This window comes from Thalassophryne amazonica, chromosome 11 (genome assembly GCF_902500255.1).
Source record: "Thalassophryne amazonica chromosome 11, fThaAma1.1, whole genome shotgun sequence".
NCBI lineage: Eukaryota > Metazoa > Chordata > Actinopteri > Batrachoidiformes > Batrachoididae > Thalassophryne > Thalassophryne amazonica.
In genome coordinates, this window is record NC_047113.1 from 90,588,184 (window position 1) to 90,723,075 (window position 134,892).

Genomic DNA, 134,892 nt, shown 5'->3' on the forward strand with positions numbered 1-134,892 from the left:
GTTTATCTGAAATTGGAATTAGTCTTCATTGGGCATGCCAGATCACTGAGCCATCCTGTCTCTTGTGGGGTGCCTCAGGGATCAGTCCTTTGACCCTTTCTATTTAAACTATATGGTGCCACTTGGATGCATCATCAGCAATTATGGGGTCTCATTCCACTGCTACGCTGATGATACTCAGTTGTATCTGAGGCTGGATGGCAGTGTGTCTGAGACCCCATCTGCTTTTGCTCCATCTCCATCACTCTCTGTTTCTTCTACAGTCTCCAACCTTGCTATCATTTTTGATCCACAACTCACCTTTCAATCCCATATAAAACACATCTGTAAAACCTCTTTTTTTTTCACATTCGTAATATAGCTAAACTTAGGCCCACACTGTCCTTTTCTGATTCTGAAATGCTCGTCCGCGCCTTTGTCTCCTCCAGACTGGTCTATTGCAATGCACTTCTCATTGGGACTCCTGGCAAGAACATACAAAGACTTGAGTATGTCCAGAACAGCACTGCCAGGGTCCTGATGAGAGTACGTAAGCATGAGCACCTCACTCCCATCCTCCGTTCACTTCAATGACTTCCTGTTTCTGCCCGGATCATATACAAAATTTCACTGCTTACTTTTCAGTGTTTATACAGTAACGCCCCATCATACCTAACAGAACTCCTCACCCCTCACTGTCCTGCACATTCTCTTCGCTCCTCCAACACCCATCTTCTTCTTATTCCTAGGACTCAATCCCGCACCATAGGAGACCGTGCCTTCTTCCATGCAGCCCCTCATCTGTGGAATGCCCCGCCTCCTCATCTTTTTTGTTTTTAGGGCACCACAGACCATTGAATCTTTTAAAAGGGCCTTAAAATGTTTCTTTTTACCCAATGTTTTAATTGACATTTGAATTTTTGCTTCCCTTATTGTTCTAGTGATTGTTAGTTTTTATCAATCTTTCATTTTAATTGCTGGAGCACTTTGAGATTTATCGCAAATGCAAAGTGCATTATAAGTTAAATTTATTATTATTATTATTATTATTATTATTATTATTATTATTATTATTATTCACTGTCATCCATATAGACACTTTGTGTAAAAAAAAAACAAAAAGTAAAAAAAAAACCCACTATGGTCCATATAGACACTTTGTAAAAAACAAACAAAACAAAACAAAACAAAAAACAATAAAACAAACAAAACAAAAAACAATAAAACAAACAAAACAAAACAAAAAAAAACCCTGTGGTCCATATACACACTTTGTAAAAACTAAACAAAACAATAAAACAAACAAAACAAAACAAAAAACCCTGTGGTCCATATAGACACTTTGTGTTAAAAAAGCAGAAAAAAAAAAAAATCAAAAAAACAAAAACGCTGTTGTCCATATAGACACTGTGTTTAAATAAAACCCCCACTGTGGTCTATTCATCTTATTCCTGGGGGCGCTGTAGAAACGATTATCAGTGCAACTTCCTGTTGTACACTGGACATAGCTATAAGCCATTGTTTACTAGTGGATTTGCCACACCGTTTAATTTGAAAGTTTATTGTTTTCTTTTCTAAATGATGATCAGCTCCCGTAGCATTTAAAAATGTCCTTGCACAACTCGGGAACATGTTGCACTATTCACAGCTGTACTAACAACAAGATGAAGCTAAATCTGCGGCTACAACAGCGATGTTTTTAACATGCACCCAAACGAAGAGAGTTTCCACGCTGACCGAGGGATGAGGAACCCAGAATGATGTGGCTGAAAAACTCAATTTTAAAAGACCACCTAAAACGTTATATGTGTGCTCTTTTCACTTTGGTGACAAAAAGCCCACAGAGGAACCTCCTGCTTTGTGGTTGGGGTATGACAGAGACACTAGGAGCTAAAGATGATTGAGAGCAGTGTCATGAGAATAACAGGAATGATTTCATGTGTCCGGAGGACAAATCACTGTAGTGTTAGTCAATAGTAACAACAAGTATTATTACCCTTTTCTTAACATTTAAACTGTAATGTGTGTTTGGGCTGCTGGTCAGTATGGACCTAAAAATGCCATAATTTCAGTACAGTCACAACAAAACGTTCAACAATGGAGGATTTTAATCTTTATTTAATATTGTAGCTGTTGTTATGTATCAGGTTTTCCCTTAGTTTCTGGAGCACAGATGTGATGCTGTTACCAGTGGGAAGTCATGGGTTTGATAGAAGGTTAATGGGGTCATAAATGTGTTGTAATGAAAACCCCTATGCATCACTTCTTGATAATCATGTCCTGTATTGCTGCCCTCAGATGAACAACATGAAATGGATCAGGGTGAGGAAGTCATCACGAGATACCCAGAGATGGTGGATCACACCTGTTCAAAAGGGCCCACCATCACATGTGAAATGCATCCACCACCACCAGGACCACCACACCCTGTAGCTGACTGCATCTTAGAGAGTGATGCAGACCTGTCTGTATGCAGGGATTCCACTCACAGAATTTCAAACACTTCCCCCATCAATGCCAGTTGTGACCCAAATTTTAATGGCTTTGATGAAACTAAGACAAAACTTTGTCATGGCTGATTTGGCACACCAATTTAAAATATCACAAGGTCAGGCTGCCTTGTGACATAATCAAAGCAACATTGCCAAAAGTTTTTAAATAGCATGTTGCTAACACAACCTGTGTAACTGACTGCACAGAGACAGTTTTACAAAAAGCAAAAAAACCCGGATTCAAGAAGTGAGTCATACAGTCACTATTGTGCAAATAATGCAGTTAAGAATTTAGTGGCTGTTTCTCCCTCTGAAATAATCATGTGTACTTCTGACGCTTACGGTGGAAAATGTAGTGACATATACAGAACACAATTTTTTTTTAACATATATTTAAAACACTGTTTTCCTTGTAACAGCAAAAAACAAACAACTGAAAGTGTCTTATTTCTATCCTTTATATTCCTTCACACAGTACTCTTTTGTTGCAGGGGTGGTGGCTAAGTAGTTAGTGTGTTTGGTTTCAGTGTGGAAAATCAAATCCCACCCCTGACACATTTCTCCATGTAATTTGGAGTTGCGCCAGGATGGAGGGGTATCCGGTGTAAAACCTGTGCCAATTCAACATGCAGATCCATCTTGGATTTGCTGTGGCAACCCTGCAAACAAGGGAGCAGCCGAAGGGACAGTGCTCTTTTGTTGTCTGTAACACACATTACACCTGTTAAGTGATAACTTTATTTTTAAGACATTCAGATATTTGCGGCAGAGCAGAACCTTCTTTGCAACAAATTCATCGCCTAATGTGGAAGCAGATGTGAAAAGTAGAAATTCTGGAGGTGCTTCATGTGTCTGTCAAGATTTGCCAAATGAAATTTCCAACTCCAGGTGCTCAGATAACCAGCTGCAGAGTGCAACCACATCACTGTCAACTGGACCTGGAGGAATGTAAAAATATGGCTTTTAATGAAAGCTCACATTTATTCTGTCACATTAGTTCATACATTACAAAATTAACAAAAGTTACCCACCTGGACATCTGCCTTGACCTGCGATGCATGAACATGTATTTGTTATGTAAATATGTTTATTTATTTATTATTTAATTTAATTTATTTTTCCTCTCTTTGTTGTAATTTAACACATCGTGTTCACTCTGTGAGTTCCAACTGGCACGCCCCCTTGTCCGGGGCACAATAAGCAAAGCGATCACACATGAATGAGTTCACGCTTTTGCCCTTATTGTATAGCTTCCAATGACAATGAGAGTCTGGATTCTGGTTGAAGGGATTTTGGGCCATTGTTCTTTACAAAACATCTCAGGTTTGTTGCTTTCCGAGCATGGACAGCCCGCTTAAAATCACAACACAGATTTTCAATAATATTCAGGTCTGGGGATTGAGATGGCCATTCCAGAACATTGTACTTGTTCCTATACATGAATCAGTCATTGATATGGGACTGGATAGGTATGAATTATTTATAAAGAACAGGGTGAATAAAAAAGGGGGAAGTGTTGCCTTATACAGTATGTAGATAAAGCTTTGAGACGCAGCCAGATTGAATGTATGTCAAGAACTATAGACAACATATTGGAATGTATAACAATTGAAATTCATGTAAAACAAGCTAATAATATCATATTAAGTTGTATCTATAGAACACCAGGATCATGTCTTGACACATTCAATGAAAACCTTGTTGCCACATTTAACCATTGTGATAAGAAAGTGAAAATGATCTGTGGTGATTTTAATATAGATTTATTAAACCTGAATGGACATCAGAAAACAACAGACTTTAACAGTGTTTAACAGACTATACAATGTATAGTAACTGTCTTTTCCCTGTAATTATAAAACCAAGTACAATAACACTGGATACAGCTACATTGATAGACAATTTATTTACAAATAAAATTGACTCTGAAATAGTTGGTTATAACCTTGCAAAAGAAATTCCAGAGTCAAGAATTAATTATGAAAGAGATAAACATATTATTAAAAACTCTTCCTCCATATTTATTAAGGCTGTAAATGATAAATACTTGACATTGTGAAAACATTTACGAATAAAAGGTCTACAGATTGTTTTGATTTTGACATGTTATTAGTTAAAAGTATTATAGAGTATATAGTGCAACCAGTCACATACATTTGCATCTTGTCTTTTCGAACTGGTATTTTTCCTTCAAAAATGAAAATAGCAAAAGTTATCCCTATTTATAAAAATGGGGAAATATACAAATTGACCAATTGTAGACCTATATCATTACTTCCACAATTCTCAAAAATTTTAGAAAAATTATTTGTTCATAGACTTGATAAATATATTGATAAACAGAATTTTTTAAGTGATAACCAGTATGGCTTTATAGTGAAAAGCTCCACTTCAGTGGCAGTGATGGAATTTGTGGAAGGGATTTCTACTGCAATGGATAATAAGGAATATACTGTTGGTGTTTTTATATATTTAAAAAAGGCATTTGATACTATTAATCATAATATATTGATGAATAAACTGCAGAGATATGGTATAAGAGGGTTAGCATACACATGAATGAAAAGTTATTTAGATGACAGATATCAATATGTGCAGTTAAATAATGTAAAATCAAATCAGTTGAAGGTAACTTGTGGGGTCCCTCAAGGGTCTGTGTTGGGTCTGAAATTATTCATATTATATATCAATGATATGTGCAATGTTTCCAAATTATTAAAGTGTGTTTTATTTGCTGATGACACCAGTCTTTACTGTTCTGGTAAAAACCTAGAACAGCTTCTGACTACAGTTGAAAAGGACTTAAATATATTAAAAAACTGGTTTGACATTAATAAGTTATCTCTGAATTTGAACAAAACAAAGTTTATTGTTTTTGGCACTCGACAAATTAAAAATCCGGTTGTAATCGGAGTTAATAATATTGAAATTGAACGAGTGTATGAAAAAAAGTTTCTTGGAATGACAATCAATCATAAGCTTTGATGGAAACCTCATATAAATAATGTAAAATCTAAAATGTCAAAAACTATTGCTATACTTTATAAAGTAAAGGATGTCCTTAACAAAAAGTCACTATACATACTTTATTGTTCATTACTACTTCCATATATTACTTATTGTCTAGAGATATGGGGTAATACATATACCATACACATTTTTAGGATGCAAAAAACAAACAAACAAACAAACAAAAAAGCTATAAGCATTATTAATGGATCAAATTACAGGGAATCAACTAACGCTTTGTTTATTGATAGTAATGCTCTCAAATTTTATGATTTAGTGGAATTTAAAATACCACAGATTATGTATAAAGTACACAATAATTTACTTTGCTGCAATATTCAGAAGCTGTTTGAAATCAGAGAGAGTCCATATGATTCGAAGGGAACAAGTATTTACAAAACAAATCTAAGATACGAACAAATATAAAGCAAAGATGTGTTTCTGTAAGGTGTTAATTTATGGAATAGCTGTGACAATGAATTAAAAAGGTGTACTTCACTTTCATTATTTAAAAACATGTTTAAAACTAAAATATTACAGAAATGTATAAATCAAGTATGAAGAATGATAATGTAATTAATGTAACTTTTGGTTGTATTATTTTTATGGAATTGTATTTATTTATATATTAATTTTTCTAAAGTGCTTCAGGTTTTTTTCTTTTCTTTTTTGCTCTTATATTTCATATTACCTTGTTGAATTTGTTTTTGTAAAAAGGTTAGGCATAATAAGCATGAGCTTCAGCCTATACCTTTTTGATTAGCGTCATCCCTTGTTGAAATGTTTTTTGTTGAATATGTGTATGTATGTATATATGTAATTGTATTTCATTTGGGGGGGTTGAATGCTAATCAAATAAAAAGTTTTATCATCATCACCATCATGAATGCCTGAGTAGATTTTGAGCAGTGTTTAGTGTCATTGTCTTGTTGAAAGATCCAGCCCCGTCACAACTTCAACTTTGTCACTGATTCATGAACATTGTTCTTAAGAATCTGCTGATATTGACTGGAATCCATGTGACCCTCAACTTTAACAAGATCCCCAGTACCTGCACTGGCCACACAGCCCCACAGCATGATGGAACTACCTCCAAATTTTACTGTAGATAGCAAGTGTTTTTCTTGGATTACTGTGTTCTTTTTCAGCCATGCATACCGCCCCTTGTTATGTCCAAATAACTCAATTTTAGCTTCATTGTTGGGAAGGTGTCGTAGCACGGACCCACAACAGGGGGCGCAAATGAACGGACAATGAGTAAGCCAAAAGGTAACAATTTAATGTTGTGATAATACACAACGAAACGTGTCGTAATTTTCACAGTCAATAAACACCAGGTGACGTGTGGGCAGGCTCAAAGATAGAAGACGCCCGACGAGAGAGAAGCCGCGTCCCACACGGCTTCCACCACCAACGGTCTGAAGAACACCGGAGCCGCCAAGTCCCGAGTCCCCAGGTGGCCTCTGTCTTCGGCTGTCGACCCTGGTACTGCTGGCAGAAAGCAGAGATAAGATGTGTGAGTGTGAGTCCGCACACTCAGTAATTCATAGTCCAGACACCGTTAGGAGGGAGCACCTCCACCTCCAAATCATACACACTCGTGCAACTCCTGTTTGTCCCTCTTCTGGGTCTTCACAGGAATGCGACTGCACACAGAACAATGTTAGACAACGTATTAGTCAGCAGAGAAATTACCTTGGTACTGGTAGTCGATTTCTCGGCGGGGAGGTGGAGTTGCAGTCCGGCTTATATAGTGGTGTAGATGAGTGACAGCTGGAGTGATGAGTGACAGCTGTCACTTCCTCTGGGTCTGGCGCCCTCTCGTGCTTGGAGCCCGCACTCCAAGCAGGGCGCCCTCTGGTGGTAGTGGGCCAGCAGTACCTCCTCTTCAGCGGCCCACACAACATTCATAAGTCTACAGCACTGTATTCCAAAATGAAGCTGGCTTGTCTAAATGTGCTTTAGCATACCTCAAGTGACTGTTTGTGGCGTGTATGCAGAAAAGGCTTCCTCTGCATTACAGCATCATACAGCATCTCTTTGTGCAAAGTGCACTGTATACAACCCCTGGCAAAAATTATGGAATCACCGGCCTCAGAGGATGTTCATTCACTTGTTTAATTTTGTAGAAAAAAAGCAGATCACAGACATGACACAAAACTAAAGTCATTTCAAATGGAAACTTTCTGGCTTTAAGAAACACTATAAGAAATCAGGAAAAAAAAATTGTGGCAGTCAGTAACGGTTACTTTTTTAGACCAAGCAGAGGGAAAAAAATATGGAATCACTCAATTCTGAGGAATAAATTATGGAATCACCCTGTAAATTTTCATCCCCAAAACTAACACCTGCATCAAATCAGATCTGCTCGTTAGTCTGCATCTAAAAAGGAGTGATCACACCTTGGAGAGCTGTTGCACCAAGTGGACTGACATGAATCATGGTTGGAGCCATGATTCACGAGAGATGTCAACTGAAACAAAGGAGAGGATTATCAAACTCTTAAAAGAGGGTAAATCATCACGCAATGTTGCAAAAGATGTTGGTTGTTCACAGTCAGCTGTGTCTAAACTCTGGACCAAATACAAACAACATGGGAAGGTTGTTAAAGGCAAACATACTGGTAGACCAAGGAAGACATCAAAGCGTCAAGACAGAAAACTTAAAGCAATGTCTCAAAAATCGAAAATGCACAACAAAACAAATGAGGAACGAATGGGAGGAAACTGGACTCAACGTCTGTGACCGAACTGTAAGAAACCGCCTAAAGGAAATGGGATTTACATACAGAAAAGCTAAACGAAAGCCATCATTAACACCTAAACAGAAAAAAACAAGGTTACAATGGGCTAAGGAAAAGCAATCGTGGACTGTGGATGACTGGATGAAAGTCATATTCAGTGATGAATCTCGAATCTGCATTGGGCAAGGTGATGATGCTGGAACTTTTGTTTGGTGCAGTTCCAATGAGATTTATAAAGATGACTGCCTGAAGAAAACATGTAAATGTCCACAGTCATTGATGATATGGGGCTGTATGTCAGGTAAAGGCACTGGGGAGATGGCTGTCATTACATCATCAACAAATGCACAAGTTTATGTTGATATTTTGGACACTTTTCTTATCCCATCAATTGAAAGGATGTTTGGGGATGATGAAATCATTTTTCAAGATGATAATGCATCTTGCCGTAGAGCAAAAACTGTGAAAACATTCCTTGCAAAAAGACACATAGGGTCAATGTCATGGCCTGCAAATAGTCCGGATCTTAATCCAATTGAAAATCTCTGGTGGAAGTTGAAGAAAATGGTCCATGACAAGGCTCCAACCTGCAAAGCTGATCTGGCAACAGCAATCAGAGAAAGTTGGAGCCAGATTGATGAAGAGTACTATTTGTCACTCATTAAGTCCATGCCTCAGAGATTGCAAGCTGTTATAAAAGCCAGAGGTGGTGCAACAAAATACTAGTGATGTGTTGGAGCATTCTTTTGTTTTTCATGATTCCATCATTTTTTCCTCAGAATTGAGTGATTCCATATGTTTTGCCCTCTGCTTGGTCTAAAAAAGTAACCATTACTGACTGCCACAATTTTTTTTCCTGATTTCTTATAGTGTTTCTTAAAGCCAGAAAGTTGCCATTTGAAATGACTTTAGTTTTGTGTCATGTCTGTGATCTGTTTTTTTTCTACAAAATTAAACAACTGAATGAACATCCTCCGAGGCCGGTGATTCCATAATTTTTGCCAGGGGTTGTAGTTGAACGATGCAGAGACACTATCTACAGCAAGAACATGTTATAGGTCTTTGGAGCAGGTCTGTGGGTTGACTATGACTGTTCTCACCATTCTTCGCTTTAGCTTATCTGAGATTTTTCTTGGCTTACCACCTTGGGCCTTAACTAGTACTGTGCCTGTGGTCTTCCATTTCCTCACTATGTTCCTCCCAGTGGAAACTGACAACTGAAATCTCTTAGATAGCTTTTTGTATCCTTCCCCTAAACCATGATGTTGAACAATCTTTGTTTCCAGGTCATTTGAGAGTTGTTTAGAGGCTCCCATGTTGCCACTCATTAGAAGAGATGCAAAGAGGGGAAACATTTGTAAATGGCCACCTTAAATACTCTTTGTCATTATTGGATTCACCTGTGTAAGGAGGTCAAGGGTTAGTGAGCTTACCAAACCAATTTTGTGTTCCAGTAATTAGTGCTAAATGTAATCAAATCAATAAAATGACAAGGGTGCCCAAATTTATGCACCTGCCTAATTTTTTTAAATAATTATTGCACACTTTCTGTAAATACTGGAAACTTCATTTCACTTCTCAAATATCAGTGTGTTCATCTGCTATATGATATATTTCACTGAAATTTCTTATCCAGACAACCAATGACCTATAAAGGAAAATCATGACAAGTATCAGGGGCTCCCAAACTTTTGCATACAACTGTATGTGCTTGATGTGACATTAGCCTGGCTGGCTGATCACATAGATCACACGGATAATTTCAGATGGCCCATGGTTAGTACCATGGCTGGGGGCAATCCAAATTTGTGTTCTCCAGCCTGTGAGTTGCTCCAGACAGGCAGGTGTGTCATCGGTGAGCCACAGCATTTGACCACTGTATCAATGCTAGTCACTGCTGGAGAACACATATCATGCCATGAAGAAGATCACCTCTCAAAACACCACCATAATGCGCATGTTTCAGCATATTCTCCTGACATGATAATAAATAAAAACACATATCACCTTTGCAATGCATTCAGCAGCACCTCAGTGTGCACTGGACACCATCATCCAGGCTGCCCCATGTGAAAATATCTGTCTGATCACATAAATAGCCGGTGAGCCAAGTGTGACGTCCACCACGTAAGTTATAGTCCACATGATGCAGTGTCCTATGTGACGCTGGACAGCTGGACATGTGGAGCCAGCTGATGTGTTCATGATATGAGCACATCAATTCATTCAAGTCAGTTCATTAATTCCTTGTTTATGTCCATGGCCATGGTTCATGAACATGAAGGAACAGAGGGATGCTAATTTTTGTTTATAACAGGAATGAAATATTTTAACAGACAAAACAAAATCCATTTGTTCCGTCATTTCCAGCATAGACCGTCAAGTCATCAGGCATCAATTATACAACATTACTAGTAACATGATTGTCTTACATTTAAGCAGTACATTCATTGTTCTTATAATGTTCTGTGCTCTCTCATTATTTTGTCCTTACACATTTTCTTTGATTTATGTACATTTTTCCAACATGTAATTGCTGCTGCTGCTGCTGCTGTGTGAATGCGATGTGATATCACACCTCTCACGTGGTTGCGCTATGTTCGTGCATGTGCACATAAGCATGCACAAAACCATTTCCGCAGGCTCGTACACGGCTGTCTGACAGTCTGTCCCTCCCAACAGCGGCTGGAATTTTTTGAGGTTTGCCAATTCTGGGTTTCTTTGGGATGGTTTCTGCCTCTTTCACCAACTTTGTGTTATGTGTAAAGGGGCCATTAAGAACATCACATTTTTATTTTTGGTATACCGTAGAAGACCACCCTCATGTTGTGGGTATGCTTGTCTGTGCCTTTTGTTTTTGGTGTTATTATCTGTGCTCCCATATTGGTGTCTTTGTGATCTTTCCTCCATCTGGTTATCTGGTTTGCCCCCATTTTTCCACATTTGTCACTTCTGTCTTCCACATTAATTCTGCCTTCTGTTCTTGGAGTTAGTTTTGGTTATTGTTGATTTCTTCTTGTAGTTTGTATTTTGATGATCTCCTTAGTTGTTCATCTTCATGTTTGTTTTTCTACTCTCGCACTTTTTATGCTTAGATCAACATTGCTTTTCTGTTAGAGTTCTTGCCTTCGTCTTTTGTTTTTGTACTTTATTTGATTTCCTCTTTTTATGTGTTTGTCCTTCTTGTGAGTTTTCTCTGTTATTACACTTTTTACACCTTTGGTTTAACGGTTGTTTTTACTTTGTGTACTTGTGTACTTTGTGACCCAGAAAAATACTATAGATCACAGGGACTTACTTGACAAAGGGGAGGTGATGGTCTAATGGCTAAGCATTGGGCTTGAGACCAGAGGATCCTCGGTTCAAATCCCAGCCTGACCGAAAAATCACTAAGGGCCCTTGGGCAAGGTCCTTAATCCCCAAGTTGCTCCCGGTGTGTAGTGAGCACCTTGCATGGCAGCACCCTGACATCGGTGTGTGAGTGTGTTTGTGTGAATGGGTGAATGTGAGGCATAATTGTAAAGTGCTTTGAGCATCTGATGGAAAAGCGCTATATAAATGCAGTCCATTTACCATTTACTATCACAGGCCAGACACAAGGGGAGTCTGTAATCAGCCCTCCAGTCCTGCCCCCCAGAACAGCCTCTTGAGCTCAGACAATGACACACCCACAAATCCAGATCTGGGGCCCTCAAGATGATTTTTTCAAGGTTAGACCAGGATTTTAACTGCTTTTGCAGCAGCCTCACCCCTGTAAAATGCTATGGTTTTTTTTAGACCAGGCTTGAGATTGACTTGAGGAGAACGAGTGGGTGTTTAATTGTTTTTCCAAGTTATATAACCTTGACTCTTTGTTTGAGGAAGATGGGCTCCCGGACTGGGTTGGGAGTCTGGAGCACTACCTGCCAACTAAAATCCCTCACCTTGAGGTTTGTCACATCTGATCAAATTCTGAAGATGAATTCCTGTCGGATGCAGAGGGGGATGGAGTGTTGGATCCTGTGGAAGATTTCGAGGCCCTGGACCTACGGAACACGGCGGAAGTGTCCTTTTAGATTTGAGAGTTATATCTTATTTAGACAGCACTAATCAGGTTCGCCAAGATGTGACCCTAGACGCAGTCAACAACATAACTCACGCAGAACCAGACTTTATGACTGTTTACCCTGACCTTCATAACATCCGTACTCTGTTCATTCAACGATGGGTTCCTGCTTATATCGATGAACCGATGGTCTTTTTGTACTCTCCTGACCCAGAAGACTCTCTCCCATTCTTTGGCCTCAGACACCCTCTCTGTCCAGTCACTCACTCCAACTCCAGTTTTGACTCCTGCAACAGACACGACCACATTTCCCACTCTGACCTTGACCAACACTGTGATGTCACACATGACACACACTCCAACACTACACACCATGACGCCGCACCTCATAACAGACCTGACCTCGGTACATCAACTAATCTCATCTGTCCACCACACCATTATCAGTTTGCAGTCACTTCTACCACAATTATCCTGCCTAAACACCTGTTACCTGTCCTCCACCTGAGAATCAGTGTTCCACACACTTATGTCACACCCTGCATCTTTGGCATTTTGCATCTACCTTCTGTGTTTGGCTGTCTGCATTTTGGGGAGCTCAATTTTGACTGTGTTTGAACACACAGAAAACACTTTGTGTTAAAAAAAAAAAAAAAAGCACAGTGGTCCATATAGACACTTTGTGTTTCAAAAGGAAAGAAACAAACACTTTGATCCCACACAAACAATTTGTGTTAAAAAAAACAAAAAAACATGCTACAGACATAAATTACAAAACAATTCACAAAACGAATATATTGAAAATTTTGCCGGTGCACAGGACAGGAGAGTTTTAGGAACAGACACCACACCTATCTCTGGATGGAGCCGCACTTCAAACAGAGAGAAAAAACAGAATCAGGCATCAGAAAGACAACAAATGCAGTATAATTTGTCAGCATTAAGAAACAAGAAGAACAAAAGAAATACTAAGGTGATCGCCGGCCACTAGCCCTAAGCTTCACTAAAAGACCCAGAATTTAGACAAATTGAGGCCGCAGCATGTTCCATTTCCTTCTAAAATGAATTAAAAGAGTAAAAGCATAGCAACATACTATGCCAGTATGCTAGCCATACGAAAGGGAAAATAAGTGCGTCTTAAGTCTGGACCTTTAAAGTCTCTATAGCATCTGACTGTTTTATTGATACAAGAAGATCATTCCACAGAACAGGGGCACGATAAGAGAAAGCTCTGTGACACACAGACTTTTGATTCACCCTAGGGACACAAAAGTTGTCCTGCACCTGAGAACGCAAAGCCCAGGCCAGTACGTAGGGTTTAATTAGGTCAGCTAGGTAGGGATGTGCCAGTCCATGAACAATTTTATAGGCTAGTAGCAGAACCTTAAAATCTGATCTCACATGGACAGGAAGCCAGTGAAGAGATGCCAAAATGGGTGTAATGTGGTCAGACATTCTGCTAGTCTGGCAGCAGCATTTTGAACCAATTGGAGACCACTAATGCTGGACTGCAGTAAACCAGAAAATAGAACATTGCAGTAGTCCAATCTAGAAGAGACAAACACATGAATCAGGGTCTCAGTATCAGTCATAAACAGGATGGGACAAATCTTCGCTATATTTCACAGGTGTAAGAAAGTAGTCCTCATAATATCTGTAATGTGGAGGTCAAAGGACAACGTAGGATCAAAAATTACCCCAAGGTTCCTCACTTTGTCAGTGTGATGTATGACACACAAGCCTCGGCTAAGCATTAACTGGTCAAATTGATGCCGATGTCTCACTAGACCAAGAACCATCATTTCAGTCTTATCAGAGTTTAAAAATAGGAAGTTTAGAAACATCCAACTTCTCACTGATGCAAGGAAATCTTATAAGGATTTTATGTGGATGAGATTACCAACAGTTATGGGCATGTATAACTGAATATCACCAGCATAGCAGTGAAAGGTAATCCCAAAACGCCGCAATATGTGCCCAAGGGGTGCTATGTAAAGGGAGAAAAGCAGGTGGCCTAAGACGGACCCCTGTGGAACCCCAAATTTCATGTCACTAAGATTAGAGTTTGTGTTGTTGTACAAAACACATTGACAATGACTGGTCAGGTATGACATCAACCATGCAAGGGCCCTCTCAGTAATCCCAAAATGATTCTCCAGCCTATCAAGTACAATATGATGATCCATGGTATCAAATGCAGCACTGAGATCTAACAGCACCAAAACCGTAGTGGTGTCCGAATCCATTGCAAGCAGATGTTCATTCACCACTTTAGTGAAAACTGTCTCTGTGGAATGATACTTTCTAAAATCAGACTGCATTGGCTCAAAAAGTTTATTCTCAGTAAGGCGGTCCACAAGCTGCCGTGAAACCACTTTTTCCAGAATTTTAGAGCAAAATAATAGATTTGGTAATGGCCTATAGTTCTTCAATACACTAGGGTTAAGATTACATTTCTTAAGTAATGGTTTAATCACTGCAGATTTGAAATATTTAGGAACAGATACAGAAGTTAATGAGAGATTAATCATTTCCAGCACAGTCTGCCCAAGAGTGGACCACAGGTCCTTAAACAGTTTTGTTGGTATATGATCAAATAAGCAGGCTGTGCTTTTTGTAGATGTTACAAGTTTCGTCAGCACGCCTAGTGAGATACTATCAAATTCTGTAAATCTAGATAATACCTCAATGATGGCACCCACCTCAATAACAGGGTGTAGTGGCTGGGGTAAGGCATGCTGGGATATGTTCAACCTAATGTCTTTTATTTTCTTCTCAAAGTAATCCAAGAAATCTTGTGCTGTAAAAGGAGAGCGTCTTACAGGTGGTTGTCCATGAATCAGTGTTGCCACCATGTCGAACAAGAAATTTGAGTTATGCTTGTTTTTGTTGATCAATCAGAGCAATAGGTCCACTTTTGTAGCCAGTAGTGCATGCTTATAGCATCACACGATGTGAGGTGGAATGCTTCTAATTTTGAACTATGCCATTTTCTTTCTAGACCTCTAGCCTTATGCTTGATGTCACGCAAGTAATCATTGAACCAAGGTGACTGTGTTTTGGGGGGTGTGTGGTTTTAATATAGGTGGCACAATCATGTCGAGTGTAGTTTTGTGTGCTGAGTTTAAACTATCCACAAGACTGTCTACTGATTGGGCATTTTCTAAATGTGAAGCTAAGACATCAGGCAGTCTAGCTTCAAGTTCAGTTGTAGTTTAGGAGTTGATGTGTCACCACAGGGACAAATAAGGTTGTTGTTCCTCTAAACATGGCAGCGAAACTGTAATCCTAATAAGTGAGTGATCAAAGAGCATCGATGCAAGAGGCATGATGTCAATATTCATGACTGCAATACCATATGCAAGAACTAAATCCAGGGTATTTCCACTAATGTGCATTGAGTCCTGAATGCATTGCTGAAATCCTAATGCATTCACAATTTCCATAAATGATTTGCAGAGGGGATCAGAAGGCTTATTTACGAGGTCTATTAGATAATAAACCGACCCTTTTATTTTTTTTTAACTATATGGATTTGAATGACATGCGATTACACCAATCATGCTTGAACCCTCGTGCGCATGCGTGAGTTTTTTCACGTGTGTCGGTGATGTAATTTCCCTGTGGGCAGGCCTTGAGTGAGATGTGGTCCCGCCCTCTCAGCTGAATTCCTTTGTTTCACACGCTGCTTGAGACGGCGCGCGTTGCTTTATCAAAATTTTTTCTGGACCTGTGAGGAATATCCGAGTGGACACTATTCGAAAAATTAAGCTGGTTTTTGGTGAAAAGTTTAACGGCTGATGAGAGATTACGGGGTGTTTCTGTCAGTGTAAGGACTTCCCACGGAGCGGGACGTCGTGCAGCGCTTCCAGGCGCCGTCGTCGGCCTGTTTCGACCTGAAAACATCCTAATTTAAGGCTTAATTCACCCAGGACATCATGAGAGAACAGAGAAGATTCAGAAGAGGCCGACATGAGGACTTTATGCGGACATTCCACTGTTTAAGGACATTTTTTAATGAAAGACATGCGCGTAAATTCGCCGAGTCGTTTCCGTGACGACTCGGCAAATCTGTGTGCGCCGCGACAGGAAAAACACCTCCCTGTTGAAAACCATTTGTAAAATTCAGGCGGCTTTTGATGGCTTTCAACAAGTGAGTAACTGAGAAATTGTTTAACAGCTTGGGCATGTTCCAACTTGCCCGTTAAGGTTTCCAACGGAGGTGTTTTTCCTGTCGTGACCCCCCGCGGTTGGGTCCGGCCCGACATGCGACTCTGCCCGCACATTCTTTCATTACAAAATGTCTGTTAACAATGGAATGTCCGAATAAACTCCTCATGCCGACTTCTTCTGAAAGTTCTCTGTTCTCTGATGACTTACTGGGTCAACAGAGCCTGAAATGTGGAAGTTTTCAACTTGAAATGGTGAGACGCTGCCGCCTCGAAGTGCAGATCGCCGTCAGGCGCCGTGGGCCGTCCTTACGGCGACACTACCAGACCAAAATCGGGCGACTCCTCACTCAAAGACTGCCCACAGGCGATATACATAACCGACAGGCATGAAAAAACTCTCGCATGCCCACGAGGGTTCAAGCATGTCTGATGTAATCACACGTGATTCAAATCCATATGGTTTTTAAAAAAAATAATAAGGTCGGATACTTTTCTAATAGACCTCGTATATGAATGTTGAAGTAACCAATAATTCAAATGTTATCTGCACTTGTTGACAAGTTAGAGATGAACACACCAAATATTTTTAAGAATTCAGAGTATGGGCCGGGGGGCCTAAATACAGTGACAAAGTAATACAGCTGATTTTTATTATTCTGACCTTGGCAATACGCAGCATCATGGGCAGAGCGGAGAATCAGATGTTCAAAGAGTTATATTTATGACCCCCAACAGCTAATAAACTAAACCTAGATTTATAAATAAGAGCAACACCCCCACCTTGCTTCGCATCACGAGGGATGTGAGGGATAATAATAAATCCACCCCAATGACAGCAGCGAGGTGGATTAAGGTTGTTGATTGCTATAAATCCTGGTGAAATGGAGCGAAGTCCTTTCATGTTGTCATGGAACATCCCGACTTTAGATTTCATCTGACATGTTATCGATTCACCGACATCAATTTGATCGCCAAGGTACATTAGGTAGGAGAATATGTCTTAAAATATTTCAGGGCTCATTGTTGACAGAGTACTTGTTAGGCCTTGTTTACCTGTTGAAATGTATGTGGCATGCTTCATCATGATAAGAATTATGAATTATTATCATGTACAGTGAATGTGAACAGTGGCTATCAAACTGAAAGCACCGTGCACTACTGCGTGTACGCAGCCGCAAATCTGGACAGGCTGTTATATCCACAATAGAGTTTACAGTACAGATATTTGTCCATTCCTTGAACGACTTCAATAATGTGAACTATTGTTTCCATCATAACATGGGCAGCTGTGCATCTCCGTAGTGCGCAGTAACGCATCATTGCACGCGTCAGGCTCAGAATCTCACCGCTGTAATATATGATCACCTTCTAACTCTGTACAAGATATGACATGGAACTTTTACACCATTAATAAACATGAATCTCACCTCCCACAGCGGTCCAGGAGTGTTTCACAGCATGGATGTGGAGCCGAAACTGGTCTGTGGTTAAAATCCTCTCACCCAAAATAAAAAAATAATCCCATGTGATAATCCAACCATCGTGGTCTCCAGAGTTGCATTGTGCTGCTGAAGTGAGCAAACAAGAAAAAAGAAAGTTCCCTAGAAAGGCTTTCCATCTGATGCAGGGGACTGCATGGGCAACTGCCAGCAAACTTTGAGCGAAGCTGTCCAGTTGCACGCGTGCACACGTGTGCCACACACGCGCTTAGTGGCCCATGCAGTGTTATGCATATACACATAAACACGCACACATACGGCTGAGTGATAATTGCAGCCCCATGCATGTACACAGAGCGCACATGCGCCACGCACACATGCACGTATGAGTGCGTGTGTGCCTACTTGTTGTCTACATAGGCTTTGGGTGCCATCGTGCAAGTGTGGACGAGGTAATCTGGATACGTTCTGACAGGGCTGACCATGCCTCTTTCCCTCCCGACCGCGTCGGATTATGGCAATAATTGCCGTGTCGGGAATGGTTCCTCCACATTCTTGCTATGTGTATTGGGGGCTTAAGACATTTCTTAGAACTTTCCCTTGGTAAGATGAAAGTTGCCCGACAAGCAACTGGTAAGAGTAGTGCGGAGGACTTTTAAGAAGCCTAAGAGTGTCTTAAGCAGACAAGATGGTGTAAGATGACAGTGAGTCAGTAACAGGCTACCGGCTTGATCTATGTAATTATTTTATGTTAATTTACTGTCTTAATGTATTTATAAATTGTTTAAGTTGTTGTTATCATATTCACACATTAATATTGTCATTGTTTTATTATTATTATTATCAGTATTAGTAATATTTTTTTTATTTTATTATTACTTCTATTTTGTCATTTGATTTATAAATGGACCACAATGGAAATAAGACTTTTCACTTTCTTGTGTTATGCATGTAATTTTAACTTATTCACAATAATGTTATGTACGTACATTGAATGTACTAATAAACTCACGCACCCACACACACTTTTAATATGTAGATAATCGACATGCGTCACAGGTGTACAATGCCTCGTACACCTGTTGCTACAACTATTTGCACACACCAGCGGCTGAAAGACAGAGTGTGCGCTGTGAGAGCCCATATGAACCCTCTCGTGGCAAGTCTTGACCAAATTCCAGGTCACACACATGAACACTTAACACCGCTCGCTTGGTACATAGAAATTGTGTGGCCATTCGCACTATTAGCACGAAAACAGTCAGCAGACAATCACTTTCGAGCTGGATGTGAAATTTGTCTAAGTGCCCCCATGACTGTGGAGTTGCAAAGCAACAAACATGTGGTGCATGTGTCTCGCACGTGTGGTGCATGTGTCTCGCACGTGTGTGCATGTGTCGCACCTCTCTCCTGCTCCCCCCAACACATATGGCATGTCAGGGGGGGCACACCTGCATAAAATGCTTATATGTCTGTACAGATCTGATCACATGGGGGCCAAACAGCCAGGTCTGATCACACACAGCACTGGGAGGGGCCTGTCAGTTGATCGCAGCACACTGTCAGCTGGATAACGGCTCAGTACACACATTAAAACCACAGACACCACTGCCAGGACAGTTAAATAAATAATTATGACAATACCTACATACGCAATTACATAACAAATAACGAAAATGAATGACCTCATAACACAGAGAGTGACACGTTGGTTTGGGTGCTGAATGGATGGAGGGCGTGTCTGCTCACAGCAGCTGCTGTTGTGATCTGTGCTCCTGGATGTCCCAGCTGGAGAACACGTACTGTGCTTTGAAGGACATAAACTTACAACATTCCTCCGTGAGGTGCATGTCTCTGCCTGCTGTCATCATGTGGAAATACATAAAAACATATATAGCTTTTGCAACGGGCTGGAGAGCACGCACAGCACGCACATTGACAGGCTGTCCCAGCTGGAATGGACTGTCAGTTCATGTGGACATGCAGCAGAAAATCTTAATGCCACGTCTGTCTGACAGGACACGCATGTCCTGTGAGCGGCGTGCTACAGGACCATATGGCAAGCAAACAGTGCGACAAATATGCCTCTTTCAGTCACATATCAACAGAAATACACTGTAACAAACACCGTTTGGTCAGTTATCACGGTGCTTTTTTCTCTTTTTTTTTTTTAAATATGGTTATCTGCTTGTTGATTTTAGCCATTTCACCCTCCTGTTATAAGACAGTGACTGTAGCACAGTGGTAAAGTTTGGTAATCAGAGCTTGCATGTTCAAATCTTGTGAGTGGCATTTATTTTTTTATTTAACCACGGGTTCTGTATTGCGTCCCCTTTTATTTATTATTTATATCAACCCAGTGATATTCACTAACTATACAGCTGGTTTTTATTTTATTTTTCTCCACATCAGTGGCACGATGTTTTGCACCACATCCCAACTGCTCGCACTGTGTTCCTGCTCGCGCAACATCGTCGCATGCACGACACTGTCACAGTGGGATCATGCACACCTGCCTGTCAGCTCGATGTTTTCGTGGTTCACGCATATGAGCTGTTCTGCTGTGATTTGCCCTGATTTGTACTATGTGTGAAGAGGCCCTTAACGCAGTTCAGGTTATATGATTGGTTGATTTCACTGTTCTTTCATATGTAGGAGTGCAGACCGCATTTATTTTTTATTTCCCCTTCCCTTTCTGTGATAACCAATCACAGCTTTTACAGGACCACGTCACACCTAGCAATAGAGTCAACCCTGCCTCCTCACTAAGATAGGAGTTTCTGTCAACTCCTTGCCCAGAGTTGCTCTCAGATACCTCTTGGGTCTCTCTGAGGCTGGGGGTCATTGCCAGGATATTTTAGGCTTAGTTAGGAACTCTTTGAGAGCACTTTGGTAAAAGTTAAAGTCTCCTTGAAAAATATTACTTGAGTAAAAGTCTTAAAGTATCTGACATTTAAGTATCAAAAGTAAATTTCTCACATAAAATGTACTGTGAGTAAAAGTATTGAGTAAAAGTCAAATCCAAAACGAGCGGAGAGTGGAACAGTGACACAAAAAGAAAGTCATTGTGGTGTCTGGAGAAACCAGAAGGGGCCCCAGCCCCTATTAAAGGCTGGATCTGCCTCTGGCGGAGCAGTTGGTGTTGGTGACAGGATGAGTGAACAGGTGGATGTATACAGCTGTAAATAAAGTTTCTGTTCTTTTTCTGATGACACAGTCCTATTCCCGGAAAACCCATACACACACTTTTCTGTTAAACACAACAGCCAGGCTCTTGTGAAACAGGACAGTCATTTGTAGCTACACGGTTGCACCAAATTTGAAGTTTTCCCCTTAAGTGTGTGTTAACTCAGATATGTTCGCTGGCTTCCAGTGGGAGTCAATGACCATCTGCGCACTGGGAGTCCAGATGGTTTTCACCCACCACAGTCTTCCTCTTTCTCAGCGGGGGCGCAGATTCAACTTTAAATGTGTTTTATGTCAAACACGGCACTTACAATGCTGCGGGAGTGAAAGGCGCTGCGCTCCGGCTGAAAAGGCACAGCTGCACTCCAACTTACTTTCACCTCTGCAAACAGGCATTGCCTGCTCAAATTTCTTCTACCTTTATATTGTAGTAACGAGTAACAAAGATGGTTAAGGGAAATGTATGTAGAGTAAAAGTACACATTTTATTGAGGAAATGTAGTGGAGTAAAAGTGAAAGTCGCCAGAAATGTGAATAACAAAGTACAGATACATCAAAATTCTACAGTAACAAAGTGTTTCTACTTAGTTACATTGCAACATTGTTCAGAAGTCAACTATTTTACCAGCAACCTGTATCATCTGCAATAAAGTGGACAAGTGGATATGCACCGGTGTGTTTGGTACAGTTCATGAATTCCATGTGTGACACTGAGCCTGTTACCTTATTAACATCAAAACACTATGCAAGCTTTTATTTCTAACTTCTGCAAGTCGTGCCAAGAAAACTTTTCAACTGCAACAAAATTGCCCTGACATAATATTTGTATGCTTGAATGAATATAAAAGGCACAAATATTTTGCATTTTGCCAATTTCTCAACATTATGATATCTCTTTATATTTTTCCAAGCATTCTGACATTGAAAGCTATTCTTTTTAAGTTTGCAGGTTTTCCCAAATTCAAAGCAAATTATTGTTCTTCCATAAGAGCATATGAGGACATGTTTACTGTTACAGTCTTTTTGAGATGATTCAGTTGTGTTGGTGAGCTCCATCTAATCATTGATCTTATCACAACCTGATTTAAATTCCCTTTTGGAGGCTCACTTTGTAACGAGAACTGGCAGCGGATTGGCAACATGCTTGCAGACAACTTATTTTAAATGATGTTCTCTACATCAGCCTGATAGACAAGAAAAGCACAGAAAGCTTGATGATGGTGATGACGATTGCTTTGGATGTTTGCTATAACAGCAGAAAAGGAAAACAGGAATTTAGAAATTAATCTGAATTGCAATAACATTTATAACATGTAATATAATTTGGGGGGGGGGGTATTCTTCTATCAACATGTAAAAAGTTGATATTTTAAGTGTTAAGCAACAGTCTGCAATCTAACATGTCTAAAAACATGCACAAAAACACTAGACAAGATCCAGATTACTTTTTTTTTACTAGATTAACCAGATTATCAAGAATAATTTGCAATATGTAAATGGATCAATAAAATTCTTATGCTTGTTTGAGTCGAACATATGCATGTAGGGGAAACTGGGGCACGGTGAATCACGGAGCACAGTGAATCAGTAGCTATATCTGCAAAACTACATATATATTTGCAGCAGTTATAGTTATGCCATATTTTTATGCATAAAGACATCCCCCTTTTAAATTAGTGTTTTGTTTTTAGATACATTAAGGGTAAAACTAAGTGGCAAGTGAAGTCAGTTTTTTCCTATCAAAAGTAAATTTTGTGGATGTCAGTGTCTTTGTATGTGTTATGTCTTCTCCAGACTGCTATTTGATAACATGGCTCATGTGTCACATGCACCCGGGGCATAGTGAATCAGTCTAGAAAGTGATTTACTAAGCCCCAATATCAAGTGGATGACAAATATTACTTGTTGAAGCTTATACATTTATTTTTCCATGAATAATTTCTATAATTTGTGGATATAAAAACAACTGTTTTCACATTTGAACAGAAATTATGACAGTTTTATTTATAATAGTTTCTAAAGGACTTATATCACTATATAAGACACTCACACATTACATATCTGTTTGCTGGATTATAGTTTGTATATGCATCAGCATATATTTAATAATTTTGAAGAAATCTTTATGATCATGTGTTTTTTCATAAGATTCTAAGTTGATTCACTGCGTCCCGGACACTAATTCAGGGGCACAGTGAATCAAAAATTTTATAATCGATTTTAAACACCTGTAAATTACACTTGGGGAGACATAAATAATACAGCCTTATAAACAATAACTTGCTGTATTAAATCCACAATAGAATGACCTAAACCTATGCATAATGTGTTTGTGCTGCCACAAATCATTTCTGATCCACTGTGCCTCAGCTTCCCCTAACTGTTATATTATTTGTGGTAATTAATTAAATTATTAATTATTATATTATGGCCAGTGCATGTGAGGCTGTGTTGAATCCCAACAACAACACAGGAAGTCAGTCTGTCTCTGCTGATGATCTCAATAAAAGTCAGAGAGGTAAGGAAACTGAAAGGCAGGTCGATCATTCACAAGTGCATGAATTGACAGGTCTCATGTAAAATATAATATTATAATAATGTAATATATAAAGCTGACCATGTGTGTGTTCTCTATGCACAGCCACTGTAATTAAGCAATCCACACCAAACTTGTTATGGTGACTGGGGGCGCCAAGGGGGAGGTCATACTGTGTGTGTGTGTGTCCGCACATGTACGCTTTCAACCTAAGGGCCCCAGTGACCTCCTCCTTGGCGAGTTTGGTGTCGAGTGCTTAATTACCGTGGTTGTGCATAGCGAACACACACACACACACACACACACACACACACACACACACACACACACACACACACACACACACACACACACACACACACACACACACACACACACACACACACACACACACACAAATGCTTTCTTTTTTATGAAATAAATAAATGGATCGTCAAATAACTGATGTCAAAATAATGATGTAAATCAGTGGATACATTTCCACAATACTCTCAAGATTCAAGATTCAAGATTAAAGAGTTTTATTGTCATATGTACAGCAGAAACAGGCAGTTACACTATAAAATGAAATTCTTACTTTGCAAATCACGAGTAACGATGTGGACAGTAGTATTCAGAACAAATATAAATAAATCTATGTAAACAGTATTTTAATAGCAGCAGTACGGTGTATTTAAAAAACAGTTCAGTGTGGGAGGGGAGAGGAGGTAGTGTATGATGTGTTTATAAGCCTGATGGCCTGTGAATAGAAACTGTTTGTTAGTCTTGTGGTCCTGGACTTCACACTCCTGTAACGTCTGCCTGAAGGTAGGAGTGTAAAGAGGTTGTGCTGGGGGTGAGTGCTGTCCTTGATTATATTCTGGGCCCTCCTGATGACTCTGGTGTGATAAATGTCCTGTAGTGAGGGAAAGGCTGCTCCTGAGATGGACTGAGCAGTCTTGATCACACGCTGGAGAGCCTTTCGGTCCTGAGCAGTGCAGTTTCCATACCAGACTGTGATGGTGCTGGTGAGAACACTCTCAATCGTACTCCTGTAGAAGGTGCTGAGCATTTTGGCTGGCATGCCAAATTTCTCTGCATTTAATAAAAGATTGTTGTCATGACACCAGGCCACAAGCTCAGCCACCTCCTTCCTGTATGCTATCTCAAACTTGATGATACTGGTGTTATTCTGAGAGGTCACACAGTCATGTGTGAAGAGTGTGTACAGGAGGGGACTCAGCACACAGCCCTGGGGTACCCCAGTGTTCACTGTTCTTGTGCTGGATGTACAACTGCCGATTCTGACTGACTGGGGTCTATTCGTAAGGAAGTTCAACACACAGTTGCAAATGGCAGGTGTCAGTCCAAGGACGAGGAGCTTCTCTATAAGTTTGTATGGTATGACAGTGTTGAATGCTGAGCTATAGTTGATAAACAGCATTCTGACATACGTATCCTTTCCCTCCAGGTGAGTGAGGGCTGTGTGAAGGGCAGTATTGACTGCGTCATCTGTGGAGCGGTTCTGATGGTACGCAAACTGAAGAGGATCTATGGTATTAGGAATGGTCTCCTGGATATCATGACTATCCTCTCAAAGAACTTCATCACAATTGGAGTGAGTGCCACAGGGTGATAGTCATTTAGGCAGGTCACAGCACTTTTCTTTGGAATGGGCACGATGGTGGTACTCTTGAAACATGATGGCACAAAAGCTTGTGCAAGTGACAGGTTGAATATATCCACGAACACATCAGTCAGTTCTGATGAGCAGACACTGAGTGCACGCCCTGGGATGTTATCTGGAGCAGCTGCTCTCCGTGGGTTTATTCTCCTCAAGTTCCTGCACACATCTGCTGGTGTGACAATGAGCGGTGCGTTCTGTGTACGCTCCTTGGCCACCACCTCTTCCAGTCGATCATGGTTGAGGGCTTCAAAGCGAGCATAGAATTCATTCAGCTCATCAGGTATTCTGCTGTGTTCTGCTGTATCTGTTAGCTGTTTGAACTGAGCTGTTTGAGTTCTTTGAATTAACAGTCTTTTTCAAGACTTTTTTACTTTTTTACTTTTTTTTACTTTTTCACCGTGCTCCAACGCCTAAAGAAGACCTCTAACGGTCGAAGCATCGCGACGGAGCACTTTTATCAGCTAACCTTCATCAGCGTTGGCAAGCTAACTAGCTTGCTAACGCTTTCGTTTTTATTTTTATTTTATTTTTTAGCACTGTTGTCGTGCTGCTCCACAGCCTGCCTAGTGGATTTTTATTTTATTTTAGCGCTGTTGTCGTGCGTTACCTGTGCTGGTCCACAGCCTGCCTAGTGGATTTTTATTTTATTTTAGCACTGTTGTGTGTTACCTGTGCTGCTCCACAGCCTGTCCAGTGGATTTTTATTTTATTTTAGCACTGTTGTCGTGTGTTACCTGTGCTGCTCCACAGCCTGTTCAGTGGATTTTTATTTTATTTTTTAGCACTGTTGTCGTGTGTTACCTGTGCTGCTCCACAGCCTGTCCAGTGGATTTTTATTTTATTTTTTAGCACTGTTGTCGTGTGTTACCTGTGCTGCTCCACAGCCTGTTCAGTGGATTTTTACCTGTGCTGCTCCACAGCCTGTCCAGTGGATTTTGATTTTTATTTTATTTTTTTTAGCACTGTTGTCGTGTGTTACCTGTGCTGCTCCACAGCCTGTCTAGTGGATTTTTATTTTATTTTTTTTAGCACTGTTGTCGTGTGTTACCTGTGCTGTTCCACAGCCTGTCCAGTGGATTTTTATTTTATTTTTTACCACTGTTGTCGTGTGTTACCTGTGCTGCTCCACAGCCTGTCCAGTGGATTTTTATTTTATTTTTTAGCACTGTTGTCGTGTGTTATCTGTGCTGCTCCACAGCCTGTCCAGTGGATTTCTATTTTATTTTTTACCACTGTTGTCGTGTGTTACCTGTGCTGCTCCACAGCCTGTCCAGTGGATTTTTATTTTATTTATTTTTTTTAGCACTGTTGTCGTGCGTTACCTGTGCTGCTCCACAGCCTGTCCAGTGGATTTTTATTTTATTTTTTAGCACTGTTGTCGTGCGTTACCTGTGCTGCTCCACAGCCTGTCCAGTGGATTTTTATTTTATTTTTTACCACTGTTGTCGTGCGTTACCTGTGCTGCTCCACAGCCTGTCCAGTGGTTTTTTGTTTTGTTTTGGCACCGTTGTCGTGCGTTACCTGTGCTGCTCCACAGCCTGTCCAGTGGATTTTGATTTTTATTTTATTTTATTTTATTATTTTTTTTTAGCACTGTTGTCGTGCGTTACCTGTGCTGCTCCACAGCCTGTCCAGTGGATTTTTATTTAGCACTGTTGTCGTGCGTTACCTGTGCTGCTCCACAGCCTGTCTAGTGGATTTTTATTTTGTTTTAGCACTGTTGTCGTGCGTTGCCTGTGCTGCTCCACAGCCTGTCCAGTGGATTTTTATTTTTATTTTATTTTATTTTTTAGCACTGTTGTCGTGCGTTACCTGTGCTGCTCCACAGCCTGTCTAGTGTCGGATTCCCTGTTTGGGAATCCGCTAGCTTAGCGTAGCTACTAGCTCTTAGCCGTTTTAGCATGGCGGCTTCTCCTGTCTCTCCCGTACTTTTCTGCTCTGGGTGTGAAATGTTTAGTTATTCCTCGGCCTCTTTTAGCAGTAACGGTACTTGTAGTAAGTGCAGCTTATTCGTAGCTTTGGAGGCCAGGCTGGGCGAATTGGAGGCTCGGCTCCGCACCGTGGAAAATTCTACAGCTAGCCAGGCCCCTGTAGTCGGTGCGGACCAAGGTAGCTTAGCCGCCGTTAGTTCCCCCCTGGCAGACCCCGTGCAGTCGGGAAGGCAGGCTGACTGGGTGACTGTGAGGAGGAAGCGTAGCCCTAAACAGAAGCCCCGTGTACACCGTCAACCCGTTCACATCTCTAACCGTTTTTCCCCACTCGACGATACACTCGCCGAGGATCAAACTCTGGTTATTGGCGACTCTGTTTTGAGAAATGTGAAGTTAGCGACACCAGCAACCATTGTCAATGTCTTCCGGGGGCCAGAGCAGGCGACATCGAAGGACATTTGAAATTGCTGGCTAAGGCTAAGCGTAAATTTGGTAAGATTGTAATTCACGTCGGCAGTAATGACACTCGGTTACGCCAATCGGAGGTCACTAAAATTAACATTGAATCGGTGTGTAACTTTGCAAAAACAATGTCGGACTCTGTTGTTTTCTCTGGGCCCCTCCCCAATCAGACCGGGAATGACATGTTTAGCCGCATGTTCTCCTTGAATTGCTGGCTGTCTGAGTGGTGTCCAAAAAATGAGGTGGGCTTCATTGATAATTGGCAAAGCTTCTGGGGAAACCTGGTCTGTTAGGAGAGACGGCATCCATCCCACTTTAGAGGGAGCAGCTCTCATTTTCTAGAAATCTGGCAATTTTTTGGGATCCTCCAAACTGTGACTGTCTAGCGTTGGGAACCAGGAGGCAGAGCTGTGGTCTTATACACCTCTCTGCAGCTTCTCTCCCCCTGCCATCCCCTTATACCCCATCCCGTAGAGACGGGTGCCTGCTCCCAGACCACCAATAACTAGCAAAAATCTATTTAAGCATAAAAATTCAAAAAGAAAAAATAATATAGCACCTCAATTGCACCACAGACTAAAACAGTTAAATGTGGTCTATTAAACATTAGGTCTCTTTCTTCTAAGTCCCTGTTGGTAAATGATATAATAATTGATCAACGTATTGATTTATTCTGCCTAACAGAAACTTGGTTACAGCAGGATGAATATGTTAGTTTAAATGAGTCAACACCCCCGCGTCACACTAACTGTCAGAATGCTCGTAGCACGGGCCGGGGCGGAGGATTAGCAGCAATCTTCCATTCCAGCTTATTAATTAATCAAAAACCTAGACAGAGCTTTAATTCATTTGAAAGCTTGTCTCTTAGTCTTGTCCATCCAAATTGGAAGTCCCAAAAACCAGTTTTATTTGTTATTTATCTATCGTCCACCTGGTCGTTACTGTGAGTTTCTCTGTGAATTTTCAGACCTTTTGTCTGACTTAGTGCTTAGCTCAGATAAGATAATTATAGTGGGCGATTTTAACATCCACACAGATGCTGAGAATGACAGCCTCAACACTGCATTTAATCTATTATTAGACTCTATCGGCTTTGCTCAAAAAGTAAATGAGTCCACCCACCACTTTAATCATATTTTAGATCTTGTTCTGACTTATGGTATGGAAATAGAAGACTTAACAGTATCCCTGAAAACTCCCTTTTGTCTGATCATTTTTTAATAACATTTACATTTACCCTGATGGACTACCCTGCAGTGGGGAATAAGTTTCATTACACTAGAAGTCTTTCAGAAAGCGCTGTAACTAGGTTTAAGGATATGATTCCTTCTTTATGTTCTCTAATGTCATATACCAACACAGAGCAGAGTAGCTACCTAAACTCTGTAAGGGAGTTAGAGTATCTTGTCAATAGTTTTACATCCTTATTGAAGACAACTTTGGATGCTGTAGCTCCTCTGAAAAAGAGAGCTTTAAATCAGAAGTGTCTGACTCCGTGGTATAACTCACAAACTCGTAGCTTAAAGCAGATAACCCGTAAGTTGGAGAGGAAATGGCGTCTCACTAATTTAGAAGATCTTCACTTAGCCTGGAAAAAGAGTTTGTTGCTCTATAAGAAAGCCCTTCGTGAAGCTAGGACATCTTTCTACTCATCACTAATTGAAGAAATAAGAACAACCCCAGGTTTCTTTTCAGCACTGTAGCCAGGCTGACAAAGAGTCAGAGCTCTATTGAGCTGAGTATTCCATTAACTTTAACTAGTAATGACTTCATGACTTTCCTTGCTACAAAATTTTGACTATTAGAGAAAAAATTACTCATAACCATCCCAAAGATGTATCGTTATCTTTGGCTGCTTTCAGTGATGCTGGTATTTGGTTAGACTCTTTCTCTCGATTGTTCTGTCTGAGTTATTTTCATTAGTTACTTCATCCAAACCATCAACATGCTTATTAGACCCCATTCCTGCCAGGCTGCTCAAGGAAGTCCTACCATTATTTAATGCTTCAATCTTAAATATGATCAATCTATCTTGTTAGTTGGTTATGTACCACAGGCCTTTAAGGTGGCAGTAATTAAACCATTACTTAAAAAGCCATCACTTGACCCAGCTATCTTAGCTAATTATAGGCCAATCTCCAACCTTCCTTTTCTCTCAAAGATTCTTGAGAGGGTAGTTGTAAAACAGCTAACTGATCACCTGCAGAGGAATGGTCTATTGAAGAGTTTCAGTCAGGTTTTAGAATTCATCATAGTACAGAAACAGCATTAGTGAAGGTTACAAATGATCTTCTTATGGCTTCGGACAGTGGACTTATCTCTGTGCTTGTTCTGTTGGACCTCAGTGCTGCTTTTGATACTGTTGACCATAAAATTTTATTACAGAGATTAGAGCATGTCATAGGTATTAAAGGCATTGCGCTGCGGTGGTTTGAATCATATTTGTCTAATAGATTACAGTTTGTTCATGTAAATGGGGAATCTTCTTCACAGACTAAAGTTACTTATGGAGTTCCACAAGGTTCTGTGCTAGGACCAATTTTATTCACTTTATACATGCTTCCCTTGGGCAGTATTATTAGACGGTATTGCTTAAATTTTCATTGTTACGCAGATGATACCCAGCTTTATCTATCCATGAAGCCAGAGGATACACCAATTAGCTAAACTGCAGGATTGTCTTACAGACATAAAGACATGGATGACCTCTAATTTCCTGCTTTTAAACTCAGATAAAACTGAAGTTATTGTACTTGGCCCCACAAATCTTAGAAGCATGGTGTCTAACCAGATCGTTACTCTGGATGGCATTTCCCTGATCTCTGGTAATACTGTGAGAAATCTTGGAGTTATTTTTGATCAGGATATGTCATTCAAAGCGCATATTAAACAAATATGTAGGACTGCCTTTTTGCATTTACGCAATATCTCTAAAATCAGAAAGGTCTTGTCTCAGAGTGATGCTGAAAAACTAATTCATGCATTTATTTCCTCTAGGCTGGACTATTGTAATTCATTATTATCAGGTTGTCCTAAAAGTTCCCTAAAAAGCCTTCAGTTGGTTCAGAATGCTGCAGCTAGAGTACTGACGGGACTAGCAGGAGAGAGCATATCTCACCCGTGTTGGCCTCCCTTCATTGGCTTCCTGTTAATGCTAGAATAGAATTTAAAATTCTTCTTCTTACTTATAAAGGTTTTGAATAATCAGGTCCCATCTTATCTTAGGGACCTCGTAGTACCATATTACCCCATTAGAGCGCTTCGCTCTCAGACTGCGGGCTTACTTGTAGTTTCTAGGGTTTGTAAGAGTAGAATGGGAGGCAGAGCCTTCAGCTTTCAGGCTCCTCTCCTGTGGAACCAGCTCCCAATTCAGATCAGGGAGACAGATACCCTCTCTACTTTTAAGATTAGGCTTAAAACTTTCCTTTTCGCTAAGGCTTATAGTTAGGGCTGGATCGGGTGACCCTGGACCATCCCTTGGTTATGTTGCTTTAGACGTAGACTGTGGGGGGTTCCCATGATGCACTGTTTCTTTCTCTTTTTGCTCCGTATGCATCACTCTGCATTTAATCATTAGTGATCGATCTCTTTTTCCTGGTTCTTTCCCTCAGCCCCAACCAGTCTCAGCAGAAGACTGCCCCTCCCTGAGCCTGGTTCTGCTGGAGGTTTCTTCCTGTTAAAAGGGGTTTTTCCTTCCCACTGTGGCCAAGTGCTTGCTCATAGGGGGTCGTTTTGACCGTTGGGGTTTTTCATGATTGTTGTATGGCCTTGCCTTGCAATGTGGAGCGCCTTGGGGCAACTGTTTGTTGTGATTTGGCGCTATATAAGAAACAAGTTGATTGATTGATTGATCAGGTAGTGAAGAGTGGCTGGTTGTGACTGACCTGCTCGTCTGTTGATAGTTGGTGATGTGCTGCAGACCTTGCCACATGCGCCGGGAGTCTGTGCTGGTGTAGTAGCCCTCCAGTTTTTGTCTGTACTGTCTCTTTGCCTCACTGATAGATCTGCGCAGGTCATATCTGGACCTTTTGTAGTCTTCAGTGTTGCCAGAGAGAAATGCACTATGGCGAGCACGTAACATTGACCGAATCTCACCATTTAACCAGGGTTTCTGGTTGGGGTATTTTGTGCAGCGCCTTGTGGGGACAATGGTCTCAATGCAACTGCTGATGTAACCTGTTACCCCAGAAGCATAGTCCTCTAAATCAACAGAGCCATCCTCTCTCACAGCGGCAGTTCTAAACACATCCCAGTCGGTACTATCAAAGCAGTCCTGAAGCACTAAGTCAGCTTCTTCATTCCACACTTTAATATCTTTACTTACTGGAGGTGTTTGCTTGAGGAGTTGTCTGTATGCTGGATAGAGGAACACAGAAATGTGGTCGGACTGTCCAAAGTGCGGCCGAGACACCGCTCTGTAGGCCTCCCTCCTCCACCTCTCTTGCCCCGTTTCCGTCACTTCGTTCGTCTGCTTTGCCTCTCACTGGAATCCGGTGCTGCTGGTCCTCGCCGGTTGGTGCTGGTAGAGTGCGAGCGTAAGAGAAAGCTAAAGTCTGAAAGGCTAAAGGTAAGTTCATGATGAACTTTACCGATCTCCAAGAGTACCTCTCTACTGTAACTAATTGTTCCATATGTACACTGTATATTTAAAATAAATACTAAAACTAAGAGAAAGAAAAAAGCGTTGGTTGCAGGAGGAGCACGCAAACACGTTCGCCACGGTGGGCGCCATCTTCCTTCACGAAGATGCAGAAAAACGCAGTTGTAGTTAGCACCAACATGATAGAACTGAATTAACTGCCACTCTTTAACTTCCCAACTGTGGGTCACATGATCCAGCAGTTAACACCTGAGATTCAAAATGGCCACATCACAATACAGAATATATTATGATTTTTTTTTGTTTAGTTTTTGTGAATGATTAATGTAACACACAAGACTTGATATATTAACTTATTCGTTCTATTCTCTTGTAACTTAAATTGTTAACTGAATTCTATTCTAACAAAACAACTATAACAAAAATATAGACTAAAGATCCCTGACGACACAGAAGTGTGCTGTTAATGAGAAATGATCCAGCTGTCAAAAAAATGTGTGTCCCCACACATCACTAAATGGTGCAACAGGAGCACTGAAAAATGTGACAAGTCTGAAGTGAGAAGGTATAGTTTGGTGGCAATGTGTAAAGATGCAAACTTGTGTGTCTCTCATGATATCATTGATATAAATCACAAATAGTGGTGGCTCTAGGACACTGCCTTGAGGTACTCCACTGCTGCTCTTCCTCACTCTTCTTCAAAAGGAACCTGCTGTGTTTCTGACAGAAATTACATTATCCATCAATCTCTCCATTTATACCATATCCTGTTGGTTTGTACAGCAGTCCTCAGTGTGGTACCTTCTCAAAAGCTTTCCAGAAGTGACAAGAAGTGGCATAAATGAACATGTGGTAGTTGCAATTTATTTCTCAAAATTTATTATGAAACGGATTAGGTTGTTTTAAACACTCGCATGCTTATCTAACACACTGTTGTTTATTTATTTAGCCAGGTTATTCCCATTGAGATTGAGATCTCTTTTACAAAGGAGACATATACAATTTTTAAGTTTCCATTTCACCTATCCTCCATGTTTTTAGATGTGGGAGGAAAGCGGAGCACCCAGAAGAAACCCACTTAAACATGGGGAGAACATGTAAACTCCACACAGAAAGGCCACAGGTGGGAATCGATCTCATGACGTTATTGCTGTGAGCCAACAGTGCTAACCATTAAGACACCATGCTGTTGTTCTGACGGTTCTCTTTCAAAGAATGCACCGTGTGGCTGTTAATAATAATGGGTTATATATGTTGGTGGAAATGAAATCCCCCATCAGCGTTAATTAGAGGTGGGCGGATCGATCCTAATATCGATAATATCAATAACAACGCTGGTATTGATATTGAACAATCCTCGTGTAAAAAGATCGATACTCAAGCTTTTTTCTCTCCCGCACGCACTGACTGCTGCGCACGCAGATTCATCAAAGTCTCCTCTCTGTCTGTAAGAGCAGCGCTGCGCTGTGTCACACAACACAGAGCAGCGCACCCTTGTATTGTGGTTTGTCAACCCTCTACCTCAGGAGATTTTAAGTTGTGTTGAGTGATATTTTTTAAAAACAAAAATGTTGATTGTGATAATAAGTATTTTGTTGTCACATACAATGTTTGGTGAAATTCTATCCTAGGTCTTTTGGATCCTTTGGATCTATTAAACTTAAATATGAAAAATATTGGTATCGATATCGGCGGTACTGGGCATGTATTTACTTGGTATCGGATCAATACCAAAATTCCCGGTATCGCCCACCTCTCGTGTTAATGTCGAGAAGGACCACGACTCTTATTACGAAAGGACGGGGCGGAAATAAGAATCTGTGGTCGCTGATTGGCTGACTCACGGTCACCGCATCAATGGGCTGGCCGGCTGGAGAAAAGAAATGCAATCCGACACACGGCTGCTGCGGGTTCCAATGTAATGTTTTTTGTTTGTTTGTTTTTTAATGGACATGGAGCGACACAGCCGTCCATGGAAGAGTAAGTAAACAAGGTAATAGACGATCGGGCGCAGGGAGAGCACAAAGAGACGTTACTGACGGTCCGTTACTAACGGTCCGTTGCTAACGGTCCGCTCAGAACCTCAGACGGTGTAGTGGGTCGGCTGCTCGGGTTTTGTCCTAAAAGAAGTGTTCTGGTCCGGTTTGTGTTCTTTTGTTAACAGATGGCGTCCTGTTAACGGGATGCCACTGCGCAAAAGCACATTTTTACAACCACAAGGGGGAAAAATGCATCTTTGAAAGAAAACAGTTATAATAACAAAAGGTTTTTAAAAGAAAGATGCCAGCGGTGAAGCAGCGCATTATGGGTTCGAATCATTCCTCGTGCTGCTGCAGCATCACCGTGGAAACTTCACACGCGTGGATAACAGCGCAGCTGCGCAATAAAATGACGAAAGGTCTTAGAGAAGCTGGTTTGTGACCAGAAAGTCATAGGTTCAATTCTCTGATGAGACAAGAAAATCACCAAAGTACCTTTGTGCAAGCTCCTTGTACCTCGATCCTGCTGGTGTGTGTGTGTGATGATTGTAAAGCACTTTCTGCATCAGATGGAAAATGCGCCTGTCCTGGAGCCTTGCTGGAATTATCATACATAGATTGCAAACATTTATGTTTAATTTGTAATTTTAATTAAACCAGTTTAGTCCCATTGAGATCTCGATCTCATTTACAAGGGAGACCTGGACAATTATAACGTTTCCAGTTCACCTAACCTGCATGTCTTTGGATGTGGGAGGAAACTGGAGCACCTGAAGGAAACCCACGCAAACACGGGGTGAACATGCAAGCTTCACACAGAAAGGCTGCAGGTGGGAATTGAACCCATGACCTTCTTGCTGTGATGCGACAGTGCTATGTATTGAGAAGTGCAGTCCTATAATTAAAGTATTTCATATGTTACTGAAGTGCATTTTATTTTATATATATACACACACACTGGTGGATGCAGCACCAACATGGAGGCAGTGTTGGCAAACGATGTGGCAACATACTACAAGTGCCCGGGGTGAGTTTGATGCTGTGCCGCATGAGATACTTTTTTGCAAGGTCATGGGCGTCATTCCGGATTGCTGCTGGTTTTTTTGGTATCTTGGTATAATTCGATTAGCGTACAGGTTAAGTGGAGTGAGCACTTATTGGGACCTATCAGTATTGAGAGAGATACAAGGCATGGGGGTTTAACCTCACCTTTTTTATTTGACCATTTTTATAAGGACCTCGTGGATAGATTGTCCTGTACTGTAGGAGGAATATGCATTGGCGGTGAATCATACAGTATGTTTTGTTATGCCGACAACCTGCTGGTGTGCATTCTCACTGTGTCGGGCCTTCAAACACTACGAGGTCTGTCAATAAAGTATTGTACCTTTTTATTTTTTTCAAAAACTATATGGATTTCATTCATATGTTTTTACGTCAGACATGCTTGAACCCTCGTGCGCATGCGTGAATTTTTTCGGTAACGTCATCCGCCTGTGAGCACGCCTTGGGAAGGAGTGGTCCCGCCCCCTTGTCGGATTTTCATTGTCTGGAAATGGCAGAATGAAAAGGACTTTTTTTTCCATCAGAATTTTTTCAGAAGCTGTTAGAGACTGGCACCTGGAAACCATTCGAAAAATTTATCTGGCTTTCGGTGAAAATTTTACGGGCTTCACAGAGAATAAGGACTTTTACTACAGCTTTAAGGACTGCTTTAAGGACGGTCGGTGCGCTGCGCTCCGAGCTGCGACGATGCAGCACAAACCACTGGATCATTTCTAAATGGATGGCTCTGTGGATACGAGACCGTCGTGTGCGCTTTCTCTGGTTATCACAAGAGCTGGACATCAGCCATTTTCCGGCAGATTTCACTTTTAACAAGAGATTTTGTCATGGAAAGCCGCGCGGAGGCTTCGCGCGTCACGACTGATTCGCTGATGAAGCGAGACAAAGGAACACCTCCGTTTCGGCGTGTTAGAGGACAAGTTGGGACATGTCCAGCTCTCCACAATTTCTCTTATACTCACTCGACTGGTAAGCATTGAAAGCCGAGATAGACATGTCCCATGCATGCGCACGAGGGTTCAAGCATGTCTGACGTAAAAACATATGAATGAAATCCATATAGTTTTTGAAAAAAATAAAAAGGTATGATATTTTATTGACAGACCTCGTAATTGATTGCGCTAATGATTATGTGTCAAGTCATGGTTTATCCTTCAACTTGGCCAAAACTGAATGTATTGTTTTGGGTGAATGCCATTTTGTACAGAAGTCCGAGTGGAATCTTGAAGGCAGTAGTCTCAGTCATTGTGATGTGATACAGTATCCGGGTATTTCATTGTCTCACACTGATCTGAACGCACATGTTACACCATATCAATGCGTGTCGTAAATCATTTTACAGTTTACAGGGTGCAGATCTCAATAATTGTGTGACAGATATCAAGTGTGCATCGTATGTATGGAATGCCGCTATCAGGCCTGTGCTGTTATATGGAATGAATACGGTTGATGTGAGCAAAAGGTCCCTGGGTGATGCTGAAAAACTCCAAGGAAAGTTAGTAAAGGCAATGGTTAGTGTACGTAAATTCTATAGAACAACCCCAGTTCCTAATGCAATGGGTATATCACGGTTAGAGAATTTGATTGACATTTCTAACCTAGATTTGATGAGCTCAATTTTTATGTCAACATCATGTGCGAGGTCATTTTATTTGCATTTATTGAATTTGTCTTATTGCGATTTGAACGTATCGAGTCAGAAGGGACTTTTGTCCCGTGTCGACTCTATTTGTTGTAAGTGTGACCTTAATTTTCTACGAAACATTTTTGATCCTAAATATTCCTCCAGTGTCAGGTCAAATCTGAAAAGATGTAGTCATGTGTCTGATGGTCTGACACACACACACACACACACACACACACACACACACACACACACACACACACACACACACACACACACACACACACACACACACACACACACACACACACACACACACAGCTTAAACCACTTACTTCAATTAAGGGGGGGAGGGGGGCTGGAGCTTGGCCATTATCAGTCATGCTGAGATTGCTGTATATGGACTTTGTCATGCTGAGTTGGATACATTTATTCCCAAATGCTGAGCTTGTTTCTGAACTGAATATTTATGTCCAAACACTGTCAGCACAGCGTGTCCATCTTCAAGTTTTCTGGTCCTGCACGTGTGAAGTTATAAACTCAATACGATGCGATCTCAGTACATGTCACCGTCCATTTACTTTTTGTTACGGTTTTGTTCTAATAACGAACCCAGAGTAGCAGACAGAAACCATGAGAAGTGTGCGATCAAAACCCCAGAGTGATTTATTGGCAGAGCCAAGAGCAAACAATTCATAAAATGCAAAAAAAAATACAAAAGTTAATCCAAAAAGGCAGCGGCAGCAACGGGAGAACAGCTGAGCGTGCAGACACAAAGCAATAATGAAGCAGGTGACCGATAAAGCACGGAGAGAAATATAATACTCACTGAGCGCATGGAGAGCAAACAACAATGAATGAACCCACAACCAAAGACTAACAGGTGACAACTTAAATATCAGATGACCTAAATGATTACAGGTGAGGAGAATCAGCACGAGCAGCAGATACACATGGAAATGAACAAAACACGAGGTGACTGAACCCTAATCAGAATATTAGGTGGTGCAGAACAGTGCAACTGATTTCAAAGGGTGAGTGGGCATATAAATAAAATAAACAACCATCAATAAATGAAGGAAAACTCATAAACCCACAAACACAACATAGAACTCAGGTGTTAATAAAGTGCAAGGGTAGAGGAACTAACATAATAACATAATTGATGTGAAATCATAAACTCCCAAACAAAGAAAGAACTCAGGAGCAAATAAAGTGCCAGGGTCGAGGACTTAACGGAGGACACGGCATCCATGATTTCCAAGAACAATTTGAAATGTGGACTCATCAGACCACAGCACACTTTTCCACTTTGCGTGTATCCATTTCAAATGAGCTCAGGCCCAGAGAAGGCGGCGGGGTTTCTGGATGTTGTTGATGTTTGGCTTTCATTTTGTATGGTGGAGTTTTAACTTGCACTTGTAGATGTAGCGACGAACTGTGTTAACTGACAATGGTTTTCTGAAGTGTTCCTGAGCCCATGCAGTAAGATCCTTTACACAATGATGTCTGTTTTTAATGCAGTGCCGCCTGAGGGATCGAAGGTCACGGGCATTCAATGTTGGTTTTCGGCCTTGTCGCTTACGTGTAGAAAATTCTCCAGATTCTCTGAATCTTCTGATTACATTATGGACTGTAGATGATGGAATCCCTAAATTCCTTGCAATTGAATGTTGAGAAACATTGTTCTTAAACTGCTGGACTATTTTTTTCATGCAGTTGTTCACAAAGTGGTGATCCTCGCCTCATCTTTGCTTGTGAATGGCTGAGACTTTGAGATGCTCCTTTTATACACAGTCATGACACTCACCTGTTTCCAATTAGATGTTCTTTGAGCATTCATCAACTTTCCCGGTCTTTTGTTGCCCTGTCCCAACTTTTTTAAAACGTGTTGCAGGCATCCATTTCAAAATAAGCAAATATTTGCACAACAACAATAAAGTTTATCAGTTTGAACATTAAATATCTTGTCTTTGTGGTATATTCAATTGAATATAGGTTTCTTTTTTTTTTATTTCTATTTATTTATTAAGGGACAGCACATGTTATAAAAGACAATGTACAGAGACACATCCATAACACACAGGATTATAGCCTAAGCTAATTTCCATCCTTAGTCCCCATATGGGCACATGGCCCAACATGAAACATGGGACAAGACATCCATAGTCACCCCATCTCTCTCTCTTACACTCCAGGCACACACACCCAGCAGCACACTCCAAACCCACACAGATGGACAAATAGTATTAAAAAGGTTAGGACAAGTCCTCACTCTCATTGGTTAAACACATCCTCACTATCATTCATTCAAAACCACAATATTTACACACTATTTACAAAGTGCAGGTATAAATACAATTGCAGGTCCCCAGGCTTATGTGCAAAAAACTTTGTTTAGAATTAACATTGATATAATTGCAGGTTGAAGAGGATTTGCAAATCATTGTAATCTGTTTTTATTTACATTTTACACAACGTCCCAACTTCATTGGAATTGGGGTTATAAATGTCAGAAACATGATTTGTGGACTGCAGTTTGCAGTTTTCTGTAAAATAATATAAATAATATGTGTTAGGTTTTATGCAGGTTTTGATCCCTAAATATAAACACAGACACAGCAGATAAAGATTAATTAATTTTCTGGATGCAGGCGCAGGGTTAAGGAGCGCAGAAGACATTAAGGGATTCATAACTGGACTAGTGTGAGGAACAGAGATGGACCCACAGCGTGAAATGGGGGAGACAGACAGACAGACACAGACAGACAGACAGACAGGCAGCACAGGCCTGACTCAGAAAGCAGATTCAGAGTCTGAGGTCTGGTTTGACCATCACTGAGCTCAAACTCAAGAGGTTCCAATTCCAAGATTTCATTCAGCTGCTGAGTTAAATGATTCAATCGTGAGTAAAGCATCTTTGGAAATAAAAAGCCCTCGTCAGTGATTCATCATGGAAAGAGGAGAAACTAACAGACTGCATTTTGATGGTGCATTTCCATCCAGCAGGTGCTCAAAGCGCTGTACAGTTTATTCCTCAGCCAAAGCCAGTACCCATTTGGATCTGGGTATATTATATAAAAGAGTTCAATTTCTTACCTTCCTGGCCGAAATCGCGGGGCTTCTGGATCTTAACGCCCGGTGGAAACACACTCACGACTCCATCATTGCTAAACACAGCACGGTGCATCATGAAATGTAAATAAATCCACGGATAAATCCTTGTGATGTCGCTATCTCAAGATCCTAATGACATGAAATTTCCAGCTTGGCACAAAATAATGCTCGAAGCACACTGGACTTGAATACATACATGCATTTATTTAAAATCCAATCCAAGGAAAATAAAAGTCCAAATTCAAGTAAAATCCGTCTGAAAACACGAGAGCATGATCACACCGTGTCACTTGTAGCATTATACTGTGTGGTAAACGGTCTGTTCAAACGTCACTTTTTGCCCTCTTTGGTCATGGCAGCGCTCGGCCAGGCGTGACTCCGCCCTCTAGCTTCACTATATATAACTCTATGTTACCATCCTTGATAAATGTCAACTACCTATTTTATAAACATGCTAGTTGTTATCCAAGGCCAAAATATGGCCATCAGGTATTGCGAAAGGCTTTTTGTCTGTCCATCCCTCTGTCCGTTCCCCCATCTGTCCGTCTGTCTGTGCTCAGCATACGTCCAGTTCTATTACTGCCAAAGACTTCAAATTCACAGGGAACATTCTTGGGACACAGACCTTGGACAAGTTCAAAGATGGTTAAACTTGATTTATTTTTAAGAGGTTAAAAAGTCACATTCTTTTTCAGTCTGTTCAGTTTTGTTTTTGAGTGGCAGGGGTGAGAACCAATCAGAGTAGAGCTGCACCATGACGTCAGTTGCTGGTCTCTTCAAAACCGCTTCATTTTGTGTGTTTATATACATGTTTCTCATATATTATGTAAAAGCTAGCTAGAAATAAACACTTCTAAAACTGAAAATGCTGTTCTTGTAACCTGATAACAGTGGTGGGCACAGTTCTGCTAATCCATTAACCGCTAATTATCAAAGCTAATGTTTTCACTTTTCAGATAACTTTGAAAACCATCAGTGGACCAATTAGCTTCTGATAAATTTAGGTCTGATAATTTATAGACCGCTAACATATTTTTGCAGGCATAGTGAATAAAGCTTAACAGTTAAAAACATTTGTGAAGTCTGAAATCAGATATTTTAGTGCCTGCCTGTTACATTTTTTTGTAGCAGAGAGACAACTATGAGAGGTACAGCTCCATCCTCTGCAGGCAGAGGAGAGCTGGCCACCAGAGAAAAAGGCAGCATGAGAGAAAAAAAGATAATTTCTCTTCACACCATACAGACTCGCCGGCATATCACCCAAGTCATGCACAGGCAGACTGTTTTGACTTATGGTTACAATTTTAAACAAACTAATTCCAGACAAGTTATTTAAATTAACGTCACTTCTGTTGTTTTATAAAGTGTGTGTTCATTTTGCCATGAACACTGCCATCTACTGTTCAGTCTACTGCATCTACTGGTCAGTAGATGGCAGTGTTCATGGCATTATGAATACCAAGTGAAACACATTTGCTAAAAGTGCTGATTCCACTTAAACAGATTTTTAAGTTGCGTTTTTCTTTACAAATGAAAAAAATAACATTTACAAATACAGATTTATTTATAAAACCCACCACGTTTCAGTAAGTTGTGTGTGCAGCCAACCACTCATGTCAGGAAACTAATCAAATGATTTAATGAGGTGTGTGTGTGTGTGTGTGTGTGTGCGTGTGCGCGCATGCAAACACCCTGTGATATTGTATAATGACGTATGTGGCTAATGATTCACTGACCCGTGTTTCCAGAATAAGAGCCCTGCGAGCCAGAGGGCTCCAGACGACGACGCAGGAGCAAGAAGGGTTGTCAACGTCCAGTGAGAACGAGAAATATGAGGCTGTCCAAGCGGTGGGGAGCACACAGGTGATGATCAGATCACACAAAGAGCTCTTCTGTTCTCTGCCAAACACACACACACACACACACACACACACACACACACACACACACACACACACACACACACACACACACACACTGCTCTCCCAGTTGCAGCCTGTTATTGTCTGTTGAGTTTGTGTCTTTCGTACCCGAGGCAGCCGTCAAGACTCTACTCTGTCTCTGCTCGGGAAACTTAAGCGTTTTGTTATTTAAGGGACAGAAATGATCTGACCACATACAAAGCAAATTGATCTCCTTTGATCTCCACATTAGAGACATTATGAGGACTGCTTTCTTCCATTTGCGAAATATAGTGAAGATTCGTCCCATCCTGTCTATGGCTGATGCTGAGACTTTGATTCATGCATTTGTCTCTTCTAGATTGGACTATTGTAATGCTCTATTTTCTGGCTTACCACAGTCCAGGATTAGGGGTCTTCAACTGGTTCAAAATGCTGCTGCCAGACTTTTGACACAAAGCAGAAAGTTTGACCACATTACGCCCGTTTTGGCATCCCTGCACTGGCTTCCAGTTGCTGCAAGATTGAATTTTAAAGTACTGTTATTAGTTTATAAAATTGTTCATGGACTTGCACCTCCCTATCTGGCTGACCTGGTAAGCCCCTATGTACCGGCTCGAGCCCTGCGTTCTCAGGGTGCAGGACTTCTGTGTGTGATGGTGAATAAAAAGTCTGCCGGTCACAGAGCTTTCTCCTACCGTGCCCCAGCTCTGTGGAACGATCTCCCGGCACACATTCGGCAGTCTGATACTGTGGAGACTTTTAAGTCATGTTTAAAGACTCATTTGTTTTCTCTGTTTTATCATTAGTGTTATGATGTGTTTTTATTCTTGTATTATTTTATGGTCATCTTTTTATTGTGTTTTAAATTTTTAATTCAGTTTTTTTGTTTTTGTTTTATGTTGTGTGAAGCGCCTTGAGACGAGTTCGTCGTGAATTGGCGCTATATAAATTAATAAATTTGATTTTGAAATTGTTCTATGACTCACAAAGAAAATCCAACAGAAGGGGCAGAAGTATGCCGAGGTAGGACACCATGGCAGGGAAGCGATCTGCAGTTCTGATGTGGGGCTGGTGAGGAACGGTGGCCTTCTGGCAGTCAGGAGTCTGAAGCTGAATACGATAAAGTTCTCATGATGTAGCATTTTCCCCTCACAACCAGCACACTTTATTTCACTGTTTATCATGGCACCCTCAACTGCTGAGCAGCAAGATGCTGAACTGAAACAGGAAGTGAGGCTTTACAGGCAGAAGGCTCCAGTGGGTCAATTTTAATGTAGCAGCAGAGTGATTACAGACGAACTCTGATCGCCGTGGCACCTTTTACACCCACAGGTTCACACTGCTGAATTTGGAACTCTGGGTTTTCCCGATGGTAGAACTTTGTCATAACTACACACCATGAAGCATTTTTTCAGCATTTATAAGCCATTTGTTAATGCTTTATTCATCAGCAAGAAGGTCATGGGGTTGCTTCCCACCTGGGCCTTTCTGTGTGGAGTTTGCATGTCCTCCCTGTGTTCGTGTGAGTTTCCTGAATAAATGACGTGAACCATTTCAAAATGAAGTACTATTTATGTTATTAGCTCGGAGCAGTTAGGACGTGAAAGTTAATGACTAATAAACTATCGAGACTAGCAGCCTTTGTAAATAGTTATTGGGTCTGTGTTAAAACATCGCTGACAAACACTTAACACTGCAATCCATGATTAATTGACAAGCTACGAGTGGCTAGTTAAATATACTAAAGTGGGAACTTTCTATGTTTGACAAAGTATTAAGAAAAGGCAAACACACCACAACGTTTTACATAAGATAAATGTTTGGGGAACATAGTTGACACTCTTGTTCTTCTTTTCAAAACAGAACAATATTTTTTACAGTGCATAGAGGTCGAAAGGTTGCATCATCATGTGATAGTAACACTGCTTGGCAGAAAACAGTGGTTGCTTAACTGTAAAATGAAAAACAAACAATAGTTTCTCAAAAAATAAATGATTTCATTAAAATAAATGAAAAAAAATAAGCATAAACACGTGCATGTGCATCAAAAAACAAGAACAACATGCTAAAAAATGTACAGATATCTATTTAAATATGTGAACACTGACCACAGAAGATTATGCTTTTTTTACCAATATAAAGACAAAGTCAGAAGTAGAATCTTCAAGGGCAAATACTGTAAAACTGCACCCCACCAAAATAAAATTAAATAAATAAATGAATAATTTCTATGCCTTAAAAAACCCCAACATATTAGAGAATTATATTACAATACAAAATTAACCATAAAAGTGCATATGGGCCATCATAAACATACAAAAAATACAAATAAATAAATAAAATGTAGATGGAATGCAAATCTATTATGCTCTTCTGCACCACCTTCTTTTCTACTTTTCCTTCCATAGGAGGAGCTTTCCATTGACTTTCAACAAGTTGACCTTGTCAGGGTTTTCATTACATCTTCGCAAGTACTCTGTACTGTAGAGTTCTGGAACTGGGGCATTGACAGCCACCATGTTCCTGTTGTGTGGGCCGCCGAAGAGGAGGTACTGCTGGCTCACCACCACCGGATGGCGCCCTGCTTGGAGTGCGGGCTTCAAGCACAAGAGGGCGCCAGAACCACTGGGAGTGACAGCCGTCAATCATCCTCAACACCAGCTGTCACTCATCATCTCATCATCACCATCACCATAAAGGCCGGGTGGCGACTCCACCTCCTCGCCGAGAAATCTCCTACGATACAAGGTAATCTCTCTGCTGACTTATACGTCAAATAATAATCTGATCTGTTTTGCAGCTGTTTTTTCCTGGTGGTATTTCCTTGACTGGATTTTCGGAGCTGCACGTGTGTATGATTGGAGGTGGAGGCTCTCCCTCCACAAGAATCAATAATCAAGGTTGCTGGGTGTGAGGATTCACACTCACTACCTTCTGTTTTTTCTGCCAGCAGTACCAGGGCCGACAACGGAGGACAGAGACCACCTGGGGACTCGGGGCTTGGCGGCTTCGGTGTTCTTCAGGCCGTTGGTGGTAGAAGCGGTGTGGGTCCCGGCTCTTCGTTCATCTGAGGTCTCCTATCTTCGAGCCTGCCCGCAATCCTCTTGTGTGTGATTGGCAGTACCTTTGTTTATTTTACGTTGTGTTCTTGTGCAACATTAAATTGTTACTCCTTCCCTTATCCATTGTCCGTTCATTAGCGCCCCCTGTTGTGGGTCCGTGTTACGACACCTTCCAACAGGATTTCTCGGCCATTCGTCATGGATCCCGAGGGGCGTCAACCACAGCTTGAACAGCCAATGGGAGAACAGGGAGCGCAGGCGTCAGCAGGAGGCGTGGTAAGTGATCTGCAGCAAATCCTTACCGCTTTCACTGCTCAGTTACAGCTGGTAACTGAGCAAAATGCAAGCCTCAATCTGAGGATGGAGGCTCTCACCGCCAGAGTGGAAGCACGCGAGTCAAGCGTCGCTGCAGTGTCTCCTCCTGCTGGTCCGGGGCCTAATGTAGATGTTCCACTGGCCGTTCAACTACCCCCCCCACCGTCCCCTGAAGCTTACATAAGTCCTCCTGAACCGTACGGAGGCTGTGTGGAGACGTGCGTAGACTTCTTGATGCAGTGTTCGCTCGTTTTTGCACAGCGTCCAGTCATGTACGCGGCAGACGCCACCCGGGTGGCTTATGTAATTAATCTGCTTCGGGGTGAGGCACGCGCTTGGGCTACAGCGCTCTGGGAACAGCAGTCATGGCTTCTGACGTCATACGCTGGGTTTATACGGGAATTCAAACAGGTGTTTGATCATCCCAACAGAGGCGAGACCGCCTCGACCGTGCTGCTGTCACTGAGACAGGGGCGTCGGAGCGCGGCCGATTACGCTGTCGACTTCCGCATCGCGGCTGCGAGGTCGGGTTGGAATGACGTCGCGCTCCGCGCCGCCTTCATAAGCAGACTGTCTCCAGTACTGAAGGAGCATTTACTGGCTAAGGACGAACCGCAGACTTTCGACGGGCTTGTCACTCTGGTTATACGCTTAGACAACCGTTTGAATGAACACCGTCGGGAGCAGGCCGGGGGGCGTGGCCGGGCACAAGCCGTCCCTCTCTCTTCCGGGTCTGACGGGGTGACGTCGTCCTCACGCTCCATTGCCGGTGGGCTCCGTGTGGCAACAGCTCCCCCTGCTGACGAAGCTATGGACACGAGCAGGGCTAAAGTGAGATCAGATATTAAACAAAGGAGACTGGCCCGCGGGGAATGTTTTTACTGTGGCTCATGTGAGCACCTGTTAAAAGACTGCCCCAAACGGTCAAACACCAACGCCCGTCCTTAGACACTGGGCTAAGGGTGGGCCATAACATGTGCACGGGAAGTTCCCGCAAATCAGCACGAATCCCAGTGGTAATCCTGAGTGGGGATTTAACCCTTCACGCCCCAGCACTGGTGGACACGGGGTCCGAAGGGAATCTGTTGGATAGCAGATGGGCAAAGGAAGTGGGGCTCCCCCTAGTGGCTCTGCCTTCGCCCTTGAAGGTACGGGCACTAGATGGCACTCTACTCCCGCTAATCACACACCGGACCCAGCCTGTGACCTTGGTTGTGTCTGGGAATCACCGGGAGGAGATAGTGTTTTACGTGACATCTTCTACCTCCCGAGTGATTTTGGGTTTTCCTTGGATGGTGAAGCACAATCCCCGGATCGATTGGCCGTCTGGGGTCGTGGTGCAGTGGAGCGAAACCTGCCACCGGGAGTGTTTAGGATCCTCGGTTCCCCCCGGAATGACGGCTAAGGAGGAGGTTAAAACCCCTCCCAATCTGACGGCGGTGCCAGGGGAGTACCATGATCTGGCTGACGTCTTCAGCAAAGATCTGGCGCTCGCCCTTCCACCACACCGACCGTACGATTGTGCCATCGATTTGGTTCCGGGCAGTGAGTTCCCGTCCAGTAGGCTGTACAATCTCTCACGTCCGGAACGCGAATCAATGGAAACCTACATCCGGGACTCCTTGGCCGCCGGGTTGATCCGGAACTCCACCTCCCCGATGGGTGCTGGTTTCTTTTTTGTGGGCAAGAAAGACGGCGGACTTCGTCCATGCATCGATTACAGGGGATTGAACGAGATCACGGTTCGCAATCGATACCCATTGCCCCTCTTGGATTCGGTGTTCACACCCCTGCATGGAGCCAAAATATTCACCAAACTCGATCTTAGGAATGCGTACCATCTAGTTCGGATCCGGAAGGGAGATGAATGGAAGACGGCATTTAACACCCCGTTGGGTCATTTTGAGTACCTGGTCATGCCGTTCGGTCTCACTAACGCCCCCGCGACGTTCCAAGCCTTGGTTAATGACGTCCTGCGGGACTTCCTGCACCGGTTTGTCTTCGTGTATCTGGATGATATACTCATCTTTTCCCCGGATCCTGAGACCCATGTCCGGCATGTACGTCAGGTCCTACAGCGGTTGTTAGAAAACCGGCTGTTTGTGAAGGGCGAGAAGTGTGAGTTTCACCGCACTGCTCTGTCCTTCTTGGGGTTTATCATCTCCTCCAACTCCGTCGCCCCGGATCCGGCCAAGGTTGCGGCGGTGAGGGATTGGCCCCAACCAACGAGCCGTAGGAAGCTGCAACAGTTCCTCGGCTTCGCAAACTTCTACAGGAGGTTCATTAAGGGTTACAGTCAGGTCGTTAGCCCCCTGACCGCCCTGACCTCCACCAAAGTCCCCTTCACCTGGTCGGACCGGTGCGAGGCCGCGTTTAGGGAGTTGAAACGCCGGTTTTCATCTGCTCCAGTTCTGGTGCAGCCTGATCCTACTCGCCAGTTTGTAGTAGAGGTGGACGCCTCAGACTCAGGAATAGGAGCCGTGCTGTCCCAGAGCGGGGAGTCCGATAAGGTTCTCCATCCTTGTGCCTACTTTTCCCGCAGGTTGACCCCCGCTGAACGGAACTATGACGTGGGCAATCGAGAACTCCTCGCGGTGAAGGAGGCTCTAGAAGAGTGGAGACACCTGTTGGAGGGGGCTACGGGGCCTTTCACGGTTTTTACGGACCACCGGAACCTGGAGTACATCCGGACCGCCAAGCGGCTGAACCCCAGGCAAGCCCGCTGGTCCCTGTTCTTCGCACGCTTTGACTTCCGGATCACCTACCGCCCCGGGACCAAAAATCAACGATCTGATGCATTGTCCCGGGTGCACGAAGAGGAAGCCAAGGTCGGGTTGTCGGACCCCATCGACACCATCCTTCCCGAGTCCACTGTCGTGGCTACCCTCACCTGGGACGTGGAGGAGATCGTCCGGGAGGCCCAGACTAAGAACCCGGACCCGGGAAACGGTCCGAAGAATAGACTCTACGTTCCACCAGAGGCTAGGGCTGCCGTCTTGGACTTCTGCCACGGATCCAAGCTCTCCTGTCATCCTGGAGTGCGTAGGACCGTGGCAGTAGTCCAGCAGCGCTTCTGGTGGGCGTCACTGGAAGCCGACGTCCGGGACTACGTCCAGGCCTGCACCACCTGTGCCAGGGGCAAGGCGGACCATCGCAAGACCAGGGGTCTCCTCCAACCCCTGCCTGTGCCTCATCGCCCCTGGTCCCACATCGGTCTGGACTTCGTCACGGGCCTCCCGCCGTCCCAGGGCAACACCGCCATACTGACGATAGTGGACCGGTTCTCCAAGGCGGCCCACTTCGTGGCCCTCCCGAAGCTCCCAACGGCCCAGGAGACGGCAGACCTCCTGGTTCACCACGTCGTGCGTCTGCATGGGATACCGTCGGACATCGTCTCGGATCGTGGTCCCCAGTTTTCCTCGCAGGTCTGGAGGAGTTTTTGTAAGGAACTGGGGGCCACCGTGCGTCTCTCGTCCGGGTACCACCCACAGACGAACGGCCAGGCAGAGCGGGCGAACCAGGAACTTGAACAGGCTCTTCGTTGTGTCACCTCCGCTCACCCGGCGGCCTGGAGTAACCATCTGGCCTGGATCGAGTACGCTCACAACAGCCAAGTATCCTCTGCCACCGGCCTCTCCCCCTTTGAAGCGTGTCTGGGCTACCAGCCCCCGTTGTTCCCACTTGTGGAGGGAGAGGTCGGGGTACCCTCGGTCCAGGCCCACCTGCGGAGGTGCCGCCGGGTGTGGCGGGCCGCCCGCTCTGCCCTGTTGCAGGCCCGGACGAGGGCCAAGGCCCATGCAGACCGCCGGCGTTCCCCGGCCCCTACATACCAACCAGGGCAGGAGGTGTGGCTATCCACCAAAGATATCCCGCTCCAGGTGACCTCCCACAAACTCAAGGACCGCTTCATCGGGCCGTTCCCCATCGCCAAGATCCTCAGTCCGGCCGCAGTGAAGCTAACTCTCCCGGCTTCACTGCGGATCCATCCGGTTTTTCATGTTTCCAAACTCAAGCCATACCACACCTCACCGCTCTGCTCCCCCGGACCCGACCCACCTCCTGCCCGGATCATCGACGGGGAGCCGGCATGGACCGTTCGTCGGCTCCTGGACGTCCGTCGGATGGGTCGGGGCTTTCAGTACTTGGTGGACTGGGAGGGTTACGGACCCGAGGAACGCTCCTGGGTGAAGAGGAGCTTCATCCTGGACCCGGCCCTTCTGGTCGATTTCTACCACCGACACCCGGACAAGCCTGGTCGGGCGCCAGGAGGCGCCCGTTGAGGGGGGGGTCCTGTTGTGTGGGCCGCCGAAGAGGAGGTACTGCTGGCTCACCACCACCGGATGGCGCCCTGCTTGGAGTGCGGGCTTCAAGCACAAGAGGGCGCCAGAACCACTGGGAGTGACAGCCGTCAATCATCCTCAACACCAGCTGTCACTCGTCATCTCATCATCACCATCACCATAAAGGCCGGGTGGCGACTCCACCTCCTCGCCGAGAAATCTCCTACGATACAAGGTAATCTCTCTGCTGACTTATACGTCAAATAATAATCTGATCTGTTTTGCAGCTGTTTTTTCCTGGTGGTATTTCCTTGACTGGATTTTCGGAGCTGCACGTGTGTATGATTGGAGGTGGAGGCTCTCCCTCCACAAGAATCAATAATCAAGGTTGCTGGGTGTGAGGATTCACACTCACTACCTTCTGTTTTTTCTGCCAGCAGTACCAGGGCCGACAACGGAGGACAGAGACCACCTGGGGACTCGGGGCTTGGCGGCTTCGGTGTTCTTCAGGCCGTTGGTGGTAGAAGCGGTGTGGGTCCCGGCTCTTCGTTCATCTGAGGTCTCCTATCTTCGAGCCTGCCCGCAATCCTCTTGTGTGTGATTGGCAGTACCTTTGTTTATTTTACGTTGTGTTCTTGTGCAACATTAAATTGTTACTCCTTCCCTTATCCATTGTCCGTTCATTAGCGCCCCCTGTTGTGGGTCCGTGTTACGACACCTTCCCAACAGTTCCAGTTGACCCCAACATTGTCGAGATGCCCCAGACATGGTTCCTACCTCTTGAAATATTTTGCTGTCTTCTTATGTCAAGCCACAACATGCTCTGGATTCAGTAAAGACAGTTGTGGTTGGAAGTTTGCATACATGAGCATGAATGTCATGGTAATTTTAAGTTATTTATTGGTATATTTTATGAAACAACACAAAACAACCCCCCCCCCCCCCCCCAAAAAAAAACAGACCATGGAAAAAACAAACAAACTAAAAAAAAACAAACAAAAAAACACACATGGAGGGCCGACCAATAACTTAAAACAACAACAAAAACGTGGCTCCTGTGACCGTGCAAGTGGCGGGTGGGCAGACGGTAAAGTACAACCAAGACCCCCAGAGCAGAATCATCCAAATTTCACTCTGTTACATACACTGGGAGATTGGCACATATTTTTTTGCCAAATTTTCTCTCTTTTTTAATCAGTGTATTTTACTGAAAATTATAAACAAACGAACAAAAACGAACCCAAAGAGCAAACCGAAGGAGAAACAAAAAAAGAAAAGAAAAAAGAAGAAAACCACAAAAAGAAAAGAAACGTAGAGGACTGATCAATAATTGAAAGAGAAAAAAGAACCAGTGGCAGTCAGGCACTTGATTGTGTTCCAACCAGAACACAACCAAGACCCCCAGAGCAGGATCATCCCAATTTCACTGCCTTACATTACAGGGAGACTTCTCCAGGTGAAAGATGCTTCACATAATTAATTAGAGGCTTCCAACTGTGGTAGAACCACTCAGAGGAGCCTCTGAGCATGTACTTAATTTTTTTCCAGTTCAAAAGAAACAAGACATTGTCCAACCAGGCCTTAATTGAAGGACAACTTCCACAAAAGCAAAATTCTCCAGCAAGCAAGCAGAGAGGTAAAGGCAATGAAATTCCATTGAGTCACTGATACTTTAATATCACTAGTTATGTGGAGAGAATAACTGATTTTGAAATCCAAAATCTTTGAAATTGTATCAAAAAATCTATGCCAGTAGTTGGACAATTTCCGGCACAACCAAAATATGTAGGTCAAATCACAGGGGGTCTGAGAACATCTAGAACACCCTTCATCTAGTTTGCCTGAGTAGAGCTTGTCAAGTCTGACCTTACTATTGTGTATTCTGTATCTTACTTTGAATTGTGTTAAGCTAACTCTGGCACAGCTGGAGGAAGAATTGACTGCATGCAAGACATTTTCCAGAAGTCATCCAACAGGGCAATCTGCAATTCATTCTCCCAGTTGGCCCTTACAGTATGTTATTAATGAATGGGTCAGATGATGGAAACAAAAAAGGTTACAAGAGCAAGAAATGTGTCCCTTCTATAAAGGCTCAGCTTTAAGTGTTACATCACGACCACATGGGGTGAAATTTGATGGAATAAAGAAAAGTGAGTCCTGGCAAAGTCATGTAGCTGAAAATATCTAAGGAAATCTGAGGTATTCAGATTGAAATGAGTGCACAGTTGTCCAAAACTATTAAACACCTCATCCACATACATATCCATCAAATAGGGAATGCAGTTTTCCTCTAAGGACATAAATCAAGGGTCAGTTTTAGCCGGGGGAAAAAACAGTGGTTGTTGCAAATAGTTGTCTTGGAGAGAGTGAGCCAGCTGAGGTGGCGCCTAATTTGTGCCCAGATTTTCAGTGTGCTGATTACAATAGAATTGGATGTGAAATGTGATGGGCCTGGAGTGAAGAAGAGCATGATATGACTTCAATCCAGCACCAATTGCTCTGAGCCAAGGTGAACCAGAGCATAATCTTATGAGCTTTAGCCACCAAAATGTAGCAGATAAGAATGGGTAGGCCACGCCCACTATGGGATCTGTTCCTTTGCAGATATGATCTGCTGATTCTCGCATGTTTATCAGCCCAGATAAATGCAGATGTCTGTCCATGCTTCCATTTTTCTATACTCACTTACTTCAATTAAGGGTCATGGGGGGTGGGGGGGGGGGGGGGTGGTGGTGGTGTTGGTCTGGAGCCTATCCCAGCAGTCATAGAGCATGAGGAGGGGTACACCCTGGACAGGACTCCAATCTGTCACAGGGCCACATACAGTGGAGAAAATAAATGTAGCACCAGGCGATATGTGGACACGTCACGGCTAACCTCTGTGTTGCAGCAGACCTCGGCATGGAACCACAGTTACTGTGTAGATTGTTAAACACAGCCACAGCCAGCACGTCGAACCAGGCTACCTGATTGACATCTTGGAATCTGCCGTATCTGTCATCAACATGTCTCGGTGGCGCCTCCTGCCGCTCTGAATGCGCCCGTCTCCCTTCTTGAGGTCGTTGGCCTCTCCCGTCTCGCTGTCCGGCGTTCAGACTTCAGACAACTTTATTGATCCCAAAAAATGGCAATTACGTTTACACTCTAATTACCTATTACAAGATACAGCAATTAATCCACAATTATTACTTGTTTACCGTAATAATGGCACACATCAAAATTAAAGACAACACATATACATTTGACACTGTTTATGTGTACTAAACTTGAAGCAGTCCGTCATCCGATTTGAGGTAAGTGGGTGAAGGCCGCTGCAGCTGGAGTCGCACCGCCGCTAGCATGTGGGGAATGGAGACCTGCTGTTGGGAAAGTGTAGTGACATGGACCCACAACAGGGGGCGCAAATGAACGGACAATAGAGGGAGTTAAATTTGAACACTTTACTGTTGTGAATGTCACAACCACACACAGCAGATTATAGAATAAATACAAGTCAGTGGATAAAGGTGTCGTGTGGGCAGGCTCGACGATAGGAGACGTCCGTCTGGAGATGAACCGGAACCACACGATTTCCACCGCCACCGAACCCAAAGAATACTGGAGCCGCCAGGTCCCGAATTCCCCAGGTGGCCACCGTCTCAGCGTGTCGGATCTGGTACTGCTGGCGAAGAGCAAAGACAGTCAAGTGTGGGTGTGTGTACACCCCGTAACAACAACGGTGGGAATTCCACCTCCACCTCATTATGTGTATCATAATGTGATGATACACATAATGTCACATAATGTGACATTATGTGTATCATCACATTATGATACACATAATGTCACATAGTCATATTATGATACACATAATGTCACATTATGTGTATCATACGTATGTGACATGTCACATATGACATTATGTGTATCATATGTGATGTCACATATGATAGTATATGATAATTATGAAACATAATTACATTATAATCACATTATAATCACATTATGTGAGATTATGTCACATCATGTGACATGATACGTTATGTCACATTATGATACACATAATGTGACATAATGTATCATGCCACATTATGATACACATAATGTGACATAATGTGACATGTCACATAATGATACACATTATGTCACATAATGTGACATGATACATTATGTGACAATGTATCATGTCACATTATGTGACATAATACATTATGATACATAATGTGACATGATACATTATGTGACAATGTATCATGTCACATTATGTGACATAATACATTATGATACATAATGTGGCATGATGTCACATTATGTATCATGCCACATTATGTGTCATGTGGCATAATGTGACATGATACATTATGTATCATGCCACATTATGTGTCATGTGGCATAATGTGACATGATACATTATGTATCATGCCACATTATGTGTCATGTGGCATAATGTGACATGACACATAATGTGTCATGATACATAATGTCACATAATGTATCATGACACATTATGTGTCATGTGGCATAATGTCACATGCAAACATTCAGGTGTGCTCGTGTAAACAGCGCTAACATCACAACATGCTCACTTAGCAATTATTTGCATGCCTCCAAGCATTTAATAAACAAAAGCCAAACTTCTTTTCTTACTCTAGACAGAAATGCTGACCTGCTTTGGCGTGTTATGTGAGATGACATTGAAATGCTAATGGGCCTGACTGACAGCCCCAGACCTGTTATTAATTTGTTTTTTAACTTTGCCGAGTTGCAGCCTGAGAGGTGTGTGACTGAACACACCGACACATCGTCCATCTTTGCCGCTGTGGTTCGTCTTTTCCCTGTTGTATACACACCATGTAGTAGATTGGTGATGCTGTGGTTGTGATGGTTGTGGATGGCCATCTGCTTCAACACGTTCTGCGCTGTGATGTCACAGCTGTCAGTCCTGCAGTGCTGAAGAGGCATCTTCTGAAAACACTCGTATCTGCCTCTGAACTGGTTTGGTTGTTTTCACCTGTGGTATGTATGCTGGCACTAGCATGAACAGCGATGTAGTGGAGAGGGCAAAGTGGGTGTGAAGCTTTCTATGTTCCTCTGGGTTGTGTAGAGTAAACTGAAGTTCAGAGATGCTGTTTCCTGTTGTGAAAGTGTAGGAACACGGACCCACAACAGGGGGCGTAAATGAACGGGCAATGGATAAGCCAAAACAGTAACAATTTAATGTTATGACGTGCACAACGGAATACAGACAAAACAGGTTTGGAAAAACAGTCAATTATACGTTGAGTGACGTGTGGGCAGGCTCGAGGATAGGAGACGTCTGTCCAGAAAACGAGCTGGATCCCACACGGCTTCCACCACCAACGGATCTGAAGAACACCGGAGCCGCCAAGAACTGGGTCCCCAGGTGGCCACCGTCTCCAGCTGTCAGACCTGGTACTGCTGGCAGAGAGAACAGAAACAGTGCAGGTGAGTGTGAGTTCGCACACTCAGTAATTCTTCAGTCTGTGTTCCGTAAGGAGGGAGAACCTCCACCTCCAATAACACACTCGTACAGCTCCTGTGAAACCACTTATCTGGTTGGGGTGTGAGGCGAAGCTGTCGCAGTCCACACCAAACGCCAATACAGCAGATAAGAACACGTCACAGGAAAACGGCTGTAAATGAGATCAGACTCTTGTTCAGTTTAACTTCAGCAGAGAAATTACCTTTAGGGTAGCTGATTTCTCGGCGGGGAGGTGGAGTTGCAGTCCGGCCTTTATGGTGATGGTGATGATTAGTGGATGAGTGACAGCTGGTACTGATGATGAGTGACAGCTGTCACTCCCGGTCGCTCCAACGCCCTCTTGTACTTGAAGCCCGCACTTCAAGCAGGGCGCCATCTTGTGGTGGTGGGCCAGCAGTACCTCCTCTTCAGCGGCCCACACAACAGTTTCCCAGTGTTAGTGTGTTCATGTGTTTTTGGGAAACTGTCTTAAAAGTCCACTGGCCAAGCAGGGTTTCGCTATGACTTAAGGTAACTAAACAACACTGGATCCAGCCTCAGTGTACCATGGCATACGCAAAAATGTATGATGGTCATCCCAGGGTGGCAGCTGTAGTCAGGTAAGGGTCAGTGAAGGATGACACAGAGGTCAACATTTAAAAAAGCTCCATTTATATTGATAATTACTATTGAAATCTTTATTTTATCATCTTTATTATTCTTAATCTAGAATGTTCTGGAGTTGTGGGGTGAAAACAGTAAAAATGGTGACAAAGGTCAGTTTCAGTTTGTACAGAGGTCAAAAGTTAAATTTGCTCTAATTTTGGTATCTGACTCAAACTATTGGTTTAGTTAACAGGGTTTTAAAAAGTAATAGTTTGCACCATCTGTCATATATCACACTACGAGGTAACACACGTCAGAATGTTGTTTGACCTTTGCTTTGGAGAACAAGCATTCAACACACACAGCAACTGTTCCATTTATTAGTACTGTTAGCTCAACCACACACACACACACACAGAGCACCTGTGTTGGTTCGTAGGGGTAATTAAACTGGGCCATTATGAGTTGTTGGTAACATATTAACTGCTTTCTGACCAGCGGACATCTCCACCTATAGTGAGTGTGTTTCCATTTTCAAACACACACAACAAGCACGTTCACAGTCCATTCAGGACATATGCTTGCTCAGTTTTGTTTACCTCAGGGTTGCGTATTAAACCAGTTTTCTGTGAGGCAGTTTTTTTTTTTTTTTTTTGCTGGGTGCCAAACCTGGTTCATCCTGTTGTCACTGTACTTTCTGCCTTTAAACTTGGATTAAACTGGAATGTTGATGATTCCGGCAGGTTGTCAGGGCGTGGCACAAACTGGGTGGTACACAAATGCAAACTGTCGCAGCAGATGCAGTTAGAATTTGGTTTAATCGTTGTAACAGGCAGGGATTCGGTACACAAGAGGTCCAGCAGTGAAGCAAAGTAGGGCTGCAACAACGAATCGATAAAATTCGATTACGTCAGGCGTTGGCAACACATAGCATCATCGATGCGTTGTGTCGAGCGATTATGGCGCCAGAAGCGAGCAGTGCACAGAGCAGATCAGACGCTGTTTTGTAGAAGAACCACACGCTTAGAATATGGCAGAAGCAAGTAGACAGAAGAAAGTCAAGACTTCAGAAGTGTGGGAGCACTTTACGTTAACGCAAAGACGTTTGTTAACTGCAACATTTGCAAGTCGGACCTCGCATGGCACGGGAGTACAACGGTAATGATGCATCTCAAACGAAAGGATGTCGGAGTCATCAAAGAGGAAGGGGAGAGCTCATTGTCTGGGTAAGTTAACAAATCTTTATTTTTGTTTAAGCAGTCGTAACGTCTCAGTATGACAAGTCCGGCAGTGATATGAAGCTAGTCAGGCTCAGGCTGTCAGCGCGTCTCCCAGAGCAGTGAGGTGAGGGGCAGAGTGAGAGAAAAAGAAAACAGTAACACCACCGACAGTTTTTTATTAATGTTGTCAAAGTCCGACCATCGACATTAACGCTTGTCCGATTGTCCGGGACAAGTGTAAAATGTGATCAGACAAGTAATAGCTCTAAATCGTTGTCCGACCGGACAAGTGCCTTTTTTTTTCTTTTTTTTAAACATTCAAAGAGCTCCAGAAATTCATTTATAGGCTCTATTTTACAGTTGAAAGCCTTCATGTTTCCAAAGTTTGCTCAGAGAGAGAGAGAGAATATATGTGGGATGAGTCACGTGTCATTGTGAAACGACCACATAGTTTACAAGTTATACAGAGAATGTTGCAGATATAATGAGTCAGGCTACAGTTTTTGATTTAGGTTTTATGGTTAACTGGTTATGCTAATTGCTCATTTGCAGCAATATATATATATATATTTTATAACTTACATGCTTCAGTGTTGTTTTATGGCAACTCAGCCCTTTGATAAAGCAGTGCCATTTGAAATAATTATTTTTGTTCTTTATTATAAACTGTTTTATTCTTTATTATTTTACATTTCAACAGCCAAGGGACATTTGACAGTTTGTTGATTTTGAAGTATTTTAAGTTTTCAAATAATGTTCTGTTGTTAAATGAAGTGATGGAAGGAGAAAAAAATTGTTTCCCTGGCACATTTTTAAAAAATTCCCTGCTAATCCGATTAATCGATTAATCGTATCGAAACCCCATCAGATTAATCGATGATCCAAATAATTGTTTGTTGCAGCCCTAAAGCAAAGGTACAGACAGACGGTAGGCTGAGACGAGGTCGAATAAACAAGCTGAGGTCAGAACACAAGGCGTGGTGGCATTCGGAGGAAAAGGCAAAAAACATGGTCATGGACAGAATGAGGTCAAATACCGGCAGGCTGATACGAAGACAAAACAGGACAAGGTTTGAGGGCTGGAAAGTGAATAACATTCAACAATCTGGCAGTGAGCTGTGAGACTGTGCAGGCTTAAATAACTGGTGGTGTAATTAGTGGAACAAGACACAGGTGCCAGTGAAGGTTTTGGAAGGGGGCGTGACCAGGGAAGACAAAGGCAAGTGCAAGAGACTGAAGGCAGGAAAACACAGAGTGGAGTGATGAAAGAAACAAAGATGTGAGCAGGTGCAAGAGCGGGAGTGAATGAAAAGACAAAGCAGACAGAAACAAAGTGTGCGACAAAGACACAATGGCTGGTGCAGTGATGTGAGAACATAATCAGATGGATGTGAGGGCAAACTGAGAACAGTGCTAACACAGCATCTAAGGACAGAATATAACTGTGACGAGGCAACTAGAATCAAGCATGAACATGAGACTTAATCAGGGAACAAATAAACACCAAAGTAAAACTAAACTGGAACTGAGAAAGAAAAGAAAGTGGTTGAACCAACTAAAGGAAAAACAGACACTACATGATAACAGAAAACAAAACCCAACATTATAGCATAACTGATAACTAAATGATAAACAATGAAAACATAAACCGGCAGAACAAACTAGAAAAGAACTGAAACATGGCTGAAGTATATAAAGTGACAAAGAAACAAAGTGGCGAAGTAAAATAGAACAGAGAATAAACACACCCGTTGACTACAGAATAGCGCAATAAATAAAACGAGATAACTGAAGGTAAATAATAACAAAAACCTGTGACTAACGCATAATGCAATAAATGTGATAAGCAGAATAAACTAGGACTAAAGTGACTAAGTGTGAACAAATACAAGGAGGATGAAATAGAAACAAAACCAATGATAACATGACAAGACATGAATAAAACACAGAAGGCTCAGAATACAAACGTGGATACAAGTCCATACGTATGACAGATGGCCCTGCAGGGCTGGATCATGACACAGGCAAAGATATTCATACGATCATTTCACACTTTGGCCCTGTGATTGTACACTGTGACAGAGACGGTCTGTCCATGAAAGGACAGGGTTCAAGGTTATGTTGTTAATGTTCAAGATCACTTCATTTCACTTTCACTTTATTTGTGTCCCCCATGGGGCAACCAGTTCTGCAGCCTGAGAATACATCAAAAGCACACAGACACACAGAACACACACCAGTACCATTACCATGGTGCAGCATCACAAACAATTACACTCCAGACATTACAATACAGTCCATTAAAATGCTTCCAGTTTTAACTCCTTCCTTGGCCTGCGTTCAGAACAGCAATGGCTGCAGGAACAAAAGAGAACTTAAATCTGTTACCCTTCACAGAGGGAAACCTGAGCCGTGAGCCAGAAGGTAAATATTGAAAATCACTAAAAAGACGATGATCAGAGTTCGACAATATACTCGATGCTTTCCTCTTTACTTGTCTGTAGTATAGGTCAGACAACATACTCTGTGGTACTTCCAGTACCTTTCCACAGGCCTTCACTATTTGAACCAGTGAATTTTTAGCCTTAAGACTGAGATTCCCATACCAGCACAACATAGAAAAGGTTAAAACAGACTCAATACAAGATTTGTAAAAAAGAATCATAATAGTCTTATCCACTTGAAAATAAGACAATTTACGAAGACAGAACAAATATTGTTGACCCTTTTTACACAACATGTCAGTATTAACATTAAAGTTTAGCTTGTCATGAATTATAGTCCCCAGATACTTATAAGTTTCCACAGACTCCACCTGCTGGCCCTTAATGAAGGTAGCCTGAGCTGGTGTGAGCTGTCGTCGGAAGTCCACAGACATATCTTTTGTTTTAGCCACGTTTAGTTGTAAATATGACTTATCACACCACTTTACAAAATCTTCCACCACCGGGCCATGATTATTCTCATGATTATGTAAGAGACTAACAATGACAGTATCGTCTGCAAATTTCAAAATAAAATGATTTTCGTGATGGCTTTGACAATCATTAGTGTACAATATGTACAGAAGTGGCGAAAGGACACAGCCCTGAGGAGATCCTGTTGAGGACAAAGGGGTGTCTGACATGTACCCATTTACTCTGACTCTCTGTGATCGGTCTGTTAAAAAATCTAAAATCCAACCAGCAATATTAAAATCTACAGAAAAATTATTCACAAGTTTGTCAATTAAAATGTGAGGTTGGATAGTATTAAAAGCAGATGAAAAGTCAAGAAATAAAAGTTTGGCATGTGCTTTGTTGTCCTCAAGGTGTTTAAAAACAAGATTTAAAAGTGTGGCAGTAGCATCCTCCACTCCACAGCCAGCCCTATAGGCAAACTGGAAGGGATCTAGTAATGACTCTACATGTGAAAGCAATTCATGTTTCATAAGTCTTTCAAATGCCTTCATAACAAGAGATGTTAGGGCTACCGGTCTAAAGTCATTTAAAACTTTGGGATGCTTATTTTTAGCCACTGGTATTACTATGCTCTGTTTCCAATTCTTTGGAACCTTTTGTTGAGCAAGCTCCGCACAAGAAGACAGCAAACGACCACAAATATTGTCAGGTCCTGGACTTTTTTTTAACTTTAGTACGTTTAAAGAAGCTGATCATGGAACGTTCATCAAAAGGTGGAGAACCAGGACAGCACAAATCATTTTTTAGTTTAAATAGTTCATCACTAAAATTTAGTGTATCAAATCTACTATAGAACTGATTAAAATTCTGGGCAAGTTGTTTGTCCGATTTAGCCCCAGCCAGGATGACTTTAGATTTTTTTACTATTTTTCCCTAGAATGGTATTTAGGCCATCCCAAGCAGAACCTAACTTATTTTGGGTAAATTGTTTCTCGATCCTGGCTGTGTAGTTGTATTTTGCTCTCCTAATTTCACATTTGATCTCCCTTTTTAATCTGTTTAGCTCTGGGAGATCTCCCTCACGGAATGCCTTTTTTCTTTTGTTGAATAGAACTTTCAGTGCTCTTGAGACCCAAGGTGTAGCGTTTGGGTAGATTTTAACTGTCTTTTTGGGAATCACCAAATCTTCACAAAAAGTAACATAACTGACGACTCCTTAAATATTTCCCAGTCCGTGCAGTCATAGCAACCTTGCAGACGCACAACAGAGTCCTCTGTCCATTGCTTTATCTGCCTGGTCAGGACACTGCCGCTCCTCAACATGGTGCGATACACCGGGATGAGCTGCACGCAGTTATGATCAGCCCCGCCCAACGGTGGAAGAGAGAAAGATCTATATGCTCCTTTCACTGAGCCATAGCACATGTCCAGTATTTTGTTATGTCTGGTTGAACATGTCACATACTGGTAAAAATTCCTCAGCACTTGTTTAAGAGAGCATTTATTAAAATCACCAAGGACAAAAATGGGCGCATCAGGACATTTAGACTGCAGCTTCTGAGTCTCATTCAATATAGCCTCGGATGCTTTATCCACATTTGCTCTGGGGTGGACATATACCACCATGACAAATATTTGTGGGAATTCCCGGGGCAGGTAATGGGGGCGAAGGGAGACAGCCAGCAACTCAACGTCCTTTGTACAGCAACTATCTCTGACAAGAACATTTTTGCACCAGCGCTCATTCACGTAAAGGCACACACCCCCTCCCAGTGATTTGCCAGTAACCCCAGCATCCCGGTCGAGGCGGAAAGGCACTCCAAAACCGTCTATATCCAGATCCGCATCCACATCACGGTCTGTAAGCCAAGATTCCGTAATAGCCAGAAGGCATGCATCTCTGTATTCATGTTGAAATCTGACGTGTGCTTGCAACTCGTCCACCTTATTTCTGAGTGACTGTGCATTTATTAACATCATAGAGGGCAATGGGATATGGTTTAGGCTCTGTCTCCGAAGTCTCTGACATGCCCCGCCCCTTTTCCCCCGCTTCCTGGTTTTCCACGCAAAGGAATTCAGCCGGCTTTTTCCATAATCCGCTGGATCAGCACCCGGCAAAAACAAATCCAAGGGAAGGTCGGCAGAAGATGAATCCCTCCATTGAAGAAGAAACTCCCTGCTGTACTGGATCCGCGGTGCCGACAACCCAGGAGGAAGCGACCTGAGGCACACCGCGGAGCAAGACGCCATCCACAGCAGAATCAACACTATTATCTCCATATTCCCACAGGTACACTCAGGGAAACCAGTAAAACTCACAGAACCATACGTTAGCAATCGTGACAGAAAAAAAATGCCGCACCTAGTACCATAACACTTAAAATAAACTCATACAAACTGAGGAGACACTCTCTTGCTGCCGGTCGCTGAATGAGCATGCGCCTTCCACGAGATCCTGAATGATTGGTTCCTCAGTATGTAGTTGAACTTCTAGAGCCAGCATATTAAGATGCAGGCCGGTTAGGCCTAGCATCCCTTTAGTCAGAGAGTAGTGACATGAGTAGAAAAAAAACCTGGGCGTGCAGCTGTTAAATCAGACACAGCAAAAGGCTGTGATTTGACACTTTTCTGCTTTCACTCTTTCCTCTCATATTTTAATAGTTTATACAGTACGCACGCTGATTACATTTCAGGATCACATATGTTTGGCAGAAAAATCCGCAAATTTACAACACGGAATTGGAAAAAGAGGAAATTGTTCAGCTTACCTTTAAATTGGAGGTGATGGTTGTAGAAAGAAAAGCTTGTTGAGGGTCAAATTAATCCATAATAAAGCATAATCCAGTGACCGAGAACTTTAAAACTGTCAAGGGCATCATTGCACGACACAGGAGTTACAGAGTTACAGAAGCATAAATAAGGCTTTAAATTACTTAATCATCATAAATTGTAAATTCATGTAAATTTGATAGCTTCAATATTTTATATTGATAGTACCTGTACCTGGATGTGTTGCTGTATGTGGTTAAATGATAAATATTGAAAACAGAAAACGTTCATTCAGTAGTTCAGCACAGTTGGACCCAAAATGGCGCCATGTTTTCAGTTGATGCTCCTGTCTGAAGAAAAGGACCCTCGTTAGGCCCCATGCCCATATAGCAAGGTTTTTATTGGGCACCAGTGTCTTCTTTCTTTCTTTCTTTAGAGTGGACAGCTTTTTTGTGTTGTGACTTTGCTAGAGCACCTTTTCAGGCAACCAGAAGTTTATTTTTGCTTATTTGTCACTCAAAATATATTGCAATAGATGCAATTAAACAAAACAAAAAACATCTGTGATAGGAGATTGGACAGGACCTTGGTTGTTGCTGAGGACAGGTCGCGGTACAGCAGCTCGGTGCAAAGAAACGCCGTGATGAAGCTTACAGGACATGTTCTGGCATGTCCAGCTCATGCACAATCACAATCGGATAGTCACACGACTGGAAAGCAACCGGAATCAGTCTGAAATCCACCTGAAAGCCGTTCTGTGAGACCAACACCGAGATGGTTTTGTCCCGCGCAATGAACGGCTCCGTGACGCGTCCCTCCACTTTTCTTTCCATGAAAAAAACTCCTGTAACGGTGGAATGTGCCGAAAAAGTGCAGATGTCCACGTGTTCTGCCTTTTTGTGAAAGTCAGACGAGGTCCCGGATCAACAAAGCCTTCATGTTGGAAATGATCTGGTTGTTTCAGCGGGGTGTCAGCCTGTTGATGGGGGGCTGGGAGCGCGCTGCGCTCTCAGGAGTTGTGCGCAGTCCTTAAAGCGGCAGTAACACTCCTTAATCTGTTTAATCCCCATAAAATCGTCCCTGAAAGCCATATTAATTTTTCGAATGGTGTCCACCTGGAGGTCTCTCACAGTTTCTGGAAAAAAATTGATGCAGCAAAGCTCCAAATCGTTCAGACATCTATTCACAATAAAAATCCGCCGAGAGGGTGGACCACACCTCACTCAAAGCCTGCTCACAGGCAAATGACGCAACCGTCAGGCATGAAAAAACTCACCCATGCGCATGAGGGTTCAAGCTTGTCTGACGCAATCACACGTGATTCAAATCCATATGGTTTTTTAAAAAAATAATAAGGTCGGATACTTTTCTAATAGACCTCGTATATGGACACCTTAAGTGTTCCATGGGTAAAGAAGCGGTTGGTAGGTTATAGAGCTTTTGCGCATCTGACACTCAGGTTATAAAACAGCCTACCAGCTGATATTAGACAAACTGTAGAGGTTTTTAGCTCAAGGCTTAAAACATATTTTTCCCTGCGTTTATGATTGATGAACTGGTTCAGGTATAATTTGGTTTAATTTCTCTTCTTGCAGTTTATAGTATGCTCAAGGTTTTATTTTGTAATGTTTTTTACCTCCGCCAAGGAGGTTATGTTTTCGGTTGCGTTTGTTTGTTTATTTGTCTGTCAGCAGGGTAACTCAAAAAGCTTTGAACGGATTTTGATTAAATTTTGTGGAGTGGTTGGAAATGGAAAAGTGTTTCATAAATGATAAAAAAATTCATATATTTGCAGTTTAGTTGAATAATAAATTGAATTTTGTCTCTTATTTGTTTTTGTCTATAAGCACATGCAATATCAATATCAGTGCTCAGATGACAGAAGCTTCTGGGAAAGGTGCAAGTTGCAATAAACTGTGATGCCAAGCACTAAGGATACATGCTATCCAGTCACAGCAGATGAAACTTTTTTTTTACTACTGAGCAAACATCATTGTTAGACTTTTTTAGGTTCAATGATTCCACGGCGTGTAGATGTTATGGCGTCAGTGACCCCATGGCCTTGGCGGAGGTTTGCACTCTCTGAGTGCTTCTAGTGTTGTGTGTTGACTGTTTTTATTTTCTGTTCATTCTTTTTAAAATGCCAAGCACTTTGGGTCTGGTTTTTAAATACATTTTTAATTGACCTATGCGTAACTTGCCATCATGTTCCCTGTGATGATGAGTCAGTTAGTCAGTCATGTGAGTCAGTGAGGCTGGCAGAATTTTCATAAGTAACTGTAAAAATGACTGCATATTCAGCTGTGATATTTTGGGCTGTGATAGATGCAGGTGAGGACAAGTGAACCTCTTGTTTTGCCATGTTGGCAGCTTTTAAATGTGTAATAATTGTTGCATAAAATACAGGCAGACAGACGTACTCAGTGGCTTGAAGCCTTGTTGCTAATTGCAGGGTTCTTATGGCCACTGTTACTTGTTTTTATTTGAACTGAATTAAACAAATTTCGTCTGTTCAGAATGACAGAACTTCATCATTAGTTACAATGGAAGAAAAGGAAAACAAAAATAAAATAATTGGGATGAACCCTTCCTGTAAACGGCCTTACGTGTGTGGCTAGCCATGTGTGTCTGCAGCGGCTGTCCACGGTGAAGGTGTCGCTCTCAGCGTAGTGGCTTTCTGTGTGTCAAAACCTGAAGCACACACTTCAGAGGCTCTGTTGCACAAATTAATCACACAACAAGCTGTATTATTACAAATGTTTGTTATAAAATGCTTACAAAGGAGGCATTCTGTCTTGCTAATGTTAGCTGTTAGCATTGTGTTATGTGGTACTTGTGATTTGTTAAAATGTCGTTTTCAAGACACATGAATGATTAGTATACAAATAATGAATGTTTTTACATTCTTTCAATGATACGAATATTTTATGATGGGAAAGCTGGAATGTTCCATTCAACGAGGCAAATCATTTGTTTTATATAACGGCTAAAATTGTTGCGGGCTGCCTTTGTCTGCCTCTCTCCCCTTCCCCTTCTGTCTCCTCTTGTGTGCTGTTTTGTCTGTTTTCCCTCCAGGTGGTGCGCTGCAGAGCCGAGGAACACCTGCAACTTATCTCCTCGCACCTGACGCTCATGAGCTCCTCATCAGGAGCGGGTTACTTAAACCCTGATTTTGAGCTCAGCCTTTGCCAGAATCTACATTGAGATTGACATGGATATTGATCCATGTCTTTGATTCATGATCTACACTGTCACTTCCATGCTCTTGGACTTCTGAGCTTCCTGCAGCTCATCTCATGGTAACCTGGCACCTTTATGCAAAACTACTAAGAACTTCCAAGTCGATTCTGAAGTCAAGAAATGCTGCTGCTGACCTCTGACCTCTGTGAACATTTCCTGAACTGTGAACATTCCTGTATTAAGCCTACCATGAACATTCTGTTGTTAAAGGCTTCCAGTGTCATGACTTCCTTCACTCACCTTTGTTCTGCTCGTCCTCCTAGAACGTTTCTTGTCCTTGGCTCTGTGCGTTCCACCTGGCTTCAGTTCCAGTCCCAATATCCAGGATTCCAACTCACTCTCTAACTCCCAAGCCTGGCTCTGTGCGCAGATTTCCACCGCTACAAGCGGGCCCTGTCTCAGCTCTGCAGGCACCATCTCCAGCTCAGTACTTTAATTCCTCAGTTATCCATTACTGTAAATAAATCTCTTTTGGTTCACAAGCTGTTCTTGTCCTTGCTCCCAGCATTTGAGTCCATCGCCTGTAACAGTCCGGTCCCATCTGGACCCCTAACCACAACAAAAATAGATCCTTGTCATTTGATATTATATTTATTTAGGAACAACAGAAAAGGGACTTACATTTTGGTGTGCGTCACTGGTGCTTTGACATCAACAGTCCAACACAAACTTTAAATAGGAGTCCAGAATTGTTCTCAGTCAACCTCAGTCCAGTGAAAAATTGCGTCAGAAATTTGTCCAGGTTTTCATCCTAACAGCTGTTCATGCCTCCAAACAGCTTATGGTGGGTGGATTTGTTTTTGTGTGTGTGTGTGTTAGAAGAATTAGCACCGTCAATTAGCTTGTTAAAATTGTCGTTTGTCAACAAAACAAACTCTGTCATGTTTAGCTAAACACTGCCCCTGCTAGTGTGTGCATGGGTGGGGTTCGCAGCGTGCAATGGTACAAATCATATTGAACCAAATTTGCATGGTAAATGGAACGAATAATCCATGTTGCATGACATACAACGCACCAATCAAATGACAAGGATCCACTCAGCCATTTTAAAAGTCCATATGGATCACTGCTTTAAGGTGCTCACTTTGCTCTTGTTGTCTGCCACAGCCTGAAAATAAACATTGCATTTTTTAAGTAAATACAAATAAAACTGCTTTGTGTTTATTGGCGGCCACAAACCAGCTTTTAAGGCACATACTGCCACCTGCTGTGTCAGAGTGTGTGGAATAGAATAGTATACAAATAATGAATGTTTATTAGTTCAATGGTACAAATACACTCAACAAAAATATAAACGCAACACTTTTGGTTTTGCTCCCATTTTGTATGAGATGAACTCAAAGATCTAAAACCTTTTCCACATGTACAATATCACCATTTCCCTCAAATATTGTTCACAAACCAGTCTAAATCTGTGATAGTGAGCACTTCTCCTTTGCTGAGATAATCCATCCCACCTCACAGGTGTGCCATACCAAGATGCTGATTAGACACCATGATTAGTGCACAGGTGTGCCTTAGACTGCCCACAATAAAAGGCCACTCTGAAAGGTGCACTTTTATCACACAGCACAATGCCACAGATGTCGCAAGATTTGAGGGAGCGTGCAATTGGCATGCTGACAGCAGGAATGTCAACCAGAGCTGTTGCTCGTGTATTGAATGTTCATGTCTCTACCATAAGCCGTCTCCAAAGGCGTTTCAGAGAATTTGGCAGTACATCCAACCAGCCTCACAACCGCAGGCCACGTGTAACCACACCAGCCCAGGACCTCCACATCCAGCATGTTCACCTCCAAGATTGTCTGAGACCAGCCACTCGGACAGCTGCTGAAACAGTCGGTTTGCATAACCAAAGAATTTCTGCACAAACTGTCAGAAACCGTCTCAGGGAAGCTCATCTGCATGCTCGTCGTCCTCATCGGGGTCTCGACCTGACTCCAGTTCGTCGTCGTAACCGACCTGAGTGGGCAAATGCTCACATTCGCTGGCGTTTGGCACGTTGGAGAGGTGTTCTCTTCACGGATGATGCGAAGGAGATGTGTTGCACTGCATGAGGCAAATGGTGGTCACACCAGATACTGACTGGTATCCCCCCCAATAAAACAGAACTGCACCTTTCAGAGTGGCCTTTTATTGTGGGCAGTCTACGGCACACCTGTGCACTAATCATGGTGTCTAATCAGCATCTTGGTATGGCACACCTGTGAGGTGGGATGGATTATCTCAGCAAAGGAGAAGTGCTCACTATCACAGATTTAGACTGGTTTGTGAACAATATTTGAGGGAAATGGTGATACTGTGTATGTGGAAAATGTTTTAGATCTTTGAGTTCATCTCGTACAAAATGGGAGCAAAACCAAAAGTGTTGCGTTTATATTTTTGTTGAGTATATTTCATGAGGTAAAAGCTGGAACTCGGCTTTGTGGTTGAATGGTATGTTCCAGCGTTCAGCGAATTAAATATTTGTTCCATTGAAAGAATGTAAAAACTTATTATTTGTTTTATATAACTACAGAAAGGGGACTTACATTTTGGTGTTCCACTGTGACATGTAGTCCAGTGATGCTGTGCACTGACTTCGGACTTCCATAAAAGCACAGTGGATTTGTTTTGTGTGTGTGTGTGTGTGTGAGAATTAGCAGCATCAGTTAGCTCAATCAAATTACATCTCGTAGAGTCGTCCCCCACGCGCGCACACACATGCAACCTGGTTGGCGCTTGTGTGTGCGTGTACTACCAAAAAAAAAGACTGTGTACGTCTTCAGTGCAGCGGAAAAAAAAATCACGTCAGAAATGAGTCCAGCTTTCCTTTCCAAGTTCCTGCCAACAGCCTCCAGACAGCACAGTAGATTTGTTTTGTGTGTACATGTGCGTGCACGTGCATGTGATTGCGCACATGCGTGTGGTCACACGTGCACACGCATATGCATGTGCGATTACATGTGCGTGCATGCACGAGAACATGCGTGTGCGTGTGTGTGCAGAGTGCAATGGTACCGTATGAAACCAAATTTGCACTCTAAATGGAATGCAACACAAATGGGATGAATTAATCCATGTCATGTGACACACAAAGCACCAATCAAATGACAAGGATCCACTCAGCTGTTATATAAAATAGAATAAACTTAATAAATAAATTCTTCAACAACTGGCTCATAAAACACATAAAATGCTCAAAAAACACTTCACTGTTAAAAAAAAATCATGGCATTAATTATTCCAAGTTAAATCCAATACAGAACGTGAAACAAAATGAAATATAAAATTGTCAAATATCTTAATGCTGATGGATATATTGGATATTTTTAGTAGAATAATACAGCACGATTAAAGGCACTGTGTAAGTGCTGTAGTTTATTTATAGCCTAAAACCACAGTGTTGATGTGCTGATTCCAGTGTGCTTAATTTTTTTCATTTTTACAAAAACACTTAAAACTCCTCACCCAGGTGAAGACTGGCCCCTCTGCTAGTGTTATAAATGATAAATTACAAAAATCTTTGCATTTTGATTTCCTGTTGATTGAATAATTGTTTTCTCTCTCTCTCTCTGCAGGCACAAGTGCATGTTTGTTGTCCTAGGATTTTTGGTGTTATCGATTGTCTACCTGACGCCGTTTGAGATGCGGACAAGTCTACCCCTGCAGGTGCGCGTCAGCCCTGCGCATCGAAAGGTGAGCACGAGGCCGATTGTGTCCAAAGGGGTCGTCCTCTTCTGCAGAGGGCAGGTTCTCAGGCGCGGGACAGACGGTCCTGGAGCACAGTATATGTAGCTCTGTGAGGTAGATCACATCAGCAGAACCCACAATTCTCTGAAATGAAACGACTGCATTAAAGATTTTGTCGTGGTTGCCACCTCAGGTGCCGGCAGCTGGAGAAATCTAAAGCAGGTCATCAGGTTTGTCAGTGACTTAAACACACCGTGCAACCAAAGCACCATCACAGCAGACGCGTCACTGCTTTCTGCAGACTTAACCCCGCTTTTGATCACAGCGGGGTTAAGTCTCATTTCACACGCTTGGATTGTCATTGGGTGTGACTTTACAACGCTGTGTAGTCGCTGCTCAGCTGTTTGACCTGCTGTTTCTGTTTCATGCTGGTTCTGTCCACACCATCTTCTCCTTCCAGTGGGTTTGAAGCCCAACAGGCTTCAGCAGGATCACACTCTTTTAAACTGACTCGGCAAATTATGAGTTATCACCCTCAAATTATTATTTTCCCCCCTTGAATAAATATTTTCATACTGTTAAATGACAGGTTGGGAATTATAAGTTATTGTGGTTGGTTGGTTGGTTAGAGAGCAGCTCAGATCCCTTTGTTTTAGTGAGCTTATGGTGTGTATTAAGTGTTTGAAGTGCATATCTCTGGTTAATGAAATGTCTAAAGAGCTGACTATGTTGTGGTTTTAAGAAAGCCCAAAAAATAAACCCAGTTTGCAGGAAGCAAATATAACAAAAGCAGTAGTGCAAAAACAGGAGGTTTTAATGTTTCCAAAATGATTTATCAGTGCGAGCAGATGATGTGGAAAAACACGACGGTTCAAACAAGGAGTCAAAACTAAACGAAGTACAGCCAAAAAAGGAGATTACAACCGGGGTTAAAGTACTGACACAAACCAAGAGGAGCCTGAACAGAGTAGGCAGAGAATCAAACGCAAGGAACCACCAAATGACCAGTAAACCAGCAGCGACTTAAGTACAACTCAAACTAATGACAAAATGGAAGACAGGTGTGGCAGGGTCATAGGTCAAGTGACAACACAAGGTGAACAAAAAAACATTTAGCTCAAGTAAAGTAGAACAAAACATAAGCACAACTGAAACATAACCAAGAAGAAGAAAAAAAACACAAACGCAAAAGACAGCTCCAAAACCACAAAATACAAAAAAATAAAAAAAACAAAATAAACATAGAACTTAAAAGAGCAAAATAAGCAAAGGTGGAAAAACGGAGCATAAATAAAGAGGCAACGAATAATCAACTATAACAAAACACTAAACAATACCCAAAGCTGAATCAAGAAATAAAAGCAGAAAACCAACATGGAACTATCAAGTGAAGACAGAGAAGCGATACAGAAAACCCACAGAACCAATTCATGAAGAAGCAACACTGACAAAGACAAAAAGACACAGACACAAGTTAGTAAATAATCTCTGATGTCGCCCTTTTTTCTTTACTGAGATAGCTGGAGTTCAAGCATTTGCAGTTTTTCTAAAGCAGAGTTTTAGCCGTGTGTTCAAAGGTGGGAACACGGAGACTTTGAGAGAAAATGACTGCTTTTGTAATCTTAATGTAAAAGATGGCACCAGACCCATCTGCAGCAGTTTATTGCCATTATCCGCTTACCGGATCAATGACTGTGAACGCACAAATGGCAGATGGAAGCAACACAAATGTGACAATTGGTGACCAGATCTTTACTGGCCATTATGTGTTGCTATAATTTGGATATTTGTGAAAGGAGATAACTACTTTGGAAGCAGAGCAGGTGTGATTCTGCATGGCTGCTGTGTGCGAACACACGAGGAGAACTCAGCTGGTTGCATCTGTCAGGGTCTGTATTTATTACTTTGTGCTTTTCAGTCATATTTAGATGTGTTTGATGTGTTTTTTAATACAAAAAACCCACCCTGGATTGACATGCTGTCATTATTTCAAGCATGAAACTAAGTAGCTGCAGGTGGAGCGAAGTGACCTTGAGATGGGCAAAAGTCAGTCCCCAATGTTACGTAATGATTATGGATAAAAATGGTGATTATTCTGTCATACATTTTTCTGATGTGCTCTGGCTAAGGCTAGTATTTCACTGATGTATGACTGGTGGAAAGGAGGCGGAGACACAAAATCACACGTAAACATGCGAAAAGGCGATAACTTTCTTATGTGGATTCTCACTGTTTGCTGAATGTCGTCTGGAGTTGCGGCGAAAATTACAGCCACAAATTTCAAGCAGTCTGCACACATACCGCGCGAGAGCCACTGACATGACGTGTAGTACACAAACACACAAGTGGAGCGACTCTGGTGTGGTCTTTGTAGGTGCAAACATTTGTGTGAATACCACATGGCACTGTCTCGGATGCTCAGCGCCGCTGGCATGGCTGAAATGACCACACAGTTGTGCACAGAGTGCTCAGGATGGATGTGGACTATTATATTGCTATTATGTGAAAGAGGCTGGGAAAATTCCCACAACTTTGGGCAGAAAAAGCACTAAAAAAAAAAAAAAAAACTAAAAAAACACAGCGGTCCACAGAAAAATAAATAAATGAAGAGAGAAAATCCTGTTTGTGCTCCCCTCTGTGGCCAGGCACGATGTGTCCACCATGATCGCACAGCTGGGCACCGCATTAAACAGAATTCCATTAGATGGCACGGCTTATCAGTGGCAGGACAGGAGGCAGGGGCTTCGCGATCTTTTGGAAGTATTCTGATAAAAATAAAAGAAAAAAATGAAGCCAGAGTGCTGACATCATCCGTTCAGCACGCTGTGCATGTGCACACGTGCACAGTGGGCGGCTGCCGTTCAGCAGCATTAAACTTAAATTCTACTTCTGTTCTCAGAAAAATAAATATATAAATAACTCGATAAACACAATGAATATGGTTCATGCAGCTTATGCATCCAGCCCAGCGCGCACATGTACGTCGGGCTGCAGAGCCGGGTGGCTAGAGGCTGCTTGACTTCCACAAGCGCTCTTCCTGTCGGATCATGTAAAAAGAAAAGTGTGTGTCAACATGTTGCGCTCATGCTGAGTCGCAGAGACTCTGTGGTGAGGGGTACGAGGCGCCCGCCTAACGATTTGGAAGTTTGGGAGTTCATCACGGCAAATTTCTTGCTTTATTCAAAAATCAAGCGACATGTGGGTGCCGCCAGTCGACTAACGCAAGGGGATGATGAACGGCTGCAAACATCGCACCAAACTGTGCTAATTTCCTCGCAGATGCCGTTTGCAGGCTGATACACAGGCTGACTACTGATACACAGGATGTCTATCATTATAATTGCGCACTATTATAACAAGTGCACAAAAATCCGCAATTCAGCATTTAAAAAGATTTTAAAAAATGGATTCACAGTTTTATTATTTGCGACGCTGAGGGTCAGTTACCTGTGTCCATCTGATGTTTTCTTTTCTTCAGACTGCACCAAATAACATCCACAATGATGTCCATTGCGTGTTTATCTGTTTTTGGAATTTAAAAGTCCACTTAAGGAAAAGTTGTGTTACACATTACATTTGAGAAGCAACGTGAGGGTGTGAATTGTATTCATTCTAGGGAACAGTTAATTAAAATCTTCCCAGGACAATCATGGCCTCTTTTAGCTGTATACTAGTACTTTTAATTACTGTGTTTAAAAGTACCAAGTCAGTAAATGACCTCTGATGTCGCCATTTTTTGTTCACTGAGATTGCTGGAGTTCAGACATTTGCAGTTTTTCTAAAGCAGTTTTGCTTTTGAAGTGTGTGTGTGTGTGTGTGTGTGTGTGTGTGTGTGTATGTGCGCACATTTGGAAAGGTAATATTATTCCGACCGCTTCCTGTTACAGTAAGAGAGCAGCGCTTCACGTCTGTGATCTGCTTTGCCGCTGTGCTGATTAAACTGTCACAGTCATCTCTGCATCTTTCGTGGTGCGGTTGCTGACATAATGTGGTTTCTGCTGAGTTGAGAGTTAAGTGTTTTGTGCACAGTACAAACAGGCAGTCATATCACTCCACATTAAAAAATGACATAAAATATAAATATTTTACATAAAATATTTATATTTTGTATTTGTTATCATGGGTATATGTATATTTTTTATATACATATGTATACATTTTTTTATTTTTTTGGTTAAAGTGGTGGGCGTTTATAATCTTGTTTTTCTGCCTACACCCTTTCGGGCACATGGATACATTGTTAAATTGTTTTCTTTATGAATTTTCTTTGCTTTTTTGAGTCTGTGTGTGCTGAATAAATTCATTCATTTCATTTATTCATTCATTCAAATACACATTATTAGAATAAAGCATATATTATATACATTATTTAAAGGAAGTACAGTTTAAAGAACGTGTGGATGTGCAGTTTATACAGTATTGGCAATTTTGTGCAATACTGTGTCGTTTTAGGCAGCATTCCTGCTGTGCAGGAACCGTAAGGTGCATGGATGCATACGTAATGAACAGAGCTATTATAATAAAAACGTAGAGGATGTTAGTGCACAGCTGGTCTGCTCTGTGTCAGCCTGATCCCATCAGATCTCAGAAGCTAAGCAGTGCAGGATCTGGTTAGTACTTGGATGGGAGACCTCTTTGGAATGCCAGCGGCTATGTGTGTTTCTCCAGGTAACACTAGAGTTGCGTCAGGAAGGGCATCTGGCGTAAAACTTGTGCCAAATACTAGTGCGGATCTGGCTGTATCCGCTGTGGCGACCCAGAACACAGGAGCAGTTGAATGAACAACAACAACTTAGAGGATGTTAGTAATAATGATGATGAGAATGACAGTTAAATAAGAGTCGATCAGGTGGTGGAGGGGTCAGTGTCTCAGAGAGTTATTGAGAAGCCTAATAGTCAGTGAGTAGAAGCTGTTCACCAGAATGTGGTTTCTGCTGAGTTATTGGAGTATTGGACTGTTGAACTATTGGAAGTGTACTGAGTTATTGGAATATTGGACTTCAGACTCCTGTAGAGTCTACCTGATGGCAGGAGTGTGAAGAGTGAGTGTTGGGAGTGTGTGCTGTCCCTGATGAGGTTGTGTGTCCTACGTAGGACTCTGCTTTGGTAAATATCCTGCAGTGAGGGTTCAGGCTGCCCCAGAGATGTACTGTGAGGTCTTAATCACACACTGGACTGTGCAGTTACTGTACCAGACTCTGTGGCAGTGGCAAGGACACTCTCAAACATACACCTGTAGAAGTTGCTGAGAATTTTGGCTGACAACTCAACTCAACTTGTAAAGTTGAGTTCAACATCCAAAACTTGTAAGAGCTCTTTATGTTAAAGAGAGGTAGCAAGTGGACATAACTAAACACATCTGCATGTTTTAGAGTGCAGCCACTCCACCTCATCATGCCGTAGCCATGCACATGTTTAAAAAAAGTATATGGGACTCACCCTTTTACGGAAGCGTATTGCATTCACTGGATAACAAAATTCAACTGCTGATCTCGTAATTACAAGAACAGATCTCATAATTACAAGAAAAGATCTCATAATTACATCAGGCTCTCATAATTACGAGAAAAGATCTTGTAATTACGAGATCAGGTGTCTAAATTGTTTTATGTATATACTTCTGTACTTTCAGTCCCTCAGTAAAGAAGTGGGCTGAGCTCAGCAGGTGACACATTGCAATCAAACAACAAAGTGTGGATTTTCCCCTGAAGAGCTCCCGGATGAATGTCCAGGGGGGACCACGGGGCGTCTTCCAGCTTTCACTCACACAGCCCCACCGACCACTGAGGGACACAGCGGTGCTCACTCCCACCCGGGCACACGCCAGTCTGTGGGCCCCATGCCCCGCCTTGCTGGAGGAGTTTCATTCATCCAGGAATAGTTTTCAGGGAAATCCACACTTTGAGTGCGCCGTGGCGTGTGATCAGTGTCGGAAGATACAAATTGGCCGATTTTCGATTATGACTCGGGAATTCTTACGCTTGTCTTTACCGAGGGACTGGAAGTATGGAAGCACATTGTACGGAAGTGATTACATACACACACACACACACACACACACACACACAATCAATAAATAAAAATAGCCTGATCTCATAATTGCGAGATCCTGATGTTATAATTATGACATCTTTTCTCGTAATTACAAGATCAGCGGTCAATTTATTTATTTTATCCAGTGAATGCAGTATGCTTCAGTACCCTTTGCCTTTTTACTGAAAAGTTTTTTTTTTTTTTTTTTTTTTTTTTGGCTAAACGGAGTAAATAAACCTCTGTTCCACTCTGACTGGGGCTGCATCACCATCACATGTTTCACACACCATGACGCTACCACACCATCACCATGCTTGTGATGCACCAATGCTTTGCAACCAGTGACTCACTAAAACTGAATGGCAGTATTCCCATGCCATCACCCCGTGAGCTGTGCCGATGAACCGCGTGATTCATGTTGCAAGTTGACTCAAATGACTGAAGAGTGACACTGTGTAAACGTGTTGCAAAAATGCATTTATTATTAAGAACAGCAGTATGTGGAGTCGGTACACACAAAGTGGCATGCAAGTGTTTATTCCAGATAAATGCATCAAGTCGAGGCTCAAGTCTTTTGATGAACTGTAGCCTAGATATCAAATGTTGTTTTTCAGGAAATCTGTTGCTGCTGATGCAACAGACAAAAGTTGCACGATGTAGTCACAGCCACAGAAGACGAGAACTCCTTCAGAGCCGTGACGAGGTGTATTGGTAACGTCCTTCATTTGTCTCCTTACTGTACAGTTGCTCAGTTTTATGAACTTATGAACACATGGTTTTCCAAAATCCAATCGTAGGGCAGATTCACCTCACGTGAAAAGCCAAAGATTGTTTTTAGGAGTGATCTGTTACTAGTTGGTCCGTTTGAATAGCCCCCTGGGTGCTCCAATGAGTACATACTATTAGTACATACTCAGTGCGCCCTGCGCCATTATGCACAGTGATCAGTGAAAACAGGAACAGACGGAGAGCCTCTGATGACAATCTCACGTGCTCAAACAAAGAGTGCTCCATTAGTTTGCATGTGAATGTTACTGGATAACTCTGTTGCTTTCTCTGCATCTCGCGGCAAAGGAGGAAAGAAAAGAAATTGTCTGCAGGCAGTTAGTTCCTGTCTCTCCAGACTCTCTCATCGCAGTTAAAAAAAGGACATAAGTCCAGGACATGTCAACATCAAGTAGAACTCCAGACATCTCCACATTTGCTTAGGACTGTGCGCGTGCACGCGCGCGTCTCGCCGTCAAAGGAGGAAAGGTAAACTATAACAGAACTCAGAGCGCAGCCCTGCAGCTCAGCACAACAAGTAGAAGAGAAGTCAGAGTGCACAGTCTGTCTGCAGCCAAACTGTGCACTCTGACTTCTCTGTGCAGAGAACCTGCAGGCTGCGTTCTCACCTCCTCTCTGCCCCCTGCTGCGCGCACCTGATGCAGAAATTCCTGCGTCGTCATGACGCCACAGGGAACAACTGGGAGCAGCCCCAATGTGAAAGGGGCTTTTCTCTGTGTAAAGCACTGTTTACCATATCAGTGGACAACAAAACGCATAGACTATTTTGTATATATTGTTCAAAATGTGCATTTGTGTTTATTGTTTGAACCTTTTTGTTGTACAGCCTTTTACACAAGACCTCAAATTACCTTTATAAAGTGACAAAACAGTTTATTATAGTTTGCTGTGTGTTTTGAATAAATGTGTGAGGAAATTATTTTTTGCTTTATTTTTTCCTTGCCTATTTTTGATTGTAAACCTTTATTACACTTATAAAACACAACAAAACATATATATTCTGAAAGCACAGGTTGTCCTGAAAAAAAGAGACATAAAACTTGATTGTGGGATGCAGGGAGAGCTGTTAACAGCAATAATAAAACATTTATGCCAGGCGAGTGAACTGTCCAAAAAATGCCCTCGGACCCAAATTTTTAAAAGCTGAAGGGTTCCCAAACATTTGCATGCCACTGTATCCTCTTCCCTCCAACATAAATAGAATGACAGAGGTCATTGAAGACATCAAAAGATTAAGATAAGAATCATTTAAAACGTGATATTTTATTTCCTGGGGTTTTTGTTTTGGTGAGGTGACGCTTTCCGGTGTCCTACCGCTATTTTTAAAGTGTTTGTAATGCCACGTGTAGCTGACAAACTGTTGTTTGTTTTCTTTGTTGTACTTGTAGTTAGTGCATGAGTACGTGCGCAACATTTTGGAGGGTCCGTGTCATCATGGCAACACCAGGCAGCGTTTGTTATCTCGACTCAGCGCTCCCAGTGAAGTCATCCAGCCGTTTTTGTGGAAAGCCGGGCCCCTTCCCGATGACCTCTTCCTGTTTCCACCTCCATTTGGCTTCAAAGGTCTCCACAGAAAGCTTGAGGAGGTGCTGGAGCTGGTGAGTCATATTGCTGCCACTCGGAGCCTGACCATCTGTACGTGTTGAAATATGTCTCTGGTCCAGAGTCACAAACTGATATTTAACCAAAAACAAAAAAAAACACCAAACCCCAAATCCGACATCTTTGTACCAAACAAGATAAAAAGATTCTGCTCTTGAATTTCAAACTCAAAAAAACCTTTAAAAAATAAATAAATAAAATGCTTTCCATTTTTGTCCTTTGGACTGAAGGTGAAAACGGACGAATGCCATCAAGACTGGTGCGCGGTGCACCATCCAGACATTTTCTCAAAAATCTCTATGAAATTTCCTGAAATTTGATGGGAACTTTCCTTGAGGCCCTGCCTTGCCCTCAAAGTTTGAACTTTTGTTTTGAATCCCCCCAGAAGGCCAAAAAAGAGACAGAGGCAATTTTCAATAAAGGTTTATGTAATTTGCAAGAAACTCTGTGGAACAATGCAAGCACACATCATTCTAAGAGCCCTGCATAAGGTGGGGAGGGGCGGGGCATGTTTTGCACTCTTTGATTTATTACAGAAAATCTGTTCATAGAATATTTCTGATATTTGGTGCAAGCAGTCTTTGGGAGACTGGCTGGTCACGGTAAGGTGGACTTCCTCATTGAATCAATAAATGGTCTCTGTGCTCCTTCATCACTCCACAGTCAAAACGCGTTTCTTTAACAACATGCATAAAGTGTGTGAATCCTTTGGAGGATGAAAAAACAAGCATGTGCCAGAGCTCATGCATGCTGCAGGAATCACACCTGTGTCAAGGTGCATGGGGCTGATGGGCAGGTAGTCTGTGTGCACTGAAAAATCACATCCATGGTGGGAGGGAAGTTCAGATTTTACCTTCCTGCTGGGGTTCTCAATTTACCTGGGCAAGACACCCAAGAAGAACCTGTGTATGGGAAACACTGATATTATTTGTGGAAAAAAGGAACGCCGGTGCAACACTTATGTCTGTGCAAAAAAATTTATTAAAGGTGCAAAACAAAAGAGGAACTGACATTTCAGTGTAAAGTTACAGTTTCATCAGAGGCCTTGATGAAGGGTGGTACAGCCCTAAATACAGATCATGAGCGGGTGTGATCGTGCGTAAAGGGGGCGTTAACCAACTAAAGATCCACCCATCAATCAAGGTGCTGCACTCATTACACCCATAAATAGAAGCAAACCGTCCCCAGATGAATTAAAACAAGCATATAATGTTCACAGAAAGATATCAACCCAAATGAAGACTTGAAAAATATCAGAGAAAACAAGTTAAATTTAATTCCTCATTCAAGCCAAATGGTACCAAAGTGCCTAATGTATTGCTGCAAAATGCTTCCCTGCACAGAAGTTTTTTTTTTTTTTAATAATGTCACCTCCAGGACTTTAATGATGCTTGGAGAGCCATGGTTGGCCTGCTTGTAACGCCTCGCTATGGCAGAAGTTAAATTCTATGTATGGATTGCTGTCTTTTAAAGTGTCTTGCCAGTTTTTAGCGCACACACCAAAGCCACACTCGTGGGGCACTTAGACAAATTTCACTGCCAGTACGACAATGATTGCCTGCAGACTGTTGTCGTGCCAAGAATGTGACTGGCCACACATTTTCTAAGTGCCATGTGAGCAGTATTAGATGTTCGTGTGTGTCACCTGGAACCACAAGAGGGTTTGGTGGGCTCTCACAGCACACACTCTGTCTGTCACCCGTTGGTGTGTGCAAATAGTTGTAGCAACAGGTGTACGAGGCGTTGGAAGCAGCCACGAAATTACACAGTTTGCGTACGATTCCTGCTTCATGCGCACTTATGGCCCAGTCACACAGCACACGACAATTGCTGAAAGAATGGAACAAAGTGAAAAAGTCACAATTTGTTGAGAAAAGGTGGACGAAACAGCTTTATCACCAAATAGCCTGCGAAGCAAGCGCGCAGAAGGGATGAAAGAGGAACTAGCTAACAATCTTGACGCTTTAAACGAAATGCGCCTGGAGCCACAGCTGGAGCAGTGTGTGTGTCTGCATCTCTGAGTTCCAGGACTCTGCGCAGGGACGGAGCTCATAGCACCTGAGTCCTGGAGAAACTGCAAACAGAAGCTGTGGAGACCTGTGTGCACGTCAGTGGGTCCACCTGCTCTGGTTCCTCGTCCAGAACAAAAGAGGGATCATCTCCTTCATCATCAGAACCCTCACTGTCTGACGGCACGCTGCATGCTCGGTCTTTAAAAAAAAAGCCTCTGGTGTGCCGTGGTCACTGCTGTATCACTGTATTACACTACTAAGCTATATATATATATATATATATATATATATATATATATATATATATTTAACAGAAAACTGTCAAAACGGGGAATAAATAAACTGTAAAGATGATTGAATATATCAGATCAGTAAATTGATCAGTGCGTGTGAACGCTGCACATTGACTCCCCATGTGCGGTTATTTCCACCAGCTGCAGCTGATCCACAACGTGAATTCTGCCTTCCAGAACAGCTCTTTATATAATCATTTGAATTATATACCTGTTGCCACATGTACAGAAGGGCTGGATTGTCATTCCTACACTCATATTGTTATATTTAATAAAAAAATAATAAGCGCATGCAGGAGCTGCTGCTGCTGGTGACGCTGCGTTCAAGTACCGTCGGGAATTACACAACTTTTTTGTTGTTTCAAATTCAGCAGTTGCTTGTGGCAAATATTTAATTGTATCCACACAAAAGATTAATTCTGGCCTGTATAAGGTGTCTGTGCCCAGTGAAGCTGACCCCCCACCCAGATAAAAAAAAAAATCCAAGCAAGCAGGCGGAGTTTGCCCTGTAATTTCTGACGGTACATGATCGCAGTGTCAGCAGCAGTGCTCAGAAGCAGCTTCTGTACTGTGTGAAAACATTCAGCTGGTCGAACGAAGTCAAATTAAAAAGTAACATCACAAAAACTAAACAAACGATTAAAAAACGTCAAGAACGACAGCAAAACGAAACAGACAAATTGAGGTTTTCATTGCCCTTCGTTCAAATTTTTCAACAGTTTAACCCTCTGGGGCCAATGCCATCGTATACGACAGCTGGGACCAAGTTTTACTAAATTATAAATAACTTTTTAATGATATGAGATAGAAACGTACTTTTTTTGCTGAAAAGTTAACTCCGTGGACTTTCAATCCACCGTTGGCCATCTTTGTACTCCTCATAGAAGCTGCGTGATGAAGTGCGCAATGTGAGTGTCCGATTGGAATTGGTTCACCGTCACATGGTTTTCCAAAATCCAATCGTAGGGCAGATTTAACTCATGTGATGAACCAAAGATCGTTTTCAGGAGTGATATCTTACAAATTGGCCCATTAGAATAGCCCCCTAACTCCTCCAATGTGCCCTGCACCATTATGCACAGTGAAAGTGAAAGCAGACAGAGAGCCTTGCATGACAATCTCACATGCTCAAACAAAGAGTGTGTAACTATCAGGATTGCTCCACTAGTTTGCATTTGAATGTTACTGGATTACTCTGTGGCTCTCTCCCTCTGGCGAAAAGCACTGTTTACCATATCATTGAGCTGAGGGAGAGGGGCCGCTCCTCAGACTGGAGCATAAACGCATAGACCATTTTATATATATTGTTCAAAATGTGCATTTGTGTTTATTGTTTGAACTTTTTTGTTGTACAGTCTTTCACACAAGACCTCAAATTACCTTTATAATGTGTCAAAACAGTTGTTTGTTATAGTTTGCTGTGTGTTTTGAATAAATGTGTGTGGAAAATTATTTTCCGCTTTACTTTTTCCTTTGTTATTTTTGATTGTAAACCTTTATTACACTTATAAAACACAACAAAAGCATATATATTATGAAAGAACAGGTTGTCCTGAAAAAAAGAGACATAAAACATGATTGTGGGATGCAGGGAGAGCTGTTAACAGCAATAATAAAACATTTATGCCAGGCGAGTGAACTGTCCAAAAAATGCCCTCGGACCCCAGAGGGTTAAAAATCCTGACAAAGCGCCAGCTGCAGGAACGAAGCTGCGTGAATGTTAAACGATGCCAACGAAAGTCCAGATTTCTTGTTTCGTTAGGGCTTGGTTGCCCTTTAAGTGCCGTATGACTGGGCCATTAATGCGCAGTTCGACCAAATTCGCACTATGTGTAAAGGGGCCCTTAATGTGCTTGTGGTTCATTTCAGTTTAGTTCTGGGAGAGATTAATGGAAGAGTGGTGGATTAATGGGAGAGTGGTGGATTAATGTGTTTCTGTGCACACACACACTGTCCCTTTGGAGTTGCAGTTCCTCCTGATGTGTGAGAACAGAGTCAGTGGGCTTCTTCCAGGCTGTACGGCTTCACAGCTTCAGAACACACAACCGGAAACAGTCACAACCGTACAATCTGCCGCTGTGTGTGTGTGCAGTCCTGTGTATGTGGAGAGATCACTGCTGTTTCCATTTACATTTTAACAATTGATTTCCACAAATGGCATCCTGGAGTGTGTGTGTGTGTGTGTGTGTGTGTGTGTGTGCGTGCGCGTGCGTGCGTGCGTGCGTTTGATGTGAACACTGTTTACCTGAGGTGTTGATCTTTATTGTGCAGACATGCATGCTGCACAAAGCAGCACACCAGACGCTTTACATGGAAATCATTTTTTAAAAGCAACCCAGCGATGCGTCTTTGACCTATTGTGACATAATGCCCTACTCCATGTTTCCACAAAGAAACGTGTTTGCATATTTACAATAAAACACAACTTTATTCGTCTTTACAGTTTGTTCACAATGTTTTATACTGGGTGTTCAGGTACACATAGTCCACTGGAGTGCACGTTTCTGTAACTTTATGACAAAATCATGTTTTTTTAAATTAAAAAAGAAAGTTGAACATCTTTTTTCATGTCCTGAGAAGAATAAAACACTTCAGGAAAACATTCATGCATCAGAGGGATAGTTGACAGCAGACAACCTGACAGTCCTGAGCAGACGGGAACTGTCGGGTGTCGTGTCATATCGTGGCAGATACAGTGTCATTTATTTTCTTTATCCTCTTATTCTAGTTCAGGGTCACGGGGCAGCTGGACCCTATCCCAGTGTGTTAACCCAACAACAAATATAATCCAATAATCAGTTGTAGTCCTTAAGCCCCTTTAACACCAGTCCAACTTAGAGTTGCGTAATGGAGCATACTGAAGACGGCGAGATACACCGAGTTTATGCAGCCCTATGTGGCAATACGCTGAGGGACGCAAAGGGGTCCGCAAAATGGACGCAAAAAATTTAACATGTTTAATTTTTTTCACAGACTTTCGGCATAGAGCATGGATGCAATGTTCCATGCGAGTCTACACAACACTCCACTACTGTATGTAAATCTACACAACACTGCGCAACTGTATGCTGTGCCTCTACAATTGTACACAGCCTTATGCCAGGGCGAAAAATCCTTTTAATTTTTTCATCAGTACATAGCTGCACTGATAGATTTTATTCATCCCGCTGAAATTTGCTGGCAGTGAAGCTTCAACACCACGGAAGAAGAAGAGGCGACCCAAGCTTCCACATCCACGAACTCCTCACAGACAGATCATCAGCAAGTGGACACATCCACGTCCACTCCTCATGGACGGATAGCGCAATCGCCGGCTGCAACTCTGCGGTGCTTTCACCTCAAGTTCTTTCACAATTGTGGCACATTAAATAAAATCCATTAACTCCTGGAAATAATGTATTCTGACTCTTTCTAATGTATCAAATCCATCTGCGTGTAAAAACAGCGTCATGAGCCAAGATTCTCCCCCCTGTGCGCAAGATTTTTTTTTTCCCACTGCCATGAACACTGCCATCTACTTGATGGGAGTGTGAATACCAATTGCCACACATTTGCTACAACCCCTGGCAAAAATTATGAAATCACCGGCCTCGGAGGATGTTCATTCAGTTGTTTAATTTTGTAGAAAAAAAGCAGATCACAGACATGACACAAATCTAAAGTCATTTCAAATGGCAACTTTCTGGCTTTATGAAACAGTATAAGAAATCAAGAAAAAAAATTGTGGCAGTCAGTAATGGTTACTTTTTTAGACCAAGCAGAGGGAAAAAAAATATGGAATCACTCAATTCTGAGGAATAAATTATGGAATCACTCTGTAAATTTTCATCCCCAAAACTAACACCTGCATCAAATCACATCTGCTCATTAGTCTGCATCTAAAAAGGAGTGATCACACCTTGGAGAGCTGTTGCACCAAGTGGACTGACATGAATCATGGCTCCAATACGAGAGATGTCAATTGAAACAAAGGAGAGGATTATCAAACTCTTAAAAGAGGGTAAATCACGCAATGTTGCAAAAGATGTTGGTTGTTCACAGTCAGCTGTGTCTAAACTCTGGACCAAATACAAACAACATGGGAAGGTTGTTAAAGGCAAACATACTGGTAGACCAAGGAAGACATTAAAGCGTCAAGACAGAAAACTTAAAGCAGTATGTCTCAAAAATCGAAAATGCACAACAAAACAAATGAACGAATGGGAGGAAACTGGAGTCAACGTCTGTGACCGAACTGTAAGAAACCGCCTAAAGGAAATGGGATTTACATACAGAAAAGCTAAACGAAAGCCATTATTAACACCTAAACAGAAAAAAACAAGGTTATAATGGGCTAAGGAAAAGCAATCGTGGACTGTGGATGACTGGATGAAAGTCATATTCAGTGATGAATCTCGAATCTGCATTTGGCAAGGTGATGATGCTGGAACTTTTGTTTGGTGCCGTTCCAATGGGATTTATAAAGATGACTGCCTGAAGAGAACATGTAAATTTCCACAGTCATTGATGATATGGGGCTGCATGTCAGGTAAAGGCACTGGGGAGATGGCTGTCATTACATCATCAATAAATGCACAAGTTTACGTTGATATTTTGGACACTTTTCTTATCCCATCAATTGAAAGGATGTTTGGGGATGATGAAATCATTTTTCAAGATGATAATGCATCTTGCCATAGAGCAAAAACTGTGGAAACATTCCTTGCAAAAAGATACATAGGGTCAATGTCATGGCCTGCAAATAGTTCGGATCTTAATCCAATTGAAAATCTTTGGTGGAAGTTGAAGAAAATGGTCCATGACAAGGCTCCAACCTGCAAAGCTGATCCTGCAACAGCAATCAGAGAAAGTTGGAGCCAGATTGATGAAGAGTACTGTTTGTCACTCATTAAGTCCATGCCTCAGAGACTGCAAGCTGTTATAAAAGCCAGAGGTGGTGCAACAAAATACTAGTGATGTGTTGGAGAGTTCTTTTGTTCTTCATGATTCCAGAATTGAGTGAGTCCATATTTTTTTTTTCCCTCTGCTTGGTCTAAAAAAGTAACCGTTACTGACTGCCACAATTTTTTTTCCTGATTTTTTATAGTGTTTCTTAAAGCCAGAAAGTTGCCATTTGAAATGACTTTAGTTTTGTGTCATGTCTGTGATCTGCTTTTTTTCTACAAAATTAAACAACTGAATGAACATCCTCCGAGGCCGGTGATTCCATAATTTTTGCCAGGGGTTGTATAAGTGCCAAATCACTTAACAGAATTTTTAGTTTTTAAAATGCCTTTTTTTAACAAATGAAAACAAAATGACATATTCACAAATACAGATTTATTTGTAAAAACCAACACACACGTTACAGTAACTTGAATAGAACAGAATAGAATAGAACTTTGTCATGTGGACACAATGAAACTTAGTTTTAGCAACATCTCTTCAGCACCAAATCATTAAGAAAGTCAGCATTTCATAAAAACAATATATCATAAAAAAGAGCAACATATCACATCCAACCATGTAGAACTAAAAACAACACACACACATATATATATATATATATATATATATACAACAGATGCTAGATGTGTGCTGATGCAGACTCACATAAAGTGCATTGTTAGAGAAAAAGTGCTCATGTACATAGGAGAAGGATTTATACACTTGACCACTTGCGGGTAAAAGCTATTTAACAGTCTGTTGGTGTGAGCACCTAGTGCCCTGTATCTCCTTCAAGAAGGGAAGGGGGTGAACAGCTGGTGTCCAGGATGTGTGGGGTCTTTGGAGATGGTGCTGGCTTTCCTCTGAAGCCTGCCAGCATAGATCTCAGACAGAGGGGGCAATGTGGTCCCTATGACCCTCTCTGCTGTTTTTACCACCCGCTGTAGAGTTTTTTGTCCTCTGCCATGCACCTCGTGAACCACACAGACAGTGCAGCAGTAGGACAGGAGGCTTTCCACAGTGGCCCTGTAAAGTCTGACCAGCAGATTTTGGGGAAGCTGGGAGTGCTTCATCTTCCTGAGGAAGTAGAGTCTCTGATAGGCTTTCCCCACCCGATGGCTGATGTGTGCTGACCAGGTGAGATCAGCTGTGATTTGTAGTCCCAGGTACCTGAAACAGTCCACCCTCTCCACACTCTGCCCATTGATGTCCAGCTCAGAGTGCTCAGTCTGTTTGGATTTCCGGAAGTCGATTATGATTTCTTTGGTTTCCGCAGTGTTCCAGTTCAAGTTATCATTGTAACACCACTGTGTCAAGTGCTGGATCTCGTCTCTGTAGGCTGTCGCGTTGTTGTGGATCAGTCCTACAATGGCCGTGTCATCAGCAAACTTAACAATGGTGTTTGTGGGGCAGATGGGTGAGCAGTCATGAGTGAAGATCGAGTCGAGGAAAGGGCTGAGAACACAGCCCTGTGGTGTTCCGGTGCTGAGGGTCAGAGTGGACGAGGTATGGGGTCCCACCCTGACCCTTTGTGGCCTGTTCTGAAGGAAGTCCAGTACCCATGTGCACAGAAAGCTGCCGAGTCCCAGGTTGCTCAGTTTTATGGACAGTTTGTGTGGGATTATGGTGTTGAATGCTTAACTGAAGTCGACAAACAACATTCTGACATATGTATTGCTATTGTCTATGTGTGAGAGTGCGGTGTTCAGAGCTGTTATAACTTCGTCGTCAGTGGATCTATTTGACCGGTATGGAAACTGGTTCTGATCAAAAGCAGTAGGTATGGCAGTTTTAATGTGAGAGAGAACTAGTCTCTCAAAACATTTAGTGGTTATTGGTGTAAGTGCAACTGGACGATAGTCATTCAGGCAGCTCACCGTGCTTTTCTTGGGTGCTGGGACGATTGTGGTGGACTTGAAGCACGTAGGGACAACACACTGCAGCAGCGAGAGGTTGAAGATGGTGGTGAACACTCCTGCCAGCTGGTCAGCACAGGCCTTAAGGATGCAACCAAGGACCCCATCTGGCCCTGCTGCCTTCCTGATGTTGAGTTTGTTCAAGGCAGCTTTGACCTGGTGTTGATGGAGCTGTATCCGGTGGTCTTCCTCTGGTAGATCTGGCTGCCAAATGGTCTTTGCATTGGTTCAGAGCTGACCGTGGAGTTTGGGGATACTCTGCTGATTTTATATCCGGTGACAGTTTTTATCCCCTGCCACATGTTCTTGGAGCTGTTGGTGTGAAAATGCTCCTCTATGCGCAGTTTGTGTCTGCGTTTAGCTTCCTTGATGCACCTCCTCAGTCTCTGCTGTGCGTCTCTGTACTCCAGTTGAGTCCCTGATTTAAATGCAGAGTCACGCTTCCTAATCAGAGTTCACACTTCTTTGTTGAACCAAGGTTTCTGATGAGGAAATACCTTGACAGACTTGGTCTCCACTACAGTCTCTGCACAGAAGTTTATGTAGGAGAGGACAGCTGTTCTATGTCCCTCCAAGTCTGTCCCTGCTGCAAAGACTTCCCAGTCAGTTGCGGTCTGCTCTGTAAACAATGTGGCCTGCTAGCTCGATAGCAGCATCCGACGTGTTTGAATCCAAACACGTCTCTGATATAATCATCACACAGTGCTCCAGAGGACCCGATGTCTCAGCTCGTCCATCTTGTTGTGTAGTGAACATGCTTTGGCGAGGAAAAGGCTGGGTAACGCTGGTCTATGCCTCCCAGAGGGTTGCTGTGCCGCCGGATCATCGGTGGGATAAAGTTCCAGTTGAATGTCATTTGGACTTTTCCTGCTGTCGCTAACAGCTCGGCTCTGCTGTAGCTTAGAGCTTCAGTCAGTCCGGTGAGGAATATCAGTCTGAATAAACAAAGTAAAAAAGGAGTGCTGAGACGAGAGTGCTTGGCTGCTGCGTCCAACTGCGCCGCCATTGTGCTGATACAGTTTGATGAACTGTATGAGAACAGTTGTGTGTCGAACCTGTGTGTTGGTTTTTATATATATATATATATATATATATATATATATATATATATATAAGCTCATTTTCCCATCATGTCTTTTGGCATATTTGTCTGTAAACACTCAAACCTTCAAAATTAGTGCATTACTTTAAAATTAAAACTTTGTAAAAATGACAGAGGTGACTTTAATTTCGATAACCTGTCCGGAATTAGTTTGTTTAAAATTTTAACCATAAGTGAAAACTGTCTTGTTCTGCATGACTCCTGCGACATGTCTGCAAGACTGCATGGCTGTGAAAATAATTTTCTTTTTGTTCTTTTGTTCCTTTCTGTTTGGTAGCCAGCTCTCCTCTGCTGGCAGAGGATTGAGCTTTACCTCTCATTAGCTGTCTGTCTGCTACAAAACACATAACAGATATGAAGTAAAATGTTTGATTTCAGGTTTTACAAATGTTTTTAACTGTTAAGCTTTATTCGCTATGCCCACAAAAAGATGTTAGCGGTCTAAAAGTTATCAGAACCAAATTTAGTGGAAGGTAATTGGTCCGCTGATGGTTTTCAAAGTTAGCTGAACTGCTAATCAGCTAACAAAAAAGCTAGCATTGCTAATTAGTGGTTAGCAGATTAGCGGAACTATGCCCACCACTGGTTACGCATCAAAATCTAAAATATTAATGGTGTAATACTTGTCAATTTGATGTGTTTTGCACCTAAGTATTAAAGTTTTAGGTGTAGAAAGCCACACAGTAATTGTTAATATTTCGTTTTCAGCTGCCAGACGCTGACTCTCCTCCAGAGCTGGGGCCGATGGTGCGCAGATGTCACCGCTGTGTGGTTGTGGGAAATGGAGGCATTCTCAAAGGTTTAGAGCTCGGCCCCCTGATTGACCGTTTTGACATCATTATCAGGTCAGAATCACACTACCAGGTGATCGATAACTTTTTTGAGCTTTCTTGCAGCCCCAGGTGAGTGAAATATTTGTAATAGATCTGAGATAACATTGGAGGCCACAGTACTATCAGAAACGTCTTTATACTACATTTGTTTATAATCTAGAACAAACAAAACCTACTTGGCCAGTGTTATCGGTAGCCATGAACCAGTGTTAGGGTTGCAACTTTTGTTTGTTTTTCTAATAGAGAATTACAAAAGTCATATTTATAATAATCAGCAGCAAGTTGGGTTAGTGGTTAGCATTGTTGCCCCACAGCACTAAGGTCATGGGATCACTTCCCGCCTGGGCCTTTCTGTGTAGTTTGAATGTTCTCCCTGTGTTTGTGTGGGTTCTCTCTCTTCCTCCCACATCAAATGTCAAGCAGCTTATTTGAATTGGTGACTCCAAATTGACCGTAGGCATGACTGTGTTTGTTTGTCTGTCTGTTGATCACATGTATTATATATTGGTATTATATGTATTATCTTTTGTGATGAAATATCTCAGTGAACAAACTGGTCAACTTCTGCACTGGACAGCTCAACAAGTATGTTTGTACATGTATCTGGGCAGCGCTAAAGGGGTAAAACATGACGCATATGATGCTCCATCCGGGGACAGCTCTAATCTGTCCCCATCAGAAACACGGCACTTTCTCTGAGTTTTTAGGCAAATTACATGCAAACAAAGTGAAAATGCAAAGAAAAAGTGATGATGTGGTAGAAAGTGGACATGTGTTGTGGTTTTTTTATGATCCGGAGCTCAAACATGTTGAGGCAGTTGTGCAGGTGAGAGAACGCAGCTACTCTGGCTATCTGTGTAGGCTAACACTTACCGACACAATGACTTACCTACTGGGAACTGAAAAAAATTGCACTTTTCACAACTGCTTTGGCAATTGCAGCGGGAAAGAAACAGTACACTATTTTTCTATGTGAAGGGACGCTGATTGTGGGGAGAAACTAATCCCCGGGTGGAGTGTGGGAGTGTCAGCACAAACCATTCGGAGGATGGTGGTTTCAGCAGAAACCATTTTAAACCGACACGACTGCCAGGAGATGGCGAGTATGCTTTTAATTTTCCTGAGCCAGGCTGAATGATTTGAGCTGAAACTCCCACACTCCATCCGGGGATTCTCTGCTATTCGTGCTGGCACATATCCCACATATCAGGAGTTCAAATGAGACTGCGCTGTCCTATTGTCAAGTAATGTGTTTAAAAAAAAAAACTCATGTAATTATCTTCTCTTTAAAGACGTCAAACTGGAACTGTTTTCCTTCATACACATCTTTCAAAATGTATAAAGCAGTTTCGGAGAAGTTGTGGTTACAAGTTTCATGGACAGAAGGATGGACGCACAGGTAGAGATGGTCAGTTTCACAGTTTTCCAGTAACGATCTGATTCTGATGCACATCTGCAGAAACCGATACAGATTCTGAAACAAAAGCTCTTGTTAAATGTGTTAAACCTTAGGTGCCTTCTCGTGCTGTGCTATCACGGCATGCAAGCTTGATCTGTGTCCCCCACGGTTAAAAAGCAGTCAGCAGGTTTTAGAGCCTTTTCCTACCATGCTCCTACAGTGTGGAACAGTTTGACTGGTGATATTAGAAAGTCAAATTCAGGTGAATCTTCAAGGCAAATCTTAAAACTCATATTTTCTTCTGCTTACAGTTTGTTGAATTGTTTGATCTTAGATTAAGTATATTTGTAGTTTTTGTGTTTGCCATTTAATATCAAAATAAGTCCCTTTGGTCTCTCGCTTGCTTTCACTGGGATCACACCAGCAGATCCAAGGTGGACCTGCTTGTTGATTTTGCACAAGTTCTACACTGGGTACCCTTCCTGACACAACTCTAAATTACATGGAGAATGGACAGGGGTGGCCTTCAACTGGGAACCTTCCGCTCTGGGAACAAGCGCAATTAACTGCTTGGCCACCATCCCTGCATTTGCCTTGTAATATTAACTGTTTTTGTTATTTTGTTAAATTTGTGCTATATAAATAAATTTATTTTTATTTTTGTACAGTACAACCAATTTAATCAAGCATGGTGTAGCACAAATGGTGAACTTGACTCTGGATCAGTAAATGGATTGGCCCTATCCTGATATCCAGTGAGTCAGTGATGTCAGTATCGGACCCGATACCGATACAGGATAGGATCAGCCCCATCTCTACCTATAGGGTTATTGCTATGGTGTGTAGATGCCCCAAACCAAATGCGTTGGACCTTATAAATGTACACTGGAGCATCAGAAGTAGCTGCAATGGACAACTACCAAGATAAATGAACCCCTTCTTTTGGATGGGTATGCTAATGAGTATTGTTACTGACAGAATTAATGATTTTGAATAGGTGTGGGATGAACTTATGGTTATCCAAAATCATTTGGAATCACCCATTGATATGGGTGCAGTCTATATTGAAGTCAAGTCTGGGAGCATGCACTGGTGCTGTGCTTCACCACATCCATGACACCAGGGAACCACCTTGGGTCCTTTATGTCAACCACCCAGGTAGACAGCCACTCCACTCCAGCATCTCTAAAATAACCTACATCTCTAAAATAACGGGCAGCACGCTGGCTTATTGGTTAGCACTGTTGCCTCACAGTAAGAAGGTCATGGTTCGATTCCCACCTGTGGCCTTCTCCCCGTGTTTGCCCCTACATCTAAAGACATGCAGCTCAGGTGAGATGGAAAGTTTCTCCCTTGCAAAAGAGGTCTCGATCTCAACGGGACTAACCTGGTTAAATAATAAAAACCCGTCTGCTGGAACCGGGTGAAACATGGACATCCCCTTAACCTTCTCTTCTCCTCAACACTCAGGCACCTGTGCAATGGATGATGCACAGAAAAACATGCCACATGGCCAAAATGTCAAAGCAAGAATGCAGGTGATACTCTTCATCTGATCTCCCTCCCGAAGTCCTCCATCCAGCGGTACCCAAGGATCGTCCTAAGAGACCTAGTGCCAAAGACATGTAGTCGTCACTTTGGGTCCCTGGTTAGCGCCAGGAAGGACCAGGACCAAAAAGCAGTCGATACTGGAACATTTGAACTCAGGAACTTGCATTCCTGGATGATGGGGAGGGCTTCAAGTTTCATGATCTGTGAGAGATGTTCCGGCTTCAGTGCACTCACTGAATTACTGCCGCAGTCTGTTTCCAGTCTGGGATCCTAAACTGCACCTTATTGATGCTGTTTCAAACTGCCTCGTGAGAATGAACACTGGACTGTATATGTTTGTTTAGCTGCGATGTTTCTGTCCTTGCACTGACTTTTGTACAACAAAAGAGCCCAAATCTAGTTTGCAGTCTCCCATGTGTAGCTGAAATTTCATTTTTGTGGTCCACTCCACCATGAAGCTGTTAGAAATGAACAGCATTTATTTTGCACGTTCATGCTCAGAGCTTTATAGTGATGCCTCACATTCACCCATTCACACAGACCAGTGTCAGGGTGCTGCCTGCCTTGCAAGGTGTTCAGCTACACACCGGGACCGATTTGAGGATTAAGGACCTTGCCTGAGGACTCTTTGTGATTTTCTGGTTTGACAGGGATTTAAACCCAGGATTCTCTGATCACAAGCCCGCCGCTTCACCATCACCTCCTTTGTGCCCTCTACTGCTGATGCTACAGATTACCATTGCACTATACACAATTTCTCCAGTCACAGAAGCTTGTAATTCCTTCACAGTTGGCATGTGTGTCTTGTTGGCTTCCCTCACTTGTCTCCTCCTTCCATGTTCTGTCAGTTTTTGAGAACTGCCTACTCCAGACAGATTTACCATACAGTGTCATACTGTTTGTATTTCTTAATGATAGGTGTGAATGAAGTAAAGACATATTCACTGACTTCATTTAGTCATTCACTGACTTGTACAAATAAAACTTCCAGTAAAAAATTGTAATGACAGTAGTCTTTGTCCATTTATTTATGGATATAAAAAAAAGGCTGTAACTCCTAAATGTAGGGGTGAGGGCTCCTCAGAATCATGAAAGACTGCATTTTTTTAATCGTTAAATTTTGCATAAAATATTTATTTATATTAAAACATAGCTTTCAGTGTGAAAATATTGTGAAGCGAATGCAGTCGTGGTTTGCCACAGACCTTTCTGGATTTTAAGACCAATATAAAGGGTCCTTTGTCTGTTCCTCCTGTTCCTGTCCGCACTACAGAGGAGGGGAGAGGGGGATGGGCGATGTGTTTGAGTGTGTCAGTGCAGTGACGACCGACGCAGTGAGCAGAGCTTTAAAAACATATTTTTAAACTTTTCTCTCAAAGTCTCTACTCTGAGTGCCCCCGTGAGTGTCCTCGCTGTGGTTAAACGTAAAACACAGCTGCAGATCCGTGATGCATTAACAGCAAACACTGACACTTTTTTTAAAAATATATGCCTAAAATCTCTTTCTGAGGATGACATAATGTTCCTGCTCAGAGACTGCAAACCAGGGGAGAATCCAGATGGAAAGAGGGTCTTGATTAAAAGATTTGCTTTTGAAGACACTACTGCTTCTTATAATAATAGCAACAACAATTTTAACAATGAAAATGTTTAAATCTGTATTAATCTGGGCCTGTGTTTTACTATAGTTCTGGACTAAGTTTAATTAATGAGCCACATAAAGATAAGTTTAGTTCATTTAACCTTTCTGCATAAATAAAGTGGGATGTGAAGCAACATCTCTTTTATGTAATGTCTCAGCTCAGGCATTACTGGATCTGCTTGGGGTTCTGGCTTCAAAATCAGGTTAGTTAGGATGAGGGAAGCCAAAAATATGAATATGATTACTGCTCTTGTGGTTAGTAATCTTATCAAACAAACATGTTAGTAAGGTTAGACCTTACTTGTGTGAAGCGCCTTGAGCCAACTCTGTTGTGATTTGGCGCTATATAAATGAAAATAAATTGAAAATTGAAAAATGTTGGTTGTGATATCTATTTGGAAAAAAGGCAAAGAAAAGGTGAAAATGTACAAAAGAAAATACAACACACATTAAATAAAAGGACTGCTTTCATATAGCACTTTTCCATTTCCATCAGAAGCTCAAAGCACTTTACAATGATGCCTCATATTCACCCATTCACACAAACACACTCACACACCGATGTTAGGCTGCTGCCATGCAAGGTGCTCACTACACAGCGGGAGCAACATGGGAATTAAGGACCTTGCCCAAAGTTTGGCTTTTGAACCGAGAATCGTCTGGTCTGAAGCCCAACGCTTAACCACCAGACCATCACCTCCTCAGTAATACAAACAGCAGAACAATTAAGCAACACAACTAAATTGGGGGAATGTGGGTAAGAACATAGTCATCCAACCAAACCAAAAGTACACTTTCACCAAAAAAGACTCCCCCAGTTTGAGATCTTGGCTAGAGGCCTGAGATTTGAATTGGTATGAAATGAAGTATTGTGAAGTACTATTACATAACATGATGTGATACTACAATTGACTTACATTTAACCAAGCAGTTTAGATTGCTTGACGTTTGACTTTTTATGACTTGAATATCAATTATTATTATGTACTTTTTTTTTTTAACCTTGTCTTGTTCACATAAATTGTGAAGTGTGGTTGATTAAACAGTTTATTCTGTTGAAATCATACATTTTTTACCCAAATTAATATGCTAAAGTGTAGGAAATACAAAGAAAAAAGACCAAAGTTAGAATTTTTTTTTTTTTTTTTCTGGGCAGCATGCCCCCCCCCCCCCACCACCACCCCTGAGCTTCCTCTTTAAAAAAAATAAAAAATAAAAAAATTTTACTTTCCATTCAGACCTCTGTAAATGGTTAAAGTTTTATTTTGTTGAAGCCTTTGAATCAAAGCTGACACTACAAGCACATATTGATTATTTAGTTTCGGCTCCACTTTGCTGGTGTACAGAGGCAAAATTACAAACATTGTCTCTGTCCATGTGTACAATGTGTTGATGATAAATAGTTCTGTGTGTAATAAAATTTGCGACATGAGTAATGAAATGTGCCATACGAGTGAGCTGAGTAAGACATGACCGTTTGCTGAGCAGAGTGAGTGTTTTTCCTTCTGTTCAGGCTGAACAGTGGCCCTCTTGGTGAATACAGTGCTGATGTAGGGAGTCGAACCAGCATCAGGATGAGTTACCCGGAGGGTACGCCGCTGCACTGGGTTGACGTCGATCCGCACACACTGTTTGTCGCTGTGGTGTATAAAGCTGTAGACATCAGCTGGATTTCTGCTATGATCAGCAAGTACACCGTGGTGAGTAGTGGAAGTACAAACCTTTAACTCACACTGAGTAACAGCGGGACAAACTCATCATGCAGCTTCCCTACCTATCTGTACCCGGGTCCGACCTGGTCCTTTCCAGTGTGGATAAAGGACCTTGCCCAAGGGCCCTTAGTGATTTTCCGGGCTGGTTGGGATTCGACCGAAGGATCCCCTTGTCTCAAGCCCAGCGCTTAACCAGTATTCCATCACCTCCCCCAATTGTTAACTCTAAATTGTCTGTAGGTGAGAGTGTGAATGCGTTCCGCGGTGTACTGCTAACCTCCCCAGGGTGTACCTTGCCTCTTGCCTAAAGACTGCTGGGATAGGCTTCAGCCCCCTGTGACCCTTAATTAGTATAAGTAGAAAATTAATGAATGAACAAGCCTTTTGGTCCAGCTTCTGATATTCACAGCTCATTTAATATCACAAGAACAGCATAAAAACATTACTATGGCTACATTTTTCTGTAGACGTAACGCACCAAACGATGTGTGCATTATGCGCTTTAATGGACTGCGTTTATATAGCGCTTTTCCATCTATATCAGAAACTCAGAGCTTTACAGTAATGCCTTGCATTCACACACACACACAAACGCACCAATATCAGGGTCCTGCCATGCAAGGTGCTCACTACACACTGGCAGCAATTTTCTGGCCAGACGGGGTTTGAACTGAGGATCCTCTGGTCTCAAGCCCACTGCTTAACCACTAGACCATATTTCCTGAATTGTATCGCAGTCCAAGTATGCAAACATACATCGTTTTGAGGGAGAGTTGCACACTCCAACTCTGCACACATCCTTCCAGTTTGTGCTTTGAACTGTGACCTCTGTCAAAAATAATTTATGGTGTGACTTTGTTTGATCTCATGAAATCAAAGAGAAGCAGAACAGCTATAAGTACAACAGCACCGGCAACCTTAGTAATAACACACACTTAAAATGTTCCTTTTACTTTTCATATTTAGCATTTTATGTACATGATAAAAAAGTATTTGGGTTCACACTCTGGCAACACACCCGCACAGACACACACTGTTATCTTTTTCTTGTACAAGTGAATATCTCTGAAGTCAATACTGCAGTACCCTGGTTTAACGCCGTAGTTGGCTGATTCAGAAACAGTCTGTCAACATGCAGCAGTTAGAAAATGCAGCCATCGGAGAGAATGGCTTTAAAGCAAATGACAGCTTCCCAAACTTGCTACTCTGCTCTTCATCACTGTTGATTCTAAGATAAAAAATACTAAACTAATGCTCGGCTGATGTGCAGCGTCTCCCAGGAAGAAAGCAGGACAGCACAAGGGTCCAAAGTCCAAGCTACCACGGTGCTGTTTCTGTAGAGAGGTGTGATATCTCACCGAAGAGTTTCCAGTGTGTTTAAACACAGTCAGTGTTTATGCATGATTATAGATGTTTGGCTGCAGTGGGTGAAGGCTGGTCCAGCAGCTGTGGTGTCTTAATGGTTTAGAGAGTCTAAAGCACTCCGTTGATGAAACTGGTGTCCAGGTGAACAGTGAGCATTCTCAGGAAGGCCATCGCTTTTCATCCTGCAAGACTTTAAATATGGCCAGAAACTTAAAAAAAAAAATACTAAAATGAGAACTTTTGAGAGTTTCTCACTCAGACTCTTTCCCTCACTGTCCTCATACTTCTCCTTCACCACCCTCACATTCTCTATATCTCTGCCACTCCCATTCTGTAAAACCCAAATGTCTATACAGTGCTGGGGCGAACCAATTTTGTGCCCTAGGCAATATTTTTAATTTGTAATTTTTCTGGGGCATGGTGATTTTATTCTAAGTAAAAACTGCATCTTTGACTGCAAGAAAAGTTGTTTACAGTGATACTTACCAGTTTTTATGGTACCACCATAACCCAACATTTCATACTATAATAAAACATCCAAAAAATAATTTTATATGCAATAATAAATGCTGGTATGAGATCAAATAAAAGTTAAATATGATTTGTACAGATTTTCTTTTTTTCTGCCAATGATGCAGACTTTCTCTGATTGAATACTGACCAACGTCACTTAGCTTTATTGCAGATGATTCCATTTATTTGTGAATTTAAATTAAAAATAAATTTGCGAAATGGGTCCCCACCCGAGTAGGAGGGCACTACCGTGGAGGACAGACAAGATCCGTGGGTCTTGTCTGTCCTGTCGTGCGTTACCTGTGCTGCTCCACAGCCTGTCCAGTGGATTTTTATTTTATTTTAGCGCTGTTGTCGTGTGTTACCTGTGCTGCTCCACAGCCTGTCTAGTGGTTTTTTGTTTTGTTTTGGCACCGTTGTCGTGCGTTACCTGTGCTGCTCCACAGCCTGTCCAGTGGATTTTGATTTTGATTTTATTTTTTTTAGCACTGTTGTCGTGCGTTACCTGTGCTGCTCCACATCCTGTCCAGTGGATTTTGATTTTGATTTTATTTTTTTTTTTAGCACTGTTGTCGTGCGTTGCCTGTGCTGCTCCACAGCCTGTCTAGTGGATTTTTATTTTTATTTTATTTTATTTTTTAGCACTGTTGTCGTGCGTTACCTGTGCTGCTCCACAGCCTGTCTAGTGGATTTTTATTTTATTTTAGCACTGTTGTTGTGCGTTACCTGTGCTGCTCCACAGCCTGTCTAGTGTCGGATTCCCTGTTTGGGAATCCGCTAGCTTAGCGTAGCTACTAGCTCTTAGCCGTTTTAGCATGGCGGCTTCTCCTGTCTCTCCCGTACTTTTCTGCTCTGGGTGTGAAATGTTTAGTTATTCCTCGGCCTCTTTTAGCAGTAACGGTACTTGTAATAAGTGCAGCTTATTCGTAGCTTTGGAGGCCAGGCTGGGCGAATTGGATGCTCGGCTCCGCACCGTGGAAAATTCTACAGCTAGCCAGGCCCCTGTAGTCGGTGCGGACCAAGGTAGCTTAGCCGCCGTTAGTTCCCCCCTGGCAGACCCCGTGCAGTCGGGAAGGCAGGCTGACTGGGTGACTGTGAGGAGGAAGCGTAGCCCTAAACAGAAGCCCCGTGTACACCGTCAACCCGTTCACATCTCTAACCGTTTTTCCCCACTCGACGATACACTCGCCGAGGATCAAACTCTAGTTATTGGCGACTCTGTTTTGAGAAATGTGAAGTTAGCGACACCAGCAACCATTGTCAATTGTCTTCCGGGGGCCAGAGCAGGCGACATCGAAGGACATTTGAAATTGCTGGCTAAGGCTAAGCGTAAATTTGGTAAGATTGTAATTCACGTCGGCAGTAATGACACTCGGTTACGCCAATCGGAGGTCACTAAAATTAACATTGAATCGGTGTGTAACTTTGCAAAAACAATGTCGGACTCTGTTGTTTTCTCTGGGCCCCTCCCCAATCAGACCGGGAGTGACATGTTTAGCCGCATGTTCTCCTTGAATTGCTGGCTGTCTGAGTGGTGTCCAAAAAATGAGGTGGGCTTCATTGATAATTGGCAAAGCTTCTGGGGAAAACCTGGTCTTGTTAGGAGAGACGGCATCCATCCCACTTTAGAGGGAGCAGCTCTCATTTCTAGAAATCTGGCCAATTTTTTGGGATCCTCCAAACTGTGACTGTCTAGCGTTGGGACCAGGAGGCAGAGCTGTGGTCTTACACACCTCTCTGCAGCTTCTCTCCCCCTGCCATCCCCTTATTACCCCATCCCCGTAGAGACGGTGCCTGCTCCCAGACCACCAATAACTAGCAAAAATCTATTTAAGCATAAAAATTCAAAAAGAAAAAATAATATAGCACCTTCAATTGCACCACAGACTAAAACAGTTAAATGTGGTCTATTAAACATTAGGTCTCTTTCTTCTAAGTCCCTGTTGGTAAATGATATAATAATTGATCAACGTATTGATTTATTCTGCCTAACAGAAACTTGGTTACAGCAGGATGAATATGTTAGTTTAAATGAGTCAACACCCCCGAGTCACACTAACTGTCAGAATGCTCGTAGCACGGGCCGGGGCGGAGGATTAGCAGCAATCTTCCATTCCAGCTTATTAATTAATCAAAAACCTAGACAGAGCTTTAATTCATTTGAAAGCTTGTCTCTTAGTCTTGTCCATCCAAATTGGAAGTCCCAAAAAACAGTTTTATTTGTTATTATCTATCGTCCACCTGGTCGTTACTGTGAGTTTCTCTGTGAATTTTCAGACCTTTTGTCTGACTTAGTGCTTAGCTCAGATAAGATAATTATAGTGGGCGATTTTAACATCCACACAGATGCTGAGAATGACAGCCTCGACACTGCATTTAATCTATTATTAGACTCTATCGGCTTTGCTCAAAAAGTAAATGAGTCCACCCACCACTTTAATCATATTTTAGATCTTGTTCTGACTTATGGTATGGAAATAGAAGACTTAACAGTATTCCCTGAAAACTCCCTTTTGTCTGATCATTTTTTAATAACATTTACATTTACCCTGATGGACTACCCTGCAGTGGGGAATAAGTTTCATTACACTAGAAGTCTTTCAGAAAGCGCTGTAACTAGGTTTAAGGATATGATTCCTTCTTTATGTTCTCTAATGTCATATACCAACACAGAGCAGAGTAGCTACCTAAACTCTGTAAGGGAGTTAGAGTATCTTGTCAATAGTTTTACATCCTCATTGAAGACAACTTTGGATGCTGTAGCTCCTCTGAAAAAGAGAGCTTTAAATCAGAAGTGTCTGACTCCGTGGTATAACTCACAAACTCGTAGCTTAAAGCAGATAACCCGTAAGTTGGAGAGGAAATGGCGTCTCACTAATTTAGAAGATCTTCACTTAGCCTGGAAAAAGAGTTTGTTGCTCTATAAGAAAGCCCTTCGTGAAGCTAGGACATCTTTCTACTCATCACTAATTGAAGAAAATAAGAACAACCCCAGGTTTCTTTTCAGCACTGTAGCCAGGCTGACAAAGAGTCAGAGCTCTATTGAGCTGAGTATTCCATTAACTTTAACTAGTAATGACTTCATGACTTTCTTTGCTAACAAAATTTTGACTATTAGAGAAAAAATTACTCATAACCATCCCAAAGATGTATAGTTATCTTTGGCTGCTTTCAGTGATGCCGGTATTTGGTTAGACTCTTTCTCTCCGATTGTTCTGTCTGAGTTATTTTCATTAGTTACTTCATCCAAACCATCAACATGCTTATTAGACCCCATTCCTGCCAGGCTGCTCAAGGAAGTCCTACCATTATTTAATGCTTCAATCTTAAATATGATCAATCTATCTTTGTTAGTTGGTTATGTACCACAGGCCTTTAAGGTGGCAGTAATTAAACCATTACTTAAAAAGCCATCACTTGACCCAGCTATCTTAGCTAATTATAGGCCAATCTCCAACCTTCCTTTTCTCTCAAAGATTCTTGAGAGGGTAGTTGTAAAACAGCTAACTGATCACCTGCAGAGGAATGGTCTATTTGAAGAGTTTCAGTCAGGTTTTAGAATTCATCATAGTACAGAAACAGCATTAGTGAAGGTTACAAATGATCTTCTTATGGCTTCGGACAGTGGACTTATCTCTGTGCTTGTTCTGTTGGACCTCAGTGCTGCTTTTGATACTGTTGACCATAAAATTTTATTACAGAGATTAGAGCATGTCATAGGTATTAAAGGCATTGCGCTGCGGTGGTTTGAATCATATTTGTCTAATAGATTACAGTTTGTTCATGTAAATGGGGAATCTTCTTCACAGACTAAAGTTAATTATGGAGTTCCACAAGGTTCTGTGCTAGGACCAATTTTATTCACTTTATACATGCTTCCCTTGGGCAGTATTATTAGACGGTATTGCTTAAATTTTCATTGTTACGCAGATGATACCCTGCTTTATCTATCCATGAAGCCAGAGGATACACACCAATTAGCTAAACTGCAGGATTGTCTTACAGACATAAAGACATGGATGACCTCTAATTTCCTGCTTTTAAACTCAGATAAAACTGAAGTTATTGTACTTGGCCCCACAAATCTTAGAAGCATGGTGTCTAACCAGATCGTTACTCTGGATGGCATTTCCCTGATCTCTAGTAATACTGTGAGAAATCTTGGAGTTATTTTTGATCAGGATATGTCATTCAAAGCGCATATTAAACAAATATGTAGGACTGCCTTTTTGCATTTACGCAATATCTCTAAAATCAGAAAGGTCTTGTCTCAGAGTGATGCTGAAAAACTAATTCATGCATTTATTTCCTCTAGGCTGGACTATTGTAATTCATTATTATCAGGTTGTCCTAAAAGTTCCCTAAAAAGCCTTCAGTTGGTTCAGAATGCTGCAGCTAGAGTACTGACGGGGACTAGCAGGAGAGAGCATATCTCACCCGTGTTGGCCTCCCTTCATTGGCTTCCTGTTAATGCTAGAATAGAATTTAAAATTCTTCTTCTTACTTATAAGGTTTTGAATAATCAGGTCCCATCTTATCTTAGGGACCTCGTAGTACCATATTACCCCATTAGAGCGCTTCGCTCTCAGACTGCGGGCTTACTTGTAGTTCCTAGGGTTTGTAAGAGTAGAATGGGAGGCAGAGCCTTCAGCTTTCAGGCTCCTCTCCTGTGGAACCAGCTCCCAATTCAGATCAGGGAGACAGATACCCTCTCTACTTTTAAGATTAGGCTTAAAACTTTCCTTTTCGCTAAGGCTTATAGTTAGGGCTGGATCGGGTGACCCTGGACCATCCCTTGGTTATGTTGCTTTAGACGTAGACTGTGGGGGGGTTCCCATGATGCACTGTTTCTTTCTCTTTTTGCTCCGTATGCATCACTCTGCATTTAATCATTAGTGATCGATCTCTTTTTCCTGGTTCTTTCCCTCAGCCCCAACCAGTCTCAGCAGAAGACTGCCCCTCCCTGAGCCTGGTTCTGCTGGAGGTTTCTTCCTGTTAAAAGGGAGTTTTTCCTTCCCACTGTGGCCAAGTGCTTGCTCATAGGGGGTCGTTTTGACCGTTGGGTTTTTCATAATTATTGTATGGCCTTGCCTTGCAATGTGGAGCGCCTTGGGGCAACTGTTTGTTGTGATTTGGCGCTATATAAGAAAAAAGTTGATTGATTGATTGATCCACGTGGGCTGGCTTGAGGCGGTCCACCGAAATGTGCTCGGCTTTACCGCCTGTGTCAACCACATTCATCATATTATTTTTACTGAACTGCTTGGTCCCGTTTTTCGTTTTTCCCTCCCCTGACCCAGGCAGTTTGGGCCGTTTTGACTGTTGACTTGTTGTTTTTATTTTTTTATTTTTTGAGAAGGGCTCATCAGACACTTTTTTTGGGGGGGGGGGGGGGGGGGGGGGGGGCAACAAGGAAACTTTTTATCATCATTATTATTTAATAGGCTTTGCTGTGCAGTTAAATCAATATGGACTTATATTTATTTTATGTTAAATAGTATTAACTAGTTTTAATATAACAATAGTGAAAATTTATTTCCCCCCCTCATTTGTGGTGCCCCCCCCCAGATGTTTTTCCCCCTCATTTGTGGTGCCCCCTTAGCAATTGCCTATATTGCCTTTAGGCTGCGCCGGCCCTGCGCCTATAGCAGAGGTCTCACACCGGTTCCAGAAAGGGCCGAGAGGGTGCAGGCTATCTGTGCAACCACCGACTCCAGCAGGTGATTTCACTGATTAACATTACTTTGAGCAGGTGAAATCATTTAATCAGTGAAATCACCTGCTGGAGTCGGTGGTTGCACAGAAAGCCTGCACCCTCTCGGCCCTTTCTGGAACCGGTTTGAGACCTCTGGTCTATAGGCAGTCAGATTGTAATGCGTTAGTGGACAACAGCACCAGCTGGTGGCTAAGACGTGAAGATAAGTGGCTAACTGTAGCATCTGAAAAAAAAAAATGCATTTCCATTTAGTGAAGATGCTGATGTTGACCTCAGCTGTTCATGTAACTGAATACTTCCAATGATGTTTTCTCATGTTCACCGGTAACAATAAGCTGTTTATTCATAGTATTTTTTTTTTTTTACTGCCGCGTCCACTAACATGAATGAGTGGGTGAGCCTTTGATGGTGTATCCACTGGAAATCATTAATGCACCAAGTAAATTATTTTTTGTTCCAAAGTGAAAAGATGATGCCAAAACATCTAAAAATATAGCCTCTGTTGGAACATGTCAAACATCTGCTTTAACTATAAAAAAAGTACATAAGAATTTCATTTTCACAATGTGGCCCATTTACTCAAGATGTTAAATTAAATGAACATGAGAGTTCCCATGGGATAAAAAAGCTTTTCAGCCTGCCATCCCTCGTTCTCAAGACCAGACACCCAAGTGGCTCTACTGTGTTTTTTCTCTTTTTTTTGGGGGGGGGGGGGGGGGGGGGGGGGGGGGGGGAATAATAGAAAATATACCTTACTGAATTTTCATGAGGTCAGTTGTAATATAATTGCCACTGATAAGTTCAACCCTTTACTTTTTAATGATCTCACTGAAACTGATTGTTTCATGAATAGCTTTAATAGCCACTGTGCCACTATCAGCTCTCTTGTGTCACCTGCTGCCATCACTCCTGTTATCTCTAAAACTAGTTGTGAGGAGTTCCTGGATTTCTTTATTGATAAGGTTAGAGTTATAAAGGACAACCTGCCTCCATGCCATGGTCCCCAGCACTGGGAACCTCCCACTCAGTGCTGGGCCTCATTTGAGCCTGTTACTGTAGAGGACATCTCAACCATCATGAATAAAATGAAGCCATCCTCTGGTATTTTGGATGTTCTTCCGTTTAAACTGTTTCTGAATGTATTTGACTCCATCGGGCCCTACATTGCTAAAATGTTTATGTCTTTGTCGAGTGGTGTGTTTCCCTCTTATTTTAAACATGCCATTGTGGAACCACAGTTAAAGAAAGCTGGATTGGATTCTACAGAACTCAAGAACTTTAGGCCAATATCTAAAACCCCTTTCTTGGCCAAAGTCTTGGAAAAGGTAGTCTGTGTTCAGTTGAGATCGTTTTTGCAGGCTACCGACATCCATCACACTTTTCAATCTGGGTACCGTGAGTTTCATTCTACTGAAACAGCCCTGTTGAAGGTGTCTAGTGACATGATGATGGCAGCTGACACTGGCAAATGTTCTGTGCTGATTCTGCTTGATCTGTCTTCGGCGTTTGATACCGTTGACCATGGCATTCTGATAAACAGATTGCGGGATTTGGTTGGAATGTCAGGTTGTGTTTTAGAGTGGTTTACCTCTTACCTGACTGGTAGAACTTTTAGTGTGATGGTGGGCAATGCAGTGTCGGAATCTGCAGATCTTCTGTGGGGTGTGCCACAGGGATCGGTCTTGGGACCTGTTTTGTTCTCGTTGTATCTCCTTCCTCTCAGCAAGTTGATCCAGCAGTTCAGTGATGTGTCCTATCATTTGTATGCTGATGATCTGCAGCTGTACTGCTCTTTTAAGACAACTGAGCCACAGAAACTCTGCTCTCTCACAAATTGTTTGGCCAAAATTACAGAATGGCTCACTGAGAACAGTCTGCAGTTAAATTCCAATAAGACTGAGACTCTGATTGTAGCACCAGATAGTGCTGTACCTGGAATTAAGCAGCATCTCGGTAGCCTAAGCTGCACGGTTAAAAGCAGCCTGCGTAACCTGGGTGTAATTTTGGATGGAGGGATGTCTCTGGAGCAGCACACATATTATCTGGTTAAGAACTGTTTTTTTCCAAATTCGGAACATCTCTAAGCTCCGTAAGATGGTGACTTTAAAAGAGCTTGAGATGATTGTTCATGCGTTCGTCTCATTGCGTTTGGATTATTGTAACAGTCTTTTCACCTGTCTGAATAAGAAGGAGTTGGCCCGCCTGCAGGTTGTGCAAAATTCTGCTGCGCGCCTGCTTACCCGCACCCGCAGGAGGGACCATATTACTCCTATCCTTAATACTTTGCATTGGCTGCCTGTCTCCTACAGGATTCATTACAAAATCCTGGTATTGACTTTTAGAGCTCTGCATGGACAGGCACCGGAATACATCAGGGACCTGATCCAGCCTTATGCTTCCTCCAGAAGCCTCAGGTCGTCCAATCAGAACCTGTTGATGGTTCCTCGGACCCGTTTTAAAACTCGCGGGGACAGATCTTTTAAAGCGGTGGCGCCTAGCCTCTGGAATGAGCTTCCCTGTGCCCTTCGTTCTCTGGACTGTATAGATACTTTTAGAAGGCAACTAAAGATGCATTTCTTTAAGTTAGCTTTTTAGCCTAATATTGTATTTTATTGTTTTCGTATGTTATTTTTAGATTATTTTTGTATGCCATGTGCAGCGCTTTGTGACCCTGGTCTGTGAAAGGCGCTTTATAAATAAAGCTTACTTACACTTTGACTGCTGAAAAGCCAAACTCTGCCAACACCCTATTTCATTGTGCTATTCTGCCACCTTGTGGTGGACAGATAGAGGTGCAGCAAGGCACATATTGCAGTGAATCAGTATCTTTGAGCTTTTACAAGTTTTATTTTTTTATGACATCAAATGAAAAAGTTTCTTTGAATTAAAAATGAGGACATTAGCAGAAATCCGTTTTTTCAGTGCAACTCAGCAACTCTCCAGCTTTACAATCGGAAAGTCAATATGCACGTCTGCGGCGTAGCAATGAAAGCTGTTATAAAGAACACATTGCAGTCAAACTGACAAATAAGATCTGAGCCATGAAAGCATCTGTTTAAATGCTGTTTAAATGGGGGGGGGTAGACTTTTATCCTCTTCAGGTTATAGAGTCCGGGGAGAAGCACCAGTGGGCCTCAGGGTTGATTTAGGACTTGCATGATCAGACAAACTGACCAGCCATCAAACTGATCATTTTTTTTAACGGTTGATGTCAATGAAGTCTGAAACATATTCACTGACTGTGAAATGTTCATGTTTTCCGTCACCTTCATGACTTCAAAACTCTACCATTATATAAATTTTAGGCCATCCCACCCAGTCCTCCTTCCTATTTCAGGAAGACTATTTGGACAGATGAAACCAAGACTCAGTTGTCCCTGAATGATGGGAAAAGAAGACCACGGAGTAGGAAAGGAACAGCTCACGATCCCACGTGCACCAAGTCACCCATCAAACGTGTTGGAGACACCTTGTGGCTGCTCGTGGAACTGAGCTACTGGTGTTTTTATTCATGATGTGACTGCTGATGGAATTCTGAAAACTGGCTGTAAAAGTGATGATTTGTAATAACAATAATCCCGAGTTTGTCTAATGCCTGGTGACGTCTGAAAACGGAGACGCAGTCTGTACAGTATAATGTCTGAATGATTCATGTGATTTTGTTAAAGCCCAGTTCAGTTAAAGCTAAAGGCACAGCTCGACGGTGGTGTGCACAGAAGAAAAATCACAAAACGTCTCAGTACAAATATTTACGGCTCTGACTAGTCTCAGCCAAGTTGTGCATGTTAAATTTGCTTGTCTGCATCACGTGACGTCTCAAACAGAAAACATGTTTGACTTGTGTTGCAGCCACTGTGGGACTGGCTGTTCTTCTGGCAGAAGGTTCCTGATCAAATTCCTCTTGAGCCACACAGGTTCCGACTTCTAAACCTGCAGGTGATTCGAGAGACTGCACTGGATCTACTGAAATACCCTCCACCCAGACCGCGGTTATGGGGCTGGGACCAGGTAATAGACGCTTTCATTTTACTTGTTATTTTCAGGTTAATACTATCACCAGGTTATTTATTAGTAATGGACATTTGGACGTTTTGCAGCATACAGCCACACTGGAAGAAGCACCAGCACTGTGCAAAAACATGGAGGTACACAGGAAATTTTGCAGAGTAATACTGACTCTGCTGGGATAACATTTGGCCGCAGTCTAAATACAGTTAAAGGAGACCTGCATTGAAAAAAATGCAGTCAGATTTTTTGAACATAAAATGACTTACGTTTACACATGAGATCCTTCTGAATGTAGTAAAGTAAATCTGCAAGCCCAGATCTGTCATTCAACGGAGAAATCTTCATTTGAAAATGACAAATTTACAGCTAACATTTAGCCCTCCGCAAATTGTCCCTCTCATCATGGACGTTGCCGAGACGTCACAGACAAGACCCTCTCCCAGCATGCATTGCGCCAATTGTAATTTGTGGATTTATGTCAGTTTGCATCTGCACCTTTTTCTTGTCTTACACGGAAGGATCTACTTTTTTTAAAACTTCATATTGTCTTGCGGCATGTTTGATGAGTACACATTTCTTTTATTTGTGCTTGAAAATTATTTTGGGGGACTTTTTCATACACCCGTTTCATTGAGTGGTGTCGCAATGAAAATCTACTGTCTTTCGCCTCCGGTACCATCGCGGGATATGGAGGCGAGACCCGCAAAGAATCCCAGTCATTAAAAATATATAAACCTCTCTCAGCGTCCATGGAGCTCTGGGGCTCCGACTGCCGAGACGTGTGGTGGATTATGCCGCAAGAAGTCTGTCCTTGCAGCAACAGGTGTACCGGCCGCTTCGCATTAAAACAGCGAGCGTAATCTCAGGACTTGTGCCAAGTGTGCTGCAGCTCCATTCAGTAGACAGAGAGGTGATGCCGGTGTTTTGCCGCGGTGTGAGTGGCCCGCGTCGGCAATTAACGAGCTTGTTAACGAGCCCGCAGACTTAATAAGCGCAGCGGAGGCAGAGAGCGGGAGAGGAAGAACGGCGCCCGCTGTCGATGTCGTTGCTGATCTGTATCTCACATTCATTGCAGCTTACTTTTGGATGTTGAAACCAGGACGTGTATAAGTAACATTACTAACATAAAATCAATTTCAATGCGGGATCGGACTGAAGGCGGGAGCGCGTCGTCTTGTCCCTGACGTCATGGAAATGATATGGCTGTACAAACTGTTTTCACAGAGGGCTAAATTTTAGCTGCAAATTTGTCATTTTTAAACGAAGATTTCTCCGCTGAATTACAAATTTGGGCTTACAGATTTACTTTACTGCATTCACAAGGGTCTTATAAATACATATCAGCTATTTCTTTCTGAAATCTGACATTTATTTCAGTGCAGGTCTACTTTAAATATACTCTACCACAGGGCTAAATCAACTCAGCACAGTGTAAAATCAACTCTTATCAGAGTAGAACCGCTTGCATTGACCAGACGGTGTCGCCGACTGAACGGTCCCCCCTAAAAATCAGTCTGCCTGTCATCATCTGTCTCAGCGACAGATATCTGACGCTTTTGTTGAACAATAATTTCCTCATAAATTCAGCATTATTTCATAATAAAAGACGGAGGAAGCGATCAGAGCTCCACAGCTACATGAGCTGCTAGCTTTCGCATTCACTGCGGGTCCGTCATTTCAATGCGTCGCCGATTATTGCCTCATTTCTGCTTAAAATGGCCTCATTTTTACTGAAAACTGACTTTAGAATAATTCAAGAGGTTTTACCTTGTCATTTTATGGTTAATAATCCCATTAATCCATTTAATCACTTTGGGTGAAGAAAGTCCGTCTCAAAGGGGCTGCTGTGGTCGCAAATGACGCATACGCAGTGGAGGCAGAGTGGACTGATTTTTAGGGGTGGACCGTTCGGTCTGTGACAACGGTAGAGCTGATTTCACTCTATAATAGTGTATTTTACTCTATTTAGCCTGGGACCAAATGTTATCTCGGTAGTGTATACTTTACTTAGCAAAATTTACCGTGTACGTATATCAAGTATATACAGAGCATCCGGAAAGTATTCACAGCGCTTCACTTTTTCCATATTTTGTTATGTCATAATTATTTCCAAAATGGAGTACATTCATCCCCCCCCCCCAAACTTCTACTCACTACACCCCATAATGACAACATGGATGTGTTTTTTTTTTTTGTGCAAATTTATTAAAAAATAAACTAAGAAATCCCATGCACGTAAGTATTCACACCCTTTGCTCAATACTTTGTTGATGCACCTTTGTCAGTAACTACAGCCTCAAGTCTTCTTGAATATGATGCCACAAGCTTGGCACACCTCTTGTGGTGTAATTTTTACCAAAGACAAGCGACATGCTAACAACAAACATATTATGATGACATGCAAATGCCAGAAGATGATAATGTTGTGTATTGCTGACAACATTTAAGAGATGTTTAGAAGGATAAGAATATACTCTTTTTGCACAGACCAGTTAAAAGCATTTAGAAAAACACACCTGATATATCCAAATGTTGTATGCTGAAACATATGTGAAAAATGTATGTTTTTTAAAAGTGCCATGACACATGAAATTGGAATCAAGGGTGAAATTTTAAGTAAAGCGCTTAATTTAAAAAAAAAAAGGAAAATTTAATTAAATCAAACATACCGGTGGAAAATTATGATTTTTTTTTTAAAGACTGGATCAAAGAAAGCTCTGACAGAGGTACGAAGCAGGGAGAAAAAATAAAATAAGACCTGCACCTGCAAAGCCCTGAATGGTGAATTTCCATGAACCAGAATTAAACTCTCAAGACCTGACCACTTTCGAGAAAAGTGATCTCACCAAGCCTGGATACTTCCCAAAAAATGCTACCCACAGATGTTTTTATTGGTGTAAGACCACCCTTTTGGGTGGAGAAATTGCCTTCCTCACAGTATTTAAGATGAATACAAACCGGTGCAAATCAAAGCTGTTCTGGTCTTGATGTAAATTTGCTTCCATTTGCTAGCAAATAAAAACTGTTGCTTTGAGAGTTTGATCTTTTCTGAATCTTCTGGAAACCTTTAAGGAGATCTTTTTGAACAGCTGAGCACAGCTAAAACACAAACTCTCATCTGGTGATCAAGGACTCTGTCAGATGTCTCCACAGCACTATCTTTGGGCAGTTTTGTCCATTCCTCTTTGTAGCACCTCTCAAGGTCCATTTTCAGATCTCTCCAGAGATGTTCAGTCAGATTCAGTTCTGGCGACTCAAAGACATTCACAGAGTTGTCCTGAAGCCACTACTTTGATATCTTGGCTGTGTCTAAGGGTCATTGTCCTACTGAAAGATGAACTGTCACTCCAGCCTGAGGTCAAGAGCGCTCTGGAGCAGGTTTTTATCCAGGATGTCTCTGTACGTTGCTGCATTCATCTGTCCCTCAATCCTGACTAGTCTTCCAGTTACTGCTGCTGAAAAACATCCTCACAGCATGATGCTGTCACCACCATGTTTCACTGTAGGGTTGGTGGCTGGTTTCCTCCAAACATGACGCCTGGCATTCACGCCAAAGAGTTCAATCTTTGTCTCATCAGACCAGAGAATTTTGTTTCTCATGGTCTGAGAGTCCTTCAGGTGCCTTATGGCAAACTCTGCCAGCTGTGCTGCCATGTGTCTTTTACTAAGGAGTGGCTTCCGTCTGGCCACTCTACCATACAGGTCTTATTAGTGGATTGCTGCAGAGATGGTTGTCCTTCTAGAAGGTTCTCCTCTCTCCACAGAGGAATGCTGGAGCTCTGACCGAGTGACCATCAGGTTCTTGGTCACCTCCCCGACTAAGGCCCTTCTCCCCCGATTGCTCAGTTTAGACAGGCGGCCAGCTCTAGGAAGAGTCCTGGTGGATCTGAACTTCTTCCATTTATGGATGATGGAGGCCACTGTGCTCATTGGGACCTTCAAAGCAGGAGAAATGTTTCTGTACCCTTCCCCAGATTTATGCCTCAAGATAATCCTGTCTCAAAGGTCATCAGACAATTCCTTTGACTTCATGCTTGATTTGTGCTCTGACATGCACTGTCAACTGTGGGACCTTATATGTATACAGCTGTGTGCCTTTTCAAATCATGTCCAACCAACTGAATTTAGCCCAGGTAGACACCAAATAAGCTGTAGAAACATCTCAAGGATGATCAGTGGAAACAGGATGTACCTGAGCTCAATTCTGAACTTCATGGCAAATGCTGTGAATATTTTATTTTCATTTAATTTATTTTATTTTAATTTATATAGCACCAAATCACAACAGAGTTGCCTCCTGCAGCTTAATTTGACCCAACACGGGAAACCTCGCCCGACACGGAAAGGATTGACAGATTGATAGCTTTGTGAATAAGCGAGGTGAATACTTATGTACATGGGATTTCTTTTTTTTTTTTTTCTTTTTTTTTTTTTTTTTGTATTTTTCGTAAATTTGCAAAACTCAAAAATAAAAAATCTTAGTTGTTTTTGTCCCTGTTTGCTTGTTTGTTTGTTTTTCAACAACCTGGAACCCACAATTTTTTATTGTTATGAAAAATTTCACTGAAGATTTATATCTTGATGGGCAAGAACTGATCCAGTTTTCAGTGTCATAGCTCAAAGGTAAAAGTCAGGAAAAATCTCTATCTTTAACACTGGATGAATTTTCAAAAATTCATACCTCTGACAAACAAGTATTTCTTTCATATTTGAGAGCGTTATTTAGGGCCCTTCACACATAGTGCAAATGTGGTTGAATTGCACATGAATTGCGCATGAAGCAGGAATCGTATGCAATATGTGTAAAATTGTAGTTGCTTCTAATGCCTCGTAGAGCTGTTGCTACAAATATCGGCGCACACCAGTGGCTGAAAGACAGAGTGTGCCCTGTGAGAGCCCATTCGATCCCTCTCGCAGCAGGTGTTGGTCAGATTCTAGCTGACACACATGGACATCTACATCGTTCGCTTGGCACTTAGAAAATGTGTGGCCATTCTCACTACTAGCGCGAAAACAGCAAATGATCACTTTCGAGTTGTATGTGAAATTTGTCTAAGTGCCCCCACGACTGTGGCTTTGCAAACAGACACACACACGTGTGGTCTGCATGTGTATCGCACGTGTGCGTGTGTCGTACTCCCCCCCCCCCCCCCGAACACATGTGGCGTATGTGTGATTTGCTCCCCCGCCCGGCTCCCCCCAACACATGTGGAGGGAGCACACTTGCATACACTGCTGATATGTATGCTGCACAGACATGATCACATGGGGGCCAGACAGGCAGGTCAGAGAGCACACAGCACAGCGAGGTGCCTGTCAGCTGCTGGCCAAAGACTTACTGACAGCTCACAGAACACAGAAACTGTGACATGTTGGTGTGTGCGCTGAACTGACGGGGTGTGTCCACCGACAGGAGCGGTTGTGGAGATCTCTGGTTCTGGATGTCCCAGCTGGAGAACACATACCGTGTTTGGATGGACATGAACTAACAACTGCCCACTGTGATGCACGTGTGTCTGCTTGCTGTCTTTACGTGGACATACATAAAATCATACATCGCTGTGGGCTGCAGCGAGCGTGCGTACACCACGCACATTGACAAGCTGCCTCAGGTGAAATGGACTGTCAGATCATAACACGCAGCGGGTGATCTGAATGTCATGTCACCCATGCAGGGGCGTAGCACCAAATTCTGGGCCCTAGGTACTAGCCATATTGAAGACCCCCACACTGTTATGTTCTTTTTTATTAACACAAACACCAAATTTCTAATGCATAGTCAAACCAGGTCTAAATCATGTACGAGGTCTGCGAGAAAAATAACGTACCTGTTTATTTTTTTCAAAAACTATATGGATTTGAATCACTTGCGATTTCATCAGCCAACCTTGAACCCTCGTTCGCATGCGTGAGTTTTGTCACGCCTGTCGGTTACGTCATTCGCCTGTGGGCTTTCGGATTGGCGCGTTGGCAGGCAGCCGGCGCAGCGCGCCGCCACAGGAAAAACACCTCTGTGTTGATAACCATTTGTAAAAACCAGGCAGCTTTTGGTGGCTTTCAGTAGAGTGAGTATCTGAGAAATTGTTTAACAGCTGGACATGTTCCAACTTGTCCTTAAGGCTTCCAACAGAGGTGTTTTTCCTGTGGCGGCGCGCCGGCTGCCTGCCAACGCGCCAATCCGTCCGCACGTCTTTCATTACAAAATCTCCTTTAACAGTGGAATGTCCGGATAAACTGCTGATCCCGAGCTCTTCTGAAACTTCTTTGTTCTCTCACAACGTCCTGGGTCAACAGAGGCTTAAATTTGGAGGTTTTCAGCTCAAAACAGGCTGACAACGGCGCCTCCAAGCGTGGCGCAACGTCTTGCTCCGTGGGAAGTCCTTAAAGTGACAGTAAGACTCCATAATCTCTCATCAGCCGTTAAAATTTTTACCGAAAACCAGCTGAATTTCTTGAATGGTGTCCACTTCGATCTGCCTCACAGGTTCTGAAAAAATTTTGATAAAGCAAAGCGCCAGTCTCTCAGCAAATTGTTAGACAAAGGAATTCCGACGAGAGGGGTGGACCACTCCTCACTCAAAGCCTGCCCACAGGCGAATGACGTAACCGACAGGAGTGAAAAAACTCTCGCATGCCCACGAGGGTTCAAGCTTGTCTGATGTAATCGCACGTGATTCAAATCCATATAGTTTTTGAAAAAAATAAAAAGGTCCGATACTTTTCTCACAGACCTCGTATACCTTAGATCACACCTGGGAGTCAGAACCCTTTTTAAAGTTGGGGGAGCAATATTGAGTTGGGATGTCTGGGGGACCAAATTGCACCATTTTCTAGAAAAATGTGCAATTTGGTGTATTCCCGTTTGTTAAAATGCACAGGAATGCAACAAATTGCACCATTTCTTTTTCTAGAAAATGGTGCAATTTGGTCCCCCAGACCCCCCAACTCAATATAGCAAGCTTTCAAGCTCACCTCTTTTCAAGGAATTTGGTTAGCAGCTGCTTTCCCTCATTTAGTTTTCTTTCCCTGTCCTTTTTTTCCTCTTCTTTTTTAGTTACTTTATTAGTTATTTCTATATTTATTTATGTTCATTGTTAGTTGGTTTAATCTTTTCTGTTTTGTTTTATCTGATTCTTGTTCGCACTGTGACACCTTCGCAGCATGTATTTTTTATTTTTTACAACACTGTTTTTTGTTTGCACTGTGTTTCCACGTGCACGAAACCGTTGCAGCGGAATTTGATACATATCTGATCCAGATTACAGATTTTGTGGCCATTTAATCACTCTCATATATTTAAGTGAGGTGCTGACTGGCACTCGCTATTACCTGACAAAGTTTGATCTGGATCTGATCCAGATTGTGAATTTTGTGGACATTTGACTTTAATATTGAAAAGCCCATTTGGTGCATATTTTGCATTATATCTCCATCAAAAGTGCCTCAATCACTCTCATTTTTCTGTTATGGATTTACCTACACCACCAAAATTGGATGGAGGTTCCAGTTTTATGCCTGTTTATCTTCCAGTTATCAGTTGGAAACCCACTGCCAAAAAGCAAAGGCAAACTGGGCATAGCAGAGAAAAACAATTCTGTAAAAATTATCTGAAAAAGAATTCAGAAACTGAAAAAGTTGAAAACAAAAAAACCACAAAACAAAATCACCACAAAAAAGTTTGATTTAAGTGCATTAACTAAATATGTATTCTTGACATTTGATCACATCTAATTTAGCTTATGAAAAGTCACTTCTAACTGGACCTTTTTTCCAAGGTAAATTTTTGTGGAATTGGAAACTAGTGTTGGTGGAGGTTTGCGCTCTATGAGCGCAGTACTCTAGTTTCACATTGTCATTATGGGGTATTGTGTAGAATTTTGATTAAAAAATGAATTGAATCTATTTTAGAATAAGGATTTAATCGATCAAAATGTGGAAAAAATGAAGCGTTGTGAAAACTTTCTGGATGTGCTGTAGTCGACTGAGCCTTTTGATGTTGCTGATTCAATCGCCAGTGCTTTACTTCCTTTAATGACTGTACCTCATGTTTTAACTGTACGCTTGGCTCAGGCTGAGTGTCTCTCATGTGGACAGTGAGACATAGCCTTCTTCACATTAGTGTCCAGGTTTCTGTCTTTACCCGAGGCCATCAAAATATGGCCATCGGGTATTGTGACGGCTTTGCGTCTGTCCATCTGTCTGTGCTCAGCATAAGTCCAGTCCTATTACTTCCCGGGTATTCATATTCACAGGAAACATTCTTGGGACACAGACCTTGGAGAAGTTCAAAGATGGCTAACCGTGACCTATTTTAAGAGGTCAAAAGGTCGCATTCTGTTTGAAACTTGCAAATCTGCTTTTATGGGGGGGCAGCCAATCAATGTAGAGAGGCACTGTGATGTCACAGGCTGGTCTCTCTGGCTGTTAATTCAACATGGTGGAATCCGCTCTGAAACCGCTGTGTTTCTGTGTAAATCTAACCTGTTTCTCATATATTATGTAAAAGCCAGCAAGAAATAAACACTTCTAAAAGTGAAAACACCGTGTTTGTAACCTGATAACACCACAGTGATTTATAAGACATCTTGCGGACATCAGCGATCAAAAGTAGCTTCCACTCTTTTCAAAAGCTCATGCATGTGCACACACACACACACGCCCTCCTGCAGACGCCGTTAAAAGGTACATGCTCATACGGCTGAGGGTATTTGAGCATTGCGTTATATTTACATTTAAAAGCTGTAATTTAGGACACCTCAGGACCTTGATTCGTTTACAGAAAGTGGTTAAATATGAGCTTCTCTGTAATGTCTTTGACCTCCGTCATGACACATGTTCATGTTGAGTCCAAGAACTCTCCTCAGTGCTGCTGTCTGTGTTTGTGCTGATCTCTAGAACGTGCCCACTCTGGGCGTGTCTGCACTGAACTTAGCCAGTCTCCTGTGTGACGAGGTCAGCTTGGCAGGATTTGGCTACAACCTCTCCCAGCAGGACGCGCTGCTGCACTACTATGACCACCAGCCTATGAGCGCCATGCTAGAGCAGACGATGCACAATGTGGACCGAGAGACCCAGCTGCTGCAACGCCTGTCCAGAGAGGGCACCATCTCAGACCTGACGGGAGGGATCCACTGCACCTTCTGCTCCAGGTGACCTCCTCAACGAGCCAATCACAGCACAGCAGGATGCACAAAGACATATGTTTGTACGGAACATTTAATGCAATAAATTATGTACTGCACAAAACGCCACAAGACGGACAAAGAAGATGATCCATCAGAAGGACTAACAGCATGCTTTAGAGATACTCGCTGTATGTGAAGAAACTGAAAATCAACAAATGAAATCATCTTTAGTACATTTCCTTGTCGGAAAGCTGTTTTTAAAACAAAGGGCATACTAGCAATAATATGAGTACCTCCTGAGCCCAGTAGTATTTCAGAGTTCCAGTTTTTCAGTTTCAATTTCAAAGAAACTTGAAGTCCTAATGAAAGTGTTTGTGAGTTCATTATAAAAACGGCACAGTTGGTTCCTGAGATAATGTCAACTTTTAGTACAAGGTGACAAACGGCTGCTGAGCAATACTGACGCACAGTTCACCCTGCGCAGCCGAAATCGAACAGTTTCAAAGTTTTATTGCAGGCCAGAATCAGCGCAACAGCCTGTGTTGATGAGATCAATTTTTAAAAAGTGTGTTTGTTATTAGTGCAGTGTGCATGGGGTATCGTCATAGTGTACAGTAGTGTTCAGAATAATAGTAGTGCTATGTGACTAAAAAGATTAATCCAGGTTTTGAGTATATTTCTTATTGTTACATGGGAAACAAGGTACCAGTAGATTCAGTAGATTCTCACAAATCCAACAAGACCAAGCATTCATGATATGCACACTCTTAAGGCTATGAAATTGGGCTATTAGTAAAAAAAATAGTAGAAAAGGTGTTGTGAAAGTGTCGTGACACGGACCCACAACAGGGGGCGTTAATGAACGGACAATGGATAAGCCAAAAGTAACAATTTAATGTTGTGAATCGCACAACGACGTACAGACAATAACAATATGGTGGACTGTCAATCATACACCAGGTGACGTGTGGGCAGGCTCGACGATAGAAGACGCCTGGCGAGAGAAGAGCCGGATCCCCACACAGCTTCCACCACCAACGGAGCTGAAGAACACCGGAGCCGCCAAGCCCTGCGCCCCAGGTGGCCGCTGTCTTCAGCAGTCAGACCCGGTACTGCTGGCAGAGAACAGAGACAGTCCTGATGAGTGTGAGTTTGCACACTCAGTAATCCCACAGTCAGTGTTTAGTTAGGAGGGAGCACCTCCACCTCCAATCACACACTCGTGCAGCTTCTGTTTAACCACTTATCTGGTTTGGGGTGTGAGGCGAAGCCGTCGCTGATCACACCAAACGCCAATCCCACAGATAAGGACACACCACAGGAAAACGGCTGCAAAGAAGTTCAGATTATTACTCAATGTTTTGAGTCAGCAGAGAAAATTACCTGAATGGTAGCTGTCACTCCTGGTCGCTTCGACGCCCTCTCATGCTTGAAGCCCGCACTTAAAGCAGGGCGCCATCTTGTGGTGGTGGGCCAGCAGTACCTCCTCTTCGGCGGCCCACACAACAAAAGGGGGTGTTCACAATAATAGTAGTGTGGCATTCAGTCAGTGAGTTTGTCAATTTTGTGGCACAAACAGGTGTGAATCAGGTGTCCCCTGTGTAAGGATGAAGCCAGCGCCTGTTGAACATGCTTTTCTCTTTGAAAGCCTGAGGAAAATGGGACATTCAAGACATTGTTCAGAAGAACAGCGTAGTTTGATTAAAAAGTTGATTGGAGGGTGGACAACTTATATGCAGGTACAAAAAATTATAGGCTGTTCACCCACAATGATCTCCAATGCTTTAAAATGGACAAAAAAAAAAGACGCGTGGAAGAAAATGGAAAACAACCATCAAAATGGATAGAAGAATAACCAGAACGGCAAAGGCTTACCCATTGATCAGCTCCAGGATGATCAAAGACAGTCTGGAGTTACCTGTAAGTGCTGTGACAGTTAGAAGACGCCTGTGTGAAGCTAATTTATTTGCAAGAATCCCCCGCAAAGTCCCTCTGTTAAATAAAAGACATGTGCAGAAGGGGTTACAATTTGCCAAAGAACACATCAACTGGCCTAAAGAGAAATGGAGGAATATTTTGTGGACTGATGAGAGTAAAATTGTTCTTTTTGGGTCAACGAGCATTTCGTGAGACGACCCCCAAACTCTGAATTCAAGCCACAATTCACAGCGAAGACAGTGAAGCATAGTGGTGCAAGCATCATGATATGGGCATGTTTCTCCTTCTATGGTGTTGGGTCTATATATCGCATACCAGGTATCATGGATCAGTTTGGATATGTCAAAATACTTGAAGAGGTCATGTTGCCTTATGCTGAAGAGGTCATGCCCTTGAAATGGATGTTTCAACAAGACAATGACCCCAAGCACACTAGTAAACCAGCAAAATTTTGGTTCCAAACGAACAAAATTAATGCCTCGCAGATGTGAAGAAATCATGAAGAACTGTGGTTATACAACTAAATACTAGTTTAGTGATTCACAGGATTGCTAAAAAAGCAGTTTGAACATAATAGTTTTTGGTTTGTAGCGTCAACAGCAGATGCTGTTGTTATTGTGAACACCCCTTTTTCTACATTTTTTTTTTACTAATAGCCCAAATTCATAGCCTTAAGAGTGTGCATATCATGAATGCTTAGTCTTGTTGGATTTGTGAGAATCTACTGAATCTACTGGTACCTTGTTTCCCATGTAACAATAAGAAATATACTCAAAACCTGGATTAATCTTTTTAGTCACATAGCACTACTATTATTCTGAACACTACTGTAGTTGTACCATGATACTTGTACGAGTACTATGGCTTGAAGTGACAGAGACTGTCCTCTGAAGGGAAAGAATGATGATTTGTGTTTGGACTGAGCAGCACGTGACACGTCTGATTCTATTACTGAAGAACACAATGGATTTACTGCTCTGATTTATGAGGTACTGTGAACTGGATTGATGGGCTTCAGTCCAAAATGTTTCAGGGGTTACAACCCCTGGCAAAAATTATGGAATCTCCTGCCTCGGAGGATGTTCATTCAGTTGTTTAATTTTGTAGAAAAAAAGCAGATCACAGACATGACACAAAACTAAAGTCATTTCAAATGGCAACTTTCTGGCTTTACGAAACACTAATCATTTATTGATGATGTAATGACAGCCATCTCCCCAGTGCCTTTAATCAATCAATCAATTTTTTTTTTATATAGCGCCAAATCACAACAAACAGTTGCCCCAAGGCGCTTTATATTGTAAGGCAAGGCCATACAATAATGATGTAAAACCCCAACGGTCAAAACGACCCCCTGTGAGCAAGCACTTGGCTACAGTGGGAAGGAAAAACTCCCTTTTAACAGGAAGAAACCTCCAGCAGAACCAGGCTCAGGGAGGGGCAGTCTTCTGCTGGGACTGGTTGGGGCTGAGGGAGAGAACCAGGAAAAAGACATGCTGTGGAGGGGAGCAGAGATCGATCACTAATGATTAAATGCAGAGTGGTGCATACAGAGCAAAAAGAGAAAGAAACAGTGCATCATGGGAACCCCCCAGCAGTCTACGTCTATAGCAGCATAACTAAGGGATGGTTCAGGGTCACCTGATCCAGCCCTAACTATAAGCTTTAGCAAAAAGGAAAGTTTTAAGCCTAATCTTAAAAGTAGAGAGGGTGTCTGTCTCCCTGATCTGAATTGGGAGCTGGTTCCACAGGAGAGGAGCCTGAAAGCTGAAGGCTCTGCCTCCCATTCTACTCTTACAAACCCTAGGAACTACAAGTAAGCCTGCAGTCTGAGAGCGAAGCGCTCTATTGGGGTGATATGGTACTACGAGGTCCCTAAGATAAGATGGGACCTGATTTTTCAAAACCTTATAAGTAAGAAGAAGAATTTTAAATTCTATTCTAGAATTAACAGGAAGCCAATGAAGAGAGGCCAATATGGGTGAGATATGCTCTCTCCTTCTAGTCCCCGTCAGCACTCTAGCTGCAGCATTTTGAATTAACTGAAGGCTTTTTAGGGAACTTTTAGGACAACCTGATAATAATGAATTACAATAGTCCAGCCTAGAGGAAATAAATGCATGAATTAGTTTTTCAGCATCACTCTGAGACAAGACCTTTCTGATTTTAGAGATATTGCGTAAATGCAAAAAAGCAGTCCTACATATTTGTTTAATATGCGCTTTGAATGACCTTTACCTGACATGCAGCCCCATATCATCAATGACTGTGGAAATTTACATGTTCTCTTCAGGCAGTCATCTTTATAAATCTCATTGGAACGGCACCAAACAAAAGTTCCAGCATCATCACCTTGCCCAATGCAGATTCGAGATTCATCACTGAATATGACTTTCATCCAGTCATCCACAGTCCACGATTGCTTTTCCTTAGCCCATTGTAACCTTGTTTTTTTTTCTGTTTAGGTGTTAATGATGGCTTTCGTTTAGCTTTTCTGTATGTAAATCCCATTTCCTTTAGGCAGTTTCTTACAGTTCGGTCACAGACGTTGACTCCAGTTTCCTCCCATTCGTTCCTCATTCGTTTTGTTGTGCATTTTCGATTTTTGAGACATATTGCTTTAAGTTTTCTGTCTTTGACGCTTTGATGTCTTCCTTGGTCTACCAGTATGTTTGCCTTTTACAACCTTCCCATGTTGTTTGTATTTGGTCCAGAGTTTAGACACAGCTGACTGTGAACAACCAACATTTTTTGCAACATTGCGTGATGATTTACCCTCTTTTAAGAGTTTGATAATCCTCTCCTTTGTTTCATTTGACATCTCTCGTGTTGGAGCCTTGATTCATGTCAGTCCACTTGGTGCCACAGCTCTCCAAGGTGTGATCACTCCTTTTTAGATGCAGACTAACGAGCAGATCTGATTTGATGCAGGTGTTAGTTTTGGGGATGAAAATTTACAGGGTGATTCCATAATTTATTCCTCAGAATTGAGTGAGTCCATATTTTTTTCCCTCTGCTTGGTCTAAAAAAGTAACCGTTACTGACTGCCACAATTATTTTTTCCCGATTTCTTATAGTGTTTCTTAAAGCCAGAAAGTTGCCATTTGAAATGACTTTAGTTTTGTCATGTCTGTGATCTGCTTTTTTTCTACAAAATTAAACAACTGAATGAATATCCTCCGAGGCCGGTGATTCCATAATTATTGCCAGGGGTTGTATTTGAAGCATGTGAACACACATTCTTACAATATTTATTCTTTGCATTTTAAAGATGTGTTTGTAGCTCCGCCGCCCAGAGTGTCATCACCAGGACGCTGACACCAACGGGACACCCTGAACACGTGTTCAAGAATACTATAAGAAACCACTTTCACACCACTGTAAATCTTTTTTGTTAAAAATGTGAGACAGTTCTGATGAGCACAGTTTTTTTTTTTTGTCTGTGGTTTCAGTTGTGTTGGCGCCTCCGTTATTCAGCACTGGATCTTCCTAAGTAACTGGCCTGTACAGAAACAAATGACTTAAAAATGTTATTTATGAATTGTACTTTTCCAAAAAATATTTATGTGTAACTTGTTCTTGACACATTTGCTTTTTAATTGCACTTTACATTCCACCCCCACACAGTGATTTTTACATGTGTTCATGCTTCCTGTTTTGAAGTGAAGCTTTTAATTCTGTAGTTTCTGTAACATCGTATTGTTCTTCTATTGACCTCCACTTTCATTCAGGCCACAAAATAATGTGTTATTACAAATAAATAATTTAATTCAAAACACAGCATATGGACACTATCAGCTTAAAATGCAACTGGGTTATTTTGTCAGCAAGTACAAAGGATTTTAAAAATGAATACTCAACTGGATTTTGTGTGGGGTCTTTAGTTTAAAGTCTCAGGATGCATCAACTGTATGACTTTGTAGGAAGTTCAAATGAAGGTTTTTGTTTTTTTACATTTTAGGTTTTGATTATCAATGTAAGATGTTATTGATTGAAAATAAATTACTGTATACAAATGAATACACACTGATTGATTGGTTTTGACTCACACACCATTCCAACTCATTGCTTAATTTATTCCCACCATTGAAAAATGTCAGCTACCTATTGTTGTGTGGGCCGCTGAAGAGGAGGTACTGCTGGCTCACCACCACCGGATGGCGCCCTGCTTGGAGTGCGGGCTTCAAGCACAAGAGGGCGCCAGAACCACTGGGAGTGACAGCCGTCAATCATCCTCAACACCAGCTGTCACTCATCATCTCATCATCACCATCACCATAAAGGCCGGGTGGCGACTCCACCTCCTCGCCGAGAAATCTCCTACGATACAAGGTAATCTCTCTGCTGACTTATACGTCAAATAATAATATGATCTGTTTTGCAGCTGTTTTTTCCTGGTGGTATTTCCTTGACTGGATTTTCGGAGCTGCACGTGTGTATGATTGGAGGTGGAGGCTCTCCCTCCACAAGAATCAATAATCAAGGTTGCTGGGTGTGAGGATTCACACTCACTACCTTCTGTTTTTTCTGCCAGCAGTACCAGGGCCGACAACGGAGGACAGAGACCACCTGGGGACTCGGGGCTTGGCGGCTTCGGTGTTCTTCAGGCCGTTGGTGGTAGAAGCGGTGTGGGTCCCGGCTCTTCGTTCATCTGAGGTCTCCTATCTTCGAGCCTGCCCGCAATCCTCTTGTGTGTGATTGGCAGTACCTTTGTTTATTTTACGTTGTGTTCTTGTGCAACATTAAATTGTTACTCCTTCCCTTATCCATTGTCCGTTCATTAGCGCCCCCTGTTGTGGGTCCGTGTTACGACACCTTCCCAACACCTATTTTATAAACACTACCCAATCCCAAGCCCATTGATCTCCACATATACAACCCCTGACAAAAATTATGGAATCACCGGCCTCGGAGGATGTTCATTCAGTTGTTTAATTTTGTAGAAAAAAAGCAGATCACAGACATGACACAAAACTAAAGTCATTTCAAATGGCAACTTTCTGGCTTTACGAAACACTAAAATCAGGAAAAAAAATTGTGGCAGTCAGTAACGGTTACTTTTTTAGACCAAGCAGAGGGAAAAAAATATGGAATCACTCAATTCTGAGGAAAAATTATGGAAACATGAAAAACAAAAGAACACTCCAACACATCACTAGTATTTTGTTGCACCACCTCTGGCTTTTATAACAGCTTGCAGTCTCTGAGGCATGGACTTAATAAGTGACAAACAGTACTCTTCATCAATCTGGCTCCAACTTTCTCTGATTCCTGTTGCCAGATCAGCTTTGCAGGTTGGAGCCTTGTCATGGACCATTTTCTTGAACTTCCACCAGAGATTTTCAATTAGATTAAGATCCGGACTATTTGCAGGCCATGACATTGACCCTATGTGTCTTTTTGCAAGGAATGTTTTCACAGTTTTTGCTCTATGACAAGATGCATTATCATCTTGAAAAATGATTTCATCATCCCCAAACATCCTTTCAATTGATGGGATAAGAAAAGTGTCCAAAATATCAACGTAAACTTGTGCATTTACATTGTACAGTTCTCTTCAGGCAGTCATCTTTAAGAATCTCATTGGAACGGCACCAAACAAAAGTTCCAGCATCATCACCTTGCCCAATGCAGATTCGAGATTCATCACTGAATATGACTTTCATCCAGTCATCCACAGTCCACGATTGCTTTTTCTTAGCCCATTGTAACCTTGTTTTTTTCTGTTTAGGTGTTAATGATGGCTTTCGTTTAGCTTTTCTGTATGTAAATCCCATTTCCTTTAGGCGGTTTCTTACAGTTCGGTCACAGACGTTGAGTCCAGTTTCCTCCCATTCGTTCCTCATTTGTTTTGTTGTGCATTTTCGATTTTTGAGACATTGCTTTACGTTTTCTGTCTTGACGCTTTGATGTCTTCCTTGGTCTACCAGTATGTTTGCCTTTAACAACCTTCCCATGTTGTTTGTATTTGGTCCAGAGTTTAGACACAGCTGACTGTGAACAACCAACATCTTTTGCAACATTGCGTGATGATTTACCCTCTTTTAAGAGTTTGATAATCCTCTCCTTTGTTTCAGGTGACATCTCTCGTGAATCATGGCTCCAACCATGATTCATGTCAGTCCACTTGGTGCAACAGCTCTCCAAGGTGTGATCACTCCTTTTTAGATGCAGACTAACAAGCAGATCTGATTTGATGCAGGTGTTAGTTTTGGGGATGAAAATTTACAGGGTGATTCCATAATTTATTCCTCAGAATTGAGTGAGTCCATATTTTTTTCCCTCTGCTTGGTCTAAAAAAGTAACTGTTACTGACTGCCACAATTATTTTTCCTGATTTCTTATGTTTCTTAAAGCCAGAAAGTTGCCATTTGAAATGACTTTAGTTTTGTCATGTCTGTGATCTGCTTTTTTTCTACAAAATTAATCAACTGAATGAACATCCTCAGAGGCCCGTGATTCCATAATTCTTGCCAGGGGTTGTGTGTATGTGTGTGTATATATATATGTATATGTGTGTGTGTGTGTGTGTGTACACAATGCACATTTTAAAAAGTTTCAACATCCTTGAAATCAGAAAAAAAGTGATGAGAGAGGTATTTTATTATTATCATTACATCCACCAAGGAGGTTATGTTTTTGGTCACATCCGTTTGTTTGTTGGTTGGTTCGTTGGTTTGTTAGCAGGATTACTCAAAAAAAAATCCTCAAAGGATTTCAATGAAATTTTTACCAGGAGTGTATCTTGGCCTAACTTAGAAGTCATTACATTTTGGGAATGATCCGGAATACGATCCGGATCCAGTAATTTTTTTTTAAGGATTCTTTATCATTGTAGGATAGGGCCAATTTCAACATTTTTGCATCTAACTTCATGAAGACGGGTCACAAAGGCTGAACAAAAATTAAGTTACGACACAATAATTTAGCATTTGTTTCTCCTCATTGAATAAACTTGTTATTACAAAAATCTTGTGTAGTTCATGCAGTTTGCTGAAGATCTAAGGGTTTAACCCTCTGGGGCCGACAGCTGAGACCAAGCTTTACTAAATTATAACTTTTTATGATGTGAGATAGAAACGTACTCTTTTTTTTTTTTTTTTGCTGAAAAGTTAACGCCGCAGACTTTCGAGCCACCGTCCACCATCTTTGTACTCCTCATAGAAGCTGTGTGATGACGTGAGCAATGTGTGTCCAATCGGAATTGGTTCAGATTGACCTCACATAATACATCAAAGATTGTTTTTAGGAGTGATGTGTTACTAGTTTATTATAGTTTGCTGTGTGTTTTGAATAAATGTGTGTGGAAAATTATTTCTCGCTTTACTTTTTCCTTTCTTATTTCTGATTGTAAACCTTTATTACACTTATAAAACACAACTATAGCATATACATTTTGAAAGTACAGATATCCACAAAAAAAGAGACATAAAACTTGATTGTGGGATGCAGGGAGAGCTGTTAACAGCAATAACAATACATTTATGCCAGGCGAGTGAACTGTCCAAAAATGCCCTCGGACCCCGGAGAGTTAACCACTGAATCTGAAACATGACAGTAGATGCGTGAAACGACATGGAATAAGTCTCTTTGCCAAAGGGTATTCCATGTGACGTCAGTGACCCTATGGCCTTGGCGGAGGTTTGCGCTCTCCAAGTGCTTTGAGTTTTAAAATCATTTAACCAAATAGAGCAACACATCCAGGTACAGGTGCTATCAAAATAGATATAAGAATAGTTAAGATATCAAATTTCCATAAATGTATAATTTAGGATGATTTATTTAATTAATTTAAAGCCAGATTTATGCAGCTGCTGCTCTGTAACTCTGTGTCATGCAATGATGTGCATGACAGTTTTAAAGTTCTCCATTTCTGAATTATGCTTTATTATGGACTATCTTGACCCTCAGCAAGCTTTCTTTCTTTCTTTTCTACAATCATCACCTCCAAATCAAAGGTAGCTGAACATTTTCCTCTTTTATCGACTTCATGCTGTAAATGTGCAGACTTTTCTGATCCATTTTTAATCAGCATGCACACTGCAAAAAATATTAAAATATGATGGCAGACGAAGGAGTAAAAGCAGAAAAGTGTTAAATCACAGCCTTTTGTGTCTGATTTGATCGCGGTGTGAAAAAATTAACGGTCGGACTTTTAATCACAGAAATAACTCCGGTCCCACTTTACTCAAATCTGCGAGTGTCAGAGCTAAACTTTAATTTGTACCTCTGTTACTGTGCACGTCCAGAGTACTCTGGGTTTTTAATGGAAATGCAACCCCAATTCCAGTGAAGTTGGGATGTTGTGTAAAATGTAAATAAAAACAGAACAGAATGATTTGCAAATCCTCTTCAACCTATATTCAATTGAATACACCACAAAGACAAGATATTTAATGTTCAAACTGATCAACTTTATTGTTTTTGTGCAAATATTTGCTCATTTTGAAATGGATGCTTGCAACACATTTCAAAAAAGCTGGGACAGTGGTATGTTTACCACTGTTTTACATCACCTTTCCTTCTAACAACACTCAATAAGCGTTTGGGAACTGAAGACACTAATTGTTGAAGCTTTGTAGGTGGAATTCTTTTCCATTCTTGCTTGATGTACGACTTCAGTTGTTCAACAGTCCGGGATCTCAGTTGTCATATTTTGCGCTTGTTGCTTGATGTACGACTTTCACACAACGTCCAAACTTCATTAGAATTGGGGTTATACGTTGGGATCGGACGGGACATTTTACCTGATGTGAGTGAAAATCCATTGTACAAAAGCCATTATATACGGTGTTTATTACATGGAAAACAATACAAAAACTTTTTTGACTTTTTTTTTTTTGTCCGGTGACTGCGAATATCTGGTTTATACGATGACAGTTTACGTGAGTTTTACTGTACATGGGACTGAACAATAAATTTACCTCTCAAAGCTTTGACGATGATGGCTGACTTTAATTTCCCAAATTTTTCTTGTGTTTGGATCTGAAGGGAATCTGTACATCTTGAAGCCCTTGCTGTGTCTATTTGTGCATCCAAACACACAAGCCGTCATTTTCAGCGAATAAATAAAATACCTGGATTTCCATGCAGACACATTAACAGCAAACGCTATTTTGAACCCAAGATGGCACCATGAGTCACGTGACCCTTTTTTTTTCTGACTCATCATGTCATCACTCTCAATTAAGGCATGCTAGTATAAGCAATGTGGGTGTGTCTGAAGGAATAAATCAGTCAACACAGCTTCAGGGTCTTTCTCATAACTTCTTGTGAGCTCCGACACACAGCCCTACGAACGTACAAATGTAGGCGATATAACGACCAATAAAATCATCAAGAACAACAGCATGGTTCATCGGGTCTGTAATGCTTTGGGGGACGCACACAATGTCCAGACCTGGTTCTCACATCAGCCGAAGGCTGACCAACAGGAGACAGCTCACTGGTGGCTCCTACTGCAACATCTCCCTCTTGTGATAAGACAGTAGCGGCAGTGTGGGAAGGCAGAGCAGCAACAGTCGAAGCCCTAACTGGATTCACAGTGCAGCCTTGAGTGGATGGGCCCCAGTACACATAGGGGCTGCTCCCAGAGAGCGCAGTGACCGGTGGGGGGCCAGGACCATGTACTAGCGGTGTCAGTCCTGAAGGTGAAGAGGAACTCGTACCAGCTGACCAGGCAGAACGGTAATGTTTCAGGTGGTTGTAGTAAATGACCGTAGGCTTAGCCCTTGGATCTCGCTGGTCTAAAAGTTCATAGTCAACTCCCAGGTCACTCGTGCCTGAGCTAAAGCGTTGCAGCACTTTAAAAGGGCGGGGCCACTTAGGTGAGAGCTTTTGTCTAGCAAGGGCTGGCAGATCAACCCAAACTAAGTCACCTGCCTCATAGGCTGTGTGTTTCATGTGAGATCATAGTCATGTTTTTGTTGACCACCTGCTGTTTCAACGTGATGAGCAAAAAAGTGAAAATCACTGCAAAGTCTCCTTAGAACCGAACTGGCATATTCACCTGGAGTACCTGGGGTGACTTTTGCGACTCCAGGGGTGTCTCCCAGGAGATCAGCAGGCAAACTGGCCTCCCTTTCATGGGTAGGAAGAAAGGAGTGTGTTTGGTGGAGGAGTGAACCCTTGTGTTGTATGCAAATTGAACCTGCGGCAGGTGGTCATCCCATTCACCCCCTCTGGTGTAGAGATATTTTGGCAACTGGTCCTTTATGGTTCTATTTGCTCTTTCAACCATGCCATCTGACATAGCATGATAAGGAGAAGTCCTTGTTTTGTGTATTCCCAGCCGGAAACAGTTCTTTGACAAGCTCTGAGTCAAACTGCCAACCTTGGTCAATGTGCAAGCTGTGAGGCACACCATGGTGGCTGATGTAGTCTTCAAACAGACATTTAGCCACAGTAGTTGCTCGTTGGTCAGGGAGTGCATACAGGTTAAGATACTTTGTGAAATAGTTCATTATAACAAGTATGTATCGACAGGGTTGGGAGGGTTACTTTAAAAATGTATTCCGATACAGTTACTAGTTACCTGTTGAAAAATGTAGTCAGTAAGATAATCCAAGTACCATAATATTAAAGTAATGTTATTTGATTACTTTCAATTACTTCTGGATTACTCCAATATCAAATATGCTAATACAGACAAAAGAAACTAAATATAAATATATATAGTCTTGACCACATAGTATAGTTTATTAAGCAAAAATAAAACTGTTTCTTTTACATGGCATGCTCTGTTTTACTTCACATTATGAATTAAGAGCACCCACAATATTGTTTTAAACACACCCAGTGTTCACCTGCTACATTTTCAACAAAAAAATGCCAAACGAAGGATAATGAAAACTCAGGCGTGTGCAGATGAATTTGTAATTAAAAGTGGCTTGCAGAACAATATACAAAACAAAAAAAAAGTCTGCTACTTGTTCAGTTAACATAAAATTATCTTTCTTTAGTCTTTCACATGGCATTTGCACCATGTTTAACATATCAGTCCACTTACTGAACTTTCAAAATAAGAACAGCATAATGAAAACCATTAAGTAAATACTGTCAGTAAGGAGGCGTGATCGCCATTTTAATTCCGGGCAAGTTAGTGATTTGCGTGCATAGAAGTTCAAGAAACAGGTGGAATATGCCGGAAAGCTGCGCATGTTGGCAAAGCCAGAAACGGAGGCACAAGGGAGACAATATTTCTTTCCATAAGTAAGTGGTTTTGGTTCTTCTTGTCACTTTGTCCATGATATTTGGATGATAAACAGCTGTATGTCTCCTGTACCTGTGTCGCCCGATGACACGGACCATTAACTCTTCACTTATGTCTAGTTGATATTTTCCACTGCTAGACCAATGTCTAGTTAAAATACTTGTCGTTAGTGATTAAAATTGACAAGACTGGGAAATTTTTTTTTTTTAATTTGCACGTTAAAATAATGAGATTATAATGACCCGCGCTGTGCCGCTCACAGTCACACCCACACATAGAGATGTGTACACACACCACTGACTTCATGAATGAAACTCGGTCAATAAAGGATAATTGTGTAAAAAAAAAAAAATATATATATATATATATATATATATATATATATATATATATATATATATATATATATATATATATATATATATATATATATATAGTAATGGTTTTAGAAGCGACGCTGCGTTGAACACAGCAGCTGCTGCAGGACGCCTCAGCTCAGCAGCTTGAACAGCGCAGATCCGTGTAACTTTCAACACTAATATTTGGGAATGTATGTGTGTGTGTTAGAGTAAGTTTAATACTTTCCTGACATAATTTAATGTAATTGAATTTTACTGGCTCAATATCCAGGTCAAAATGGCATTTTAAACATGTATTTTGTGAGCATTTTTCTGAGTGTGTTCAGTTGCGAATCTCCATTGAAAATGCATTAACATCCGGGTACTTCATCAATATTTTGCCCGGTTAGGAGACGTCATGTCGCTGTCCATGAAGGGACGTTTTCGTTTCAAAGAAAAAAATATATTATATACAGATAATATCATAAAATGCATTAAAATTGTAATCCTGCGAACCCCAGTTTTACTAAATATACCTTTGCTTGAGCTGCTGCCCCCGCGACCCGACTCCAGATAAAGCGGAAGAAAATGGATGGATGGATGGATACCTGTTGTTGTGTGGGCCGCTGAAGAGGAGGTACTGCTGGCCCACCACCACCAGATGGCGCCCTGCTTGGAGTGCGGGCTTCAAGCACGAGAGGGCGCCGAAACCAGTGGAGTGACAGCTGTCACATCATCACCACCAGCTGTCACTCATCTACGTCAACCTCCATAAAAGCCAGACTGCAACTCCACCTCCCCGCCGAGAAATCAGCTATCATACAGGTAATTTCTCTGCTGAATTTAAACTGACTAATAGTCTGAACTTCTTTGCAGCCGTTTTCCTGTGGGTGTTGTCTTATCTGTGGGATTGGCGTTTGGTGTGATCAGCGACGGCTTCGCTTCACACCCCAACCAGATAAGTGGTTAGACAGGAGCTGCACGAGTGTGTGACTGGAGATGGAGGTGCTCCCTCCCTTACAGAACACAGACTGTGGGATTACTGAGTGTGTGTACTCACACTCATCAAAACTGTTTCTGTTCTCTGCCAGCAGTACTGGGTCTGACTGCTGAAGACAGTGGCCACCTGGGGCGCAGGGCTTGGCGGCTCCGGTGTTCTTCAGATCCGTTGGTGGTGGAAGCCGTGTGGGATCCGGCATCTTCTATCTCCAGACGTCTTCTATCTTCGAGCCTGCTACACGTCACCTTGTGTATGATTGACATTCCGCAATATTGTTATTGTCTGTACTTCGTTGTGCGCTTCACAACATTAAATTGTTACTCTTTGGCTTATCCATTGTCTGTTCATTAACGCCCCCTGTTGTGGGTCCGTGTCACGACACCTTCCCAACAGGATTTCTCGGCCAGCGTCATGGATCCCGAGGGGCGTCAACCGAGTTTGAACAGCCAATTTAAAAGCGAGGTGCACAGGTGCCAGCAGGAGACATGTTAGGTGAGCTGCAGCAGATTCTAACCGCTTTCACTGCTCGGTTGGATCTGGTGACCGAGCAGAACGTTATTCTCAATCGGAGGATGGAGGCTCTCACCGCCAGGGTGGAGGCGCGCGACCAAAGCGCTGCTGCAGCACCTCCTCCTGCTGGTCCCTTGTCAGACACAGACGTCCCACTGGTCGTTCAACGACCCCCCCCACCGTCCCCTGAAGCATACATAAGCCCTCCGGAGCCGTACGGAGGTTGTGTTGAGACGTGCGCGGACTTCCTAATGCAGTGTTCGCTCGTCTTTGCACAGCGTCCCGTCATGTACGCGTCAGACGCTAGCCAGGTGGCTTATGTTATTAACCTGCTTCGAGGAGAGGCACGCGCCTGGGCTACGGCGCTCTGGGAGCAGAACTCATGGCTCCTAACGTCATACGCTGGGTTTATAAGGGAGTTCAAACAGGTTTTTGATCATCCCAACAGAGGCGAGACCGCTTCGAGCATACTACTGTCAATGAGACAGGGGCGCCGGAGTGCAGCCGAGTATACAGTCGACTTCCGCATCGCGGCTGCGAGGTCCGGCTGGAATACCGTTGCACTCCGCGCCGCCTTCATAAACAGACTGTCTCCGGTCCTGAAGGAGCATCTGCTGGCCAAGGAGGAACCGCGGGATTTTGACGGGCTTGTCGACCTGGTTATACATTTAGACAACTGCTTAGAGGAACACCGTCGGGAGCAGGGCGGGGGGCGTGACTGGGCACGAGCCATCCCTCTTCCTTCCGGGTCCGAAAGGGTGCCATCGTCCCCACGTTCCACAGCCAGAGGGCCCCGTGTGGCAACAGCTCCCCCTGCTGACGAAGCTATGGACACGAGCAGGGCCAAAGTGAAACCAGATGAAAGACAAAGGAGGCTGGCCCGCGGGGAGTGTTTTTTCTGTGGCTCTAGTGGTCATATTCAGAGAAACTGCCCCAAACGGTCAAACTACAACGCCCGTCCTTAGAAACTGGGCTAAGGGTGGGCCATAACACGCACACGGGGAAACCCCGTAGATCCGCACGAATCCCAGTCACGATCCTTAGTGAGGAGTTAACCCTTCACGCCCCAGCACTCGTAGACACGGGGTCGGAAGGGAATCTGCTGGACAGCAGATGGGCAAAGGAAGTGGGGCTCCCTCTGGTGGCTCTGCCTTCACGCTTGAAGGTACGGGCACTAGATGGCACCCTTCTTCCATTAATCACACACCAGACACAGCCCGTGACATTGGTGGTGTCTGGGAATCACAGGGAGGAGATTGTGTTTTATGTAACACCTTCTACCTCCCGAGTGATTTTGGGTTTTCCATAGGTGTTGAAACACAATCCCCGGATTGATTGGCCGTCTGGGGTTGTGACGCAGTGGAGCGAAACCTACCACCGGGAGTGTTTAGGATCCTCGGTTCCACCCGGTGTGACAGCTAAAGAGGAGGTCAAAGTCCCCCCCAATCTGACAGCGGTACCGGAGGAGTACCACGATCTTGCTGACGTCTTCAGCAAAGATCTGGCACTTGCCCTTCCCCCGCACCGACCGTACGATTGCGCCATCGATTTGATCCCGGGCGCTGAGTATCCGTCCAGCAGGCTGTACAATCTCTCACGTCCGGAACGCAAATCAATGGAGACGTACATCCGGGACTCCTTAGCTGCTGGGTTGATCCGGAACTCCACCTCCCCGATGGGCGCGGGTTTCTTTTTTGTGGGTAAGAAGGACGGCGGACTCCGTCCATGCATTGATTACAGAGGGCTGAATGAGATTACGGTTCGCAATCGATACCGGGTCTGACTGCTGAAGACAGTGGCCACCTGGGGCGCAGGGCTTGGCGGCTCCGGTGTTCTTCAGATCCGTTGGTGGTGGAAGCCGTGTGGGATCCGGCTCTTCTATCTCCAGACGTCTTCTATCTTCGAGCCTGCCACACGTCACCTTGTGTATGATTGACATTCCACAATATTGTTATTGTCTGTACTTCGTTGTGCGCTTCACAACATTAAATTGTTACTCTTTGGCTTATCCATTGTCCGTTCATTAACGCCCCTGTTGTGGGTCCGTGTCACGACACCTTCCCAACACCTGTAATCTGAATACGTCTTTTTTTCTGTAACTGTAGCGGAATACAGTTACCTTTTTTATATCCTAATTATGTAACGCCGTTACATGTATTCCGTTACTCCCCAAGCCTGGGTATCGATTACCTCGGCATGAGTGGCAGTTCAGTCAGATCTGCTGCAATTTTCTCAGAAAGCTTGGATGTGTGTGTTTTGAATAGGGGCTTGTTGTTCTGGTACCTGTGCTCACCTAGCGTCACAGGCAGTGCATTTAATGGTTTATGTCACGTGCTATATGGGGCCAGTAACATCTGACTTGAGCACTTTGCAATGTCGTTTGTGCACTGGAATGGCCAGAGAGTGAATGGTCATGTAACATTTGAAAAACTTCTGTCTGCAAGCAACTGGGGACTACAGTCTGCAAAACAGTGTCACATGCTGGGAGTCTGATACTGCAACACGGGAGACCATCAACAAAAGTGAGTTTAGGAAATTCCCTCTAGTCTGAAATGTGTGAAAATGGTGGCGTACCGTCAGTCAACACCCAGTTCATTATTATTTGCAGATCCGGATCAGCTGTCTGAGCTTGAATGAGACGCTGCCTGTCCATGTTTAAAAGTGAAATGTCCACGGTGTCTGCTGGCTCTATAGCTGGGGTGCATATGGACGACTCTAGGTTTGTTTGAGTGTGAGCGGAAACACGTTTCACTTGAGCAGCGGCAACGACAGGGGTGGCATCCTCAGCTGGGAGAGGACGGCGAGATTTGGAGTCAGCATGAGCATGTTTACACTTAGTGTTGATCGAATCAGTGACCCCCAGCTACTCTGTGCATTTCTGATCCAAACCAGACAATAAAACTAACTTTGATGCATTTTGATTGCAGACTGATTTTTACCTCCGCCAAGGAGGTTATGTTTTCGGTCGCGTTTGTTTGTTTGTCTGTTTGTCAGCAGGATAACTCAAAACGTTTTGAATGGATTTTGATGAAATTTTGTGGAGTGGTTGGAAATGACAAGAGGAACAAGTGATTCAATTTTAGTGGTGATCCGGATCACGAAAAACAAGCAAACTTTTTCGCAATTCAGTTTTAGATTTTTCTCTGGCTGGACGAGCAGCTGTGTGATCAATCAAAAACTAGATTAAGTTTCTTTTTTTCCAGATTCTTCTGTCTAAACTTAAGGAGAAAAATGAAGAAGTGAGTCTCCTGTTCAAACTTTTACAGGCTAAAAAGGTGAGTGAATCATGAACAGCTGCTCCAGCCTGATGATGTCATTAATAGTTTTATGGACGTACCAACAAAGTGTAATTTTTTTTGTTGTTTTTGTAAATTGTGCAGAACGATGGAAAGCGCATGATGGAGCCAATAAAGGCCCATCTGCCTGTGCAGATTAAGGTTTGTCTTCTGATATCCAATGAAAACTCAGTTCACTTTGACTCAACGTCACCCGGACGGACGTCAGCACGCAACAACGCTTAAATCAAACACAAACATTAGGGGCTGAACAGTTAACCCATGCCAATTAGACACTGAGTTCCATCTAAACTGTGACTCAGTTATAACCTTATAAATCATCTGAAGCTGTTCCGTTGCCACTTTCATGTCTTTAAACTTTCAAAGGTCTTTAAACAGTTCAAAGGTCGGCGTCAGGCTGGCGAATGTTTACAGCAATGCAAAGTTTGCAAAAGCCAAACAAGATCAAGGTGGCTGATCCTGGTGGGTGGTATAATGGGCAAATTTATCCACTTGTGCTGTATTTTCCAGGGTATAAGTCGTGTTTTTTTTTACTACTATGGGAGGCCCTGCGACATACTGAAAAATCATGAATTTGTTATTCATGATAA

The 134,892-nt window shown here is 42.4% G+C and overlaps 1 protein-coding gene across 3 annotated transcripts; it reads left to right on the forward strand.

Moving 5' to 3' along the window:
• The first annotated feature begins 34,126 nt into the window (after window positions 1–34,126).
• st3gal5 (ST3 beta-galactoside alpha-2,3-sialyltransferase 5) lies at window positions 34,127–116,568 on the forward strand. 3 transcript variants are annotated; one of them, XM_034182342.1, is made up of 8 exons: window positions 34,127–34,240; window positions 41,794–41,908; window positions 69,363–69,480; window positions 77,682–77,891; window positions 88,853–88,989; window positions 95,083–95,269; window positions 106,725–106,883; window positions 115,779–116,568. In XM_034182342.1, exons 2-8 carry the CDS (start codon window positions 41,877–41,879, stop codon window positions 116,034–116,036), a joined length of 1,101 nt encoding a protein of 366 aa, XP_034038233.1. In that variant the 5' UTR covers window positions 34,127–34,240; window positions 41,794–41,876; the 3' UTR covers window positions 116,037–116,568. The 3 variants fall into 3 exon arrangements, with proteins under 3 accessions (XP_034038233.1, XP_034038235.1, XP_034038234.1); XM_034182343.1 differs by having other exon boundaries at window positions 34,139–34,253; XM_034182344.1 differs by lacking the exon at window positions 77,682–77,891.
• The last annotated feature ends 18,324 nt before the right edge of the window (window positions 116,569–134,892 follow it).

What these genes read in the sequence shown, in the direction of transcription:
- st3gal5 (XM_034182342.1), top strand. Translation starts at nt 41,877, where the DNA reads ATGAGGCTGTCCAAGCGGTGGGGAGCACACAG. An exon ending in AAGCGGTGGGGAGCACACAG is followed by an intron (nt 41,909 to 69,362) that starts GTGATGATCAGA and finishes CTCTCTCTGCAG; the next exon opens with GCACAAGTGCATGTTTGTTG. An exon ending in CGTTTTGACATCATTATCAG is followed by an intron (nt 88,990 to 95,082) that starts GTCAGAATCACA and finishes CCTTCTGTTCAG; the next exon opens with GCTGAACAGTGGCCCTCTTG.